A 144,179-nucleotide genomic window follows, 5' to 3' on the forward strand; every position below is an offset into this window, starting at 1 on the left:
CCTGCATGCCATGTCACTGGCAATTCTGACGAGTCCTCTCCTGCCTGGGATTCCTCCGATGCAACCTTGCGTGTAACGCCTACTGCTGCTGGCGCTGCTGTTGTTGCTGCTGGGAGTCGATGGTCATCCCAGAGGGGAAGTCGTAAGCCCACTTTTACTACTTCCACCAAGCAATTGACTGTCCAACAGTCCTTTGCGAGGAAGATGAAATATCACAGCAGTCATCCTGTTGCAAAGCGGATAACTGAGGCCTTGACAACTATGTTGGTGTTAGACGTGCGTCCGGTATCCGCCGTTAGTTCACAGGGAACTAGACAATTTATTGAGGCAGTGTGCCCCCGTTACCAAATACCATCTAGGTTCCACTTCTCTAGGCAGGCGATACCGAGAATGTACACGGACGTCAGAAAAAGACTCACCAGTGTCCTAAAAAATGCAGTTGTACCCAATGTCCACTTAACCACGGACATGTGGACAAGTGGAGCAGGGCAGGGTCAGGACTATATGACTGTGACAGCCCACTGGGTAGATGTATGGACTCCCGCCGCAAGAACAGCAGCGGCGGCACCAGTAGCAGCATCTCGCAAACGCCAACTCTTTCCTAGGCAGGCTACGCTTTGTATCACCGGTTTCCAGAATACGCACACAGCTGAAAACCTCTTACGGCAACTGAGGAAGATCATCGCGGAATGGCTTACCCCAATTGGACTCTCCTGTGGATTTGTGGCATCGGACAACGCCAGCAATATTGTGTGTGCATTAAATATGGGCAAATTCCAGCACGTCCCATGTTTTGCACATACCTTGAATTTGGTGGTGCAGAATTATTTAAAAAACGACAGGGGCGTGCAAGAGATGCTGTCGGTGGCCAGAAGAATTGCGGGACACTTTCGGCGTACAGGCACCACGTACAGAAGACTGGAGCACCACCAAAAACTACTGAACCTGCCCTGCCATCATCTGAAGCAAGAAGTGGTAACGAGGTGGAATTCAACCCTCTATATGCTTCAGAGGTTGGAGGAGCAGCAAAAGGCCATTCAAGCCTATACAATTGAGCACGATATAGGAGGTGGAATGCACCTGTCTCAAGCGCAGTGGAGAATGATTTCAACGTTGTGCAAGGTTCTGATGCCCTTTGAACTTGCCACACGTGAAGTCAGTTCAGACACTGCCAGCCTGAGTCAGGTCATTCCCCTCATCAGGCTTTTGCAGAAGAAGCTGGAGACATTGAAGGAGGAGCTAACACGGAGCGATTCCGCTAGGCATGTGGGACTTGTGGATGGAGCCCTTAATTCGCTTAACAAGGATTCACGGGTGGTCAATCTGTTGAAATCAGAGCACTACATTTTGGCCACCGTGCTCGATCCTAGATTTAAAGCCTACCTTGGATCTCTCTTTCCGGCAGACACAAGTCTGCTGGGGTTGAAAGACCTGCTGGTGAGAAAATTGTCAAGTCAAGCGGAACGCGACCTGTCAACATCTCCTCCTTCACATTCTCCCGCAACTGGGGGTGCGAGGAAAAGGCTCAGAATTCCGAGCCCACCCGCTGGCGGTGATGCAGGGCAGTCTGGAGCGACTGCTGATGCTGACATCTGGTCCGGACTGAAGGACCTGACAACGATTACGGATACGGACATGTCGTCTACTGGCACTGCATATGATTCTCTCCCCATTGAAAGAATGGTGGAGGATTATATGAGTGACCGCATCCAAGTAGGCACGTCACACAGTCCGTACTTATACTGGCAGGAAAAAGAGGCAATTTGGAGGCCCTTGCACAAACTGGCTTTATTCTACCTAAGTTGCCCTCCCACAAGTGTGTACTCCGAAAGAGTGTTTAGTGCCGCCGCTCACCTTGTCAGCAATCGGCGTACGAGGTTACATCCAGAAAATGTGGAGAAGATGATGTTCATTAAAATGAATTATAATCAATTCCTCCGCGGAGACATTGACCAGCAGCAATTGCCTCCACAAAGTACACAGGGAGCTGAGATGGTGGATTCCAGTGGGGACGAATTGATAATCTGTGAGGAGGGGGATGTACACGGTGATATATCGGAGGATGATGATGAGGTGGACATCTTGCCTCTGTAGAGCCAGTTTGTGCAAGGAGAGATTAATTGCTTCTTTTTTGGTGGGGGTCCAAACCATCCCGTCATTTCAGTCACAGTCGTGTGGCAGACCCTGTCACTGAAATGATGGGTTGGTTAAAGTGTGCATGTCCTGTTTATACAACATAAGGGTGGGTGGGAGGGCCCAAGGACAATTCCATCTTGCACCTCTTTTTTCTTTTCTTTTTCTTTGCGTCATGTGCTGTTTGGGGAGGGTTTTTTGGAAGGGACATCCTGCGTGACACTGCAGTGCCACTCCTAAATGGGCCCGGTGTTTGTGTCGGCCACTAGGGTCGCTAATCTTACTCACACAGCTACCTCATTGCGCCTCTTTTTTTCTTTGCGTCATGTGCTGATTGGGGAGGGTTTTTTGGAAGGGACATCCTGCGTGACACTGCAGTGCCACTCCTAAATGGGCCCGGTGTTTGTGTCGGCCACTAGGGTCGCTAATCTTACTCACACAGCTACCTCATTGCGCCTCTTTTTTTCTTTGCGTCATGTGCTGATTGGGGAGGGTTTTTTGGAAGGGACATCCTGCGTGACACTGCAGTGCCACTCCTAAATGGGCCCGGTGTTTGTGTCGGCCACTAGGGTCGCTAATCTTACTCACACAGCTACCTCATTGCGCCTCTTTTTTTCTTTGCGTCATGTGCTGATTGGGGAGGGTTTTTTGGAAGGGACATCCTGCGTGACACTGCAGTGCCACTCCTAAATGGGCCCGGTGTTTGTGTCGGCCACTAGGGTCGCTAATCTTACTCACACAGCTACCTCATTGCGCCTCTTTTTTTCTTTGCGTCATGTGCAGATTGGGGAGGGTTTTTTGGAAGGGACATCCTGCGTGACACTGCAGTGCCACTCCTAAATGGGCCCGGTGTTTGTGTCGGCCACTAGGGTCGCTTATCTTACTCACACAGTCAGCTACCTCATTGCGCCTCTTTTTTTCTTTGCGTCATGTGCTGTTTGGGGAGGGTTTTTTGGAAGGGACATCCTGCGTGACACTGCAGTGCCACTCCTAGATGGGCCCGGTGTTTGTGTCGGCCACTAGGGTCGCTTATCTTACTCACACAGTCAGCTACCTCATTGCGCCTCTTTTTTTCTTTGCGTCATGTGCTGTTTGGGGAGGGTTTTTTGGAAGGGACATCCTGCGTGACACTGCAGTGCCACTCCTAAATGGGCCCGGTGTTTGTGTCGGCCACTAGGGTCGCTTATCTTACTCACACAGTCAGCTACCTCATTGCGCCTCTTTTTTTCTTTGCGTCATGTGCTGTTTGGGGAGGGTTTTTTGGAAGGGACATCCTGCGTGACACTGCAGTGCCACTCCTAAATGGGCCCGGTGTTTGTGTCGGCCACTAGGGTCGCTTATCTTACTCACACAGTCAGCTACCTCATTGCGCCTCTTTTTTTCTTTGCGTCATGTGCTGTTTGGGGAGGGTTTTTTGGAAGGGACATCCTGCGTGACACTGCAGTGCCACTCCTAGATGGGCCAGGTGTTTGTGTCGGCCACTAGGGTCGCTTAGCTTAGTCATCCAGCGACCTCGGTGCAAATTTTAGGACTAAAAATAATATTGTGAGGTGTGAGGTATTCAGAATAGACTGAAAATGAGTGGAAATTATGGTTTTTGAGGTTAATAATAATATGGGATCAAAATGACCCCCAAATTCTATGATTTAAGCTGTTTTTTAGGGTTTTTTGAAAAAAACACCCGAATCCAAAACACACCCGAATCCGACAAAAAAAATTCGGTGAGGTTTTGCCAAAACGCGGTTGAACCCAAAACACGGCCGCGGAACCGAACCAAAAACCAAAACACAAAACCCGAAAAATTTCAGGCGCTCATCTCTACTCGCTATGTCTGAGGTAGGGACTGCTTCATAGCCACTTTAGCACAGGCACATCACCGAACCATCTGTGGGTTTCAGGTTCACCTCAAAACCAATTAGGAAGTGTACCTTTCTAAGTTGTGACATCAACCTAATGCTGGGTACACACTGAACAATATATATATATCGTTTGATGTTCGCCTGGTGTGTACAAATAACGTGAACGATGTTGTTCACAGACATATTGCTGCTGCATCGGCTCTGTAGCACAGCTGATGGCCGATATATCTGCAGATATATCGGCTCATTGTGCTGTGTGTATAGCTGACCTGCCGATCACAGGAGTTTCATTGCAGATTCTGGGAGGCCCAGGGGTAGATTCACTGCTTCATGAATCTACCCCTCAGTTATAGGATGCCATTATAGGCGAGTTTCTGATGCGGCTGCAGGCGGGATGGGGTGTGGGTGGGTGCCGGAGCTGTGAATTGTGGGGTAGGCAGGCGGGTGCCGGAGTTGTGACCTGTAGAGGTGGGAGGGCGGGTGCCGGAGCTGTGACCTGTGGAGAGTGGCGGGCAGGTGCCGAAACTGTGACCTGTGGGATAGGCAGGTGGCTGGCAGAGCTTTGACCTCTGGAGGGGGCTGGCAAGTGCTAGAGCTGTGACCTGTAGGGGGGGGATGGCGGGTGCCGGAACTGTGACCTGTGGAGAGTGGCGGGCAGGTGCCGAAACTGTGACCTGTGGGATAGGCAGGTGGCTGGCAGAGCTTTGACCTCTGGAGGGGGCTGGCAAGTGCTAGAGCTGTGACCTGTAGGGGGGGGAGCGCGGGTGCCCAAGCAGTGACCCGTGGAGGGGTGCGGGGGGATGGGGGTGTCAGAGCTGTCACCTGTGGAGTGGGGCTGGCATGTGCCGGGGCTGGGAGCTGTGGTGGGGAATGATGTGACCAGGAGCAGGACCAGTGATGGCAGTGGTGGTTGTTCAGTGTGTATGAACAGCTACCATCTGCAGATATATCTTACAGGTGGTGTACCAAGCATTAGTGTACATGTGTGTGTGAATAATAATAATAATAACAACAACAACAACAACAACAACAACAACAATAATAATAATAATAATAATAATAATAATAATATATCTCAGTTCTGAACCCTATAGATTGTTGGATTAGCCAAGATGGGAAAAAGAGGGGTGTTTTAGATAAGTTAAAAAAAGGAAAAAAGAAAAAAGAAAACATGCAGTAGAGTATAATGCCTTTAAATTCAAAGGTTGTGATCTAGTCTAGTCTGTAAATTACAAGGCAACTATTCCTTTTTGGTTCAAAAGGTGTTATTTGTATTTACTGATGTTACTTTAAGGATTGTCTTTCAATAGAAAAACAAGCTTGGCATGAAGCCACTCTGTAATGTTTATCTATAAAAGTGTGAGGATGGGGTTTACATCACCCGCAAAATCCCAATTCCATGGATATTATCTCCAAACACTCCAACACAGAGAGCTAAGCCATGTCATCAGGAAAGGTTAAAGGATTACATAGCTATCTAACATCACTATTTTTCATTAGTAAATAAGAAACCAAAAGAAAATAAAGTCAGACTGTGCAACAAAGATAGTATTACATCTGTGACATTGATGCATACTGTACTTGCCTACTTTTGAAAAAGCATTTCAGGGAGATTGTGAAAGTAACACCTATAAGCGCGGGCGTGTACTGCTACATCTAAGAGGCGTGTTATAAAAATTACTTACATCCAAGTGTAAATGAGCCCCAAAGTTAATAAGATCTACTTGTTGAAGAAAAGACACTGATATTTTTCAGGATTTGTTTGTGTATTATGTTGTACAAGAGGTTCCATATACTGTGGCCACGAGAAACCTTATTTAAAATGCATGTAGCCATAGGGCTCATTGTGCCTTATAACCAATGCAGGGAAATGGCACTGATGAGCTCATTTAAATGTATATATCTCTGATTTCTTTTGTTTCTCCAAGAATGTAACAGCTGCATAATGGGTATAAGGTGAAATCAGGGAGATTGCAGGTCTATTCAGGGAGTCAGGGAGATTGCTACTATTTCAGGGAGTCTCCTGCAGAATGAGGGAGGGTAGGCAACTATGCATTGATGCCTGCACAGGAGAGGTAAATGTAAACTAGGGTTCACAGAAATAAATTTATTTTATACATTATATAATAAATATACCAGCAGTGTTGGATTGGGCCACAGGGGTACAGGGGAAACCCCCAGTGGGCCCCACTGCCTGGAGTCCCACCTCCTCTAGGGATCAGGTTCCAGACTGTGCACTTGAATTATACATTGTACATAATATGTTATCTTATACAGCACAGGACTATGGTGTATTCTCTACAGTGCATTGCTGTTATTAAACTGGTACATTGTCATGCATGCAATAGCAGTATTTACTATATATACTACAGTATATATTTTTCAAGGTTCCTAGACCATGCACTCTCTAATGGTTAGTCAAACCTCTGTGGCAACTGGCCACACCCCTAAGCAAGGGCCCCTATCACTGCATTCCCCGGTGGGCCCTTCATGCCCCAGTCCGACACTGTATACCAGTAGTTCCCAATATCGGTCCTCAAGGCATCCTAACAGTCAAGGTTTTAAGGAATATATACGGTATACTGTGTATATGTCTCAGGGTTGCTGAAAAGATAAGAAAAGAGGAAGAAAGTGTTATATGAAGGGATAAGCAAAGCGATAGTTCCTTTTGCTGAAGCACCAGTAAAGAGTGTTATCAACTACTTGGTATAAACATAGTATTAACATTTACTGGAGAAATATATTAAGGTCTACAACAAACTGAAGTCACTGTCTTGCTAATGCACACAATTGTGATAAGTAAGTGAATTATCCCCAAAATTGTTCTTATAAAACAGCTTTGACACATGTAAAATAACTCCATATCTATATCAGCAATAAATATATGGATATAGGCGTGGAACGAAAATATACACTGCAAATTGCAATGAATAACATTAAATGAATACTTTTTTTAATTGGTGCTTTATGTAAAAAAGGACATGGACATGTCTATGGTGGTGCACTTGTGGTTGTGGCAAATCATGCTTCTCAAGTGGTGCTCAGAGCTTTAATCAAGGGTGTAATTCAGAGTTGATTGCAGCAACAAATTTGTTAGCAGTTGGGCAAAACCATGGCCCTCATTCCGAGTTGTTCGCTCGTTCTTTTTCATCGCATCGCAGTGAAAATCCGCTTAGTACGCATGCGCAAAGTTCGCACTGCGACTGCGCCAAGTAACTTTACTATGAAGAAAGTATTTTTACTCACGGCTTTTTCTTCGCTCCGGCGATCGTAATGTGATTGACAGGAAATGGGTGTTACTGGGCGGAAACACGGCGTTTCAGGGGCGTGTGGCTGAAAACGCTACCGTTTCCGGAAAAAACGCAGGAGTGGCCGGAGAAACGGTGGGAGTGCCTGGGCGAACGCTGGGTGTGTTTGTGACGTCAACCAGGAACGACAAGCACTGAACTGATCGCACAGGCAGAGTAAGTCTGGAGCTACTCTGAAACTGCTAAGTAGTTAGTAATCGCAATATTGCGAATACATCGGTCGCAATTTTAAGAAGCTAAGATTCACTCCCAGTAGGCGGCGGCTTAGCGTGTGTAACTCTGCTAAATTCGCCTTGCGACCGATCAACTCGGAATGAGGGCCCATGTGCACTGCAGGGGGGGGGGGCAGATTTAACTTGTACAGAAAGAGTTAAATTTGGGTGTGGTGTGTTCAAACTGAAATCTAAATTACAGTGTAAAAATAAAGCAGCCAGTATTTACCCTGCACATAAACAAAATAACCCACCCAAATCTAACTCTCTGCACACCTGCAGTGCACACAGGTGGTCATTCCGAGTTGATCGTAGCTGTGCTAATTTTAGCACAGCTACGATCATCCATACTGACATGCGGGGAACGCCCAGCACAGGGCTAGCCCGCCCCGCATGTCAGTCCCTGCCCCATCGCTGAAGTACAAAAGCATCGCTTTTGTACTTCAGGAGTAGCTCCCGGCCAACCGCAGCTTTTGCATGCTGGCCGGGAGCTACTCGTCACTGCCCGGCTTGCAGCGGCTGCGTGTGACGTCACGCAGCCGCTGCGGCCGCCCCCCCGCATGGTCTGGCCACACTTGCGTTGGCCGGACCGCACCCACAAAATGGTGGACAAACACCGTCCCCTCCCGCCCAGCGACCGCCTCTGCCTGTCAATCAGGCAGAGGCGATCGCTGTCAGCCATGCGCCGACGCACTGCGGAGCCGGCTCATGCGCAGTTCTGACCTGATCGCTGCACTGCAATAAACTTCAGCGAGCGATCAGGTTAGAATGACCCCCATGGTTTTGCCCAACTGCAAACAAATTTGCTGCTGCAATCAACTCTGAATTACCCCACATGTGCACTGCAGGGGGACAGACAGGGCCGGATTAACAATGGGGTGGATGGAGCTGCAGCTCCAGGCCCCCCATTGAAAATAGGCCCACGGGAGACTCACTGACAGCGTTGACAGGAAAACTTTTTCCTGTCACATGCTGCCAGCGGAAGCGACTGCCCTCTCTCCCCTACCTCGCCTCCTCCAGCTCCGGCACTCTCTGACTGAGATGAATCACAGAGAGCCGTGCAGGCAGTGTGGTGGCCGCCCCTCCCCTCCAGTCGCTCCTTCTCCGGGGTCCTGACTGAGCCTTTCACAAGCTCCGCCCCCAGACTACACGAGGACTGGAGCTGTAGCTGCTGCAGGAAGCCTGGTACTGAAGTGTATGCAGCAGTGGTGTGTGTGTGTAGTGTGTACTGTTTGTGTGTGTGTATGTGGTGTGTGTATGTGTGTGTGTGTGTGTGTGTGTTGTACTGAGTGTATATTCTGCAGTGGTATGTGTGTAGTGTGTACTGTGTGTATATATGTGGTGGTGTGTGTGTGTATATAAGCAGCAGTAGTGTATGTGTGTACTGTATCTATGTGTGTGTATATGTGGTGGTGGTGTGTGTGTGTGTGTGTGTGTGTGTGTGTACTGTATGTGTGTGTATATGTGGTGGTGTGTGTTGGTGTACTGTGTGTGTATATGCAGCAGTAGTGTGTGTGTCTGTGTACTGTATGTGTGTAGTGTGTACTATGTGTGTGTGTGTGTGTGTGTATTGTATGTGCATGTGGTGTGTACTATGTGTGTTTGTGTATATGTGGTGTGTGTGTACTGTATGTGCATGTGGTGTGTACGTACAGTATGTGTGTGTAGAGTGTAATGTGTGTGTGTGTGTGTGTGTGTGTGTGTGTGTGTGTTGAGGTGGTGTACGTGTGTGTGTATATATTTTACATGCTATAGGCAGTGAGGGACTCAATTTTGAAATATGAGCGGGTCCTGCAGGATGCGCTCTGACTCCCCAACCAATCAGCAGTATTCCCTGTCTCAGCTAATCACCGTCGGCAGCGTCCCCCGTCTTCACATCCAATCACTGCCAGCAGCGCCTCCCATCTCCACATTTAATCGCCGCCTGAGACCCGGTCGAGAGGGGGGCGGGATCTAAGTGAGGGTGGTGCGCTGTTTGAGGGGTGCTGAGTAAGGGGGGGTTGGGTCTGTGTGAGGACAGGAAAGCTTTCTTATGGGGTATTGTGTGAGGGTGGTACACTGTATGTGTGTTTCAGGGGAGCTGACTGTAAAGGGTGAGAGCACTGTGTGTGTGTGTGTGTGTGTGTGTGTGTGTGTTTTGGGGCGGGGTGGGGTGAGGATGGGATAGCTATAATAGGGTAGATAGCTGTGTGTGTGGTGGGGAGGGTCTGTGTGTCTGTATTAGGGGCAAAGGATGCCAGGATGGTGCTGGAGCCATCTAAGAGGGAGCGGAGCTAGGTGTCACGAAAATTAGGGGGATCGGTGAGTGAGCCCCATCCCATTTTGTCACCTAAGAAGGTCCACTGGCCAGTCAGGAGGGCGCGGGCAGAGGGTAGATAAGGAGCAGCAGGAAGGGGGAGAAGCTTTGTGATGGGGGATTGTGTGAGGGTGGTGCGCTATGTGTGTGTTTCTGGGGAGCTAAGGGGGGGAGTGTGTGTGTGAGGAAGGGATAGCTATAATAGGGTAGATAGCTGTGTGGGAGGGGGGGTCGTGGTGGGTACCAAACTCTAACTTGCCTCCGGGCAATGGGAATAAATTTACGACACTGAAGCCGGGGCTTTGCCCCCTTCTGGCTGTGGCTGAGGAGCTGTGTGCACTGTGCAGTAGCGTGCTCTGGATCACTGTTTGTGTGGATGGGAGTGCTGCTGCTCTATCTGATTCTGCAGGACACAGAGTGAGAGGACTCGGGGCAGGCAGCATGAATGCCAGGCTCAGGGAGAATTGGAGGAAGCCTCTACTGCTGCATTCGCACCATCTGGTGTTAGTGGAATAGCTGAGGGTGCTAGGGCCCTGGGGGTGCATTCACCAGGTGAGACATTGTAGCAGGCAGTGGTTCAATAATTATCCTGACAGTGTTCTAATTATTATTTAGAAACATTTTGCATATTAGCATATTGGGCCCATCACCCAGCGTCTGCCCCAACTCGCTCTGTCCTGCCTTCCCCCCTACCCCTGCTCTATCATGGCTCCATCCCCACCGCTCTGTCTCGTCCCCCTATCTCTGGTCCCTTACCCCATTCCCTCCCCTTTTAGGTCTGTTTCATATCCATCGCAATTGGAGCAGCTTGAGCGTACGCCCAAGCTTCATCTGTGCACGCATAGAGGAGACGTAACACTGTCACCCACTGCCTCTCTGTCTCCCACTATCTCTCCCCGTCACCCTCTCTATCCCCAACACCCTTTCCTGTCACCCACTGCCTCTCCGTCTCCTCCTATATCTACTTGTCACCTCACTCTCATCACCAACGGCCTCTCCCCATTATCCTCTATATCACCCAGACCCTGGCGTCACCCAATGCCACTCACTATCTCCTGTCACTCTCTGCCTCTCCCTGTCACCCTCTGCATCTCCCCTGCATCACTATCTCCCCATCACCCTCTCTCCTGGCACTCTCTGCCTCTCCCTGTCACCCTCTGCATCTCCCCTGCATCACTATCTCCCCATCACCCTCTCTCCTGGCACTCTCTGCCTCTCCCTGTCACCCTCTGCATCTCCCCTGCATCACTGTCTCCCCATCACCCTCTCTCCTGGCACTCTCTGTCTCCACAAGGCATCACCCTCTACAGTACCTCTAGTTTTCTATTGCCAGTTACTGCTGCAATAAAAAACTACCTTTCACCGTGATTTACTGGTATAATTACAAAGCAGTGTACTTTCAACCCCCCAAATTTACCCCCTCGCTACCCCCAGCATTACCTCTGTACTGTCAGCCCCTAATCCACTCCTTGCCCCCAATACTGCCCCAGCTGCAATCTACCACTATCCCCAGTACCTACCTACACTTACACCCTTCCTATCACCAGCATTGCGCTAGTACTGCCCCAGCTGCTGTCTTTCCTTACCCTCTCCTGCATGCCCTTATCTCCCTCTACCCCAACTGCTACCCACTCACAGCACTTCTCAAACTGTTGCCTGCTCTTACCTCCTCACTACCCCCAGCACTGCCTGCCCTTAATCCCCTCCCTGCCTCAAGTGTTCCCTGCCTCAACCCCCAGCTCTACCCCAACTGCTGCCTTCCCCCAGCACTGCCTATAATGCATAAATTGTGATGGGACCCAGAAACCGTGGAGTAGGACCCCAATTTCTTAAAGTGAGGAGTCCCTGAGACCCACAACTTTTTTCGCTCAGCGCGATCACTGCACCCCATGCCCCCATATCACTAGCAATATCCCTTGTTGCCGCACACAATTAGGCCCTTTGTAATTTTCAGCTCCAGGCCCATGTGGACCTTAATCTGGCACTGGGGACAGATATAACATGCACAGAGAGAGATAGATTTGGGTGGGGTGTGTTCAAGCTGAAATCTAAATTGCAGTGTAAAAATAAAGCAGCCAGTATTTTACCCTGCACAGAAACCATATAACCCACCCAAATCTAACTCTCTCTGCAAATGTTATATCTGCACCCCCCCCCCCCCCCTGCAGTGCACATGGGTGGTCATTCTGAGTTGTTCGCTAGCTGCATTCGTTCGCGGTGCGGCGATGAGGCAAAAAAAACAGCACTTCTGCGCATGCGTATGCAGCGCAATGCGCAGGCGCGGTGTACTATTACAACGAACAATGTAGTTTTACACAGGGTCTAGTGATGGTTTTCAGTCGCACAGGCAGCTGCAGAGTGATTGACAGGAAGAGGGCGTTTCTGGGTGTCAACTGACCGTTTTCAGGGAGTGTTCAGAAAAACGCAGGCGTGCCAGAAAAAACGCAGGCGTGGCTGGGCGAACGCAGGGCGTGTTTGTGACGTCAAAACAGGAACTGAATGGTCTGAAGTGATCGCAAGCGCTGAGTAGGTCTGAAGCTACTCTGAAACGGCACAATTTTTTTTTGTAGCCGCTCTGCGATCCCTTCGTTCGCACTTGTGCTAAGCTAAAACACACTCCCAGTGGGCGGCGGCATAGCGTTTGCACGGCTGCTAAAAACTGCTAGCGAGCGATAAACTTGGAATGACCCCCCATGGTTTTGCCAACTGCTAACAAATTTGCTGCTACGATCAGGTCTGAATTCCTCCCCAAGTCAGGCTAGACATCACTCACGCCGCACTATAATTTTAGTATTAGTATTGCTGGTTTTGATTTTACTGCTGACCTTTACCTTCTTTTGTCTATTGCCCTTTTTTCTATTAGTGAACCTTTGTCCTCTTCTTGTTTCTGATCCTTGCTTCCTACTACTTTGACCGATTGGAGTGACCTTTCTTGTCGGTCTATGTTTACCAGTCTTGCCTGGTAGTTGCTCATATTAATCTGAGCTATAGGATCATACACTAGAGCTGGTGAAAGTACTGTAAATGAACACATTGGGATCAACTCAGTTAGAAGCGACTTTATCATGACCACCAGCAAGGGCAGATTGGGTCACCAGAAAAGCAGGTAAGTTCCAGTTGGACAGGTCCCTCTGTCGGGTCTGCCGACACTGCTAGTGCCGACTGCCATGCTTCCGGAATTTGCGTTCCACTGTGGAAGGCAAACTGGAAGCTCTCGGCTCTACATCAGCATCTCTGTCATCTGTGCCGTGCGATTTCCCCTTACTAAGCCTCCGCCACCTGTCCACCCCCCCTGTGTCTGTGGGATGAGTCGGGTCGTCCACTGGGGCTGCTGGAGAGGTGAACTGAACCACACAGAAAGCAGATGGGTCTGTGCTGCTGTCTAGGAGCTGGAGGAGTGAGACACAGGAGCTTTCCCATCTTACTCACTCAGGCTATCCTTCCTGAGTGAGGCTGCTGTCAGCGATATCCATGGAAGGAGCAACGGTGGTCGGAACCCGGGAGCTGTGGAGAGGAAGCAAAATTCTTGACATCTTACTGTTATTCCTGTTCCCTTTCCCTCCCATAATGCCCGCTTCTGCCAACCACTACTTCAATCCTGCCCCCCGCTTCTACTCCCATCCTGCCCCAGCTCACCACTACTACTCCCATCCTGCTCTCTTCTCCCCACCACTACTGCTCCCTTCCTACTCCCTGCCTCCCACCACTACTATTCCCATCCTGCCCCCTGCTCCCCAACACTTACGGGTGATCACGGGTGATCGCATGGAGATTGACAGGAAAAAGGCATTTGTGGGTGTCAACTGACCGTTTTCAGGGAGTGATGGGAAAAACGCAGGCGTGTCCATGCGTTTGCAGGGAGGGTTCCTGACATCAATTCCGGTCCCGGACAGGCTGATGTGATCGCTGCGGCTGAGTAAGTCCTGGGCTGCGCAGAGACTGCACAGAATCTGTTTGTACAGCTCTGCTACACGTGCGTTTGGACACTTGCACAGCTAAAATACCTTTCCCGTGTAGCTGGCGACTATCTGATCGCAGCAGTGCAAAAATTGCTTGCTAGCGATCAGGTCTGAATTAGGCCCTAAAATCGCAGACACAACTGCAGCAAAGAAGCAATGAAGTCCTCTGTTTGACTCAGAATCAATCTCTATGAGGAGGGATCCGAAGCTGGTTTTCCATCCCAATCCACACCAGGCTGCCTATTCAAGGTCGCATAATGGGGGTAATTCCAAGTTGATCGCAGCAGGAATTTTGTTAGCAGTTGGGCAAAACCATGTGCACTGCAGGGGAGACAGATATAACATGTGCAGAGAGAGTTAGATTTGGGTGTGGTGTGTTCAATCTGCAATCTAATTTGCAGTGTAAAAATAAAGCAGCCAGTATTTACCCTGCACAGAAATAAAATAACCCACCCAAATCTAACTCTTTCTGCACATGTTATATCTGCCTCCCCTGCAGTGCACATGGGCCCTCATTCCGAGTTGTTCGCTCGCAAGGCGATTTTAGCAGTATTGCACACGCTAAGCCGCCGCCTACTGGGAGTGAATCTTAGCTTCTTAAAATTGCGAACGATGTATTCGCAATATTGCGATTACACACCTCGTAGCAGTTTCAGAGTAGCTTCAGACTTACTCGGCATCTGCGATCAGTTCAGTGCTTGTCGTTCCTGGTTTGACGTCACAAACACACCCAGCGTTCGCCCAGACACTCCTCCGTTTCTACAGCCACTCCCGCGTTTTTTCCGGAAACTGTAGCGTTTTTATCCACACGCCCATAAAACGCCGTGTTTCCGCCCAGTAACACCCATTTCCTGTCAATCACACTACGATCGCCGGAGCGAAGAAAAAGCCGTGAGTAAAAATCCTATCTTCATAGCAAATTTACTTGGCGCAGTCGCAGTGCGGACATTGCGCATGCGCACTAAGCGGAAAATCGCTGCGATGCGATGAAATTTACCGAGCGAACAACTCGGAATGAGGGCCATGGTTTTGCCCAACTGCTAACCAAATTCTTGCTGCGATCAACTTGAAATTACCCCCATTAATCAAGGTTACATAATATCACACTTTTACACACTGTAGGTTCTATATAGCAAACAAAGATATCACTTTTTTCCAGCATTTTACCTGGAGAAAGTCATACTTTTGTTTTCTCTCTAATTACATGAAAAATGCGGAAAAGCCTTTTCATTTCTCCTTATACAGGATGCACATGGGCCCCTGGGTACAGGGGGACCCATACCCCGCACACCCATATAATTATATTTACTGCTCTGTTGGCCTGGCGCTGGCTGCAGAGCTGTAGAATTTCAGTTAAAATGGCCACCGTGGCCATTTCCCTGTTGATTCACACAAGTACGGTAAAGATGTCCCTGGAACAAGGTGCAGTTGCCATTTTCCCGGAGACCTACACATGCACAGTAGACTCTGGCACTATTTTGTCAACACAATAGTATCCCAATTCAAATTACACTGCACAGTATTGTCCCTTTCCTACATTATGCCACACAGTAGAACCCCTTGTCCACATTATGTGATACATCCTTACCCCTTATACATGCATTTATACAGTAGAGACCCACACAGTAGAGACCCGACTAGGAAGAAGGGGGGGTGCATTACAATTCAACTATTTAATTAAATAATTATTACGGAGAAATGCAGAATATGTTTAGGGGCTTATATAGGGACTTATGCATATAGTTGTTTGTTAATTGGACTCTCTGTAATGGGGAGTGCAGCATTATCAGCAGTACCTCTGTGGAACTTCCAGCAGCATCCCTCAAGCTGTCTACATGGCTCCCCTGATTGTGAGCCCTAACAGCGTACAGTGCTGCATTTGAGGGGTGTGGATATCTCCTCATTCAGCCCTTTCCTTACAGGTACCAAAACAGGATCTGCCACCATAACCAGATGCTGCTGCCTGCTGCTCCATGCCCCCGGAATCGGACTTCATCACCTGGAACCAGCCCATTCACTGACAGAGGACACTGCCCAGCCAGGATGGCGCAGAGGAGATGGACACCCACCGCTGAGATGTATATTAGTAATGTACATTGCAGCGGACCCTTGGCAAAAGAGATTGCGGCAGTGGGCGGCTGGTTTTCGACCACAGGGTCTCCGTGCTCTGTGCTGCGGCATCGGCTGCACCACCCTAATTATCCTCTTTTGATTTTACTTTTGATGATGGAAATATTTACTTAGTGTAATAGCAATCTACTTTATCCAGTCTCTTTTGGTAATTGATCTCTTCTGAACAGCTTTGTATTAGAGATGAGCGGGTTCGGTTTCTCTGAATCCGAACCCGCCCGAACTTCATGTTTTTTTACACGGGTCCGAGCGACTTGGATCTTCCCGCCTTGCTCGGTTAACCCGAGCGCGCCCGAACGTCATCATCACGCTGTTGGATTCTCGCGAGGCTCGGATTCTATCGCGAGACTCGGATTCTATATAAGGAGCCGCGCGTCGCGGCCATTTTCACACGTGCATTGAGATTGATAGGGAGAGGACGTGGCTGGCGTCCTCTCCGTTTAGAAATTAAAATAGATAGGAGAGTGAGAGTGAGACACTTCATTTACTTACTGGAGCTTAGGAGGAGTTATACTAGTGACTGATGACCAGTGACCTGACCACCAGTGCAGTTTTATAATTTATTATTATTTAATAATCCGTTCTGTTCTTGTTCTCTGCCTGAAAAAAACGATACACAGTGACTCAGTCACACTCACATACCATATCTGTGCTCAGCCCAGTGTGCTGCATCATCTATGTATAATATCTGACTGTGCTCACACAGCTTAATTGTGGGGGAGACTGGGGAGCAGTTATAGGTTATAGCAGGAGCCAGGAGTACATATTAAACAGTGCACACTTTTGCTGCCAGAGTGCCACTGCCAGTGTGACTGACCACTGACCACTGTGACCAGTGACCTGACCACACTGACCACCAGTATAGTATATTGTGATTGAATGTCTGCCTGAAAAAGTACACTCGTCGTGTGACTTGTGTGGTGTTTTTTTATTCTATAAAAATTAAAAAACTCATTCTGCTGACAGTGTCCAGCAGGTCCGTCATTATATAATATATACCTGTCCGGCTGCAGTAGTGATATATATATATTTTTTATATCATTATTTATCATCCAGTCTATACTAGCAGCAGACACAGTACGGTAGTTCACGGCTGTAGCTACCTCTGTGTCGGCACTCGGCAGTCCATCCATAATTGTATACCACCTACCCGTGGTTTTTTTTTCTTTCTTCTTTATACATACTACATCTCATTATCATCCAGTCTATATTAGCAGCAGACACAGTACAGTACGGTAGTCCACGGCTGTAGCTACCTCTGTGTCGGCACTCGGCAGTCCATCCATAATTGTATACCACCTACCCGTGGTTTTTCTTTTCTTTCTTCTTTATACATACTACATCTCATTATCATCCAGTCTATATTAGCAGCAGACACAGTACAGTACGGTAGTCCACGGCTGTAGCTACCTCTGTGTCGGCACTCGGCAGTCCATCCATAATTGTATACCACCTACCCGTGGTTTTTTTTCTTTCTTCTTTATACATACTACATCTCATTATCATCCAGTCTATATTAGCAGCAGACACAGTACAGTACGGTAGTCCACGGCTGTAGCTATCTCTGTGTCGGCACTCGGCAGTCCATCCATAATTGTATACCACCTACCCGTGGTTTTTTTTTTCTTTCTTCTTTATACATACTACATCTCATTATCAACCAGTCTATATTAGCAGCAGACACAGTACAGTACGGTAGTCCACGGCTGTAGCTACCTCTGTGTCGGCACTCGGCAGTCCATCCATAAGTGTATACCACCTACCCGTGTTTTTCTTTTTCTTTCTTCTTTATACATACTACATCTCATTATCAACCAGTCTATATTAGCAGCAGACACAGTACGGTAGTTCACGGCTGTAGCTACCTCTGTGTCGGCACTCGGCAGTCCATCCATAATTGTATACCACCTACCCGTGGTTTTTTTTTTCTTTCTTCTTTATACATACTACATCTCATTATCATCCAGTCTATATTAGCAGCAGACACAGTACAGTACGGTAGTCCACGGCTGTAGCTACCTCTGTGTCGGCACTCGGCAGTCCATCCATAATTGTATACCACCTAACCGTGGTTTTTTTTTTCTTTCTTCTTTATACATACTACATCTCATTATCATCCAGTCTATATTAGCAGCAGACACAGTACAGTACGGTAGTCCACGGCTGTAGCTACCTCTGTGTCGGCACTTGGCAGTCCATCCATAATTGTATACCACCTACCCGTGTTTTTTTTTTTCTTTCTTCTTTATACATACTACATCTCATTATCAACCAGTCTATATTAGCAGCAGACACAGTACAGTACGGTAGTCCACGGCTGTAGCTACCTCTGTGTCGGCACTCGGCAGTCCATCCATAATTGTATACCACCTACCCGTGTTTTTTTTTCTTTCTTCTTTATACATACTACATCTCATTATCATCCAGTCTATATTAGCAGCAGACACAGTACAGTACGGTAGTCCACGGCTGTAGCTACCTCTGTGTCGGCACTCGGCAGTCCATCCATAATTGTATACCACCTACCCGTGGTTTTTTTTTCTTTCTTCTTTATACATACTACATCTCATTATCATCCAGTCTATATTAGCAGCAGACACAGTACAGTACGGTAGTCCACGGCTGTAGCTACCTCTGTGTCGGCACTCGGCAGTCCATCCATAATTGTATACCACCTACCCGTGGTTTTTTTTTTCTTTCTTCTTTATACATACTACATCTCATTATCAACCAGTCTATATTAGCAGCAGACACAGTACAGTACGGTAGTCCACGGCTGTAGCTACCTCTGTGTCGGCACTCGGCAGTCCATCCATAATTGTATACCACCTAGTCCTACCCGTGGTTTTTTTTTTTCTTTCTTCTTTATACATACTACATCTCATTATCATCCAGTCTATATTAGCAGCAGACACAGTACAGTACGGTAGTCCACGGCTGTAGCTACCTCTGTGTCGGCACTCGGCAGTCCATCCATAATTGTATACCACCTACCCGTGGTTTTTTTTTTCTTTCTTCTTTATACATACTACATCTCATTATCAACCAGTCTATATTAGCAGCAGACACAGTACAGTACGGTAGTCCACGGCTGTAGCTACCTCTGTGTCGGCACTCGGCAGTCCATCCATAATTGTATACTAGTATCCATCCATCTCCATTGTTTACCTGAGGTGCCTTTTAGTTGTGCCTATTAAAATATGGAGAACAAAAATGTTGAGGTTCCAAAATTAGGGAAAGATCAAGATCCACTTCCACCTCGTGCTGAAGCTGCTGCCACTAGTCATGGCCGAGACGATGAAATGCCAGCAACGTCGTCTGCCAAGGCCGATGCCCAATGTCATAGTACAGAGCATGTCAAATCCAAAACACCAAATATCAGTAAAAAAAGGACTCCAAAACCTAAAATAAAATTGTCGGAGGAGAAGCGTAAACTTGCCAATATGCCATTTACCACACGGAGTGGCAAGGAACGGCTGAGGCCCTGGCCTATGTTCATGGCTAGTGGTTCAGCTTCACATGAGGATGGAAGCACTCAGCCTCTCGCTAGAAAACTGAAAAGACTCAAGCTGGCAAAAGCACCGCAAAGAACTGTGCGTTCTTCGAAATCCCAAATCCACAAGGAGAGTCCAATTGTGTCGGTTGCGATGCCTGACCTTCCCAACACTGGACGTGAAGAGCATGCGGCTTCCACCATTTGCACGCCCCCTGCAAGTGCTGGAAGGAGCACCCGCAGTCAAGTTCCTGATAGTCAGATTGAAGATGTCAGTGTTGAAGTACACCAGGATGAGGAGGATATGGGTGTTGCTGGCGCTGGGGAGGAAATTGACCAGGAGGATTCTGATGGTGAGGTGGTTTGTTTAAGTCAGGCACCCAGGGAGACACCTGTTGTCCGTGGGAGGAATATGGCCACTGACATGCCTGGTGAAAATACCAAAAAAATCAGCTCTTCGGTGTGGAAGTATTTCAACAGAAATGCGGACAACAGGTGTCAAGCCGTGTGTTGCCTTTGTCAAGCTGTAATAAGTAGGGGTAAGGACGTTAACCACCTCGGAACATCCTCCCTTATACGTCACCTGCAGCGCATTCATAATAAGTCAGTGACAAGTTCAAAAACTTTGGGCGACAGCGGAAGCAGTCCACTGACCAGTAAATCCCTTCCTCTTGTAACCAAGCTCACGCAAACCACCCCACCAACTCCCTCAGTGTCAATTTCCTCCTTCCCCAGGAATGCCAATAGTCCTGCAGGCCATGTCACTGGCAATTCTGACGAGTCCTCTCCTGCCTGGGATTCCTCCGATGCATCCTTGCGTGTAACGCCTACTGCTGCTGGCGCTGCTGTTGTTGCTGCTGGGAGTCGATGGTCATCCCAGAGGGGAAGTCGTAAGCCCACTTGTACTACTTCCAGTAAGCAATTGACTGTTCAACAGTCCTTTGCGAGGAAGATGAAATATCACAGCAGTCATCCTGCTGCAAAGCGGATAACTGAGGCCTTGACAACTATGTTGGTGTTAGACGTGCGTCCGGTATCCGCCGTTAGTTCACAGGGAACTAGACAATTTATTGAGGCACTGTGCCCCCGTTACCAAATACCATCTAGGTTCCACTTCTCTAGGCAGGCGATACCGAGAATGTACACGGACGTCAGAAAAAGACTCACCAGTGTCCTAAAAAATGCAGTTGTACCCAATGTCCACTTAACCACGGACATGTGGACAAGTGGAGCAGGGCAGGGTCAGGACTATATGACTGTGACAGCCCACTGGGTAGATGTATGGACTCCCGCCGCAAGAACAGCAGCGGCGGCACCAGTAGCAGCATCTCGCAAACGCCAACTCTTTCCTAGGCAGGCTACGCTTTGTATCACCGGTTTCCAGAATACGCACACAGCTGAAAACCTCTTACGGCAACTGAGGAAGATCATCGCGGAATGGCTTACCCCAATTGGACTCTCCTGTGGATTTGTGGCATCGGACAACGCCAGCAATATTGTGTGTGCATTAAATATGGGCAAATTCCAGCACGTCCCATGTTTTGCACATACCTTGAATTTGGTGGTGCAGAATTTTTTTAAAAACGACAGGGGCGTGCAAGAGATGCTGTCGGTGGCCAGAAGAATTGCGGGACACTTTCGGCGTACAGGCACCACGTACAGAAGACTGGAGCACCACCAAAAACTACTGAACCTGCCCTGCCATCATCTGAAGCAAGAAGTGGTAACGAGGTGGAATTCAACCCTCTATATGCTTCAGAGGTTGGAGGAGCAGCAAAAGGCCATTCAAGCCTATACAATTGAGCACGATATAGGAGGTGGAATGCACCTGTCTCAAGCGCAGTGGAGAATGATTTCAACGTTGTGCAAGGTTCTGATGCCCTTTGAACTTGCCATACGTGAAGTCAGTTCAGACACTGCCAGCCTGAGTCAGGTCATTCCCCTCATCAGGCTTTTGCAGAAGAAGCTGGAGACATTGAAGGAGGAGCTAACACGGAGCGATTCCGCTAGGCATGTGGGACTTGTGGATGGAGCCCTTAATTCGCTTAACAAGGATTCACGGGTGGTCAATCTGTTGAAATCAGAGCACTACATTTTGGCCACCGTGCTCGATCCTAGATTTAAAGCCTGCCTTGGATCTCTCTTTCCGGCAGACACAAGTCTGCTGGGGTTGAAAGACCTGCTGGTGAGAAAATTGTCAAGTCAAGCGGAACGCGACCTGTCAACATCTCCTCCTTCACATTCTCCCGCAACTGGGGGTGCGAGGAAAAGGCTCAGAATTCCGAGCCCACCCGCTGGCGGTGATGCAGGGCAGTCTGGAGCGACTGCTGATGCTGATATCTGGTCCGGACTGAAGGACCTGACAACGATTACGGACATGTCGTCTACTGTCACTGCATATGATTCTCTCAACATTGAAAGAATGGTGGAGGATTATATGAGTGACCGCATCCAAGTAGGCACGTCACACAGTCCGTACTTATACTGGCAGGAAAAAGAGGCAATTTGGAGGCCCTTGCACAAACTGGCTTTATTCTACCTAAGTTGCCCTCCCACAAGTGTGTACTCCGAAAGAGTGTTTAGTGCCGCCGCTCACCTTGTCAGCAATCGGCGTACGAGGTTACATCCAGAAAATGTGGAGAAGATGATGTTCATTAAAATGAATTATAATCAATTCCTCCGCGGAGACATTGACCAGCAGCAATTGCCTCCACAAAGTACACAGGGAGTTGAGATGGTGGATTCCAGTGGGGACGAATTGATAATCTGTGAGGAGGGGGATGTACACGGTGATATATCGGAGGATGATGATGAGGTGGACATCTTGCCTCTGTAGAGCCAGTCTGTGCAAGGAGAGATTAATTGCTTCTTTTTTGGTGGGGGTCCAAACCAACCCGTCATATCAGTCACAGTCGTGTGGCAGACCCTGTCACTGAAATGATGGGTTGGTTAAAGTGTGCATGTCCTGTTTATACAACATAAGGGTGGGTGGGAGGGCCCAAGGACAATTCCATCTTGCACCTCTTTTTTCTTTAATTTTTCTTTGCGTCATGTGCTGTTTGGGGAGGGTTTTTTGGAAGGGACATCCTGCGTGACACTGCAGTGACACTCCTAGATGGGCCCGGTGTTTGTGTCGGCCACTAGGGTCGCTTATCTTACTCACACAGCTACCTCATTGCGCCTCTTTTTTTCTTTGCGTCATGTGCTGTTTGGGGAGGGTTTTTTGGAAGGGACATCCTGCGTGACACTGCAGTGCCACTCCTAGATGGGCCCGGTGTTTGTGTCGGCCACTAGGGTCGCTTATCTTACTCACACAGCTACCTCATTGCGCCTCTTTTTTTCTTTGCGTCATGTGCTGTTTGGGGAGGGTTTTTTGGAAGGGACATCCTGCGTGACACTGCAGTGACACTCCTAGATGGGCCCGGTGTTTGTGTCGGCCACTAGGGTCGCTTATCTTACTCACACAGCTACCTCATTGCGCCTCTTTTTTTCTTTGCGTCATGTGCTGTTTGGGGAGGGTTTTTTGGAAGGGACATCCTGCGTGACACTGCAGTGACACTCCTAGATGGGCCCGGTGTTTGTGTCGGCCACTAGGGTCGCTTATCTTACTCACACAGCTACCTCATTGCGCCTCTTTTTTTCTTTGCGTCATGTGCTGTTTGGGGAGGGTTTTTTGGAAGGGACATCCTGCGTGACACTGCAGTGCCACTCCTAGATGGGCCAGGTGTTTGTGTCGGCCACTAGGGTCGTTTAGCTTAGTCATCCAGCGACCTCGGTGCAAATTTTAGGACTAAAAATAATATTGTGAGGTGTGAGGTATTCAGAATAGACTAAAAATGAGTGGAAATGATGGTTTTTGAGGTTAATAATACTTTGGGATCAAAATGACCCCCAAATTCTATGATTTAAGCTGTTTTTTAGGTTTTTTGGAAAAAAACACCCGAATCCAAAACACACTCGAATCCGACAAAAAAAATTCGGTTAGGTTTTGCCAAAACGCGGTCGAACCCAAAACACGGCCGCGGAACCGAACCCAAAACCAAAACACAAAACCCGAAAAATTTCCGGCGCTCATCTCTACTTTGTATATCCAATGTTGCTGTGGGGAGAGTTACAGTAATGAAGACTCTACGGTTCATGGCTGTGTATGTTATGTGGCTCAGACTGATCATACAGTCCATACATAGAGATGTGAAGTATAGAGGGTGCAAGAACTATACTCTGACATGTTGCTTAGTCTTCTGAGTTGCGTAGTTGTCAAGTGTTCTAATTCTATGTTTTAAAGTCCATGGAATTACCTTTTAACAATGGTCACCAATGCTTAGGACCATACTGAGGGCAGTGTAAGTGGTGCTGCCGCCAGGTACAACGCTACGGGCGGCCAGTACAGTTACTGCTCCAGTGGCTCCTGTCTGCAGCTTGTGGGGTGCCTAAAAAGATCATATACGTGGGGGATTGCCATGACATATGAGTACAGAGCCGGCCCTTACCAAAATGATGCCCTAGGCAAGATCTTGCCTGGTGACCCCTAGCACCACCGGTTGTTCCACCTCTGACCCTGCACCCCTTTCCCAGCACCATCACCCCTCACCCATAGCAGTCCTTATTTTGGTGTTCCCACCCCCTATATTTTAAACAGGAACAGTGCGCACATTTGGCGCACAGACCAAAAAGGTGTGTGTTTTTGCTGGCAAGGGGCATGGCCACACAATAGTACCCCCAATTCAAATTATGCCACAGAGTAGTGCAACTTTATTCACAATTTATCATGTGATAGTGTCCCAAATTCATGTTACATTACACAGTAGTACCACTTTACCTTATAAACGGTACCCCTCACAGTAGTGTCCCTTATTCACATAACATCACAGTGAATTGCTCCTTATACACATTACACCACACCATTTTGCTCTTTATTCACACTAGACCACACAGTAGTGCCATTTTTTATGAAAATGCATCTTATTTGCATTGCTATGTGGCTAGGATGCACAAGCAGCTTCTGCTGATTAAAATTATATGCTGCATGCCTATATACTGTGTGCGACTGTGGCTGTATCTGCATATGAAATGCTACACACAAAATATAGGCATGCCGCATATCATTTTAACCAGCAGAAGCTGCTTGTGCCCCTAGGTATGCCAAATCATTATGCCATAGGCAGTTGCCTAGTTTGCCTATGCCTAGGGCCGGCTCTGCATGAGTACCTTGGTATAGCACTGGCAATACTATTACTTTTCATGTATTTTTATGCTCTTGGCTTTAAAATTTTTAATACATGTTATAGCATTTAACATACAGAAAAAAATACCTTAAAATTAATGCAGTTTGGTACACCTGACATGATAAAGATGATATTGCACATGTACTTACACCGACTCAGCAGGAAGTTCCTGAAAACTAAATTAAAATGTTGGCATCTATAGCGGTAGCCAGAGCCGGTCATAGGCATAGGCAAACTAGGCAATTGCCTAGGGCATTTGATATGCCTAGGGGCATCAGCAGCTTCTGCTGATTAACATGATATGCGGCATGCCTATATTCTGTGTGTAGCATTTTATATGCAGATACAGCCACAGTCTCACACAGTATATAGGCATGCTGCATATAATTTTAATCACCAGAAGCTGTTTCTGCATCCTAGCCAATAGCAATGCAAATAAAATGCATTTTCATTAAAAAAAAGGTACCCGACGTTAGCATTGAGGCAAGATTTATGAGGACACATCTGTATCCAAGCACAGTGTTAGTAGCAGTGTGACTGCTGTGTGCATGTGAGTGGGTTGGTTGTGCAGTAGTGTTAAGAATATGTGTAAGGAGCATTGTGTGTGTCATGTAAAAATGCATTAATAATGTGCAACATATGTGTAAGGGGCACTGTGTGTGTCATTATGTGTATAAGGGCATTAATAATGTGCGGCATATGTGTAAGGGACATTATGTGTAAAAGGGCATTAATAAAGGTTGTCATAATGTGTAAGGCGCATTATGTTTATAAGGACATTAATGAGGTGTCTCATATGTGTAAGGGGCATTACTGTGTGGAATTATGTGTATAAATGCATTACTAATGTGTGGCATTATGTGTATAAGATGCTCTACTATGTGGCGTTGCATATAGAAAGGGCACTACTGTGTCGTCTAATGTGAATAAAGAGCAATAGGGTGTGGTGTAATGTGAATAATGAGCAATTCAGTGTGATGCAATGTGAATAAGGGGCTCTACTCTGAGGAGTAACGTTTATAAGGTAAAGTGGTACTACTGTGGGATGTAATATGAATTATGGACACTATTGCATGATCAAATGTGAATAAAGTTGCAGTACTGTGTGACGTAATTGGAATTGGGGTTACTATTATGTGGCCATGCCCCTTGCCAGCAAAAACACACCCCTTTTTGGGCTGTGCGCCAAATGTGCAAACTGTTCCTATTTAAAATACATGGGGTACAAACACCAAAATAAGGACTGCTATGGGTGAGGGGTGATGGTGCTGTGAAAGAGGTGCAAGGCCAGAGGCGGAACCAGCGGTGGTGCTAGGGGGCACCAGCCAAAATCTTGCCTAGGGCATCATATTGGTTAGGACCGGCTCTGGCGTTAGCTTTCAGTAATTGGAACTCATACAGTAATTTGTACCTGTTTGACTAATTACAGTACATAATAGTGAAAAGTGCTCATACAAACTGAAAAGGATGCTGAATTAATAAATAGAAATAATTACTCCTGTCACTATTTTAGATAGATGGAGGAAACACTTCAAAATACTATTTAACATTTCCTGTTTTTACGAGTTTCGGAGCAACACAAAAGAAAAGGAAATACTTTGTCTGACAACACTGAGTATTTCTCTGTCAGTGTGTGTTGTTACGTAACAGGAAGCTAGATGGCACTCGCCTTTCTCGTGTGGTACTCAGCCTAAACACACAACTGTCCATTACACAGATATCTGAATAAACAACATATAGGGGGTAATTCCAAGTTGATGGCAGCAGGAAATTTTTTAGCAGTTGGGCAAAACCATGTGCACTGCAGGGGAGGCAGATATAACATGTGCAGAGAGAGTTAGATTTGGGTGGGGTGTGTTCAATCTGCAATCTAATTTGCAGTGTGAAAATAAAGCAGCCAGTATTTACCCTGCACAGAAATAAAATAACCCTCCCAAATCTAACTCTTTCTGCACGTTATAGCTGCCTCCCTGCAGTGCACATGGTTTTGCCCAACTGCTAAAAATTTTCCTGCTGCGATCAAATTACCCCCATAGTTATAGTTAACATATAGGTTCTGGACAAGAACCTTTCTCTGACGTCCTAGTGGATGCTGGGAACTCCGTAAGGACCATGGGGAATAGCGGCTCCGCAGGAGACTGGGCACAAAAGTAAAGCTTTAGGACTACCTGGTGTGCACTGGCACCTCCCCCTATGACCCTCCTCCAAGCCTCAGTTAGATTTTTGTGCCCGGCCGAGAAGGGTGCACACTAGGGGCTCTCCTGAGCTTCTTAGTGAAAGTTTAGTTTTTTTATTTTCAGTGAGACCTGCTGGCAACAGGCTCACTGCATCGAGGGACTAAGGGGAGAAGAAGCGAACCTGCCTGCTTGCAGCCAGCTTGGGCTTCTTAGGCTACTGGACACCATTAGCTCCAGAGGGACCGAACACAGGCCCAGCCTCGGAGTCCGGTCCCAGAGCCGCGCCGCCGGCCCCCTTACAGAGCCAGAAGCAAGAAGAGGTCCGGAAAAATCGGCGGCAGAAGACATCAGTCTTCAACAAGGTAGCGCACACAGCACTGCAGCTGTGCGCCATTGCTCCTCAGGCACACTTCACACTCCGGTCACTGAGGGTGCAGGGCGTTAGGGGGGGGCGCCCTGAGCAGCAATGTAAAACACCTTGGCTGGCGAAAATACACCACATATAACCCCCAGGGCTATATGGATGTATTTTAACCCCTGCCAGAATTCACCAAAAAGCGGGAGAAAAGGACGCCGAGAAGGGGGCGGAGCCTATCTCCTCAGCACACGGGCGCCATTTTCCATCACAGCTCCGCTGAAAGGACGTCTCCCTGACTCTCCCCTGCAGTCCTGCACTACAGAAAAGGGTAAAAAAGAGAGGGGGGGCACTAATTTGGCGCAGTTTTGATAATGACAGCAGCTATAAAGGGAAAAGCACATTATATAGTGGTATTCCTGTCTATATATAGCGCTCTGGTGTGTGCTGGCATACTCTCCCTCTGTCTCCCCAAAGGGCTAGTGGGGTCCTGTCCTCTATCAGAGCATTCCCTGTGTGTGTGCGGTGTGTCGGTACGATTGTGTCGACATGTTTGAGGAGGAAAATGAGATGGAGGCGGAGCAATTGCCTATAATAGAGTTGTCACCCCCTAGGGAGTCGACACCTGAGTGGATGAGCTTATGGAAGGAATTGCGTGACAATGTCAGCTCTTTACGAAAGACAGTTGACGATATGAGACAGCCGGCTACTCAGCTTGTGCCTGTCCAGGGGTCTCAAACGCCATCAGGGGCTCTAAAACGCCCGTTACCTCAGATGGCGGACACAGACACGGATACTGACTCCAGTGTCGACGATGATGAGACAAATGTGACTTCCAGTAGGGCCACACGTTACATGCTTGAGGCAATGAAAAATGTTTTGCATATTTCTGATAATACAAGTACCACTAAAAAGGGTATTATGTTTGGTGAGAAAAAACTGCCTGTAGTTTTTCCTGTATCCGAGGAATTGAATGAAGTGTGTGATGAGGCGTGGGTTTCCCCCGATAAAAAAACTGATAATTCCTAAAAGGTTATTGGCATCATACCCTTTCCCGCCAGAGGATAGGGCACGTTGGGAAACACCCTCTAGGGTGGATAAAGCGCTCACACGCTTGTCTAAACAGGTGGCACTACCCTCTCCTGATACGGCCGCCCTAAAGGAACCTGCCGACAGAAAGCAGGAGAATATCCTAAAATGTATATACACTCACACGGGTGTTATACTGCGACCGGCCATCGCCTCAGCCTGGATGTGCAGTGCTGGGGTGGCGTGGTCGGATTCCCTGACTGAAAATATTGATACCCTAGATAGGGACAGTATATTACTGACTATAGAGCATTTAAAAGATGCATTTTTATATATGCGTGATGCGCAGAGGGATATTTGCCGACTGGCATCAAGAGTTAGCGCGCTGTCCATTTCTGCAAGAAGAGGGTTATGGACGCAGCAGTGGTCAGGTGATGCGGATTCCAAAAGGCACATGGAAGTATTGCCTTATAAGGGAGAGGAGTTATTTGGGGTAGGTCTATCAGACCTGGTAGCCACGGCAACTGCTGGAAAATCCACATTTTTACCCCAGGTAGCCTCTCAACATAAGAAGACGCCGTATTATCAGGCGCAGTCCTTTCGGCCCCATAAGGGCAAGCGGGCAAAAGGCTCCTCATTTCTGCCCCGTGGCAGAGGGAGAGGAAAAAGGCTGCAGCAGTATTGCAAGCCATTCACAAGCTGTATTCCCAGCAGGTGATAATCAAGGTACCCCTCCTGCAACAGGGAAAGGGGTATTATTCCACACTGTTTGTGGTACCGAAGCCGGACGGCTCGGTGTGACCAATTTTAAATCTAAAATCCTTGAACACTTACATACAGAGGTTCAAATTCAAGATGGAGTCACTCAGAGCAGTGATTGCAAACCTGGAAGAAGGGGATTATATGGTGTCTCTGGACATCAAAGATGCTTACCTACATGTCCCAATTTACCCTTCTCACCAAGGGTACCTCAGGTTTGTGGTACAGAATTGTCACTATCAGTTTCAGACGCTGCCGTTTGGCTTGTCCACGGCACCCCGGGTCTTAACCAAGGTAATGGCCGAAATGATGATACTCCTTCGAAGGAAGGGAGTTTTAGTTATCCCTTACTTGGACGATCTCCTGATAAGGGCAAGATCCAGGGAACAGTTGGAAGTCGGGGTAGCACTATCTCAGATAGTGTTGCGGCAGCACGGTTGGATTCTCAATATTCCAAAATCGCAGCTGATCCCGACGACACGCCTTCTATTCCTAGGGATGATCCTGGACACAGTCCAGAAAAAGGTTTTTCTCCCTGAGGAGAAAGCCAGGGAGTTATCCGAGCTAGTCAGAAATCTCCTAAAACCAGGCCAAGTCTCAGTGCATCAATGCACAAGGGTCCTGGGAAAAATGGTGGCTTCCTACGAAGCAATCCCATTCGGCAGATTCCACGCAAGAACCTTCCAGTGGGATCTGCTAGACAAATGGTCCGGGTCGCATCTTCAGATGCATCAGCGGATAATCTTGTCACCAAAGACAAGGGTGTCTCTCCTGTGGTGGTTGCAGAGTGCTCATCTTCTAGAGGGCCGCAGATTCGGCATTCAGGACTGGGTCCTGGTGACCACGGATGCCAGCCTGAGAGGCTGGGGAGCAGTCACACAGGGAAGAAATTTCCAGGGCTTGTGGTCAAGCCTGGAGACATCACTTCACATAAATATCCTGGAGCTAAGGGCCATCTACAATGCTCTAAGCCTAGCAAGACCTCTGCTTCAAGGTCAGCCGGTGCTGATCCAGTCAGACAACATCACGGCAGTCGCCCACGTAAACAGACAGGGCGGCACAAGAAGCAGGAGGGCAATAGCAGAAGCTGCAAGGATTCTTCGCTGGGCGGAAAATCATGTGATAGCACTGTCAGCAGTGTTCATTCCGGGAGTGGACAACTGGGAAGCAGACTTCCTCAGCAGGCACGACCTCCACCCGGGAGAGTGGGGACTTCATCCAGAAGTCTTCCACATGATTGTGAACCGTTGGGAAAAACCAAAGGTGGACATGATGGCGTCCCGCCTCAACAAAAAACTAGACAGGTATTGCGCCAGGTCAAGGGACCCTCTGGCAATAGCTGTGGACGCTCTGGTAACACCATGGGTGTACCAGTCAGTGTATGTGTTCCCTCCTCTGCCTCTCATACCCAAGGTACTGAGAATTATAAGACGGAGAGGAGTAAGAACTATACTCGTGGCTCCGGATTGGCCAAGAAGGATTTGGTACCCGGAACTTCAAGAGATGCTCACAGAGGACCCGTGGCCTCTACCTCTAAGAAGGGACCTGCTCCAGCAGGGACCCTGTCTGTTCCAAGACTTACCGCGGCTGCGTTTGACGGCATGGCGGTTGAACGCCGGATCCTGAAGGAAAAATGGCATTCCGGATGAAGTCATCCCTACCCTGATCAAAGCCAGGAAGGATGTAACCGCACAACATTATCACCGTATTTGGCGTAAATATGTTGCGTGGTGCGAGGCCAGGAAGGCTCCTACAGAGGAATTTCAACTGGGTCGTTTCCTGCATTTCCTGCAAACAGGACTGTCTATGGGCCTAAAATTAGGGTCCATTAAGGTTCAAATTTCGGCCCTGTCGATTTTCTTCCAGAAAGAACTGACTTCAGTTCCTGAAGTTCAGACGTTTGTCAAGGGGGTACTGCATATACAGCCTCCTTTTGTGCCTCCAGTGGCACCTTGGGATCTCAATGTAGTTTTGGGGTTCCTAAAATCACATTGTTTTGAACCACTCACCACTGTGGACTTAAAATATCTCACATGGAAAGTGGTAATGCTGTTGGCCCTGGCTTCGGCCAGGCGTGTGTCAGAATTGGCGGCTTTATCCTATAAAAGCCCTTACCTAATTTTTCATACGGACAGGGCAAAATTGAGGACTCGTCCTCAATTTCTCCCTAAGGTTGTTTCAGCGTTTCACCTGAACCAGCCTATTGTGGTACCTGCGGCTACTAGGGACTTGGAGGACTCCAAGTTGCTGGATGTAGTCAGGGCCCTGAAAATATATGTTTCCAGGACGGCTGGAGTCAGAAAATCTGACTCGCTGTTTATCCTGTATGCACCCAACAAGCTGGGTGCTCCTGCTTCTAAGCAGACTATTGCTCGTTGGATTTGTAGTACAATTCAGCTTGCACATTCTGTGGCAGGCCTGCCACAGCCTAAATCTGTAAAAGCCCATTCCACAAGGAAGGTGGGCTCATCTTGGGCGGCTGCCCGAGGGGTCTCGGCTTTACAACTTTGCCGAGCAGCTACTTGGTCAGGGGCAAACACGTTTGCTAAATTCTACAAATTTGATACCCTGGCTGAGGAGGACCTGGAGTTCTCTCATTCGGTGCTGCAGAGTCATCCGCACTCTCCCGCCCGTTTGGGAGCTTTGGTATAATCCCCATGGTCCTTACGGAGTTCCCAGCATCCACTAGGACGTCAGAGAAAATAAGAATTTACTTACCGATAATTCTATTTCTCGTAGTCCGTAGTGGATGCTGGGCGCCCATCCCAAGTGCGGATTGTCTGCAATACTTGTACATAGTTGCTGTTACAAAAATCGGATTTTTGTTGTTGTGAGCCATCTTTTCAGAGGCTCCGCTGTTATCATGCTGTTAACTGGGTTCAGATCACAGGTTGTACGGTGTGATTGGTGTGGCTGGTATGAGTCTTACCCGGGATTCAAAATCCTTCCTTATTGTGTACGCTCGTCCGGGCACAGTATCCTAACTGAGGCTTGGTGGAGGGTCATAGGGGGAGGAGCCAGTGCACACCAGGTAGTCCTAAAGCTTTACTTTTGTGCCCAGTCTCCTGCGGAGCCGCTATTCCCCATGGTCCTTACGGAGTTCCCAGCATCCACTACGGACTACGAGAAATAGAATTATCGGTAAGTAAATTCTTATTATTGCAAGACATAACTAAAATGGCATTAAAAGGAGAGGTAATCATGGGAGACTTTAATCTTCCTAATGTAAACTGGGAGGTGTCTGTTGCTAGTTCCAATAGAAGTAGGGACATTTTAAATTCCCTTCAGAGAGCATCCCTCCATCAATTGATGAGTGAGCCCACCCGGAAAGATGAAATAGTAGGCTTAATACTTACAAATGGAGACAGAATATTGGACGCAAAACTGGGTGAAAAGCTGGGATCCAGTAATCAATCAACATGCTTCAGAATAAAGACAGAGGGGTATATTTACTAAGGTCCCGATTTTGACCGAGATGCCGTTTTTTCTTCAAAGTGTCATTTCGGTAATTTACTAAGCAAAAATCTCGGCAGTGATGAGGGCATTCGTAATATTTTGGAAGTCCTAGGAAAAAATCACGAATCAATACACCATCGGTCAAATACGCCTGCAATTTGGTAGAAATCGGTAATTTACTAAAAAGTGCAAATCACAAACACTGCCGACAATAGCCAAACACTGCCGTGCAGAAATACAATTCGTGAAAAAGTGCTAAAAAAAAACAGACCTGCTTTTTTATCCCGTGTTTGGATAGGCATGCACGGATCCATGAGATCTGTGCATGTTTATCTGTGGGAAGGGGATGGGAAAGTGTTTATTTTTTGAAAAAAAATTGCGTGGGGTCCCCCCTCCTAAGCAAAACCAGCCTCGGGCTCTTTGAGCCGGTCCTGGTTGCAAAAATATGGGATAAAAAATGATAGAGGTTCCCCCATATTTAAACAACCAGCACCGGGCTCTGCGCCTGGTCCTGGTTCCAAAAATACGGGGGACAAAAAGCGTAGGGGTCCCCGTATTTCTGAAACCAGCACCGGGCTCCACTAGCCAGATACATAATGCCACAGCCGGGGGACACTTTTATATAGCTCCCGGCGGCCCTGGCATTACATAACCAACTAGTCACCCCTGGCCGGGGTACCCTGGAGGAGTGGGGACCCCTTCAATCAAGGGGTCCCCCCCTCCAGCCACCCAAGGACCAGGGGTGAAGCCCGAGGCTGTCCCCCCCATCCAAGGGCTGCGGATGGGAGGCTGATAGCCGTTGTGTAAAAAAATGAATATTGTTTTTAGTAGCAGTACTACAAGTCCCAGCAAGCCTCCCCCACAAGCTGGTACTTGGAGAACCACAAGTACCAGCATGCGGAGGAAAACCGGGCCCGCTGGTACCTGTAGTACTACTACTAAAAAAATACCCCAATAAAAACATAAGACACACACCTTGAAAGTATAACTTTAATGCATACATACACACCTCCATATACACATACTTACCTTATGTTCACACGAGAGTCGGTCCTCTTCTCCATGTAGAATCCATGGGGTACCTGTGGAAAAAATTATACTCACAAAATCCAGGGTAGAAGGCTCTTCTTCTTGTAATCCATTTGTAATCCAGGTACTTGTCAAAATAAAAAAACGGACACCCGACCTCGCACTGAAAGGGGACCCATGTTTTCACATGGGACCCCTTCCCCGAATGCCAGAAACCCCCTCTGACTTAAGTCTAAGAGGGTTCCATCAGCCAATCAGGGAGCGCCACATTGTGGCACCCTCCTGATTGGCTGTGTGCTCCTGTACTGTATGACAGGCAGCACACGGCAGTGTTACAATGTAGCGCCTATGCGCTCCATTGTAACCAATGGTGGGAACTTTGTGGTCAGCGGTGAGGTTACTTTCGGTCAACCGCTGACCACAAAGTTCCCACCATTGGTTACAATGGAGCGCATAGGCGCTACATTGTAACACTGCCGTGTGCTGCCTGTCATACAGTACAGGAGCACACAGCCAATCAGGAGGGTGCCACAATGTGGCGCTCCCTGATTGGCTGATGGAACCCTCTTAGACTTAAGTCAGAGGGGGTTTCTAGCATTCGGGGAAAGGGGTCCCATGTGAAAACATGGGTCCCCTTTCAGTGCGAGGTCGGGTGTCCGTTTTTTTATTTTGACAAGTACCTGGATTACAAATGGATTACAAGAAGAAGAGCCTTCTACCCTGGATTTTGTGAGTATAATTTTTTCCACAGGTACCCCATGGATTCTACATGGAGAAGAGGACCGACCCTCGTGTGAACATAAGGTAAGTATGTGTATATGGAGGTGTGTATGTATGCATTAAAGTTATACTTTCAAGGTGTGTGTCTTATGTTTTTATTGGGGTATTTTTTTAGTAGTAGTACTACAGGTACCAGCGGGCCCGGTTTTCCTCCGCATGCTGGTACTTGTGGTTCTCCAAGTACCAGCTTGTGGGGGAGGCTTGCTGGGACTTGTAGTACTGCTACTAAAAACAATATTCATTTTTTTACACAACGGCTATCAGCCTCCCATCCGCAGCCCTTGGATGGGGGGGACAGCCTCGGGCTTCACCCCTGGTCCTTGGGTGGCTGGAGGGGGGGACCCCTTGATTGAAGGGATCCCCACTCCTCCAGGGTACCCCGGCCAGGGGTGACTAGTTGGTTATGTAATGCCAGGGCCGCCGGGAGCTATGTAAAAGTGTCCCCCGGCTGTGGCATTATGTATCTGGCTAGTGGAGCCCGGTGCTGGTTTCAGAAATACGGGGGACCCCTACGCTTTTTGTCCCCCGTATTTTTGGAACCAGGACCAGGCGCAGAGCCCGGTGCTGGTTGTTTAAATATGGGGGAACCTCTATCATTTTCCCCCCCATATTTTGCAACCAGGATCGTCTCAAAGAGCCCGAGGCTGGTTTGGCTTAGGAGGGGGGACCCCACGCAATTTTTTTTTACATTTTAACACTGTTTTTTTTTTTTAACAAGGTGCACAATGAAGCCCAGCACGGATCTCTCAGATCCGGCCGAGATTCATTGTATTAAAGTCGGCAGTGTTTTACAAGTCACTCACGTAAAACACTGCCTAAAAAAACGAATGACATCGACATCGGTAAAACCGAAAATGCAGAATACGGCAGCTTAGTAAATTAGTCATACTAAATTCAAAAAGTTGCATATTTACACTTTCGATGTCATTCGTGATTGAACTTTGACCTCAAACGGGAAAATACGATTTTTAGTAAATATACCCCAGAGACTGACTTATTCCATACAAATACAAAGGTGTTGGATTTTAGGAAAGCTGATTTGTAGGGATGGGAAAATGTGTAAGCAATTCTTTGGTAGAGTGGGGGAACTTGGAAGCAGTGCAGGAGAGGTGGGAAACATTAAAAAGTGCAATATTAAAGGCAACAGACCTTTGTATCAAAAGTGTTAGGAAAAACACAAGGAAAAGGAAGCCAGTGTGGTTTACGAAAGAAGTAGCAAATATTGTGAAAGCAAAAAAGATGGCTTTTAGGAATATAAGCAGACAAAATAATGAAGACAAAGATATATATCTTGTTAGACAGAAGGAGACTATGAGCCATATTCAATTGAAGTCGAAAGCTGCCGTCTGTAGAAAAGACATCAGTTTTCGACTTTTTTAGGACTTGTCGAAAAGCACGTGGATTTGCGGAATAGCTGCCGATCCACGTGCATGTGTTGAAAACGGGTCCAATACCGACCTTTTCGACCATCTCAATTGACTTTAAAAAAAGTCGAACTGAGATGGGGAGAGCAGCACCGGAGACTGGAGAGCAGAGGCGGGGACGAAGAGAGTCGAGGCAGGGACGGGGTGAGCAGCGCTGGTGGTCATCCGCCGATCACAGCAGCGTCCACCAGGCTCCAAGTCGAATAGAGATTGAATAGCCCAGGTCGGATCCTTTCCGACAAATGAATGTCGGAATGGATCCGACTTCAATTGAATATACCATTAAGAAGGTAATCAGATGTGCAAAGGCACAAGCTGAGGAGAAAATGGCCCAGTCAGTGGGTAAAGGAGGCAAAACTTTTTTTAGGTATATAAGCGAAAGGAGAAAAACAAAAGGCAGAATAATAAAACTAAGGACAGAGACTGGGAGTCTTGTTGAGGGAGATCATCTTAATAATTATTTTTGCTCAGTATTCACTACTGAGAGGGGAAGGGGCCACAGTTAAGTTGCAGGGATATTCAGGAAAATGAAACAAGTACATTTACAGAGGAGAAGGTCCTAACAGAACTCTCAAAGCTGAAAGTGGACAAATCTATGGGGACAGATGGGATACATCCAAGGATACTAAAAGAACTTAAAGAAGTGCTGGTAGCACCATTGACAGAATTACTCAACCAGTCATTAGCTACAGGAGTAATTCCAGACGACTGGAAATGAGGGAACGTAGTCCCACTGCACAAAAGTGGAAGCAAGGAAGAGGTAAACAACTACAGACCAGTGAGTCTTACTTCAGTAGTAGGGACATTGATGGAAACACTCTTAAAAGAAAGAGTTGTAGATTTTCTCAATTCCAGCAATTTACAGGATCCCAAACAGCATAGATTCACTGAGGGGAGATCATGTCAAACAAATCTTATTGACTTTTTTGACTGTATGACTAAAGTGATGGATAAAGTTGGAGCCGTGGATATAGCTTATTTAGACTTTAGAAATACTTTTGACACTGTTCCACATCGCAGACTGCTAAATAAACGTGGAAGTTTGGGATTGGATACTAGGATTATTGAATGGATAAGATCTTGGTTGCAGGATAGAAAACAGAGAGTTGTGGTAAATGGAATGTATTCATATATGGGAAATGTTACCAGTGGAGTACCCCAGGGATCTGTACTTGGACCAGTGCTTTTTAATATCTTTATTGGTGACTTTGCAAATGGCATTAAAGGGAAAGTATGCCTTTTTGCAGATGACACAAAAGTATGCAACAGGGTAGACACACCAGGTGGGGTAAAACAGATGGTTGAGGATCTAGGTAGACTAGAGGAATGGTCAATTACAGTTTAATGCCAAAAAATGCAAAATCATGCACTTGGGTCTCAAAAATCCAAAGGCTAAAAATAGTATTAATGGCACAATACTGGAAACTACTGAGGAGGAAAGGGATCTAGGAATCACTATTTCAGGTGACTTAAAATAAGAATTTACTTACCGATAATTCTATTTCTCGGAGTCCGTAGTGGATGCTGGGGTTCCTGAAAGGACCATGGGGAATAGCGGCTCCGCAGGAGACAGGGCACAAAAAGTAAAGCTTTAGGATCAGGTGGTGTGCACTGGCTCCTCCCCCTATGACCCTCCTCCAAGCCAGTTAGGTACTGTGCCCGGACGAGCGTACACAATAAGGGAGGAATTTTGAATCCCGGGTAAGACTCATACCAGCCACACCAATCACACCGTACAACTTGTGATCTAAACCCAGTTAACAGTATGATAACAGCGGAGCCTCTGAAAAGATGGCTCACAACAATAATAACCCGATTTTTGTAACTATGTACAAGTATTGCAGATAATCCGCACTTGGGATGGGCGCCCAGCATCCACTACGGACTCCGAGAAATAGAATTATCGGTAAGTAAATTCTTATTTTCTCTATCGTCCTAGTGGATGCTGGGGTTCCTGAAAGGACCATGGGGATTATACCAAAGCTCCCAAACGGGCGGGAGAGTGCGGATGACTCTGCAGCACCGAATGAGAGAACTCCAGGTCCTCTTTTGCCAGGATATCAAATTTGTAGAATTTTACAAACGTGTTCTCCCCTGACCACGTAGCTGCTCGGCAGAGTTGTAATGCCGAGACCTCTCGGGCAGCCGCCCAAGATGAGCCCACCTTCCTTGTGGAATGGGCCTTAACCGATTTAGACTGTGGCAGGCCTGCCTCAGAATGTGCAAGTTGAATTGTGTTACAAATCCAACGAGCAATCGACTGCTTAGAAGCAGGCGCACCCAACTTGTTGGGTGCATACAGTATAAACAGCGAGTCAGATTTTCTGACTCCAGCTGTCCTGGAATATATTTTCAGGGCCCTGACAACTTCTAGCAACTTGGAGTCCTCCAAGTCCCTAGTAGGTGCAAGGCACCACAATAAGCTGGTTCAGGTGAAACACTGACACCACCTTAGGGAGAGAACTGGGGACGAGTCCGCAGCTCTGCCCTGTCCGAATGGACAAACAGATATGGGCTTTTTTGAGAAAAAACCACCAATTTGACACTCGCCTGGTCCAGGCCAGGGCCAAGAGCATGGTCACTTTTTATGTGAGATGCTGCAAATCCACATATTTGACTGGTTTTAAACCAATGTGATTTGAGAAATCCCAGAACTACGTTGAGATCCCACAGTGCCACTGGAGGCACAAAAAAGGGGTTTGTATATGCAATACTCCCTTGACAAACTTCTGGACTTCAGGAACTGAAGCCAATTCTTTCTGGAAGAAAATTTACAGGGCCGAATTTGAACCTTAATGGACCCCAATTTGAGGCCCATAGACACTCCTGTTTGCAGGAAATGCAGGAAACGACCGAGTTGAAATTTCTTTGTGGGGCCTTCCTGGCCTCACACCACGCAACAAATTTTCGCCACACGTGGTGATAATGTTGTGCGGTCACCTCCTTTCTGGCTTTGACCAGGGTAGGAATGACCTCTTCCGGAATGCCTTTTTTCCCTTAGGATCCGGCTTTCCATCGCCATGCCGACAAACGCAGCTGCGGTAAGTCTTGGAACAGACATGGTACTTGCTGAAGCAAGTCCCTTCTTAGCGGCAGAGGCCATAAGACCTCTGTAAGCATCTCTTGAAGTTCCGGGTACCAAGTCCTTCTTGGCCAATCCGGAGCCATGAGTATAGTTCTTACTCCTCTACGTCTTATAATTCTCAGCACCTTAGGTATGAGAAGCAGAGGAGGGAACACATACACCGACTGGTACACCCACGGTGTTACCAGAACGTCCACATCTATTGCCTGAGGGTCCCTTGACCTGGCGCAATACCTGTCCCGTTTTTTGTTCAGACGGGACGCCATCATGTCCACCTTTGGTATTTCCCAACGGTTTACAATCATGTGGAAAAAACTTCTCAATGAAGTTTCCACTCTCCCGGGTGGAGGTCGTGCTGAGGAAGTCTGCTTCCCAGTTTCCATTCCCGGGATGAAAAACTGCTGACAGTGTTATCACATGATTTTCCGCCCAGCGAAAAGTCCTTGCAGTTTCTGCCATTGCCCTCCTGCTTCTTGTGTCGCCCTGTCTGTTTACGTGGGCGACTGCCGTGATGTTTTTCCCACTGGATCAATACCGGCTGACCTTGAAGCAGAGGTCTTGCTAAGCTTAGAGCATTATAAATTTACCCTTAGCTCCAGTATATTTATGTGGAGAAAAGTCTCCATACTTGATCACACTCCCTGGAAATTTTTCCCTTGTGTGACTGCTCCCCAGCCTCTCAGGCTGGGCTCCGTGGTTACCAGCATCCAATCCTGAATGCCGAATCTGCGGCCCTCTAGAAGATGAGCACTCTATAACCACCACAGGAGAGACACCCTTGTCCTTGGATATTGGGTTATCCGCTGATGCATCTGAAGATGCGATCCGGACCATTTGTCCAGCAGATCCCACTGAAAAGTTCTTACGTGAAATCTGCCGAATGGAATTGCTTCGTAGGAAGCCACCATTTTTACCAGGACCCTTGTGCAATGATGCACTGTTTTTAGGAGGTTCCTGACTTGCTCGGATAACTCCCTGGCTTTCTCTTCCGGGAGAAACACCTTTTTCTGGACTGTGTCCAGAATCATCCCTAGGCACAGCAGACGTGTCGTCGGGATCAGCTGCGATTTTGGAATATTTAGAATCCACCCGTGCTGATTGTAGCAGTATCCGAGATAGTGCTACTCCGACCTCCAACTGTTCCCTGGACTATGCCCCTATCAGGAGATCGTCCAAGTAAGGGATAATTAAGACGCCTTTTCTTCGAAGAAGAATCATCAATTCGGCCATTACCTTGGTAAAGACCCCGGGGTGCCGTGGACAATCCAAACGGCAGCGTCTGAAACTGATAGTGACAGTTCTGCACCACGAACCTGAGGTACCCTTAGTGAGAAGGGCAAATTTGGGACATAGAGGTAAGCATCCCTGATGTCCCGGGACACTATATAGTCCCCTTCTTCCTGGTTCGTTATCACTGCTCTGAGTGACTTCATCTTAATTTGAACCTTTGTAAGTGTTCAAAAAAATTTTTTTAGAATAAGTCTCACCTAGCCTTCTGGCTTCAGTACCACAATATAGTGTGGAATAATACCCCTTTTCTGTAGTAGGAGGGGTAATGTAATTGTCACCTGCTGGGAACACAGCTTGTGAATTTTTTCCCATACTACCTCCTTGTCGGAGGGAGACTTGGTAAAGCAGACTTCAGGAGCCTGCGAAGGGGAAACGTCTCGACATTCCCATCTGTACCCCCGGGATACTACTTGTAGGATCCAGGGGTCCTGTACGGTCTCAGCGCCATGCTGAGAACTTGTCAGACGCGGTGGAACGCTTCTGTTCCTGGGAATAGGCTGCCTGTCGCAGTCTTCTTCCCTTTCCTCTATCCCTGGGCAGATATGATCTTATAGGGACGAGAGGACTGAGGCTGAAAAGACGGTGTCTTTTTCTGCAGAGATGTGACTTAGGGTAAAAAACGGTGGATTTTCCAGCAGTTGCCGTGACCACCAGGTCCGATGGACCGACCCCAAACAAGTCCTCTTCCTTTATACGGCCATACTGTGCCGTTTGGAATCTGCATCACCTGACCACTGTCGTGTCCATAACATCTTCTGGCAGTTATGGACATCGCGTTTATTCATGATGCCAGAGTGCAAATATCCCTCTGTGCATCTCGCATATATAGAAATGCTCTATAGTCAATAAAATACTGTCCCTGTCAAGGGTATCAATATTTTTAGTCAGGGAATCCGACCAAGCCACCCTAGCTCTGCACATCCAGGCTGAGGCGATCGCTGGCCGCAGTATAACACCAGTATGTGTGTATATACTTTTTATTATATTTTCCAGCCTTGTCAGCTGGTCCTTGAGGACGGCCCTATCTATAGACGGTACCGCCACTTGTTTTGATAAGCGTGTGAGCGCCTTATCCACCTTAAGGGGTGTTTCCCAACGCGCCCTAACTTCTGGCGGGAAAGGGTATACCGCCCATAATTTTCTATCGGGGGGAACCCACGCATCATCACACACTTTATTTAATTTATCTGATTCAGGAAAAACTATGGTAGTTTTTTCACATCCCACATAATACCCTCTTTTGTGGTACTTGTAGTATCAGAAATACGTAACACCTCCTTCATTGCCTTTAACGTGTGGCCCTAATAAGGAATACGTTTGTTTATTCACCGTCGACACTGGATTCAGTGTCCCTGTCTGTGTCTGTGTCGACCGACTAAAGTAAACGGGCGTTTTAAAACCCTTGACGGTGTTTTTGAGACGTCTGGACCGTACTAATTGTTTGTCGGCCGTCTCATGTCGTCAACCGACCTTGCAGCGTGTTGACATTATCACGTAATTTCCTAAATAAGCCATCCATTCCGGTGTCGACTCCCTAGAGAGTGACATCACCATTACAGGCAATTGCTCCGCCTCCTCACCAACATCGTCCTCCTACCTGTCGACACACACGTACCGACACACAGCACACACACAGGGAATGCTCTGATAGAGGACAGGACCCACTAGCCCTTTGGAGAGACAGAGGGAGAGTTTGCCAGCACACACCAAAAACGCTATAATTATATAGGGACAACCTTATATAAGTGTTTTCCCTTATAGCATCTTAATATATATATAAGCATATCGCCAAATTAGTGCCCCCCCTCTCTGTTTTAACCCTGTTTCTGTAGTGCAGTGCAGGGGAGAGCCTGGGAGCCTTCCCTCCAGCCTTTCTGTGAGGGAAAATGGCGCTGTGTGCTGAGGAGATAGGCCCCGCCCCTTTTTCGGCGGCCTCGTCTCCCGCTCTTAACGGATTCTGGCAGGGGTTAAATATCTCCATATAGCCTCCGGAGGCTATATGTGAGGTATTTTTAGCCAAAATAGGTATTCATTTGCCTCCCAGGGCGCCCCCCTCCCAGCGCCCTGCACCCTCAGTGACTGCCGTGTGAAGTGTGCTGAGAGGAAAATGGCGCACAGCTGCAGTGCTGTGCACTACCTTTAGAAGACTGAGGAGTCTTCTGCCGCCGATTCTGGACCTCTTCTTACTTCAGCATCTGCAAGGGGGCCGGCGGCAAGGCTCCGGTGACCATCCAGGCTGTACCTGTGATCGTCCCTCTGGAGCTGATGTCCAGTAGCCAAGAAGCCAATCCATCCTGCACGCAGGTGAGTTCACTTCTTCTCCCCTAAGTCCCTCGTTGCAGTGATCCTGTTGCCAGCAGGACTCACTGTAAAATAAAAAACCTAAGCTAAACTTTCCTAAGCAGCTCTTTAGGAGAGCCACCTAGATTGCACCCTTCTCGGCCGGGCACAAAATCTAACTGGCTTGGAGGAGGGTCATAGGGGGAGGAGCCAGTGCACACCACCTGATCCTAAAGCTTTACTTTTTGTGCCCTGTCTCCTGCGGAGCCGCTATTCCCCATGGTCCTTTCAGGAACCCCAGCATCCACTAGGACGATAGAGAAAGGCAGCTAAGCAATGTAACAAAGCAATGAGGAAGGCTAGTCAGATGCTTGGCTGCATTGGGAGAGGAATCAGCAGCAGAAAGAAAGAAGTAATAATGCCACTGTATAGCAGGAACGTGCAGTCAGGGGAGGCAGTGCCTGTCATTAATGATAATATAAAGAAGATACTTATGACACATGTTCTGTGTCATAAGTATCTCCTTGATATTTATTTAATCATTTGTACTATTTAGATGTGTTTGGGAGGCACCGATCGTGGTGCCTCCCGTTGTGAATGGGATAGGGGCAGGATACCCCCAGATAGACATTGGCCCACAGTGCCAGATACACAAATGCCCCCACAGTGCCAGATACACAAATGCCCCACAGTGCCAGATACACAAATGCCCCCCCAGTACCAGATATACATTGCCCCAGTGTCAGATACACAAATGCCCCCACAGTGCCAGATACACAAATGCCCCACAGTGCCAGATACACAAATGTCCCCACAGTGCCAGATACACAAATGCCCCACAGTGCCAGATACACAAATGCCCCCACAGTGCCAGATATACAATGCCCCACAGTGTCAGATACACATTGCCCCACAGTGCCAGAAACACAATTGCCCCCACAGTGTCAGATACACAATTGCCCCCACAGTGCCAGATACACATTGCCCCAGAGTGCCAGATATACAAATGCCCCCACAGTGCCAGATATACAAATGCCCCCCACAGTGCCAGATATACAGTGCCCCCCGCCCTGCTCACCGCTGCCTCTTGTTTCTGCTGTGTAAGGGGAGGAGAGCGCAGCGCCTCTCCTGCCCCTCAATGCTCGTGAAGTCCGGTCGGTCTCTGCAGCTCCGGCGGCAGGTATCTCAAATGAGGCGCCGGTTCGTTAGCCAACCAGAGCTCGCGGACTGGCAGCCAATCAGGAGCTGCGGCTGCCGGTTCACGAGCTCTGATTGGCTAGCAAACCGGTGCCTTATGAGATTCACCCCGTCGCCGCCCCAGCCGCCGGGGACCGGACAATCAATCCCAGAGAATTGAGGGGCAGGAGAGGCACTGCGTTGCGCTCTCCTCCCCTCACATAGCAGCCAGTGGGAGGCAGGTATGGTGAATGGCCCGGTGGTACGGCATACCGGCTGGGAATTTCTTACCAGTACGCCGTACCACCGTACATGCAGCACTGATTATATTGTGTATAAAATTATCTTTCCAGTGATATACTGTATACCTTCATAGGCTTTTTTCTTTTTTTCTGTTTTTTTTTTAAATATTGCAGTTATACGCAATTAAACCCTAAAAACACACATTTTACAAAAGGTTTCCACAATTTTAGCCACTACTGTATATATACTCCACAAGGGCAAATAGTTGGTAGCTGCTGCAAAGCTTCTTATGGAGGGAATAGCTAGACATTGATACACACTGTACATAAAATCACACATCTATATACATACATACTGTCACACACCTAAACATATACACACACACATACATTCACTCACTCACTCACTCACTCACTCACTCACTCACTCACTCACTCACATATAATAATAATAATAATAATAATAATAATTTTATTTATATAGCGCTCTTTCTCCAACAGGACTCAAGGCGCTTTACAGACATCAAAAACAATGAACATAATACAGCGGATCTAAGTAATACAGCAATAGATAAGCAACACAGACATAAAAGAAAACCTTAAGCACACAGAAAGCATAATGCATGATTTGTGTAGGCATTTTGGGTAATGACTTCCAATGGTTGTGTATTCCACCCTCACAAGGTACCAAGTGCAGCAGCCATCTTGGGCGTACAGCGTAGGATTACCCAGAGTGGAATAGTCCACCCCTAGAAGAGACAACACAAAATGGAGGTGATTTCAGAGTCCTAAAGTTCAGAGTAGGGTTCCAACAAAACCACCAGGTCCATGTATTTTTCATCTCATCCACAAGTGTACCATATGGGGCAACCATGTTGGGCACACTTCGAAGGTTACGCTGTGGGAGGGGAGCCATACAAGGGCCCAGTGCATATATGGGAAAACTGACACTTGTGTAGTAGTATGAGGTACCCTGTATGTAGGGCGCAATGGCAGGGTGTGCAATCAGTGGAGGTAAACATTACAGAAAAGCACTCGGTGGGGTGGAAGAGAGAGAGAGAGAAAAAAAAAACGGGGGAAAAAACAATTGGAGGTAACCAGTGGCAGAAGGAAAATTGGGTTAACATTATTTTGATGAGATCATAGTACGGGTGGGTATGAGAATGTTGGGGGCACACTCAGGAGCAATGGGGATGTCCCTGCTGAGCCTGGTCCTGGTGCTGTGCCCCAACAGTTCCCTGCTCATCTTGAGGGTTAGGCCCAGGGGCAGACTTGATGTTCTCAGCCGGATAGGTGGTAAGCCTGGTCCTGGAGTTCTCATGACAGAGGTGAGGAGAGGCCACATAATGATCCTGAGTTTTGTGGTTGTACTTCTGTTATCTTGTTAGTTTGTTTGCCTTCTGTATGCATATAGCCACACACCTATATACTGTACAGTACTTACATACATATATAGAAGAGATTTTCAACCTTTTACAACTCGCTGCACACTGAACAAGATTTAAGTATTGCGATGGCACATTCAAATATAATGGTGATGCATGGTGCAGTTGCGTGTTCTAGGATGTCATGTCACAGCTTCTCCATAGGTAACGCCTGAGCCACATCTGAGAAAGCCAGAATAGCCCAAAACTGGCCAGGCCCAAAATTAGAACTGGCTCTGCAACCACTAAACCCACCAGTATTGATCGTTTCAGGGCCTCAGTAGCGGCAAAACACTGACAGGTCTGGCCCTGCTTCTATGGCGGCACACCTGGAGACTGCTCAGGACACACTAGTGTGCCACGGCACAGTGGTTGAAAAACACTGATATATAGAGTCACATATATATACATCCAGTGACACACAAGCACACATACAGATATGTCCATGAGTGGATTGGAATGGAAAACCAGCCTGGGAAATTAATGGAAGCAGCCCTAATGGGGGGTGAGGTCTGTTGAGGGGGTGGGATCTGTTGAGGAGAGTGGGATCCCTCCTCATAGGGCCTGATTGTATGCAATTGCGGCCATCCTTGCATCTTTTGCTGCAGCTGAGTCTGAGACCAGGAGCAGATTGGGAACTAAAAGTGTCCCTGTAAAATTTTGCAGAAGTGGTCCGACATGGGCAGCACGAGAGGTAAAACATACCATGTAGCTATGGCAGCATCACTGGATGGCAGAGTTTCTGTACTGCAGAGATGGTATAACAGAATGAATGGGGACAATGCAGTGTACGGAGCAGGGACGTGCAGTCAGGGGAGGCAGGGGAGGCAGTGCCTCCCCTGTCATAAATGATTAAAATAATAGAAAGAATATACTTATGACACATATGATGTGTCATAAGTATGTGCTTAGACTTTATATTATTTTAATCATCTTTTTATATAAAAAAAAACGGTTTTACTTATGAATCGGAGGCACCGCTTTCGGTGCCTCCCGCTAGCTATATGAGAGGGCCGGAAGCGGGGGGCGGGGCCAGGCATTGGGCAGTAAAAGCCCATTACAAAAAGCCCTGCAAGCGGCACCTCTAGGAGTGCCGCTTTGACAAGGGGCGTGCTTTCAGATATGAGAGCACTCCCCTGTCACTAAATGATTGGGCAGTGGCAGCAGGGGTGCATTGTACTGTCAGAATAACAATCCACCCCCCTTCCCGGGCTGACTGCCGCAAACAATGTCAACCCCTCTCCCGAGCTTACACCAAGGGATGCCGATTGTGACCCCCCCCCCCCCGAAGTTTACCGGAGACGGAGGACTTCAAGGCAGCAGAGCAGGCTCCGTCTGTAATGTGCAGCTGCAGCACAGCATCATTATACGTATGTGGAGGCTGGGCTGACTGAACTGTAGGGGGAGCTGCAGAGTCACTTCACCCGGCCAGCTCCTCTCAGGCAGTTCCCATGGGCCTTTGAGAGTTCAGAGGTCGGGTGAGGAAGTGTTTCTGCAGCAGGTCCGTGTCTGGCATGCTGGAGGGGGGATGGCTGATCGGGTAAGTAGTCCCTGTCTTTTCTCCTCATGCCTGTTTCTCTCTCCATGTGTCTAGCTGTTTCTCTCCCTCTCTCTGTGTCCCTCTCTCTGAGTCCCTTCCCAAACCAGTCTCCCTCCCCATATCACTCTCCTCATGTCTGTGTGTCTCTCTCTCTCTGCATGTCTGTCTCTCCCTGTCTCTCCTGGTGTCTGTCTCTCCATGCCTCTCTCCCTCCATATGTCAGTCTCTATCTCTCTCCCCTACCAAAAATGATGAAAGAGCACACAATAGAATAACTGGATTAAGCCTTCAGGGGTCCTGGGGCACTGAAAACAGGGGGGCCCCCTTCCCTGATGTCAGGATTTAATAACCTTCTCTCACCCCCACCTCATAAAACATGTTTAATGATTCCCCTTCAGAGTCCCGCTCCTCAGTGCCTTCTTGGAGGATGTCTCCACCCCCAGTTGTCTTTTGTGCAGCGCGTCTACTCGACACTAACGCTGCAGACGGAGGGGAGACGATCAAGCCTGTGGGCACAGACTCAGGGGCAGGGCAGTTACAAGACATACCCAGTGCGAACAGTAACCCCCCCTTAAATAACTGAAAAATGTAGTACACCAACAATGAGGTGTGGTCCAACTGCAAAGAACGTAGCCACACACATCCACATTCACATATGCACACACACGCAAATGCACACAGCTACATTCACATATGCACACACACGCAAATGCACACAGCCACTTTCACATATGCACACACGCAAATGCACACAGCCACTTTCACAAATGCACACAGCTACATTCACATATGCACACACGCAAATGCACACAGCCACTTTCACATATGCACATACACGCAAATGCACACAGCCACTTTCACATATGCACACACACGCAAATGCACACAGCCACATTCACATATGCACACAGCCACATTGGCACATTGCAGCTAGTGTCCCAAACACTAAACGAAGCACTTGTTAGTGTCTGAGCTGGGTGTGTGCAGTACAGCCTGTGCCCAGCACTCTCCCCCATCAGTCCACTCTAATCTAACCTGCTGTTGCTCCTCAGAGTCCCTCACCTAACACCACGAGCTGGAGCTGATGCTGCGATGGGAGTTTGGGACAGAGACAGATCGCAGGGCAGTGAGGAGGCGGGCACACTTCTGTCAATCCTCGCCTCCTCCTCCACTCTAATGAATCCTGTGTACTGGGACAGGGGCTTAGACACCGGCCACGGCACGCAGCCTTGTAAGGGACTGTATTGCTGGCAGCGGGCATCCCGGGCGTTTCCACGTGTCACCCGCCCTCCAGTAGAAACATCAAGGGTGTAGCCGTAGGGGATTATTCTATTTCTCTCCAGGCTCCGACACGGGCACAGCTCTCCCAGCAGCTGCCGCTGCTGCTGGGAGTGCTGTTGCTGGCGGTGGAACCTGTAGACAGTAGAACTGTCAGTGGACAGCAGCTTAGACCTGGAGGGCCCGGGGTACTTACCCCCTGGGTCCCCTCTTAATCCGGCACTGGAATAACCTATAATAATATAAAAGTTGGCATGGTTAATATATTAAAACACTTGCATTTGGCAAATATCTCATGTATATCACAGAAATAGTAAAGTGACAATCAGCTTGCAATCTGAGCTAAAATCACATATGTTTAAAAAGTACATGAAGTAATATGTTACAGTTTATGCCCCTGTTCCAATAATACAGAATACATTTCAGTATATCTGTTACTAGTATAGTCCCTGGGGGGGTGATAGGCAGTCTATTGATGAGCACAAAATCAGCAGCATTGAATAGTTACCGCAGCTGATGGTAGGGTCACAATCCTACACCAGGCACAAGTAGTCATTCAAATGCATTGGGTATGGTTGACTGGCGGCCGGGATCCTTGCAGTCAGCATACCGACGTCGGGATCCCGGCCGCCAGAATGCGACCTTGTCCATTGTGACCCTACCATCAGCTGCGGTAACTATTCACTGCTGTTGATTTTGTGCTCATCAATAGACTGCCTATCACCCCCCAGGGACTATACTAGGAACAGGTATACTGACATGTATTCTGTATTATTGGAACAGGGGCATAAATTGTTACATATTACTTCATTTACTTTTTAAACATATCTGATTTTAATGCTAATTGCAAGCTGATTGTCACTTTACTATTTCTGTGATATACATGGGATATTTGCCATATGAAAGTGTTTTAATATATTAACCATGCCATCTCTTTTATATTATTATATTATTCTGTTGAGCGCTGTTTCATCATGTATTTTGTTTCAGGGCGTAACTAACCTCTACGTATTAACAGCTGCTGTGGAAATGCTGCCCTTGTAGCACCTGGAATAGGGGCACAGGTTCTCATACTCTACTCAGGACCCCACACGGTTCATGTTTTGCAGGTCACCTGTAGATTTTTAAAATGGTGACAGTTGGTGATACACAGTGCAGCTGCTGGGTGACATGGAAAACGTGAACCGTGTGGGGTCCTGATGACAGTTTGAGAACCACTGGGTTAACATACCATTTTCCTCAGTCTCTCTCTCCCTCCCTGTGTCTGTCTCTCCCTGTCTCGGTCTCTTTCTCCACATGTCTGTCTGTCTCTCTCTCCTTGTGTCTGTATCTCTCTCCATGTCTCCTCCTACCTCCCAATGTGTGTGTGTGCGTGTCTCTCTCTCTCTTCCTGTATCTCTACCTCCCCATGTCTGTCTCTCTTGGTCACTGTGTCTGTCTCTCCATATCTCCTCCCTCCCCATGTCACTCCTCTTTCTTCCTCTCTCTGTTCGTCTCTCTCTCTCTCTCTCTCTCCGTATGTCTGTCTGTCTCTCTCCCTGTGTCTGTCTCCACGTCTCTGTATATCTCTCCCTGTGTGTCTCTTTCTCCATGTCTGCTCCCTCCCCATGTGTGTGTGTTTCACTCTCTCTCCCTCCCCATGTCTGTCTCTTTCTCCATGTCTTATCCCTCCTTCTATTCGGCAACTAATGAATAGCGTCGGGAATTAGCTCCCGACGCTATTCAATTCAGTAACTAATTACCTGCAATTGTCGGGAATTCTTCTCTCATCCCCGGGGGATGAGAAGAGAAACCCGACAAAAGTGCTGCCTCGCGGCCGGCGCGAGGCTGATTCTGTCGGGAATCAGCCTCGCGCCGGGGAGTTAAGTCGGAGAATGCCCGTTCTCACGACAATTCAACCTGTTTTGTCGGCGAGAACGGGCCATCGCCGACGTAACTAGTTGCTGAATTGAATAGCGTCGGGAGCTAATTCCCGGCGCTATTCATTAGTTGCCGAATAGAATCGACCCCCTTGTGTCTGTCTCTCTTTCCCTGTGTCTGTGTCTCTCCATGTGTGTCTCTATCCCACCTCATGTCTGCCTCTCTCTCCCCATGTCCGTTTCTCTTTCCATGTTTGTGTCTGTTTGTCCCTGTCTCTTTCTCCCACCCAAGTTACTCTCTTTCCAGAACTGTCTCTCAGCATGTAAGTCTCTCTTTCAACATGTCTGTGTCTCACTCCCTCTTTCTTCCCCCCCCCCCCCCCATGTCCCCCTCACTCCCAATGTCTCCTTGGTTCTGTGTTTATATATCACACACACACGGGTTGGAGGTTTCTATATATGTGCACTCTCTTCTATTTCTATCTCTCCCTCTCTCTCATATCTGGAACCCCCCCTCCCCCCTAAAAATCCTGCATTTGCCCCTGGACTGTCACAAAGAGAACTGGGACAGACAGTTTCAGTGATGAGGAGGGCACAGCTGCGGGCAGCCAGAAAACAAAGAGCCTTATGTACACCTGGTGCGGAGGTGCAGCCCTGCCCCACCCCCAACCCGATCGCAGGCCACGCCCATGTTCCCCTGGACTACGCGGAGAACACCAGAGGAGCGGAACCCATAACTTCTACTGAGGCCGTCCTGTGTGAGCTTGCATGGAAGGAGCAACGGTGGCTGGGACCCGGGAGCTGCATTAGAGGAGGTGAGATCCCATACTGCCCACTTTTTCCCACCACTACTCCCATCCTGCCCCCCCCTTCTATTACTCCCTGCCTGTCCCCCTATTCTGCACTACTGTTACTCCAATCCTGCCCCCTGCTCTCCACCACTATTACTCCCAGTCTGCCAGCCTGCTCCTCCTCTCTCTCTCTCTCTCTCTCTGTCATCTCCCTCTATTCCTCTCACTCTCCTCTTTCCCATATACCCCTATTTCTCCTCTCTCTTTGCCATCTCCTCTATTCCTCCTCTCCCATCTCCCTCTATTCCTTCTCTATCTTCCTTCTGCCCCCTATTCCGTCTCTCTTCCTTCTCACCCTATTCCTCTCTCTCTGCCATCTTCCCCTGTGCCTACTCCCTTGTCTATCCCTCCTGTCTTCATATTTCTCTTCTCTCTCCCATCTCCCCATATTCCACCTCTCTGTCTCTCATAAATTTATAAAAATTGACAATGTATTAGCCACCTGCTCATCACAAGTTTGATGAGCAGGAAGGCTGCAGGCACTGGCGGCATCAGACTGAGATGCAGATTAGCGGCTGGGGGTCAGGCAGTTGATGGCGGCGATTTTGTAGGCAATTGGCAGGGTCGGCAACCATTAGTGGCGGCAGTAGTGGGCATTGGCACGGCGGCAGATGATGACCTCGTCGGGACTCCACAGAGATTATGGCTGCAGTGCCTCACCAGCCACTGACCTCACCGCACGCCACTGGTACGGAGTGTGGTAGGCTGCCTGTCATGTGGGGGTGGGGCCACATGAAAACACACAAAACAGGCCCCACAGACACGTCGGCCTACCAGGAATCTTTCTGGTGAGCCCTATGGCCAATCCGCTCTTGGTGTAGGCACACAACTATTCACATACAGTCACAGACATACACACATTCATACAAACACACATATATAGTAGTAACACACACATACAGTACCCCTTCCCTGAGTCATACTCACTATTTAGGCTGTGCTGCTGCTGTATAGTGAGCTCTTCTCTCTCCCATGCTGCTGGCTGGCCTGGCACTGACTGTACAGTACGTGTAGCCCCGCCCCCTTTTCTGACCTCCGGCTGCCTATCCTTTTCCAGCTCAGCAGTTGTGATGATTAAAGGCAGCTCCTTGTTAAGCGGCAGCTAATAGAGTCTGGAGCTTGAGCTCTGCTTGGCTCTAAGCTACCGCTGCCGCATAGGGAGGGGGTGTTAGGGGGTCTCGACTCCCCCCTCTAATCTGGCGCCCAGGTCAACTGCCAGGTGGTGGGATAATGACTTTGCATACCTCCCAACATGATCCTTTCTAGGAGAGACAAAGTGCTCTGTTCCTGGACTTCCCTCTTAATTTATGATTGCCATCACCTGTGTAGAACTAGTTAATTCATGAGAAAGGTGTTTCACCACAGGTGATGGCAATCTTAAATTAAGAGGGAAGTCCAGGAGCAGAGCATTCTGTCCCTCCTGGAGAGGGTCATGTTGGGAGGTATGACATTGGCTAATACGGGAGGAATAGGGTGGAGTGATGAAGTGGCATGACCAGGAGATGGGATGGGCTGACGAAATGGTTATCAATGCATTAAATAAGATAATCACATTTGTGAAGAGTGGCCAATAAATGCTTTGGTGTTGGTTCTATTTATGCATCTCATTTATTTCAAAGACATATTTTTACTGTAACTGTTTTCTGTGACTACGCCCATGGACATTTTATCATATCTGAAGCCATGAAATCAGTACAAGCCGTGTGATGTTTGGGCACAATTAGGTTTCCAGAATTAGCACATCAAGAAAACTATCAAACTTCCTAAATCACCACTTGACAAATAAGAGCAGGACACGGAGTGGGTTTTGCAGAGAGCAGCAGACACTCTGTAATTTACTTGCAAATGATGAATTGCTCTAAAATACCCCAAAAATGTGTTTTTCTAATAGCACTTAACTATCTTGCAACACTTTCATGGCCTTGCATAAAGAGACAGAGAGCAATGAATCGCACTTCATCTAGGTCCCCATACCTATCTTCTACATGATATAGACATCATTAATGCAGCATTGAGCCTCAGTCATGTGTCTCACGCTGAGCATAGATGCTAGAAAAGAGGTTATCAGACTGATGCAGAGTTGCTCGTAACTGGGCCGTTATCGCTCCAGCTTTGCCTATACAGAAATGAATGTATATATCATGTTTGCCCACATCCTGAGCTGTACACATCTTTATGGATGGATGGCCATTATATATTGAATTAGTTTGATAGCCATCTTCATTATAAGGATTTACTTGTTATTACCAGCAGCGGCTGCTGCACCGACCATATAGTGCAGAGGGAAACCGCTTATCACATTTATTACATACATGATGACATGTATGTATGGTGGCCAATCCCGGGATCGGAATCGCCGGGATCCCGGGATTTAGGCCCAAAAATGGCCGGGATTCAATCCCGGGATTGGAAGCTCCAATCCCGGGGATTGAGGGATCAGCGTTGAGCGTCCACAGGATGCTCAGACACTGCCCAGCTTCCTCTTTCCGGGTCCCCAGTGCAGCGTGAGAGGTCACGCTGCGCTGTCAGCGGCTCCCAGCAGCGATGAATGGATGTTTCCCTCCCTCCCGCCCTCGGTATATGGTAAATTATATATGCGGGGCGGGCGGGGCGGGGTGGGGCGAGGGAGCGGCCATCTAGATAAAAGCCAATCCCGGGTATCCCGAGAATCCCGGGATTGGCTATTTTTCAATCCCAATACCCGGGATTGAAAAAATGGCCCGGGCTTGACTTCCCTACATGTATGTTTATACGTGCTAAGCAGTCCCCCCTGCACTATATGGTCAGCGTGCAGCACAGGGGTTCCAGCCACCGCTGATTATTACGTCATTTTCTGGCATGTGCATTCCCATCTGCAGATACAGTCCGCAAATGCTTATTCCCCAGAAGTGGGTATAAATATTCCTATCAGCCATTTGAACATAAAATATGCAAGTTTGGTCAGAGGCAGGGTTGGCGCAGTTTATCGTGCATGATTATGCACTGCACATACATATGTGGTCATGTGGATTCACGTGATTCTGCCCCTTTCACAGGGGTGTAACTAGAAGTTTGTGGGCCTCATAGCAAAGTTTTGGAAGGGTCCCCCTGCCGTTGTCACTGTTGAAATATGGACAACAGACTATGGGTTTGTTTATATGCATGTAGTTACCGTACAGGGGCAGCAGATGGCGCTGTATACTTACAGAGGTGTAGTGTTTGTCTGTTGCATATGTTTGTACTTGTTTGTTTTATCTCCTCACATGTGTGTTCTAGAAAAGTCTCTGAGGAAAGGAGATGAGCTGATGTTACTGACATGTTTAAGTTGAGAAGCTGATACTGAAACCTGTTGTTATATTGATCCTGCTATTCAGTACTATATAAAGAAGATATACATCTCAAGTCTCGTTCTGTCTGAATACAAGGTAACTCCTGAGGTGATACTTTATCTATAAGACTTCCCGCTGCACACCTATGGTATCGATCCATCGCACTATGCCAACAGGTTATGGGCCCAGACTGGAGTCTATACAAGATAAAGTTTTCAGGAGTGCATCCTAAGCAGCATCCAGGTCACGAGTCGCACTGCAAGTCCCAGCAGGCGCAGACAGCAGACTGTGTTACGCACACAAGAAACAACCCAGGAGAACCTTGGAAAGAAAACTGTGAGTAAAACAAGTTTAATACCACAGAAGAATAGAGAGATCTATACAAGGAAGGGTTATGGCAAATTACACAGATCTCAGACTAGCTGCTAGCAAGCTTTCTAATGAGAACTATCAAACATGGAAGTTTAAAGTAGAAATGCTATTAACCAGAGATGATTTATGGGATGTTATAAATGCAGACAGACCTGAAGGAGAGGATCAGCAGTGGATTAAGAAGGACAGACAGGCAAGAGCCACTATAAGTTTACTAGTGGAAGATGAACAGCTTATACACATAAGACAAGAGAGTACAGCTAAAGGCATGTGGACTGCATTACAGAGAGTGCATGAAGGATCAAGTTTGAACAGCAAACTATTCCTATTAAGAAAATTATATCAAATGAGATTTAATAAAGGCAAGACAATGCAAGAACACATCAGTGCACTACTAGAGATAACCATACAGCTCAGGTCAATGGGAGAAGAAATCAAAAGCAACCACATAGTAGCCATCCTCCTTTGCAGTTTACCAGATACATACAGTGCACTAATAAATGCACTAGAAATGAGACCTGAAGCAGAAATCACACCAGACTTTGTGAAGAACAGGCTCATAGAGGAGTATCAACGCAGAAAGGAGCTTACAGAGTGCAATACTGAAAGTGACACAGAGAAAGCACTTAAAATGGCGGACACTAAGCCACACACCAGGGAAACAAGAGCTTGTTTCAGATGCAAGAAAGTGGGTCACCTGAAAAAAGATTGCACCATATGGAAGACAGAGCAGCACAAACCACCAGAAAGATTACACAAAGAGCCAAAGCCACACTTACAGATACAGGAGCACACACTTGGAATGGAACATTTAAAGCGACAGTAACCCAATTGTCAGAAAAGTGGTATGTAGACTCAGGAGCGACTAGTCATATGACAAATAACAAGGACTTCTTTACTGAACTTGATTTGAACCATAAAGAAACAATCTACCTAGCAGATGGAACAAATATCATTGCAGAAGGGAAAGGGAATGGTCAATTCCTATGCTCCAAGGGTAATGGCAGCTATGCAGAAATACCCGTAACAGATGTGCTATATGTTCCCAAGCTTGAGGGAGCACTGCTATCAGTAAAGAATCTAGTAGAAAAAGGACTTACTGTAAAGTTTCAGAATAATAAGTGTTTTATCCAAAATGGAAGAGAAACACTAGCTACAGCCAGAATAAAAGAACATTTATACTGTCTGGATATCGCAGCACAGCAGGCAAAGCTGAGTACACAGAAACACGCTGACTGTATTCACAAGTGGCATAGAAGATTAGGACACAGACACCCAGATTGCATAAAGGAAATGCAGAGGAGAGACCTAGCCAGGGATCTCAAAGTGTCAGACTGTTCAGAAATGATGAAGTGCCAATGCTGCATAAAAGCAAAAGCAACAAGGACGACAATTCCTAAGAAAAGTGAAAACAGAGCTTCCAGACCACTAGACCTGGTACATAGTGATGTATGCGGACCTATGAAAACGCGAACCGTAGGAGACAAAAGGTATATGCTGACATTCATTGACGACTACTCCAGGTTCACAGTCACTTATTTAATAAAAAGTAAAGATGAAGTCTTAGAAAAGCTGCAAGACTACGTGACCATGACCAGAAACAGGTTCAAGAGGAATATGCTAACTCTTCGCAGCGACAATGGAGGCGAGTTCACAGGACAGAAAATAGAACGGTACTTAAGAGGACTCGGTATTGAGCATCAGAAGACAGTACCATATACACCAGAGCAAAACGGTGTATCTGAGAGGAAAAACAGATCACTAACAGAAATGATAAGGTGCATGCTTACAGATTCAGGACTACCTGATAAATATTGGGGTGAAGCAGCAGCAACAGCCACCTATCTTCAAAACAGACTACTTTCCAAAGCAGTAAGGAAGACACCATATGAGCTGTGGCACGGTAAGAAACCCAGCTTAAAGCACATTAGAGTTTTTGGATGCAGAGCCTTCGTCTACATTCCTGCTGAAAAACGAAGCAAGTTGCAGAACCGAGCAGAAGAGGGAGTTCTAGTCGGCTATAGTGAACATTCAAAAGGCTACAGAATCTTAAATCCAAGAACTGGAAAAGTAGTTATAAGCAACAGTGTGACATTCATAGAAGAAACACGAGATAATGTCATAACTCCAGTAGACTCTACTGAAGAAGAAAGCACTGAATCCAAAGAAACAGATGAAGTAGAGATCACTCAAGAAGTTGAAGTACAACACAAGACAAATACCAGCGACACTCATGAGAGTGCATCCGAGGGGGTGAGACGCTCTTCTAGAGAAAATAAGGGAAAAGCACCTACACGTTTATCTTACAAAGCAAAAGCTATTAACATACAAGAACCTGCATCATGGGAAGAAATTGCTAATTTTTCTGAAAGAGAAGCACAGAAATGGCTAGGAGCCGCAAAAGAAGAAATGGAATCAATGGAAGACAATCAGACATGGACATTGACCAGACTACCAATAGACAAAAAGCCATAGGATGTAAATGGACTTTTAAGGTCAAGTATGATTCTGAAGGAAAAATAGAAAGATACAAGGCAAGACTGGTTGCTAAAGGATATTCACAGAAATTTGGAGAAGATTATGATGAAACGTTTGCTCCAGTTGTGAAGCACACTACCATTAGAACCTTACTCCTAACAGCAGCCATAAAGGGTATGCAAGTGAAACATTTCGATGTAAAGACGGCTTTCCTACATGGTGAACTAAAGGAAGATATATACATGGAACAACCACCAGGCTTCGTGAATTCTCAGAACCCAGATCATGTATGTAAACTTAACAAGAGTATATATGGTCTTAAACAAGCAGCAAGAGCATGGAATACAAAGATAAATGGAGTTCTGACAGAAAAGGGATTCATCAGAAGCAAAGCAGACCCATGTCTCTATACAAAGTTGATAGAGGAAAGATGGTTCTATGTATTGATTTACGTGGACGATTTGCTAGTTTGTTTTGAAGAAGGGGACGAAATTGAATTGTTACAAGAACTAAACCGTCAGTTTGAAACAAAAGACCTCGGTCACATAACGCATTACTTGGGAATGCAAATCTCAAGAGAAGATGATGGAACATTCACACTAAGTCAGAAATACAAAATTCAGGAAACCATTGAGGAATTTGGTATACAAGATGCAAAGACAGCAAGCACTCCTATGGAGACAAGTTATGAAAAGGAACCAAATGATCAGAGCAACCTGTTACAGGATAACCATCTATACAGAAAAGCCATAGGAAAATTGCTATACATTGCAACCGTCACCAGACCAAATATCTCCACAGCAGTCGGGATTTTAAGCAGAAAAGTCTCTAAACCAACAAAGATGGATTGGAATGCAGTTAAGAGGGTAATTCGTTACTTAAAGGGAACGATTAACAAGAAGCTTAAGCTCTCAGCAAACACAAGTCACAAGTTAACAGGATATGTTGACGCAGATTGGGCTGGAGACACAAGTGACAGAAAATCCACAAGTGGATATCTATTCTCTATTGGAGAAGGATTAATCAGCTGGACAAGCAAGAAGCAGTCTACCGTAGCACTATCTTCTACAGAAGCTGAATATATCGCAGCAGCTCACGCCAGTCAAGAAGTGGTATGGTTAATGCAACTACTATCAGACCAAGGAATGCCTCAAGAAGAACCTATCAAGATATATGAGGATAATCAAGGATGCCTTGCATTAGCGCAAACAGAAAGAGTGAACCCAAGAACCAAGCACATTGATGTCAAGCATCACTTCCTGAGGGATCTACAGGAATAAGGTCTTATAGAGTTGAACTATTGCCCAACAGAAGATATGACAGCTGATATCATGACTAAGCCTCTTACCAGAGAGAGACATTGGAGACTTACGTCAAAGATGGGTCTAACTGAAGAAACCCAGTCTGTTGAGAAGGGGTGTTGAAATATGGACAACAGACTATGGGTTTGTTTATATGCATGTAGTTACCGTACAGGGGCAGCAGATGGCGCTGTATACTTACAGAGGTGTAGTGTTTGTCTGTTGCATATGTTTGTACTTGTTTGTTTTATCTCCTCACATGTGTGTTCTAGAAAAGTCTCTGAGGAAAGGAGATGAGCTGATGTTACTGACATGTTTAAGTTGAGAAGCTGATACTGAAACCTGTTGTTATATTGATCCTGCTATTCAGTACTATATAAAGAAGATATACATCTCAAGTCTCGTTCTGTCTGAATACAAGGTAACTCCTGAGGTGATACTTTATCTATAAGACTTCCCGCTGCACACCTATGGTATCGATCCATCGCACTATGCCAACAGTCACTGCAATGTACCTTAAAGAAGCAGAAGAGTCAGACAAAAGGGTGTAAGGGGGAAAGAGAGAAAGAGAGGAGCAAGAAGAGAGAGAGAGAGGTGGGGGGGGGGGGGGCGGTCAGGGAAAGGGAAGTCAGAAATAGAGAAAGGGTTGAGAGGGGAGTCAGAGAGAGGGCATCAATGAGAGAGAGGGTGTCGGAGAGAGAAAAAAGTGTCAGAGAGAGAGAGGGAGAAGAGAGAGATGCAAGAAAGGGAGGGGAGCGATAGATAGAGAGTCTCAGGGAGGCAGGGAGAAAGAGAGGGAAGGGGAGCGAGAGACAGTAAGAGAGTTTCAGGGAGAGACAGAGAGGGAGAAAGAGAACAAGAGAGTGGGTGTCAGGGAGAGAGAGGGAGAGAGAGATAGCCAGAGAGAGCGCCAGGGAGAATGAGTCAGGAAGAGAGAGTGTGTCAGGGAGAGAGAATGTCAGGGAGAGAGGAAGAGAAACAATGTCAGATAGGGAGAGAGAGAAGGTGTTGAGAGAGACACAGTGTCAGGGAGAGAGAGAGATGGAGAGAGACAGTGTCAGGGATATACAGTTTCTAGGAGAGAGAGATAGCTAGTGTTAGAGAGAGAGAGTGTGCCAGGGAGAGAGAGTCAGTGTTGGAGAGTGAGTGAGGGAGAGAGAGAGAGAGAGAGAGAGCACTACCTGACTCCAGCAGAGGTATCTGATGGGGGTGAGGCACATCCAGGCATTAGGCCACGCCCCCTAAATACCCACGAATCGTGGGACTCAGAGCCAGCTGGGTAGCCCCCCCTTGTTGCCTCCTCCATGTGGCTGCACTGCCTAGGGAAAACGGGAGCTACAGACCCTGGGTGCAGCGGGCCCTCAAAGCAGCTCAGGCCCCATAACAGCTGCACCCTCGGTAGTTACGCCACTGTCCTTTCACCTGCCTGCACATGGAGGGATGGAAAGGGGTATTTTAATGTAGGCCAAATCCAGTAAGGGCTTATTTGTATAGTAATGAACCATGCAGATCAGACCAGGAAAAGCACACACACTTGCTTACAAATACCTCCACATCTCGGATCTCTAAACCTCTCGCCTTCTTATAACTTATGTACCTATCTTGCAACTGTCCTTTTCTCTGTTAACCACTTCTTAGTCTCTCCTGCATTCATTTCTTCCGTAACACTATCCACTTATGGAATCCCCTACCACATGTGATCTCTCCTACAGTTTTTAAATGGTCTTTGAAAATGTCTCACTTTATTAGTGATTATTGTACTCCCACTAATGCTGCCCACGCTAATACACCCTCAGATCTGTTCCAATCCCTAAAGCTGGGTACACACTTGTACGATCACTGCTGATAAGATTAACACCACCGATCAGCTGAGCAGTGTCTCCCCAGATTGACCTCTTGTCAGCCTCCTCGCACCCCGGTACACACTGTGCTAAACTAGCCCAGTGTGTACTGGTTTCTCTATCGTCCTAAGTGGATGCTGGGGTTCCTGAAAGGACCATGGGGAATAGCGGCTCCGCAGGAGACAGGGCACAAAAGTAAAGCTTTTACAGGTCAGGTGGTGTGTACTGGCTCCTCCCCCTATGACCCTCCTCCAGACTCCAGTTAGATTTTTGTGCCCGGCCGAGAAGGGTGCAATTCTAGGTGGCTCTCAAAGAGCTGCTTAGAGAGTTTAGCTTAGGTTTTTTATTTTACAGTGATTCCTGCTGGCAACAGGATCACTGCAACGAGGGACAGAGGGGAGAAGAAGTGAACTCACCTGCGTGCAGGATGGATTGGCTTCTTGGCTACTGGACATGAAGCTCCAGAGGGACGATCACAGGTACAGCCTGGATGGTCACCGGAGCCACGCCGCCGGCCCCCTCACAGATGCTGAAGCAAGAAGAGGTCCAGAATCGGCGGCTGAAGACTCCTGCAGTCTTCTTAAGGTAGCGCACAGCACTGCAGCTGTGCGCCATTTTCCTCTCAGCACACTTCACACGGCAGTCACTGAGGGTGCAGGGCGCTGGGGGGGGGGCGCCCTGGGAGGCAAATGAAAACCTTTAAAAAGGCTAAAAATACCTCACATATAGCCCCAGAGGCTATATGGAGATATTTACCCCTGCCTAAATGTACTAAATAGCGGGAGACGAGCCCGCCGAAAAAGGGGCGGGGCCTATCTCCTCAGCACACGGCGCCATTTTCTGTCACAGCTCCGCTGGTCAGGAAGGCTCCCAGGTCTCTCCCCTGCACTGCACTACAGAAACAGGGTATAACAGAGAGGGGGGGCAAAATAAATGGCAATATATTAATATAAAAGCAGCTATAAGGGAGCACTTAATCATAAGGCTATCCCTGTCATATATAGCGCTTTTTGGTGTGTGCTGGCAGACTCTCCCTCTGTCTCCCCAAAGGGCTAGTGGGTCCTGTCTTCGTATAGAGCATTCCCTGTGTGTCTGCTGTGTGTCGGTACGTGTGTGTCGACATGTATGAGGACGTTATTGGTGTGGAGGCGGAGCAATTGCCAAATATGAGGATGTCACCTCCTAGGGGGTCGACACCAGAATGGATGCCTTTATTTGTGGAATTACGGGATAGCGTCAACTCGCTTAAGCAGTCGTTTGCCGACATGAGGCGGCCGGACACTCAATTAGTGCCTGTCCAGGCGCCTCAAACACCGTCAGGGGCTGTAAAACGCCCCTTGCCTCAGTCGGTCGACACAGACCCAGACACAGGCACTGATTCCGGTGGTGAAGGTGACGAATCAACCGTATTTTCCAGTAGGGCCACACGTTATATGATTTTGGCAATAAAGGAGATGTTACATTTAGCTGATACTACAGGTACCACTAAACAGGGTATTATGTGGGGTGTGAAAAAACTACCAGTAGTTTTTACCGAATCAGAAGAATTAAATGACGTGTGTGATGAAGCGTGGGGTGCCCTGATAAAAAACTGCTAATTTCAAAGAAGTTATTGGCTTTATACCCTTTCCCGCCAGAGGTTAGGGAGCGCTGGGAAACACCTCCTAGGGTGGACAAAGCGCTAACACGCTTATCAAAACAAGTGGCGTTACCCTCTCCTGAGACGGCCGCACTTAAAGATCCATCAGATAGGAGGATGGAAAATATCCAAAAAGGTATATACACACATGCAGGTGTTATACTACGACCAGCTATTGCGACTGCCTGGATGTGCAGTGCTGGGGTAGTTTGGTCAGAGTCCCTGATCGAAAATATTGATACCCTGGACAGGGACAATATTTTACTGTCGTTAGAACAAATAAAGGATGCATTTCTTTATATGCGTGATGCACAGAGAGATATCTGCACACTGGCATCACGGGTAAGTGCTATGTCCATTTCGGCCAGAAGAGCTTTATGGACACGACAGTGGACAGGCGATGCGTAGAGGAGTTATTTGGGGTCGGTCTATCGGATTTGGTGGCCACGGCTACGGCCGGGAAATCCACCTTTCTACCTCAAGTCACTCCCCAACAGAAAAAGGCACCGACCTTTCAACCGCAGCCCTTTCGTTCCTTTAAAAATAAGAGAGCAAAGGGCTATTCATATCTGCCACGAGGCAGAGGACGAGGGAAGAGACAGCAACAGGCAGCTCCTTCCCAGGAACAGAAGCCCTCCCCGGCTTCTACAAAAGCCTCAGCATGACGCTGGGGCTTCGCAAGCGGACTCGGGGGCGGTAGGCGGTCGTCTCAAGAATTACAGCGCGCAGTGGGCTCACTCGCAGGTAAATCCCTGGATCCTGCGGATAATATCTCAGGGGTACAGGTTGAAATTAGAGACAGAGCCACCTCGCCGTTTCCTGAAGTCTGCTTTACCAACGTCCCCCTCAGAAAGGGAGACGGTTTTGGAAGCCATTCACAAGCTGTATTCTCAGCAGGTGATAGTCAAGGTACCTCTTCTACAACAAGGGAAGGGGTATTATTCCACTCTTTTTGTGGTACCGAAGCCGGATGGCTCGGTAAGGCCTATTCTAAATCTGAAGTCCTTGAACCTGTACATAAAGAAGTTCAAGTTCAAGATGGAGTCACTCAGAGCAGTGATAGCGAACCTGGAAGAAGGGGACTTTATGGTATCCTTGGACATCAAGGATGCGTATCTCCACGTTCCAATTACCCCTCACACCAGGGGTACCTCAGGTTCGTTGTACAAAACTGTCACTATCAGTTTCAGACGCTGCCGTTTGGTTTGTCCACGGCACCTCGGGTCTTTACAAAGGTAATGGCCGAGATAATATTTCTTCTTCGAAGAAAAGGCGTATTAATTATCCCATACTTGGACGATCTCCTAATAAGGGCAAGGTCCAGAGAACAGCTAGAGATGGGTTTAGCACTATCTCAAGAGGTGCTAAAGCAGCACGGATGGATTCTGAATATTCCAAAATCCCAATTAATGCCGACAACTCGTCTGCTGTTCCTGGGGATGATTCTGGACACAGTTCAGAAAAAGGTTTTTCTTCCCGAAGAAAAAGCCAAGGAGTTATCTGACCTGGTCAGGAACCTCCTAAAACCAGGAAAGGTGTCTGTACATCAATGCACAAGAGTCCTGGGAAAAAATGGTAGCTTCTTACGAAGCAATCCCTTTCGGCAGATTCCATGCAAAGGGATCTGTTGGACAAATGGTCAGGGTCGCATCTTCAGATGCACCTGCGGATAACCCTGTCGCCGAGGACAAGGGTATCCCTTCTGTGGTGGTTGCAGGAGGCTCATCTATTGGAGGGCCGCAGATTCGGCATGCAGGATTGGATCCTGGTGACCACGGATGCCAGCCTGAGAGGCTGGGGAGCAGTCACACAGGGAAGAAATTTCCAGGGAGTGTGGTCGAGCCTGAAAAAGTCTCTTCACATAAGCATTCTGGAACTAAGAGCAATCTACAATGCTCTAAGCCAGGCGAAACCTCTGCTTCAAGGAAGACCGGTGTTGATCCAGTCGGACAACATCACGGCAGTCGCCCATGTAAACAGACAGGGCGGCACAAGAAGCAGGAGGGCAATGGCAGAAGCTGCCAGGATCCTTCGCTGGGCGGAGAATCACGTGATAGCACTGTCAGCAGTATTCATCCCGGGCGTGGACAACTGGGAAGCAGACTTCCTCAGCAGACACGACCTTCACCCGGGAGAGTGGGGACTTCATCCAGAAGTTTTCCACATGCTATTAAACCGTTGGGTAAAACCAATGGTGGACATGATGGCGTCTCGCCTCAACAAAACACTGGACAGGTATTGCGCCAGGTCAAGAGATCCGCAGGCAATAGCTGTGGACGCGCTGGTAACACCTTGGGTGTACCAGTCGGTATATGTGTTTCCTCCTCTGCCTCTCATACCAAAGGTATTGAGGATTATACGGCAAAGAGGAGTAAGACTAGTGGCTCCGGATTGGCCAAGAAGGACTTGGTACCCGGAACTTCAAGAGATGGTCACGGACGATCCGTGGCCTCTACTTCTGAGAAGGGACCTGCTTCAGCAGGGTCCTTGTCTTTGTCAAGACTTACCGCGGCTGCGTTTGACGGCATGGCGTTTGAATGCCAGATCCTAAAAGGAAAAGGCATTCCAGAAGAAGTCATTCCTACCTTGATAAAGGCAAGGAAGGAAGTCACCGCGAAGCATTATCGCCGTATTTGGCGAAAATATGTTGCGTGGTGCGAGCAGCGGAGTGCTCCGATGGAGGAATTTCAACTGGGTCGTTTTCCTACATTTCCTGCAATCAGGATTGTCTATGGGTCTCAAATTGGGATCTATTAAGGTTCAAATTTCGGCCCTATCAATATTCTTCCAAAAAGAATTGGCCTCAGTCCCTGAGGTCCAGATTTTTATCAAAGGAGTACTGCATATACAGCCTCCTGTGGTGCCTAAGGTGGCACCGTGGGATCTAAATGTAGTTTTAGATTTCCTCAAATCCAATTGGTTTGAACCACTAAAGAATGTGGATTTGAAATATCTCACATGGAAAGTGACTATGTTACTGGCCCTGGCTTCGGCCGGGAGAGTATCTGAACTGGCGGCTTTGTTTTATAAAAGCCCTTATTTAATTTTCCATTCGACATAGGGCAGAGCTGCGGACGCGTCCGCATTTTCTCCCTAAGGTGGTATCAGCGTTTCTCCTGAACCAGCCTATTGTAGTGCCTGCGGCTACAGACGACTTGAAGGACTCCAAGTTGTTGGACGTTGTCAGAGCCTTAAAAATATACATTTAAAGGACGGCTGGAGTCAGAAAATCTGACTCGCTGTTTATACTGTATGCACCCAACAAGTTGGGTGCACCTGCTTCTAAGCAGTCGATTGCTCGTTGGATTTGTAACAAAATTCAACTTGTACATTCTGTGGCAGGCCTGCCACAGCCTAAATCTGTTAAGGCCCATTCCGCAAGGAAGGTGGGCTCATCTTGGGCGGCTGCCCGAGGGGTCTCGGCATTACAACTCTGCCGAGCAGCTACGTGGTCAGGGGAGAACACGTTTGTAAATTTTTACAAATTTGATACCCTGGCAAAGGAGGACCTGGAGTTCTCTCATTCGGTGCTGCAGAGTCATCCGCACTCTCCCGCCCGTTTGGTAGCTTTGGTATAATCCCCATGGTCCTTTCAGGAACCCCAGCATCCACTTAGGACGATAGAGAAAATAAGAATTTACTTACCGATAATTCTATTTCTCGGAGTCCGTAGTGGATGCTGGGCGCCCATCCCAAGTGCGGATTATCTGCAATACTTGTACATAGTTATTGTTAACTAATTCGGGTTATTGTTTAGGAAGCCATCTTTCAGAGGCTCCTCTGTTATCATACTGTTAACTGGGTTTAGATCACAAGTTGTACGGTGTGATTGGTGTGGCTGGTATGAGTCTTACCCGGGATTCAAAATCCTCCCTTATTGTGTACGCTCGTCCGGGCACAGTACCTAACTGGAGTCTGGAGGAGGGTCATAGGGGGAGGAGCCAGTACACACCACCTGACCTGTAAAAGCTTTACTTTTGTGCCCTGTCTCCTGCGGAGCCGCTATTCCCCATGGTCCTTTCAGGAACCCCAGCATCCACTACGGACTCCGAGAAATAGAATTATCGGTAAGTAAATTCTTATTTTCTATGGGATCGGGAGATCGACCCGACAAATATATATATTTATTTTTTGTGTAATCCATTTTTGTTGAAATAATTGCATACATGAGGTAATATGGAATACAAGCATAATAGCACAAAAGAAAGTACAGACATGCGACCCTGCAAGAGAAAATACTGCCATAAAATAATGAGTAAATCAGAACAGAGACTGTATAGCCAGGCTAAAGTACAAAAGTCACGGTGTCACAGAAAATAGAAAATATTCCAATCAAGTTGAATATTCATTTTATAAACAGAGGAGGGGGAAAGGAAGGGGAAGGGGAGGGGTAGTGTAGGTGGGTCAGTAAGAGTAGGGAGAAAGAGTAAAGAAGAAAAGTAAGAAGAAGAAAAGAGAAAGAATGATATAGTAGAGTACGTAGTGAGTTATATTCCAGGTGAATCTCATAAACTTGCTAGTGAGAGAATGAAGTTAAGACTCAGCCATTTGGCTTAGCAATATGATCTTTATATGCTTCTGAAGCTTTATATTCTATCCAGGGGAACCAGACCGCGAGGAATTCAGACAATTTGTCCACAGAGGTCAGGAAAATTTCTTCCATCGTCTGGAAGTGGTTAAACCTGATAAACCAGGTGTTACGAGTGGGCGGGATGGGGGATCTCTATAGAACAGGTATGGATTCACGGGCAGCGTTGCTCAAATTGCGGAGTAGTGAGTGTTTGTAGTCAGTGGAGGTAAACATTACAGAAAAGCACTCGGTGGGGTGGAAGAGAGAGAGAGAGAGAGAGAGAGAGAAAAAAAACGGGGGAAAAACAATTGGAGGTAACCAGTGGCAGAAGGAAAATTGGGTTAACATTATTTTGATAAGATCATAGTACGGGTGGGTATGAGAATGTTAGGGGCACACTCAGGAGCCCCTAGAAGAGACAACACAAAATGGAGGTGATTTCAGAGTCCTAAAGTTCAGAGTAGGGTTCCAACAAAACCACCAGGTCCATGTATTTTTCATCTCATCCACAAGTGTACCATATGGGGCAACCATGTTGGGCACACTTCGAAGGTTACGCTGTGGGAGGGGAGCCATACAAGGGCCCAGAGCATATATGGGAAAACTGACACTTGTGTAGTAGTATGAGGTACCCTGTATGTAGGGCGCAATGGCAGGGTGTGCAATCAGTGGAGGTAAACATTACAGAAAAGCACTCTGTGGGGTGGAAGAGAGAGAGAGAGAAAAAAAAACGGGGGAAAAACAATTGGAGGTAACCAGTGGCAGAAGGAAAATTGGGTTAACATTATTTTGATGAGATCATAGTACGGGTGGGTATGAGAATGTTGGGGGCACACTCAGGAGCAATGGGGATGTCCCTGCTGAGCCTGGTCCTGGTGCTGTGCCCCAACAGTTCCCTGCTCATCTTGAGGGTTAGGCCCAGGGGCAGACTTGATGTTCTCAGCCGGATAGGTGGTAAGCCTGGTCCGGAAGTTCTCATGGCAGAGGTGAGGAGAGGCCACATAATGATCCTGAGTTTTGTGGTTGTAACGCAGTACTTCTGTTATCTTGTTAGTTTGTTTGCCTTCTGTATGCATATAGCCACACACCTATATACTGTACAGTACTTACATACATATATAGAAGAGATTTTCAACCTTTTACAACTCGCTGCACACTGAACAAGATTTAAATATTGCGATGGCACACTCAAATAATAAGATTTTACTCACCGGTAAATCTATTTCTTGTAGTCCGTAGTGGATGCTGGGGACTCCGTAAGGACCATGGGGATTAGCGGCTCCGCAGGAGACTGGGCACAACTAAAGAAAGCTTTAGGACTACCTGGTGTGCACTGGCTCCTCCCACTAAGACCCTCCTCCAGACCTCAGTTAGGATACTGTGCCCGGAAGAGCTGACACAATAAGGAAGGATTTTGAATCCCGGGTAAGACTCATACCAGCCACACCAATCACACCGTATAACTCGTGATACTATACCCAGTTAACAGTATGATAACAACTGAGCCTCTCAACAGATGGCTCAACAATAACCCTTTAGTTAGGCAATAACTATATACAAGTATTGCAGACAATCCGCACTTGGGATGGGCGCCCAGCATCCACTACGGACTACGAGAAATAGATTTACCGGTGAGTAAAATCTTATTTTCTCTAACGTCCTAAGTGGATGCTGGGGACTCCGTAAGGACCATGGGGATTATACCAAAGGTCCCAAACGGGCGGGAGAGTGCGGATGACTCTGCAGCACCGAATGAGCAAACTCTAGGTCCTCCTCAGCCAGGGTATCAAACTTGTAGACTCTTGCAAGAGTGTTTGAACCCGACCAAGTAACAGCTCTGCAAATTTGTAAAGCCGAGACCCCTCGGGCAGCCGCCCAAGAAGAGCCCACTTTCCTCGTGGAATGGGCTTTCACAGATTTAGGGTGCGGCAGTCCAGCCGCAGAATGTGCAAGTTGAATCGTGCTACAGATCCAGCGAGCAATAGTCTGCTTAGAAGCAGGAGCACCCAGCTTGTTGGGTGCATACAGGATAAATAGCGAGTCAGTTTTCCTGACTCCAGCCGTCCTGGAAACATATACTTTTCAGGGCCCTGACTACGTCCAGAAACTTGGAATCCTCCAAGTCCCAAGTAGCCGCAGGCACCACAATAGGTTGGTTCACATGAAAAACTGCTACCACCTTAGGAAGGAATTGGGAACGAGTCCTCAATTCCACCTTATCCATATAAAATACAGATAAGGGCTTTTGACAAAGCCACCAATTCTGATACACGCCTGGCCGACGCCAAGGCCCACAGCATGACCACTTTCCACGTGAGGTATTGTAGCTCCACGGATTTAAGTGGCTCAACTCAATGCGACTTCAGGAAATCCAACACTACGTTGAGATCCCACGGTGTCACTGGAGGCACAAACGGAGGCTGACTATGCAGCACTCCCTTAACAATAGTCTGAACTTCAGGCAGTGAAGCCAGTTCTATTTTGGAAGAAAATCGATAGAGCCGAAATCTGGACCTTAATGGAACCCAACTTTAGGCCCATAGTCACCTCTGACTTGTAGGAAGTGCAGAAATCGACCTAGCTGAAATTCCTCCTTTGGGGCCTTACTGGCCTCACAGCACGCAACATATTTCCGCCATATGCGGTGATAATGGTTTGCGTTCACTTCTTTCATCGCTTTAAATAGCGTAGGGATAACTTCCTCCGGAATGCCCTTTTCCTTCAGGATCCGGCGTTCAACCGCCATGCCGTCAAACGTAGCCGCGGTACGTCTTGGAACAGACAGGCCCCCTGCTGCAGCAGGTCCTGTCTGAGCGGCAGAGGCCATGGGTCCTCTGAGATCATTTCTTGGAGTTCTGGGTACCAAGCTCTTCTTGGCCACCCGGAACAATGAGTATAGTTCTTACTCCTCTCCTTCTTATTATTCTCATTACCCTGGGTATGAGAGGCAGAGAAGGGAACACATACACCGACTGGTACACCCACGGTGTTACCAGAGCGTCCACAGCTATCGCCTGAGGGTCCCTTGACCTGGCGCAATATCTTTGTAGCTTTTTGTTGAGGCGGGACGCCATCCTGTCCACCTGTGGCCTTTCCCCACGGTGTACAATCATTTGGAAGACTTCTGGATGAAGTCCCCACTCTCCCGGGTGGAGGTCGTGTCTGCTGAGAAAGTCTGCTTCTCAGTTGTCCAGTCCGGGAATGAACACTGCTGACAGTGCTAACACATTTTCCGCCCATCTGAGAATCCTTGTGGCTTCTGCCATCGCCATCCTGCTTCTTGTGCCGCCCTGTCGGTTTACATGAGCGACCGCCGTGATGTTGTCTGACTGGATCAGCACCGGCCGGTGTTGAAGCAGGGGTCTAGCCTGACTTAGGGCATTGTAAATGGCCCAAGTTCCAGAACATTTATGTGTAGGGAAGTCTCCTGACTTTTCCATAGGCCTTGGAAGTTTCTTCCCTATGTGACTGCCCCCCAGCCTTGAAGGCTGGCATCCGTGGTCACCAGGACCCAGTCCTGTATGCCGAATCTGCGGCCCCCTAGAAGATGAGCACTCTGCAGTCACCACCACAGCGACACCCTGGCCCTCGGAGACAGGGTTATCCGCCGATGCATCTGAGGATGCGACCCGGACCACTTGTCAAACAGATCTCACTGGAAGATCCTTGCATGGGACTTGGCGAATGGAAATTCTTCGTAAGAAGCTACCATCTTTCCCAAGGCTCGCGTGCATAGATGCACCGATACCTGTATTTGTATTAGGAGGTCTCCGTCTAGAGACGCCAACTCCTTGGACTTCTCCTCCGGGAGAAACCCTTTTTATCCTGTTCTGTGTCCAGAACCATACCCAGGAACAGTAGACGCGTCGTAGGAACCAGCTGCGAATTTGGAATATTCAGAATCCAGCCGTGCTGTTGTAGCACTTCCCGAGATAGTGCTACTCCGACGAACAACTGCTCCCTGGACCTCGCCTTTATAAGGAGATCGTCCAAGTACGGGATAAGTACTTCGGCCATTACCTTGGTAAATACCCTCGGTGCCGGGGACAGACCAACGGCAACGTCTGGAATTGGTAATGACAATCCTGTACCACAATTTTGAGGTACACCTGGTGAAGAGGGTAAATAGGGACATGCAGGTAAGTATCCTTGATGTCCAGTGATACCCTGAAATTTTCCAGGCTTGCAATAATCGCCCTGAGCGATTCCATTTTGAACTTGAACCTTCGTATATAAGTGTTCAAGGATTTCAATTTTAGAATGGGTCTCACCGAACCGTCTGGTTTCGGTACCACAACATTTTGGAATAGTAACCCCGGCCTTGTTGAAGGAGGGGTACCTTGATTTCACCTGCTGGAAGTACAGCTTGTGAATTGCCGCCAGTACTACCTTTCTCCGAGGGCAGCAGGCAAGGCTGATGTGAGGCAACGGCGAGGGGGAGTCGTCTCGAACTCCAGCCTATATCCCTATGATACTACTTGCAGAACCTAGGGATCCACCTGTGGGCAAGCCCACTGGTCCCTGCAGTTCCCGAGACGCGCCCCCACCGCACCTGTCTCCACCTGTGGAGCCCCAGCGTCATGCGGTGGACTCAGAGGAAGCGAGGGAAGATATTTGATCCTGGGAACTGGCTGACTGGTGCAGCTTTTTCCTTCTTCCCTTGTCTCTGTGCAGAAAGGAAGCGCCTTTGACCCGCTTGCTTTTCTGAAGCCGAAAGGACTGTACCTGAAAATACGGTGCTTTCTTAGGCTTTTGTGAGGAAACCTGAGGTACATTTTTTTCTTCCCAGCTGTTGCTGTGGATACGAGGTCCCAGAGACCATCCCCGAACAATTCCTCACCCTTATAAGGCAGAATCTCCATGTGCCTTTTAAATGCAGCATCACCTGTCCACTGCCGGGTTTCTAATACCCTCCTGGCAGAATGGACATTGCATTAATTCTGGATGCCAGCCGGCAAATATCCCTCTGTGCATCCTTTATATATAAGACAACGTCTTAAATATGCTCAATGTTAGCAAAATATTATCCCTGTCTTAGCGTATTAATATTATCTGATAGGGTATCAGACCACGCTGCAGCAGCACTATTTATGCTGAGGCAATTGCAGGTTTCAGTATATAACCTGAGTGTGTAAATACAGACTTCAGGATCGCCTCCTGCTTTTTATCAGCAGGTTCCTTCAAGGTGGCCGTATCCTAAGACGGCAGTGCCACCTTTTGACAAACGTGTGAGCGCCTTATCCACCCTAAGGGATATCTCCCAACGTGACCTATCCTCTGGCGGGAAAGGGTACGCCATCAGTAACTTTTTAGAAATTACCAGTTTCTTATCGGGGGAAACCACGCTTCTTTACACACTTCATTCATTCATCTGATGGGGGAACAAAACACTGTCTGCTTTTTCTCCCCAAAAATAAAACCCCTTTTATGTGGTACTTGGGTTCATGTCAGAAAATGCGTAACACATTTTTCATTGCCGAGATCATGTAACGGATGTTCCTAGTGGATTGTGTATATGTCTCAACCTCGTCGACACTGGAGTCAGACTCCGTGTCGACATCTGTGTCTGCCATCTGAGGTAACGGGCGTTGTTTGAGCCCCTGATGGCCTTTGAGACGCCTGGGCAGGCGCGGGCTGAGAAGCCGGCTGTCCCACAGCTGTTACGTCATCCAGCCTTTTATGTAAGGAGTTGATACTGTCGGTTAATACCTTCCACCTATCCATCCACTCTGGTGTCGGCCCCACAGGGGGCGACATCCCATTTATCGGCCTCTGTTCCGCCTCCACGTAACCTTCCTCATTTAACATGTCGACACAGCCGTACCGACACACCGCACACACACAGGGAATGCTCTGACTGAGGACAGGACCCCACAAAGTCCTTTGGGGAGACCGAGAGAGAGTATGCCAGCACACACCAGAGCGCTATATAATGCAGGGATTAACACTATAACTGAGTGATTTTTCCCCAAATAGCTGCTTGTATACATATATTGCGCCTAAATTTAGTGCCCCCCCTCTCTTTTTAACCCTTTGAGCCTGAAAACTACAGGGGAGAGCCTGGGGAGCTGTCTTCCAGCTGCACTGTGAAGAGAAAATGGCGCCAGTGTGCTGAGGGAGAAGCCCCGCCCCTTTTTCGGCTGACTTTCTCCCGCTTTTTCTGGAATACTGGCAGGGGTAATTTTACATCTATATAGCCTCTAGGACTATATATGATGTAGATTTGCCAGCCAAGGTGTCATATATTGCCCTCAGGGCGCCCCCCCCAGCGCCCTGCACCCATCAGTGACCGGAGTGTGAGGTGTACATGAGGAGCAATGGCGCACAGCTGCAGTGCTGTGCGCTACCTTGGTGAAGACCGAAGTCTTCTGCCGCCGATTTTCCGGACTCTTCATGCTTCTGGCTCTGTAAGGGGGACGGCGGCGCGGCTCCGGGAACGAACACCAAGGTCGGGTCCTGCGGTCAATCCCTCTTGAGCTAATGGTGTCCAGTAGCCTAAGAAGCCCAAACTACCACCTGTTAGGTAGGTTCGCTTCTTCTCCCCTTAGTCCCTCGCTGCAGTGAGTCTGTTGCCAGCAGATCTCACTGTAAAATAAAAAACCTAAATATACTTTCTTTCTAGGAGCTCAGGAGAGCCCCTAGTGTGCATCCAGCTCAGCCGGGCACAAGAATCTAACTAACTGAGGTTTGGAGGAGGGTCTTAGTGGGAGGAGCCAGTGCACACCAGGTAGTCCTAAAGCTTTCTTTAGTTGTGCCCAGTCTCCTGCGGAGCCGCTAATCCCCATGGTCCTTAAGGAGTCCCCAGCATCCACTTAGGACGTTAGAGAAATAATGGTGATGCATGGTGCAGTTGCGTGTTCTAGGATGTCATGTCACAGCTTCTCCATAGGTAACGCCTGAGCCACATCTGAGAAAGCCAGAATAGCCCAAAACTGGCAGGGCCCAAAATTAGAACTGGCTCTGCAACCACTAAACCCACCAGTATTGATCGTTTCAGGGCCTCAGTAGCGGCAAAACACTGACAGGTCTGGCCCTGCTTCTATGGCGGCACACCTGGAGACTGCTCAGGGCACACTAGTGTGCCACGGCACAGTGGTTGAAAAACACTGATATATAGAGTCACATATATATACATCCAGTGACACACAAGCACACATACAGATATGTCCATGAGTGGATTGGAATGAAAAAACCAGCCTGGGAAATTAATGGAAGCAGCCCTAATGGGGTGAGGTCTGTTGAGGGGGTGGGATCTGTTGAGGAGAGTGGGATCCCTCCTCATAGGGCCTGATTGTATGCAATTGCGGCCATCCTTGCATCTTTTGCTGCAGCTGAGTCTGAGACTAGGAGCAGATTGGGAACTAAAAGTGTCCCTGTAAAATTTTGTAGAAGTGGTCCGACATGGGCAGCACGAGAGGTAAAACATACCATGTAGCTATGGCAGCATCACTGGATGGCAGAGTTGCTGTACTGTAGAGATGGTATAACAGAATGAATAGGGACAATGCAGTGTACGGAGTGTGGTAGGCTCAGCTGCCTGTCATGTGGGGGTGGGGCCACATGAAAACACACAAAACAGGCCCAACAGACACGTTGGCCTACCAGGAATCTTTCTGGTGAGCCCTATGGCCAATCCGCTCTTGGTGTAGGAACACAACTATTCACATACAGGGCCAGATGTACTAAGCCTGAAAAGTGATAAATATCACAGTGATAAAGTACCAGCCAATCAGCTCCTAACTGTCATTTTTCAAACACAGCCTGTGACATGGCAGTTAGGAGCCGATTGACTGGGGCTTTATCACAGTGATATTTATCACTTTTCAGGCTTAGTACATCTCCCCCACAGTCACAGACAATACACACATTCATACAAACACACATATATATAGTAGTAACACACACATACAGTACCCCTTCCCTGAGTCATACTCACTATTTAGGCTGTGCTGCTGCTGTATAGTGAGCTGTTCTCTCTCCCATGCTGCTGGCTGGCCTGGCACTGACTGTACAGTACGTGTAGCCCCGCCCCCTTTTCAGACCTCCGGCTGCCTATCCTTTTCCAGCTCAGCAGTTGTGATGATTAAAGGCAGCTCCTTGTTAAGCGGCAGCTAATAGAGTCTGGAGCTTGAGCTCTGCTGGCTCTAAGCTACCGCTGCCGCATAGGGAGGGGGTGTTAGGGGGTCTCGACTCCCCCCTCTAATCTGGCGCCCAGGTCAACTGCCAGGTGGTGGGATAATGACATTGCATACCTCCCAACATGATCCTTTCTAGGAGAGACAAAGTGCTCTGTTCCTGGACTTCCCTCTTAATTTATGATTGCCATCACCTGTGTAGAACTAGTTAATTCATGAGAATGGTGTTTCACCACAGGTGGTGGCAATCTTAAATTAAGAGGGAAGTCCAGGAGCAGAGCATTCTGTCCCTCCTGGAGAGGGTCATGTTGGGAGGTATGACATTGGCTAATACGGGAGGAATAGGGTGGAGTGATGAAGTGGCATGACCAGGAGATGGGATGGGCTGACGAAATGGTTATCAATGCATTAAATAAGATAATCACATTTGTGAAGAGTGGCCAATAAATGCTTTGGTGTTGGTTCTATTTATACATCTCATTTATTTCAAAGACATATTTCTACTGTAACTGTTTTCTGTGACTACGCCCATGGACATTTTATCATATCTGAAGCCATGAAATCAGTACAAGCCGTGTGATGTTTGGGCACAATTAGGTTTCCAGAATTAGCACATCAAGAAAACTATCAAACTTCCTAAATCACCACTTGACAAATAAGAGCAGGACACGGAGTGGGTTTTGCAGAGAGCAGCAGACACTCTGTAATTTACTTGCAAATGATGAATTGCTCTAAAATACCCCAAAAATGTGTTTTTCTAATAGCACTTAACTATCTTGCAACACTTTCATGGCCTTGCATAAAGAGACAGAGAGCAATGAATCGCACTTCATCTAGGTCCCCATACCTATCTTCTACATGATATAGACATCATTAATGCAGCATTGAGCCTCAGTCATGTGTCTCACGCTGAGCATAGATGCTAGAAAAGAGGTTATCAGACTGATGCAGAGTTGCTCGTAACTGGGCCGTTATCGCTCCAGCTTTGCCTATACAGAAATGAATGTATATATCATGTTTGCCCACATCCTGAGCTGTACACATCTTAATGGATGGATGGCCATTATATATTGAATTAGTTTGATAGCCATCTTCATTATAAGGATTTACTTGTTATTACCAGCAGCGGCTGCTGCACCGACCATATAGTGCAGAGGGAAACCGCTTATCACATTTATTACATACATGATGACATGTATGTATGGTGGCCAATCCCGGGATCGGCGGGATCCCAGGATTTAGGCCCAAAAATGGCCGGGATTCAATCCCGGGATTGGAAGCTCCAATCCCGGGGATTGAGGGTTCAGCGTTGAGCGTCCACAGGATGCTCAGACACTGCCCGGCTTCCTCTTTCCGGGTCCCCAGTGCAGCGTGAGAGGTCACGCTGCGCTGTCAGCGGCTCCCAGCAGCGATGAATGGATGTTTCCCTCCCTCCCGCGGTATATGGTAAGTTATATGTGCGGGGCGGGCGGGGTGGGGTGGGGTGGGGTGGGGTGAGGGAGCGGCCATCTAGATAAAAGCCAATCCCGGGTATCCCGGGAATCCCGGGATTGGCCATTTTTCAATCCCGATACCCGGGATTGAAAAAATGGCCCGGGATTGGCTTCCCTACATGTATGTTTATACGTGCTAAGCAGTCCCCCCTGCACTATATGGTCAGCGTGCAGCACAGGGGTTCCAGCCACCGCTGATTATTACGTCATTTTCTGGCATGTGCATTCCCATCTGCAGATACAGTCCTCAAATGCTTATTCCCCAGAAGTTTGTATAAATATTCCTATCAGCCATTTGAACATAAAATATGCAAGTTTGGTCAGAGGCAGGGTTGGCGCAGTTTATCGTGCATGAATATGCACTGCACATACATATGTGGTCATGTGGATTCACGTGATTCTGTCCCTTTCACAGGGGTGTAACTAGAAGTTTGTGGGCCTCATAGCAAAGTTTTGGAAGGGTCCCCCTGCCGTTGTCACTGCAATGTACCTTAAAGAAGCAGAAGAGTCAGACAAAAGGGTGTAAGGGGGAAAGAGAGAAAGAGAGGAGCAAGAAGAGAGAGAGAGAGAGGTGGGGGGGAGGGGGGCGGTCAGGGAAAGGGAAGTCAGAAATAGAGAAAGGGTTGAGAGGGGAGTCAGAGAGAGGGCATCAATGAGAGCGAGGGTGTCGGAGAGAGAAAAAAGAGCGTCAGAGAGAGAGAGGGAGAAGAAAGAGGTGCAAGAAAGGGAGGGGAGCGATAGATAGAGAGTCTCAGGGAGGCAGGGAGAAATAGAGGGAAGGGGAGCGAGAGAGAGTAAAAGAGTTTCAGGGAGAGACAGAGAGGGAGAAAGAGAACAAGAGAGTGGGTGTCAGGGAGAGAGAGGGAGAGAGAGTCAGGGAGAGAGAGATAGCCCGAGAGAGCGCCAGGGAGAATGAGTCAGGAAGAGAGAGTGTGTCAGGGAGAGAGAATGTCAGGGAGAGAGGAAGAGAAACAATGTCAGATAGGGAGAGAGAGAAGGTGTTGAAGAGAGAGACACAGTGTCAGGGAGAGAGAGAGGTGGAGAGAGACAGTGTCAGGGATATACAGTTTCTAGGAGAGAGAGAGAGATAGCTAGTGTTAGAGAGAGTGTGCCAGGGAGAGAGAGAGTCAGTGTTGGAGAGTGAGGGAGAGAGAGAAAGAGAGAGAAAGAGAGAGAGCACTACCTGACTCCAGCAGAGGTATCTGATGGGGGTGAGGCACATCCAGGCATTAGGCCACGCCTCCTAAATACCCACGAATCGTGGGACTCAGAGCCAGCTGGGTAGCCCCCCCATGTTGCCTCCTCCATGTGGCTGCTTTGCCTAGGGAAAACGGGATCTACAGACCCTGGGTGCAGCGGGCCCTCAAAGCAGCTCAGGCCCCATAACAGCTGCACCCTCGGTAGTTGCGCCACTGTCCTTTCACCTGCCTGCGCATGGAGGGATGGAAAGGGGTATTTTAATGTAGGCCAAATCCCGTAAGGGCTTATTTGTATAGTAATGAACCATGCAGATCAGACCAGGAAAAGCACACACACTTGCTTACAAATACCTCCACATCTCGGATCTCTAAACCTCTCGCCTTCTTATAACTTATGTACCTATCTTGCAACTGTCCTTTTCTCTGTTAACCACTTCTTAGTCTCTCCTGTATTCATTTCTTCCATAACACTATCCACTTATGGAATCCCCTACCACATGTGATCTCTCCTACAGTTTTTAAATGGTCTTTGAAAATGTCTCACTTTATTAGTGATTATTGTACTCCCACTAATGCTGCCTACGCTAATACACCCTCAGATCTGTTCCAATCCCTAAAGCTGGGTACACACTTGTACGATCACTGCTAAGATTAACACCCCCGATCAGCTGAGCAATGTCTCCCCAGATTGACCTCTTGTCAGCCTCCTGGCACCCCTGTACATACTGTGCTAAACTAGCCCAGTGTGTACTGGTTTCTATGGGATCGGGAGATCGACCCGACAAATATATATATTTATTTCTCTATCGTCCTAGTGGATGCTGGGGTTCCTGAAAGGACCATGGGGAATAGCGGCTCCGCAGGAGACAGGGCACAAAAAGTAAAGCTTTTCCAGATCAGGTGGTGTGCACTGGCTCCTCCCCCTATGACCCTCCTCCAGACTCCAGTTAGATTTTTGTGCCCGGCCGAGAAGGGTGCAATCTAGGTGGCTCTCCTAAAGAGCTGCTTAGAAAAAGTTTAGCTTAGGTTTTTTATTTTACAGTGAGTCCTGCTGGCAACAGGATCACTGCAACGAGGGACTGAGAGGAGAAGAAGTGAACTCACCTGCGTGCAGGATGGATTGGCTTCTTGGCTACTGGACATCAGCTCCAGAGGGACGATCACAGGTACAGCCTGGATGGTCACCGGAGCCGCGCCGCCGGCCCCCTTGCAGATGCTGAAGTCAGAAGAGGTCCAGAATCGGCGGCTGAAGACTCCTGCAGTCTTCTAAAGGTAGCGCACAGCACTGCAGCTGTGCGCCATTTTCCTCTCAGCACACTTCACACGCAGTCACTGAGGGTGCAGGGCGCTGGGGGGGGGGGGCGCCCTGGGAGGCAAATGTAACCTATATAAAGGCTAAAAATACCTCACATATAGCCCCCAGAGGCTATATGGAGATATTTAACCCCTGCCTGGATTCACTAAATAGCGGGAGACGAGCCCGCCGGAAAAGGGGCGGGGCCTATCTCCTCAGCACACGGCGCCATTTCCTCTCACAGCTCCGCTGGTCAGGACGGCTCCCAGGTCTCTCCCCTGCACTGCACTACAGAAACAGGGTAAAACAGAGAGGGGGGGCAAATTTATGGCGATATTTTGATATATATAAAGCAGCTATAAGGGAGCACTTATTATAAGGCTATCCCTGTTATATATAGCGCTTTTGGTGTGTGCTGGCAAACTCTCCCTCTGTCTCCCCAAAGGGCTAGTGGGTCCTGTCTTCGTTAGGAGCATTCCCTGTGTGTCTGCTGTGTGTCGGTACGTGTGTGTCGACATGTATGAGGACGATATGGTGTGGAGGCGGAGCAATTGCCAAATATGAGGATGTCACCCCCTAGGGAGTCGACACCAGAATGGATGCCTTTATTTATGGAACTACGGGATAGTGTCAACACGCTAAAGCAGTCGTTTGACGACATGAGACGGCCGGACAATCAATTAGTGCCTGTCCAGGCGACTCAAACACCGTCAGGGGCTGTGAAACGCCCTTTGCCTCAGTCGGTCGACACAGACCCAGACACAGGCACTGACTCCAGTGGTGACGGTGACGAATCAACCGTATTTTCCAGTAGGGCCACACGTTATATGATTTTGGCAATGAAGGAGGCGTTACATTTAGCTGATACTACAGGTACCACTAAACAGGGTATTATGTGGGGTGTGAAAAAACTACCTATAGTTTTTCCTGAATCAGAAGAATTAAATGACGTGTGTAATGAAGCGTGGGTTGCCCCTGATAAAAAGCTGATAATTTCAAAGAAATTATTGGCATTATACCCTTTCCCGCCAGAGGTTAGGGAGCGCTGGGAAACACCTCCTAGGGTGGACAAGGCGCTAACACGCTTATCTAAACAAGTGGCGTTACCCTCTCCTGAGACGGCCGCACTTAAAGATCCATCAGATAGGAGGATGGAAAATATCCAAAAAAGTATATACACACATGCAGGTGTTATACTACGACCAGCTATAGCGACTGCCTGGATGTGCAGTGCTGGGGTAGTTTGGTCAGAGTCCCTGATTGAAAATATTGATACCCTGGACAGGGACAATATTTTACTGTCGTTAGAACAAATAAAGGATGCATTTCTTTATATGCGTGATGCACAGAGGGATATCTGCACACTGGCATCACGGGTAAGTGCTATGTCCATTTCGGCCAGAAGAGCTTTATGGACGCGACAGTGGACAGGCGATGCGGATTCAAAACGACATATGGAAGTTTTGCCGTATAAAGGGGAGGAGTTATTTGGAGTCGGTCTATCAGATTTGGTGGCCACGGCTACAGCCGGGAAATCCACCTTTCTACCTCAAGTCACTCCCCAACAGAAAAAGGCACCGACTTTTCAACCGCAGCCCTTTCGTTCCTTTAAAAATAAGAGAGCAAAGGGCTATTCATATCTGCCACGAGGCAGAGGTCGAGGGAAGAGACAGCAACAGGCAGCTCCTTCCCAGGAACAGAAGCCTTCCCCGGCTTCTACAAAAGCCTCAGCATGACGCTGGGGCTTCTCAAGCGGACTCGGGGACGGTGGGTGGTCGTCTCAAAAATTACAGCGCGCAGTGGGCTCACTCGCAGGTAGATCCCTGGATCCTGCAGATAATATCTCAGGGGTACAGGTTGGAATTAGAGACAGATCCACCTCGCCGTTTCCTGAAGTCTGCTTTACCAACGTCCCCCTCCGAAAGGGAGACGGTTTTGGAAGCCATTCACAAGCTGTACTCTCAGCAGGTGATAGTCAAGGTACCTCTTCTACAACAAGGGAAGGGGTATTATTCCACTCTTTTTGTGGTACCGAAGCCGGATGGCTCGGTAAGGCCTATTCTAAATCTGAAGTCCTTGAACCTGTACATAAAGAAGTTCAAGTTCAAGATGGAGTCACTCAGAGCAGTGATAGCGAACCTGGAAGAGGGGGACTTTATGGTATCCTTGGACATCAAGGATGCGTATCTCCACGTTCCAATTTACCCCTCACACCAGGGGTACCTCAGGTTCGTTGTACAAAACTGTCACTATCAGTTTCAGACGCTGCCGTTCGGATTGTCCACGGCACCTCGGGTCTTTACAAAGGTAATGGCAGAGATGATGATTCTTCTTCGAAGAAAAGGCATATTAATTATCCCATACTTGGACGATCTCCTAATAAGGGCAAGGTCCAGAGAACAGCTAGAGATGGGATTAGCACTGTCGCAAGAAGTGCTAAAACAGCACGGGTGGATTCTGAATATTCCAAAATCCCAGTTAATGCCGACAACTCGTCTGCTGTTCCTAGGGATGATTCTGGACACGGTTCAGAAAAAGGTTTTTCTCCCGGAGGAAAAAGCCAAGGAGTTATCCGAGCTTGTCAGGAACCTCCTAAAACCAGGAAAGGTGTCTGTACATCAATGCACAAGAGTCCTGGGAAAAATGGTGGCTTCTTACGAAGCAATTCCATTCGGCAGATTCCACGCAAGAATTTTCCAAAGGGATCTGTTGGACAAATGGTCAGGGTCGCATCTTCAGATGCACCTGCGGATAACCCTGTCTCCAAGGACAAGGGTGTCTCTTCTGTGGTGGTTGCAGAGTGCTCATCTATTGGAGGGCCGCAGATTCGGCATACAGGATTGGATCCTGGTGACCACGGACGCCAGCCTGAGAGGCTGGGGAGCAGTCACACAAGGAAGAAACTTCCAGGGAGTATGGACGAGCCTGGAAACGTCTCTTCACATAAACATTCTGGAACTAAGAGCAATATACAATGCTCTAAGCCAGGCAGAACCTCTGCTTCAGGGAAAACCGGTGTTGATCCAGTCGGACAACATCACGGCAGTCGCCCATGTGAACAGACAGGGCGGCACAAGAAGCAGGAGTGCAATGGCAGAAGCTGCAAGGATTCTTCGCTGGGCAGAGAATCATGTGATAGCACTGTCAGCAGTGTTCATCCCGGGAGTGGACAACTGGGAAGCAGACTTCCTCAGCAGACACGATCTTCACCCGGGAGAGTGGGGACTTCATCCAGAAGTCTTCCACTTGCTGGTAACCCGTTGGGAAAGACCAATGGTGGACATGATGGCGTCTCGCCTCAACAAAAAACTGGACAGGTATTGCGCCAGGTCAAGAGATCCGCAGGCAATAGCTGTGGACGCGCTGGTAACGCCTTGGGTGTACCAGTCGGTGTATGTGTTTCCTCCTCTGCCTCTCATACCAAAAGTATTGAGAATTATACGGCAAAGAGGCGTAAGGACGATACTAGTGGTTCCGGATTGGCCAAGAAGGACTTGGTACCCGGAACTTCAAGAGATGATCACGGAAGATCCGTGGCCTCTACCTCTAAGGAGGGACTTGCTTCAGCAGGGTCCCTGTCTGTTTCAAGACTTACCGCGGCTGCGTTTGACGGCATGGCGGTTGAACGCCGGATCCTAAAGGAAAAAGGCATGCCGGAAGAAGTCATTCCTACTTTGATTAAAGCAAGGAAGGAAGTAACCGTGCAACATTATCACCGAATTTGGCGAAAATATGTTGCGTGGTGCGAAGATCGGAGTGCTCCGACGGAGGAATTTCAACTGGGTCGATTCCTACATTTCCTGCAATCAGGATTGTCTATGGGTCTCAAATTGGGATCTATTAAGGTTCAAATTTCGGCCCTGTCGATTTTCTTTCAAAAAGAATTGGCTTCAGTCCCTGAAGTCCAGACCTTTGTTAAGGGAGTGCTACATATACAGCCTCCTGTGGTGCCTCCAGTGGCACCGTGGGATCTCAATGTGGTTTTGGACTTTCTAAAATCTCATTGGTTTGAACCACTAAAGAAGGTGGATTTGAAATATCTCACATGGAAAGTGACCATGCTTCTAGCCCTGGCTTCGGCCAGGAGAGTGTCAGAACTGGCAGCTTTATCTTACAAAAGCCCATATCTGATTTTCCATTCGGACAGGGCAGAACTGCGGACTCGTCCGCATTTTCTCCCTAAGGTGGTGTCAGCATTTCATCTGAACCAGCCTATTGTAGTGCCTGCGGCTACAAGTGACTTGGAGGACTCCAAGTTACTGGACGTTGTCAGAGCATTAAAAATATATATTGCAAGGACAGCTGGAGTCAGAAAATCTGACTCGTTGTTTATATTGTATGCACCCAACAAGATGGGTGCTCCTGCGTCTAAGCAGACGATTGCTCGTTGGATCTGTAGCACAATCCAACTTGCACATTCTGTGGCAGGCCTGCCACAGCCTAAATCTGTAAAGGCCCACTCCACAAGGAAGGTGGGCTCATCTTGGGCGGCTGCCCGAGGGGTCTCGGCATTACAACTTTGCCGAGCAGCTACGTGGTCAGGGGAGAACACGTTTGTAAAATTTTACAAATTTGATACTCTGGCTAAGGAGGACCTGGAGTTCTCTCATTCGGTGCTGCAGAGTCATCCGCACTCTCCCGCCCGTTTGGGAGCTTTGGTATAATCCCCATGGTCCTTTCAGGAACCCCAGCATCCACTAGGACGATAGAGAAAATAAGATTTTACTTACCGATAAATCTATTTCTCGGAGTCCGTAGTGGATGCTGGGCGCCCATCCCAAGTGCGGATTATCTGCAATAATTGTACATAGTTATTGTTAACTAATTCGGGTTATTGTTGAAGGAAGCCATCTTTCAGAGGCTCCGCTGTTATCATACTGTTAACTGGGTTTAGATCACAAGTTGTACGGTGTGATTGGTGTGGCTGGTATGAGTCTTACCCGGGATTCAAAATCCTCCCTTATTGTGTACGCTCGTCCGGGCACAGTACCTAACTGGAGTCTGGAGGAGGGTCATAGGGGGAGGAGCCAGTGCACACCACCTGATCTGGAAAAGCTTTACTTTTTGTGCCCTGTCTCCTGCGGAGCCGCTATTCCCCATGGTCCTTTCAGGAACCCCAGCATCCACTACGGACTCCGAGAAATAGATTTATCGGTAAGTAAAATCTTATTTTTTTGTGTAATCCATTTTTGTTGAAATAATTGCATACATGAGGTAAATATGGAATACAAGCATAATAGCACAAAAGAAAGTACAGACATGCGACCCTGCAAGAGAAAATACTGCCATAAAATAATGAGTAAATCAGAACAGAGACTGTATAGCCAGGCTAAAGTACAAAAGTCACGGTGTCACAGAAAATAGAAAATATTCCAATCAAGTTGAATATTAATTTTATAAACAGAGGAGGGGGAAAGGAAGGGGAAGGGGAGGGGTAGTGTAGGTGGGTCAGTAAAGAGTAGGGAGAAAGAGTAAAGAAGAAAAGTAAGAAGAAGAAAAGAGAAAGAATGATATAGTAGAGTACGTAGGGAGTTATATTCCAGGTGAATCTCATTGCTAGTGAGAGAATGAAGTTAAGACTCAGCCATTTGGCTTAGCAATATGATCTTTATATGTTTCTGAAGCTTTATATTCTATCCAGGGGAACCAGACCGCGAGGAATTCAGACAATTTGTCCACAGAGGTCAGGAAAATTTCTTCCATCATCTGGAAGTGGTTAAACCTGATAAACCAGGTGTTACGAGTGGGCGGGATGGGGGATCTCTATAGAACAGGTATGGATTCACGGGCAGCGTTGCTCAAATTGCGGAGTAGTGACAGTAACAGCAGACACTTTACTGATGGAGCTATTTGCTCCTGCACAGGAAGCATGAGAATTCTAACTATATGAAGTTACGTGTAATTGTCAGAGAAGTATCTTCATATAGTTAAAATTCTCATTTTTCCTATACAGGAGCAAACAGCTTCATCAGTAAGGTGTCTGCTTCCAGTGTAATAGGTTGTGGTTTCTAATCCTGGGTGTGACACTTGTAAAATGTGTATAATAAAGAGGGTGTGATTTGTAAGGTGCTGGGACCAGTGAGGAAGTCGGCCACTGAAAAGATAGCGGCAGCTATCAATTAACTTAATTCACTGGTGTCACAGAATGGGAGGAGGGGTGCCCCCCTTCAGAGCAGGAGCCCGGCGGCAGATGACTCTGTTGCCTCCCAGAGTTCTGCCTCTGGTGGGAATCGCTCTATCAAGTATTTCAGAGGAGAGTGCTATAACATCCTCCCAAAAAGTGCGAATGAGCAGGCAATCCCACCATATATGTAGTAGGGTCCCTGTCGCATTTAGCAGACACAGAAGGATACAGATGGATACATAGCGTGCAAGAGGGAGAGGTGTCTATACCTTCGCATCAAGACTTTATACTGGGTCTCTCTTAAGTAAAATAAGATTCCACTCATTATTGGATAGCGACAACCCCAGATCTCTTTCCCAGGCAAAGGTTGAGGGAGGGAAAGATAGGGAATCAGTGTTTAGTAAAAGCTTATATCAGGTAGACAGGGCATGTCTGGGGTCACAAGAACCAACACACAGTCTTTCAAATGCTGACAGTTCTCGGGACGCCAGGGGAATTCTGCCCCTTGATATTAAATAATGCCCAACTTGTAAGTATTTCCAAAAGTCATTTTGAGGTATACCCCATTTTGCCTTAAACTCAGTGAATGGTTTGACCCTCCAGTGCCCACCCTGAGAAATGTGATAATATAAGACCTGGTTGAAATTCTTCATTTGCCATAAGGGATGTTAGGGGACCAAAGTCGGAGGATATATGAGGTTGATGACGCAAGACCCTCTAAGTGGAAAGAATGGTCAGATGGGGAAAGGGTGGTTTAGGCAAAGCAGGGAACCAGGGGAAAATTTTGGGGTATTGCCAAATATATATATATATATATATATATATATATATATATATATATATATATATATACCTTCCACAGCCACCCACTGCTTTGTCTCCCAATATCTGGTCCAGTTCAAGACCCTATTCAGCAATATTGCATGATAGTAGAGTTTTATATCAGGTAGCTGGAGACCTCCACATCGTGCAGGCCTCATCAGTATGGATTGTTTTGCAAGACCACACAAATTGCTGAGTCAGGAGTTGTATGGACCGGAACCAGGAGTCTAGAACAAAAATTGGTAGAGTCTGAAGAGTGTATAGAAGTCTAGGTAAGGTATTCATTTTAATTCAATTTACCCTCCCAAACCAGGAAATTTGTTTCAGGTGCCAGCTATCAAGGTCAGTCCTCAGGGTTTTAAAAAGGGGTTGGAAGTTCAAGGAAAATAGTTGGGATAAGTCACAAGGCAGTTGAACCCCCAGGTAAGTTAAACGTGAGGTCTTCCACGTAAAGGGGAAAGCTTTTATCAAGGTGGCCACCGTGTTGGGAGAGGCTGAAATATTCTGGGCACACGACTTGGACATATTTACTTTAAAGTTGGAGAGGCAACCAAAAACATCTAACTCATGCATTAAATGGGGTAGAGAGGATACAGGCTGGGAGAGTATAGCTAAAAGGTCGTCAGCAAACATAGATAATTTCTATTCCACGTCGCCCACCTTTAAACAAAGAATTTGATTGTTTGCCCTAATAGCCCTAGCCAGAGCTTCGATACAGAGGACAAAAAACAAAAGGGACATTGGGCACCCCTGTCTGGTCCCATTATGTATAAGGAAAGGGTCAGAGAGTGGACCATTGACACGAACCCTCGCAGTGGGCCTGTTATAAAGTGTTAAGATCCTATGAAGTGTTTGCGGACCCAGTCCGATGTGTTCCAACACAGATCTCATAAAACTCCAGCTGACCCTATCGAAAACCTTTTCGGCATCTGTGGAAAGTAATATAGTTGGCGTTTGGCCCTGGGAGGCCAAATTAATCAAATTCAGTACCTTTGTCGTATTGTCTTTAGCTTCTCGCCCAGGGACAAAACCCACTTGGTCATTATAAATAAAAGAAGGGAGAAACAATTTCAATCTGTTGGCCATTAGTTTTGCAAATACTTTGACATCAATATTCAGCAAGGAAATGGGTCTGTAACACACCGAGGGGTCTTTCCCATGTTTGGGAGTCACCATTATATGGGCCTCTAGGGATTGTCTGGAGAAGTGGGTGTCTGCGGAGACTGCGTTGAAAGCTTGAAGAAGCCTAGGGATCAGTATAGATTTAAAAGTCTTATAATATACAGCTGTAAAGCCGTCGGGTCCCGGACTTTTCCCTAAAGGAGTAGATGCTAAGGCCTGTTCTACTTCCATGAAGGAAAAATGTTTTTCCAAAACTTCTCTATCAACAAGTGGGAGGGTGGGAAAGTCAATATTTCTCGGAAAGGTTTTGGTTGGGGAGTTATCAGATAATGGAGAAATATCAGAAAAACAACTAGGAATATTATACAAAGTAGAGTAGTAGTTTCTGAAACAGGATGCAATATCAGGTGTTTTGTGGCACAAGGAGCCCTTGTCATCTTTTATACTACTAATAAATGAAAACGTCCGCTGGGTGCGCAATGCCTGGGCTAGTAGATGACCAGGCTTATTACCTCACTGATAATATTTGGTATTAAACTTTCTGATGAAAAGCTGAACACTGTCACTTAGGTTTTTCCGTAAAATTGTGCCCTTGCTTCGACCAATTCCACATAGACCGCCCCCGACAGTGTACTTTTGTGTGATACTTCCAGGGAGTTCATTTTTTGTAGCAAGTTATGGATGTGAGCTGATCTCTGCTTCTTCACATAGGAGCCCAACTGGATAAGCTTACCTCTCAAGGAGCATTTATGAGCTTTCCAAACAGTAATTTTGGAAACATCTTCAGTATCATTAAAATTAAAATAGTCAGATAAGGCTTAATCAATTTCCCCCCCTTTAGTAGTCATCCTGTAGTAAAAATTAATTTAAGCGCCAGGTCCACTGGACTGCTATGCGGAACCGACGGAGTCAAAAATATCGGGGTGTGATCAGACCACGTGATAGAGCCAATTGAAGCATCTAATAGTAGGGGTAGGTGTCTATGGCTTAAAAACAAATAATCAAGGCGTGAATACCTCGGGTGAGGGGCAGAGTAAAACGGGTAGTCATGACCAGTGGGGTTAAGAATCCTCCATGAATCCGCCAGTTGGAATTCATGAAAAAGTCGTTTAACCCGGCGGTGCTGAGGTTTAGATAATCTGGGGGCCTGGGAGGAGAAGTCTGAACAAGGGTCAATGACCCAATTCAGATCACCTCCCAAAACCACCGTGCCCATAAGAAGCGAGTCCATTCGTGTGAGGTGAGACTGGAAAAACGAGGGTTGTTTACAATTAGGTGCATAAATCACAACAATAGTAAAGGGCTGTTGTAGATATTACAATTCATCAGGAGTATCCTACCCGGGGCCAATTTATGTACAACAACATCAGAGACTGGCAGGTTTCTAAAGAACAAAATTGCTACTCATTTAGATTTATTGTCTGGGTTGTTGCAGTAGTAAGCCAAAGGGAATCTGCGGTTGGTAAGTGAAGGAGTGCATGCAGATATTTTAAAGTGTGTCTCCTAAATGAGGGCTATATCAACCCTATCTGCCCAAAGAGACTGAAGCAAGATAGATCTCTTTATAGGCACATTGAGACCCCTAGAAGTAATTGAGGAGATTTTAAGTGTATCATGTACTGTCATGGAGGCAATAAAAGAAGAACATTCACCATAGCACCCAAATAATCAATGACAAGAAGAAATAGAGCAACAGATAGAAATGGAAAAAGAAAAAGGAGGAGGTTGAAGAATAGGAGAACAAACAATAACATTAATACAAAACCCGCTGTGGGGGAACTGGTCAAATTGTGGACCTGGGCCCCAAAGGGCATAACTGCCAAAGACCAGTATGGGGCATGGGAGTCAATACTGAGGGCATAAGAAATATCAAATAAACAGCACACAAAGTAAACAAGCATATAAACATTTACAACACATTAGGTACATATCGAGCGCAACGGCACTCGTCTATAAACTATGATCAAAAATAGTAAAGGATAATCCAACCATCTATAGCAAAAAAGTTCAAGTGGGAGGGGAGAACAGCAAACAATATGGGAGCAATATAGTCAAAGTATGTCATTGATCTCACCAACCACCGAAATCCTTGGAAGTGAAAAATGTCCAGGGCTAGAAAAGTAGGAGAAAGCTACCCAGGAACAATAAGTCATTCAGGTGGTGTCAGCATTCTGGTGAACTAGGGACGTACCCGTAGTATTCCTTGAATTGCAAACTACTTGCCAGGAGTGGGACCTTTGAGGGGGCCTCTGAAGCCGAAATTCGGGCATACTGTATTCCCAGTTAGGTGCTTCAATCATCGGGAGACTAAGCCCAGAACTGAACGAGGCTATCTCAGATGGAGAAGTCAAAGTGTGCATCTTCCCAGATAGGAGAACTTGGAGACTGAGGGGGAACCCCCACCTATATTTCAATTGGCATTTAAGAGCCTTCCGTTGCTGGAGAGTATGCCACGATAAATCTTGGTAGATGTGAATCAATGTGCCATTAAAATCCATGCTGTCCAGTTATCTCACTTTGCGCATAATGTCATCTTTTTGGGTGAAATAATGTAAGCAGCATATGACATCACGTGGGCGAACAGCGGAAAGTCCTCTTGGCTGGACTGCTTGATGGGCCCTGTCGAATGTGATGATGGAGCTGGGATCATTGCCTAGGATTTCATTGAAAATCTTTGTAAGGGCATCCACCAATCCCGAGGATGGGACCACCTCAGGAAGACCCCTGATACGGATGTTATTCCGCCTCCCTCTGTTATCAAGGTCCAACAAACGCAGGTGTAATGAGAGAATCTCCGCTGACTGAGTCAAGACAACATCCTTTATCGATCTCATGAATGCATCAGAGGAGTCCTGATATTCCTCCAGCGTGCAGGCACGATCATTGATTTGAGTTATTTCATGTCATATAATAGCGAGTTCCCTACGGATAGTATCCTGAAGATCTTGTTTAGTGGGGAGAGTCATCATGAACAACAGGATATCTTGTAGATCCTTGTCACCCCTAGAGGAAACTCGGGGTGTGTCTGCAACCAGAGATGGTGTCAGCGTGTCAGGGGAAGAGGGGGAGCTCAAAGTAGAGATACTGTATCATCTAGAGATCTAGACGGGGTGGGCTGTGGAAAGGGTCGTAAATCCATCTGGGACATCATATTATTTTTCTGACGGGACTTCTTGTTCCTGGGTATAGTGAAGTAAAAAAAGAATCAGCGAAAAGTCATGTAGGTCGGGTTGTACAATAACAAGGCGTGTGTTATTTATAGCACTGAAAGCCCTCAGACATTGACTCCCGGTGCATTGGCCTCAACAGGCCATCATGCGACTATGAGTAGCATAAGTAAAAGTTGTCACGATGTCTCTCCAAGCGGCTGTGAACACGGTGACGGGTACATAGAAAGTAGCAGGGAGAGGGCGGCGTGGCTAGTGTCCTGACTGGAAAGACGTGTCCCAGGGGAGCTCCTGCCAGATTAAACCCTTTTACCCCCTTTTGGCTGTCCTGCCCTTGTTTGTCCCCCTCCTGCAGCTTCCTATTGCAGCCCTTGCTGCTTTGTGTACATTGGGGGTGAGCTGCGGAGCCGGAGCACAGGCTTGTCCTGTGCTTGCAGGTTGCGGCCTTCCCCTCGTGCTGCAGCCGGGGCCTCGGTTTGGAACCCTCCCCCCGCCTGAGATCGGACGAAAACCGGCCGTCACGAGCCGCTGCACGGCTTGCCCCACTGCACCTCTCCTACCTGGGGGTCCCCGCCGAGCAGTGGAAGCGGCGAGAAGAGCCCCTGGAGCTGCGGGTCCGGCGCTGAACCGAGCGGCGGAGGTCCGGTGGCGGCGGCCATCTTGGGTGAGGCAATGAGTGCAGCGCGAGCGCTGCGCTTATACGAGCGGCCCGCCCGATGCACACACACACCAGGGGGGTCTTACTAAAGACAGTGGGGGTGACGGCTGGTCCCTACCCCTGCCAACGATTATTATAAAATAATCCACTGAAGGGACATACTAAATCTTACTGACGGCGGCCATCTTGTGCTGTCCCTTTTGTGCTTATAAAGGAAACAGCTCTCTATTTCAGCAGGGAATAATTCTAGCACATCTGCTCTGCGCAATTAACTACCTGCATTCACTCCTCTTTTTACTGTATATACAGAGCACCCTGCAGAACCTGTCTCTCAGAGCCCCCTGCTGGTGTTTGTTATACTACATTTCATCTACTCCAGGACGCTCTCCTGTGGATCCCTGTCACTGTTTTAACAGATTATTGGGGCCCTGACCCCTTGAATGATGTAAACACACAAGTGCCTGACTTCCCCCCCACCCAAATCACCTGATGAGCCCGCAACATTTTGGTGGATCTTTCTTGTAATCACTTCCTAAACGGGCACTTCTATCTCATCAGATACTATGAGCAGAGCGAACACCCGAGCAAAAAAAACGGGAACTTCACAAGATATTGCACAACACTTCTCACGCCGGGAAAAGCCAGCTGAAATTCCATCCCCGTCCTCTCGGCTGTCCACCCCTACCATGGATCCGACGGAGTCACCCTCAACCAAAGCGGATATTCAATCCCTCCAGAATATGATTTTGGACCTTAAGAGTTCTTTTACCTCCGCTCTCCAGTCAGCGATTGGTGAATTGAAATCCGACCTGGCGGCTCTGGATTCCCGCACCAGCTCACTGGAATCACAAATGGAAAAACAACAGGATTTCCGCAAACAAGCGGGTGAAGACATGAGCTACCTATCCAGCGAATTGGAATTCCTTAAGGATAAGGTTGAGGATAGCGAAAATCGCGAGAGGCGGAATAATTTACGCATTCGCAATATACCTGAATCTGTGTCGGCCTCCGAATTGGAACCTTACCTCAAACGTCTGTTTCTTTACTTGGTCCCGTCGCTCTCGGAATCTGCTATCTTGATAGAGAGAGCTCATCGTGCCCTGAGGCCTAAACCAAAGGACTCTGATCCTCCCCGCGATGTTATCCTCCGGTTTTTGTCTTTCAAGATTAAGAACAGTATTACAATTGCATGCAGAAATTCGACTTCCATTCTGTTCGAAGATTCCCGGATTCAGATCTACCAAGACTTGTCGCCAGTGACCATTGCTAAACGGCGTGACCTGCGCTCTGTTACCTCTACACTGCGCAATAATGGTTACAAATACCGCTGGGGTTTTCCTTTTCGCCTCATTGTGGAAATTAATGGCAAAGTTCATATCATTCGCTCTCCTGAGGACGGGGACAAGCTGCTTCGAAAACTTCACCTGTCCCCCGATGCTACATCTCAGATGTGAAGCTCCCCATGTTTAAAATGTAACTTTTACCAACGTTTAGTTTAAATAATTTTGTTCTCACTCTTGCTCAGATGTTCTGTTGACTTTATAATAGATACTGTTTCATATACGAAAGCCCATTTACCTTATCTTCGATCCGTTTTTTAATTTACTTTTATTTTAATTATTTTTTTTCCTCAGATATATGTACTCTTTGTATCGCTATGTTTTTATCTCGCTGTTCTGGTCGGTGGCTCGGAGGCACTGCCCTATGGATAAGACATGGGAATAGATCCCTACTCCGAGACACCGTGGGGCCTGCCTCTGGCTATCGATCTGCTCTGCGACTTTGCCATTTGATCTATTAATGTTACTTTTTTGATACTGTTTGCTATCTGATCGAAGGTCCGCCCTCTTTATTACAGATTAGTTTTGGGTGGGGGGTGTCAGCGCCTTGGCTTGACACTTCCTCCCCCAGTATCTAGGGATTAGAGATATTACCAATAATATTGGGTCCACACCCTCATCTGTTCCATTGTATTTGTGTCCCACCAGTGAGCTCTTCCCTTTTCTTTTTTTTAGAGCTCTATTTTAGCAGTCCGGTATCCTGCCTTTTGGATACTACGTCTGCTTTTCTCATTTTGTTTATTATCACTCTCCTCCCTTTCTAGATTCTTGCTACAGTTTGAGTGCAAGTTGACGCATCTGCATTCACAGTTTGATATATCCATTTATTTTATACAGTTGTTTGTGTGTTGAATTGTAAATTATTATTTTTTCTCTTCTCTCTCTCTCCCTCCCCTCACTCTCATTCACTTTAGCAGAGTCCGGGGCCCTATCGGTTTCCAGTAGCTTCTTCGTTCTTCAATTATGCCGCTAACGTGCCTGTCCATCAATGTTAAGGGGCTGAACACCCCCCAGAAACGCTCTCATCTCCACAGGTCTCTTAAAACTTTAAAAGGCGACGTGATTTTTTTACAGGAGACACACTTAAAATCGGCCTCCCATCCCTCCCTGACATCTAAACAATTTCCCATGGCATGGTACTCCAATAATGCTGCAAAAAGAAATGGGGTAGCGATCTTAGTTAGAGGATCCGTTCCTTTCCAGTTCCTAGACTGTAAATGCGACACTGAAGGTCGTTATGTAATGGTGAGAGGAAAAATTGGACACGAGGAGGTTACTTTGGCTAATCTGTACTCTCCAAACACGGCCCAATCTAAATTCTTCCGCAAGTTTTTCCACGACCTTTATTCATATAGACGAGGTAAGACACTTGTCGGTGGAGACTTCAATATGGCTCTCACGTACATGGATAGATCCGGTCCCTTACGTAGTGGCCGAACCCCAAACTCTTCAGTACTACACAGGGGTATGGCCGAGGCTGGTTTGTTCGATGTATGGCGTTTTCTTAATCCGACCACCAGGGACTACACTTTTTATTCCAATCCGCATGATGTGTACTCCCGCATTGATATGTTCTTGAGCTGTGCACCTCTCTCCCGGACGGCACGCGCTTCCTCGATAGTCCCACTTACTTGGACTGACCACGCGGCTTTAGCTGCGACATTTGACATATTTGATAACCCTGACGGTAGACCGACATGGAGACTTAACGAAACCCTATTGAAGATCCCTAAGTTTCAGGACTTAATTAAAACTAAGTTTCAGGAATATTTTGACATTAATGTAGAAGACGACTGCAGTATAGCTACGATATGGGAAGCCCATAAGGCGGTGGTTCGAGGATCCATTATTCAATTTGCGTCCCGCCGTAAGAGAAGCCAGGAAACTCAAATTGCTCTGTTAACAGACACCATTGCAACGCTAGATCGGGAACACAAACGCACACACTCTAAGAAAACACTAGCCGAACTTTCTAAGGCTCGTGATGATCTACAATCTCTTTTGGCGGAAAATATTGAGCGCTCACTTCGATGGGCTAATCAATCGTTTTACGACAAAAGCAACAAGGCTCATACTTTGTTGGCTAATCGCTTACGTGCCAAGAAGGCTAACCAATGCATCCATATTATTAAAGAACCCTCAGGCAACGTTACCTATGACCCCAAGAAAATTAATGGTATCTTTTCTGACTATTATAGAGCACTCTATAACCTTGACCCCCCGTCCGACCCCTTGACACATGCCGACCAGGCTCAACACTATCTAGATTCGTGCGCTCTTCCTCGTTTAGACGAGGCAACTAACTCTGCTCTCAATGCTAATATTTCTGCTGAAGAAATTGAAGCTGCACTAAAAACCCAGAAACCTTCTAAGGCCCCAGGCCCGGATGGCTACCCGATGATATACTACAAAACTTTCGCCCCTCAGCTCATTCCTCATATGGTCATCTTGTTTAACAAAATAATGCAGGGCACTCCTTTTCACACTGACTCCACGTACTCCCGCATTATAGTAATCCCGAAACCCGGAAAGGATCCCTCGTATTGCTCAAATTATAGACCCATCTCTTTGATAAATACTGATCTCAAGCTTTTTGCCAAAGTACTGGCGACTCGCCTAAATGCTGTGTTGCCGTCATTAATTGACCCTGATCAAGTGGGATTTATTCCCGGCCGCCAGGCCTCGGACAACACCAGACGTATTGTTAACTTAATTCATCATATAAACTCGACGAAAACACCAGCGATTGCCTTGGCGCTTGATGCCGAAAAGGCGTTTGATCGCATCTCTTGGCCTTTTATGTTTTCTACATTATCTACGTTTGGCCTCCATGGTCATTTCATCACTGCAATAACGGCCCTCTATTCTAACCCCTCATCTACGGTCCTGACTAATGGATTAAGCTCACCTCGGTTTAGTTTAAAGAATGGCACTCGACAGGGCTGCCCTCTCTCACCCCTACTTTTTGCTTTATGTATTGAACCTCTCGCAGCCCGTATTAGGCTCAACGCTGATATTAGGGGTGTTACTGTGGGACAGAGCTCGTATAAAATATCTCTGTTTGCGGATGACGTCCTCTTGACTCTTTCTAACCCTCTGATCTCTCTTCCTAATTTACAGAAAGAACTACTTTTGTATGGTTCCCTCTCTGGTTATAAAATAAATCATACCAAATCTGAGGCCCTCGCGTTTAATGTTTCATCCCATACTAAATTGATTTTAACCTCCTCTTTCCCCTTTCTCTGGAGACCCTCTGCTATCAAATACCTTGGCATATTTATCACTAAATCCTACTCTAGCCTCTATCAGGCTAATTATGTTCCTATAATTAAAACTCTCACTCAAGACCTAGATAAATGGGATCGGTTATACATTTCATGGATTGGGCGGATTAACGCCCTAAAAATGAATTTCCTTCCCCGTATTCTTTATCTGTTCCAGACCATTCCGATAATGGTGCCCCGAAAGACTTTGGCTTCCCTGCAGACCCTGTGCAACAAATTTATTTGGGCTCATCGTAAATCTCGATTAAGACGAACCTTGTTGACCAAGAGTACAACTTCTGGCGGCTTGGGATATCCTAATCTTCAGGCTTATTTTAACGCCTGTCACCTTAACCACGTAGTGTCCTGGCATTCCCCCCGAGGGATTAGAAAATGGGTCGATATTGAGAACTCAATATATCAGGGTATTCCCCTCGACTCTCTTCTGTGGCTCCCCAGGTCCTGCAGACCAGCCTCGGCCTATTCAGTCCCCACAATTAAATTCACCCTTGGATTGTGGGACAAACTCCGCACCACTTATAATCTTTCTTCATACTCCTCACCTCTGTCACCTATCTGGGGTCACCCTGCCTTCCCCCCAGGCAGCGAACGAAATATAGCAGCCCCATGGCAATCTCAGGGGGTCACGAGATTTATCCATGTTAAAGGCCACGCAGCACCGACCTCTTTTGAAGATTTTCAAGAGCGCCTCGGTATTCCATCCTCGTGTCATTACCATTACATTCAAATTATTAGCTTTCTTAAATCTCAGCTTAAAACTGCCCCTTTGAGATCACCCACCTCCTTTGAACATATGTGTATACTTTCGATTGGCAGAAAGGGGAATATCTCAACAATATACAACTCTATTTTGACTCCAGATCCTCCTGCCCGTGAACCCCATGAACTAGCCTGGGAATCAGATCTCTCCCATCCGTTGGAAGATGATCAATGGGAAGAAATTAGATTGCGCACTGCTAAAGCTTCTATTAGTGTGGCAATTAGGGAGACATGTTACAAAGTTTATACCAGATGGTATTTAGTCCCCTCCAGACTTCATTCCATTTTCCCCGCAACCTCGAATTTATGCTGGAGACTTTGTGGAGAGGAGGGCACCTTTTTCCATGTATGGTGGACCTGCCCCTCTATTCGCCCCCTCTGGAACACAGTTGGAGCGCTCATCGCCCAAACTTGCGGACATAACGTGGATCTCTCTCCTGAAATCGCTTTACTTCATGCCCCCATATCGTCACTACCCAAAATCCAAGATAAGCTTGCTATGCAAATCTGCATGGCGGCTAAATCTCTGATTGCTAAATGTTGGAAGGACCATAAACCGCCCTCCAAGGCATTACTGATGGCTAGGATTAATTATATAGCCAATATGGAATATATTACCAGTCTGAGGAATAACACAGTGGCCCAATTCCACAACATTTGGTCCCCATGGTACCTCGCGCGTTCTTTATTAATACCCGGACTCTGCTAATACCTCTAACACCTCTGCTATTTCCTCTTCTATTATCTTTGCATTTACTCTTGTACTTTTTCTTACTCTTTCCTGTTTTTTATTTCTTCTTCTTTCTCTTTTTTGTTTTTTACTTTTAATAAGTTTTTTCTCTGTTTTGGTATAGGTCCTATACTACAAATGAAAAATAAAATGAGACTGATCATGTACATGCTTGAATTTACACAGGGTACATACTGCTATTACTTGATAGCCTGTATTGTCATGGAACTGTATATTCCACTCTAATGCAGCCTGTAAAATCTTTTATATGCATGTTCAATATCTTGACCTGTACAACTTCGATATTGTTTTGGTTATTGATCAATCTCAATAAAAACCCTAACTTTAAAAAAAAAGAAAGTAGCAGGGAGAACTACATAGTGAGGCTCTTGGTAAATATATAGAAAAAACACATAGGGTGCATCTAGGCAAACACAAGGAGGAGCTCCGGTGATGGAATAGGTAATGTAATGGTTGCACTGTGGAGCTTCACTTAAATAGTGCCTCCCAGCAAAAGTAGCAGAAGAGTACAGCAGGAGCTCTCACTCTCTTCCTCCAGTGAACACCTAGTGTTTCTGCAAAGTAGTAGTGTAGGAGTTTGTATATAGTAGTCCCAGGTGTACAGTGGGAGATGATGATCACTGGTGTCAGTAGTCTAATATCTACTATGAGCCTCCAGCCTGCTGAAGTTGCGACTGGCAGTGTGAGAGGGAGGAAGGAGGCGTCCAAGATGACCGCCGGGCATCCTGGAGCCAGGCCAGACAGCTCGATCAATGACTCCTGGGCCGGCACAGCAAGGCTCTTGTGAATACAGCAGAGCAGGGGGGCCAGTGGAGGACGGCAGGGCTTAGTGTAGCGGCTTGCAGAGCTCTAGAAGGCGCCAGTGGAAGGCACCTACCCGCTTCCGCATCTCCGGAGAACCACGGCGGCCACTGGGGGAAATCGAGGCCCCGGCTTGGGAGACACAGGTAGGCTGCAATCCGCAGGAGCTACAGGAAATGCTTCCCGATTCCACAGCGCTCACCTGGTCACACTGGGGGGCTCTGTATATGTAAAGTCACGCTGCAGGAGCATTAAAGGCAGCCAGGGACAGGCAATTTGGGCTCTAAAGGGTGGTGAAGGTGAGAGCTCTCCCAAAACATGGCTGTAAGGAGAGGCACAGAGGTGGGCGGAGCTGTGGATAGATGGTGACGGAGAGGATGATGGGGCGAGGGTGACAGGGGGAGTTAGAGGATGACAGGGAAAGTTAGACGGGGACTGGGAGTGGGTGATAGGGAAAAATAGAGAGGGAGAGTCTGAGGTTGATATAGTATATTACAATTTAATTACCTGGGCACGGCAGAGCTCCAGCATGACCTCAGAACCCTATCAATGGTCCCAAGGGTAGCTGCAGAACTTCCTTAGAGAAGCACAGCACCAGTCACACAGGGAAAAGGGGAGGACCCTCCCCCTCTGGGCTTCATAGCAGTAGCGGTTTTAGGGCCCTGGTGGCAGTGGTGTCGATAGCGCAAGGTCGCCAGTGTTGCAGCTATTGCATCGGTGGCAGCAGGCAAACAGCGGGCTCGGGACTGAAGTACCCGCAGTACCCCCTTGAAGGCGGGCCGGTGTATAGGTGTGTACCCAGCTTTACACTCGCTCCTCATATTTCAACCCCATGCCCTCTTCCTATTCACATGTAAGCTAGCTATTGTTTTCATGTTTTAAGTAGGCCCATTTTTCCCCACTGTGATGCGCTGTGGAGTAATATGGTGCATTGTAAATCAACAATAATAATACATAAAAATTTTCATTGATCACAATGTTTTCTGCTATCATTCCCTCCAAAAACTAAACAATACATTCATTGATATAACTAATAGTATTATTATTTTCAGAAATAACATTAAACATAATTTTCATGCTGTTATTTCCCTTGAAACTATAATTAACATCCTTACCAAAAAGCAAAACAAAGATCAATGAGAGAGTAAGAAGCTTCCGGCGCGCTGTGCTGATGCGTGTATAATAGTTTGGAGACAGTATTTGTTTGAAGTAAAATGTTCCTGCTGGGAGTTCCAGAGCTGTGACTTCCACAATGTGAAAGTAGGGTGTGTCTTACGTACTTCAGTTTGTTTTCAGCATATTGACATTAAGCATATTACATTTGTTAGTCCAGACCAGGATTTAAGTTGCTTGTTTACAGTTATATAACTTCCTTCCTTTAATATGATTGGCCGGATTTACAAGCTGCAGGAGGTTGAAATTACTGACGTGCAACTAGAAGTGCAAAACTAATAACGCATGTAAAGATTTGCAAGTATGTGCTCCGGTGTGTATTTTCAGCTCAGTTGTGTCAGAAATAAGGGGGTAATTCCAAGTTGATCACAGCAGGAATTCTGTTAGCAGTTGGGCAAAACCAAGTGCACTGCAGGGGAGGCAGATTTAACATGTGCAGAGAGAGATAGATTTGGGTGTGGTGTGTTCAATCTGCAATCTAAATTGCAGTGTAAAAATAAAGCAGCCAGTATTTACCCTGCACAGAAATAAAATAACCCACCCAAATCTAACTCTACCTGCAAATGTTATATCTGCCCCCCCTGCAGTGCACATGGTTTTGCCCAACTGCTAAAAAATGTCCAGCTGCGATCAACTTGGAATTACCCCCTAAGCAGGGGTGTATCTAAGGGTCTGAGCTCCCCTGGCAAAGTAAGGGACTGGCGCCCCCCCCCCCCCCCATCCACGCCATATTTTTTTAATAATATACTCTCACTAACCCCACGACACCTTCTTCACCATTAACCCTACCCTAGTCTAGCCACACATTAGGGGGGGATGTATGATACTGCCCGGGATTGTGTCGGTATAAGTCTTTCCGCTTCGCCTCTTTACCAAGGCGAAGGAGGCAATAGCGTCAAGATGTAAGAACATCTTTTATGCCAGAGTGTGGGAGTGAAAACTCCCCCCTCCGGCTATCCCTGTCAGGCTCCAGAATGCATCAGTCTCAGTGCCCACCATGGTATTTATTCCCCCAGTACACACAGCGGGATGCAGTTAATATCCCGACGGTCGGGATCCCGGTGCACAACATAACGGAGCCGGAATCCCTACACACAATGGAAGGCCGACGCTGGAATCCCAAAAGGGGACAGGACACGGATGCCGGAACCCCAACCGCCGGGATCCTGAATGTACAGTCACAGACAGCGGACCACGTAAGTACTACACCTGGGATGGGGGGGGTGTAGGTTTAGGCACCACCAGGGGAGTTAGGCTTAGGCTGCGGAGGGGAGATTGTAGAGATGTGCCCTGGGGACAGCGCTGGGACAGCTTGTCTGTCCCCAGCGCTGGGTGCGTGGCGGCGGCGGCGGCGGGTGTCCGGTGCAGGGATTACCCTTTTCCCTGCACCGGACCGGAGGCTGCGGAGGGCTTTGAATGTTGGCGCCCTCCGGGAGCCAATCGCGGCTCCCGAAGCGGCAGCCAATCAGAGAGGGACGCGGCGAGCCAATCGGCACTCGCCGCGTCATAGGCCCCACCCCCGGCGTCTGACGTCAGACGCCGGGCGGGAGCCGAGGAGACCGGCGCGGAGGAGCGCGAAGAAGCAGGACGCCGGGAGAAGACGCCGGGCCGCGCCGAAGAGCGGTGAAGAGGTCCTGAGGCCGTGGAAGAGGCCAGAAGACGCCAGGCCCCTTGAAGAAGATGTCCAGCGGCGGCTGGACGCGGAGAAGAGGCGGAGGCGCCGCTGGCCAGGACGGGTCAGCGGCAGAAGAGGGTGCCGGAGACCCCCGTATTAGGTGAGGCCTCAGTGAGGCTATCCTTCCCCCTCCCCTTTTCCTCCCTCGACCACCAGGGACGGGCATTAGGCCCGAGGGCACAATTCGGGCACTAGGCCTGGGCGCAGATAGGAGATTGGGGGCCATTATTTGATTAGGTGGTTTGGGCATTAGGCCCAAGCCACCCTCTCCCTGTGGCACCAGTTAGGCGGGCACTAGGCCCGGGGGCATATCAGGCAATAGGCCTGTGGGGCATTAGGCCCTAGGGTATTTTGGCCAGCTAGGGATATCTAAAGGTGACGCTGGGTACTAGGCCCAGGTCACCCCGCGTGTGACAGGTTAGGCGGGCGCTAGGCCCGTGGGTGAAATCAGGCCTCCGGCCTGTGTGCAGCTAGGGGGCGCTAGGCCCAGTGAATAAGACCCCCGAGGTGAGTACAGGTGGCACTGGGCGCTAGGCCCAGGCCACCCTGAGGTATTTAGGTAGGCAGGCCTGGGGCCCACATAAGGGAAGGTACAGGAGGTGGGTAGGCCGTGCGGCGCCCACCCCCTTTCCAGCGGGAGGGATTTAAAGGGACAGCACTGTGTGATCTTGTATTCCGATATTGTGATGTATGTTGTTACCGTGCAGGGCAAAGTGTCTGTTTGTTTAAGTTGTGCATAGTTGTGTTGCACCACTCACACGAGCTAGTTTGAGGGCTCTGTTTATGTAGCTAGTGTAGCGGACGCACACTAGGGTAGTTCTTGGCCCTGCACGGCTGTTTCTCTTTGCCTCCTTACAGGGACCTGTTAGTGGAGAAGATCAGAGTGCAAGACTTGTGACGGTGAGTAGCATCCGTGTACGTTTGTCCCTTGTCTGTCCCCGAGCGCCGGAGTCGGGATTGCTCACGGACGTGAGAATCCTTTTCATCAAACTACGTGCGAGAGCGCGAGTGTGTGAAAGCTGGGTGGCTGAGGCTTTGTGCCAGTGATGACCTTTCACCCAACCGGTGAAGGTCGCGGTCACCCCTGGGGTATCCCCTGTTCCAGTGGAAGAAGGGTCGATACCCCCTTTAAGGTAAACTATTCTCTCCTCAGCTCGGTCGTCGGTCAGCTCCGAGAGGAAATCGCCGTGTCCGGATCCGACTGAAGATTTCCTGGTCCGTTGAAGGTTCCGGTACCTGAAGGTGAGAGAGAGCGGCGCCTGGTGAGTACCGAATCTACACCTGCACGGCAGCAGGCACCACCACACGCAGCCGAACCTCTCACACTTGGCGTAGTCGGCAGGATCAGAGAGACCGGATCACGGACATGATGTGGAACGCCACCAAGAAGACCTCCCTGCGGATGGCTCCGGAACAGACTCACCCACGGACGCGTGCGGACCAGAGCGACTGGGTGACGGTGTCCGGGACAGACCTCCTGAAGATGGTGCAGCGGTCGGTCCAGCGTGGAAAGGAAGAGCGCCGGGAGAAGGGGCGCAAGAAGGCCGCGGTGACGCCCTGCAAGAAATGTCGGCAAACGGGGCACTTTGCTGACAAGTGTACGTGGCGAGAGACGTCCCCAAAGAAGGTGGTCCAGGAAGCGGACCGAAGACGTCAGCAGGGCCAAGTGAAGAAGGAGTCCTGGTGTTTGCTCTGCGGAAACTACGGGCATGAGCATAACAGTTGTCCCTGGGACGAAGAGTTGAGCGAAGACGAGGTTGATTCCTGGTGTGAAAGCTGTGGAGATCCCCGACATCGGCTCCTGGAATGTCCATGGACTGAAGACAGGACGGACTACGAGGCCACGGTGAAGCAGCTGACAGAATCTCGTCAGCAGCTTTGGGACCGGGTGGCTGCAGAGCCTGTGTGTGCGCTCTGCGAGGCGAGACGACATGCGCTTCCCGATTGTCCGTGGAATGAAAACCGGATGATTGCGGATGGTCGCGCCCAGAGATGGGAGGAGGAAACCAGGGAAATGGAGCGGAAGGCCTTGCTTGAAGTTAGCTCGCAGGTGCCCATTTCCTCTGAGCCGGAACAAACGGGTGAGGATTCCCCAGTGAAGGAGGTGGACCAGGAACCCGTCTTGGAGAAGGTGACAGTGGCCCTCCCTTGTTGGAAGTGTCGGCGACCAGGACATGCGGCCAGTGAGTGCCCCTGGGAAGATGCCGCGGACCTACTCTGTCCCAAGAAAGTGACCCCAGTAAGGCAGGATCCTTTCCCGCATAAGGCGGAGGTGGACGACTGGGAGGTGAAGAGACCACGCTGCGAAGAAAAGCGTGAAGACCCAGTGACTGAGACGTCCGGAATCTCCCCGCGATGGAACCGTCCACGACCAGGACGTGCGGAACAGGAGTGTCCTGGGTACCAAGAGATGCCAGCGGAAACGAAGGAGTACGCTGAGGAAGTAAAGAATCCAGCGGAAGCGAAGAAGTACGCTGAGGAGGAAAATAGTCCCCTAGTCCAGGTATCGGTGGAGGAGGACTCGGACTACGGTGAGCTGTCCACCGACGAATCCCTCCAAGAACAGATGGAGGACGACTCTGGCATCGGAAGCGCCGATGAGAGTGACTGGCAGGATCGGGTGGAGTCATGCTCCCAGTTGAATGCCCTCCGTGAAGAGGAGGAGATAGTCCTGGAGCAAGAATACCTGCCGGGAGTGCCGAAATGGTCGGACGTACGGGGACAGGATCGTGATGCCGTGGGAGGACCCGTTCCAGAGGAAGACACAGGACCTTTGGAGATGCCCCACGAGGAAATGCGACATATGGTGGCTGTTGCCCGGGGGGAAACGGATGCCCCGGAGGATTCCGCTGTTGGGTGGTGGTCGATACCACACCCGGAAGACAGGGACGAAGCCGCAGACGATATCGGAGGTCAAGAGTGGGTGACTGTTGTCCCCGTGGAGGAAGATTCCCCTTGGTGGCCAACGTCTAGCGACCGTGAGGAGATGCCACTCCCCCAGAGGATCCGCCGATGGAGGTCAGGACGTAAGAGGAACCCGGAGCTGGAGGAGGAAGGGTGTGGGGTCACGGCCGGTCCAGGCTGGGCCCTCGAACACAACCTCGTCGGAGGGACCTCGGAATTCCCTGACCCGCGGACAATGGACGTCGTGAGGAACTCTGTAGGGACTACAAAGGAAAAAGGGGGGGGGGAATGTAGAGATGTGCCCTGGGGACAGCGCTGGGGCAGCTTGTCTGTCCCCAGCGCTGGGTGCGTGGCGGCGGCGGCGGGTGTCCGGTGCAGGGATTACCCTTTTCCTGCACCGGACCGGAGGCTGCGGAGGGCTTTGAATGTTGGCGCCCTCCGGGAGCCAATCGCGGCTCCCGGAGCGGCAGCCAATCAGAGAGGGACGCGGCGAGCCAATCGGCACTCGCCGCGTCATAGGCCCTGCCCCCGGCGTTTGACGTCAGACGCCGGGCGGGAGCCGAGGAGACCGGCGCGGAGGAGCGCGAAGAAGCAGGACGCCGCGCCGTGCCGAAGAGCGGTGAAGCGGTCCTGAGGCCGCGGAAGAGGCCAGAAGACGCCAGGCCCCTTGAAGAAGATGTCCAGCGGCGGCTGGACGCGGAGAAGAGGCGGAGGCGCCGCTGGCCAGGACGGGTCAGCGGCAGAAGAGGGTGCCGGAGACCCCCGTATTAGGTGAGGCCTCAGTGAGGCTATCCTTCCCCCTCCCCTTTTCCTCCCTCGACCACCAGGGACGGGCATTAGGCCCGAGGGCACAATTCGGGCACTAGGCCTGGGCGCAGATAGGAGATTGGGGGCCATTATTTGATTAGGTGGTTTGGGCATTAGGCCCAAGCCACCCTCTCCCTGTGGCACCAGTTAGGCGGGCACTAGGCCCGGGGGCATATCAGGCAATAGGCCTGTGAGGCATTAGAGGGCATTAGGCCCTAGGGTATTTTGGCCAGCTAGGGATATCTAAAGGTGACGCTGGGTACTAGGCCCAGGTCACCCCGCGTGTGACAGGTTAGGCAGGCGCTAGGCCCGTGGGTGAAATCAGGCCTCCGGCCTGTGTGCAGCTAGGGGGCGCTAGGCCCAGTGAATAAGACCCCCGAGGTGAGTACAGGTGGCACTGGGCGCTAGGCCCAGGCCACCCTGAGGTATTTAGGTAGGCAGGCCTGGGGCCCACATAAGGGAAGGTACAGGAGGTGGGTAGGCCGTGCGGCGCCCACCCCCTTTCCAGCGGGAGGGATTTAAAGGGACAGCACCGTGTGATCTTGTATTCCGATATTGTGATGTATGTTGTTACTGTGCAGGGCAAAGTGTCTGTTTGTTTAAGTTGTGCATAGTTGTGTTGCACCACTCACACAAGCTAGTTTGAGGGCTCTGTTTATGTAGCTAGTGTAGCGGACGCACACTAGGGTAGTTCTTGGCCCTGCATGGCTGTTTCTCTTTGCCTCCTTACAGGGACCTGTTAGTGGAGAAGATCAGAGTGCAAGACTTGTGACGGTGAGTAGCATCCGTGTACGTTTGTCCCTTGTCTGTCCCCGAGCGCCGGAGTCGGGATTGCTCACGGACGTGAGAATCCTTTTCATCACACTACGTGCGAGAGCGCGAGTGTGTGAAAGCTGGGTGGCTGAGGCTTTGTGCCAGTGATGACCTTTCACCCAACCGGTGAAGGTCGCGGTCACCCCTGGGGTATCCCCTGTTCCAGTGGAAGAAGGGTCGATACCCCCTTTAAGGTAAACTATTCTCTCCTCAGCTCGGTCGTCGGTCAGCTCCGAGAGGGAATCGCCGTGTCCGGATCCGACTGAAGATTTCCAGGTCCGTTGAAGGTTCCGGTACCTGAAGGTGAGAGAGAGCGGCGCCTGGTGAGTACCGAATCTACACCTGCACGGCAGCAGGCCCCACCACACGCAGCCGAACCTCTCACAAGATGGTTAGGTTTAGGGTGCTGGCAAGGGCAGTAGGGTGCTGGCAAAGGCGCTCCCCTCCTGTGGGGGTTCAGTGTAGGCTGCAAGGAGGGGTTGGGGTTAGGCACCTAAAAGGTAGGGTTAGAGATAGGGTAAGAGGAGGGTTAGAGTTAGGGTAGAGGTTAGACCACTTACCAACCCACATCAGGATTTCGACAATTGGGATGCTGCTGCTGGCCTCCTGACCACTGGCATCCCGACAGCCGGCATTTCAGTCCCAACCCCACACAGTACCCCTATATAAAACCCTAGTATATACAGCACCCCCCCATATTACCCCCAGTACACACAGTACCCCATATTAAGCTCAGTACACAGTATCTCCATTTTACCCTTGCCCGAGTGCACATAGCACTCCCATATTATCTGCAATACATTCAGCATCTCCATATTGCCCCTCCACATACCCTCCAACTGTACCTTTTTAATAGGTACAGTACCTTTTTTTTATGGTCTGTACCTATTTTTGGCTCGCCAAACTTCCATTGAAAGTATAGGAAAAGAGGCGGGGCCACGCCCCCCTTTACCCGTGGACACGCCCCTTTTTCTAATTTGTACCGATTTTTGTATGTAAAATGTTGGAGGGTATGCCTCCATACACACTGCACCACTATATCACCCCAGTACATTAAGCTCCCCCATACTGCCCCCCAAAACACAGTGCCCCCCATGGTACCTGTTATTTTCTTTCCTCCTGTAAATAAATGCAGGCAGCCAGGAGAGTGATGAAGGAAAGCTGTCCCTTGAGGGTGGCACAGGCTCACAGCCGCATGGCCACCGTGAGAGAACAGCAGCGGGACAGTGCGCTCAGCCACATCCCGCCCTGTGAGAAGCCGCCAGTGAGGGATAGTAGGGGGCGGGTCCGGGTGCTGTGGCCATAGAGGCTATGCTACTGCACGCCCACACGCCCCCCCCCCCTCCCCGAGGCAGGCCAGGCGTCTCCAGCCCCTGCCTCCGCTGCCGTCCTCACAGCAACAACAGGCACAGCTCAGAGAGCAGTGCCCTGTGTACGGCAGCGGCGCTGTCATTGTGTGACAGCGGCTGCTGATGACAGAGGGTGTCAGGCCAGCATGGCACCGCTGGGCGGCGCCCTCTCCTTGGCAGGCGCCCCTGGCGAGTGCCATCCTGGCCAATGCGTAGATACGCCCCTGCCCCTAAGTAAGTTGCTGTGTTTGGATAGGCCAGCCACGGCTTATCCTGCCTTTTACTGTGTGAAAGTACTAGGAAGGCAATCCAAAGGGAATTTGGAGGAGTTCTGGAGTACTGGCTGAGCAGCCCACCCTCCTAAGCGCTCCCCTATGGAAGTGGGTGAGGATAGGGCTTGATTATACAATTAGGGAGGGCAATTACGTTTTACCGCAGGCCCACATCAAATCAGGAGGATCTAATTTTCTTTTACATCTTGGCAAACCACATGGCAAACTGCTGCTTTTTAGTAAAAACTAATAGGCACAGTTCATATATGGGCACAGGGCCGTAACTATGTGGGTGCCAGGTGTGCCTTGCACACAATGCAGTTGCCATGAGGGCGCAACTGGCCGCATCCCCGTTCCAAGGGGACTTTAGTCAGCGGCATTGTAATGAGTCAAACTGACTCATTACAAGCCGCCTGTGTGTGCGAGGAGAGGAGCAGCAGTTTCGGGGGCAGGGGAGAAGGAGGAGGAGGGAGGGGGACTTGGGAGCCGCAGCAGCGCACTGTAATTGGTGGCGGCGCCGCTGCAGCTGTACCTCTCCTTTCACATAGGCTGGCCGCCGCTGCTGTGAATGCTGGGATGCGCTTCCCTCACGCTATCTGATGTAATGTGTAAAAATTGGACGCTGTCTGCCGTAATGTGTAAAAGGTGGACGCTGTCTGCCATACTGTGTAAAAAGGGGGACGCTGTCTGCCGTAATGTGTAAAAAGGGTGACGCTGTCTGTCGTAATGTGTAAAAAGGGGGACGCTGTCTGCCATAATGTGTAAAAAGTGGAATCTGTCTGCCGTAATGTGTCAAAAGGAGACTCTGTCTGCCGTAATGTGTAAAAAAGGGGACGCTGTCTGCTGCAATGTGTAAAAAGGGGACGCTGTCTGCCGTAATGTGTAAAAAGGGGAATCTGTCCGCCGTTATGTGTAAAAGGGGACTCTGTCTGCCGTAATGTGTAAAAGGGGACTCTGTCTGCCGTAATGTGTAAAAAAGGAGCTTTACCTGGTGTAGTGGAGCTGCTGTGCGGCGTAATTTGAATAATGGAGACTACTGTGCCCCGCTATGTGAATTGGTAATATTTTGTGGCAACACCCCTTCCCCATGAACCCACGCCCCTATTTTACATAAGGGGGGGCGCCAATGTCAATTCTTGCACACAGCGCTAAAATGTCTAGTTACGGCATTGTATGGGCAAGATACTTCAAAATGCATGTGATTAATGCTTACTGCCTGTCTGAACTAGCAAAAATAAAAAGTGAGGACAAAAAGAAAAACCCTTCAACTAACAAATGGTAGAACATAATACCGTCACACTACAGATGCTGTCTGAGCTTTCCGAATCAACTCTGCATATTGATAAATTTTGTCCAATGTGTTTAAAACATGCATGGAAACTCCTAATATTTAATACTCCTAGATACAACTAAAAATTAATTTCTCTATCGTCCTAAGTGGATGCTGGGGTTCCTGAAAGGACCATGGGGGGAATAGCGGCTCCGCAGGAGACAGGGCACAAAAAAGTAAAGCTTTTACCAGATCAGGTGGTGTGCACTGGCTCCTCCCCCTATGACCCTCCTCCAGACTCCAGTTAGATTTTGTGCCCGAACGAGAAGGGTGCAATCTAGGTGGCTCTCCTAAAGAGCTGCTTAGAGAAAGTTTAGCTTAGGTTTTTTACTTTACAGTGAGTCCTGCTGGCAACAGGATCACTGCAACGAGGGACTTAGGGGAGAAGTAGTGAACTCACCTGCGTGCAGAGTGGATTTGCTGCTTGGCTACTGGACACTAGCTCCAGAGGGACGATCACAGGTACAGCCTGGATGGTCACCGGAGCCGCGCCGCCGGCCCCCTTGCAGACGCTGAAGAGAGAAGAGGTCCAAAATCGGCGGCTGAAGACTCCTGAGTCTTCATAAAGGTAGCGCACAGCACTGCAGCTGTGCGCCATTTTCCTCTCAGCACACTTCACACAACAGTCACTGAGGGTGCAGAGCGCTGGGGGGGGCGCTCTGAGAGGCAAATAAAAACCTTATTAGAGGCAAAAAATACCTCACATATAGCCCACAGAGGCTATATGGAGATATTTAACCCCTGCCTAACTTCAAAAATAGCGGGAGACGAGCCCGCCGAAAAAGGGGCGGGGCCTATCTCCTCAGCACACAGCGCCATTTTCTCTCACAGAAAAGCTGGAGAGAAGGCTCCCAGGCTCTCCCCTGCACTGCACTACAGAAACAGGGTTAAAACAGAGAGGGGGGGCACTGATTTTGGCGATATTGTATATATATAAAAGATGCTATAAGGGAGAAACACTTATATAAGGTTGTCCCTATATAATTATAGCGTTTTTGGTGTGTGCTGGCAGACTCTCCCTCTGTCTCCCCAAAGGGCTAGTGGGTCCTGTCCTCTGTCAGAGCATTCCCGGTGTGTGTGCTGTGTGTCGGTACGTGTGTGTCGACATGTATGAGGACGATGTTGGTGAGGAGGCGGAGAAATTGCCTGTAATGGTGATGTCACTCTCTAGGGAGTCGACACCGGAATGGATGGCTTATTTAGAGAATTACGTGAGAATGTCAACACGCTGCAAGGTCGGTTGACGACATGAGACGGCCGACAATCTATTAGGACCGGTCCAGGCGTCTCAGAAACACCGTCAGGGGTTTTAAAAACGCCCATTTACCTCAGTCGGTCGACACAGACACAGACACGGACACTGAATACAGTGTCGACGGTGAATAAACAAACGTATTTCTCATTAGGGCCACACGTTAAGGGCAATGAAGGAGGTGTTACGTGTTTCTGATACTACAAGTACCACAAGAAAGGGTATTATGTGGGAGTGAAAAAACTACCTGTAGTTTTTCCTGAATCAGATAAAATAAAATGAAGTGTGTGATGATGCGTAGGGTTACCCCGATAGCAAATATTGGCGTTATACCCTTTCCCGCCAGAAATTAGGGTACGTTGGGAAACACCCCTTAGGGTGATAAGGCGCTCACACGCTTATCAAGTGGCGTTACCGTCTCCAGATACGGCCGCCCTCAAGGAGCCAGCTGATAGGAAGCTGGAAAAATATCCTAAAAAGTATATACACACATACGGTGGTTATACTGCGACCAGCGATCGCCATCAGCCTGGAGATGCAGTGCTGGGTTGGCTTGGTCGGATTCCCTGACTGAAAATATTTTATTCATGTAGAGCATTTAATAGGATGCATTCTATATATATGTATGTGAGATGCACAGAGGGATATTTGCTCTCTGGCATCAAGATAAGTGCGTTGTCCATATCTCCCAGAAGATGTCAGGGACACGACAGTGGTCAGGTGATACAGATCCCATACGGCAGATGGAAGTATTGCTGTATAAAGGGAAGGAGTTATTTGGGGGTCGGTCCATCGGACCTGGGGACCACAGCAACAGCTGGGAAATCCAACCTTTTTTACCCCAAGTTACATCTCAGCTAAAAAAGACACCGTCTTTTCAGCCTCAATCTTTCCTTTCCCATGAGGGCATGCAGGCAAAAGGCCAGTCATATCTGCCCAGACATAGAGGTAAGGGAAGTAGACTGCAGCAGGCAGCCCTTTCCCAGGAAAAGAAGCCCTCCACCGCGTCTGCCAAGTCCTCAGCATGACGCTGGGGCCGTGCAAGCGGACTCAAGGTGGGGGGGTAGTCTCAAGAGTCTCAGGGCGCAGTGGGATCACTCGCAAGTTGACCCCTAGATCGTACGAGTATTATCCCAGGGGTAAAGATTGGAGAGTCGAGACATCTTCTCCTCGCAGGTTCCTGAAGTCTGCTTTACCAACGGCTCCCTCCGACAGGGAGGCAGCATTGGAAACAATTCACAAGCTGTATATCCAGCAGGTGATAATCAAAGTACCCCTCCTACGACAAGGAAAAGGGTATTATTTTTCCACACTATATTGTGGTACTGAAGCCAGACGGCTTGGTGACACATAGTCTAAATCTAAAATGTTTTGAACACTTACATAAAAGGTTCAAATCGAGATAAAGTCACTCAGAGCAGTGATAGCGAACCGGAAAAAAGGGGACTATATGGTGTCCCTGGACATCAAGGATTACCTCCATGTCCAAATTTTGTCCTTCTCATCAAGGGTACCTCTGGTTCGTGGTACAGAACTGTCAATATCAGTTTCAGACGATGCCGTTTGAATTATCCACGGCACCCCGGGCCTTTTTACCAAGGTAATGGCCGAAAAGATGTTTCTTCAAAGAAAAAAGGCATCTAAATTATCCCTTACTTGCACGACCTAAAAAGGGCAAGTTCCAGAAAACAGTTGGAGGTCGGAAGAGCACTATCTAAAGTAGTTCTTCGACGGCACGACTGGATTCTAAATATTCCAAGAATCGCAGCTGTTTTCCGACGATACGTCTGCTGTTCCTAGGGATGATTCTGGACACGGTTCAGAAAAAGGTTTTTCTTCCCGAGGAAAAAGCCAAGGAGTTATCCGACCTGTCAGGAACCTCCTAAAACCAGGAAAGGTGTCTGTACATCAATGCACAAGAGTCCTGGGAAAAATGGTGGCTTTTTACGAAGCAATTCCATTCGGCAGATTCCATGCAAGAATTTTCCAAAGGGATCTGTTGGACAAATGGTCAGGGTCGCATCCTCAGATGCACCTGCGAATAACCCTGTCGCCAAGGACAAGGGTATATCTTCTGTGGTGGTTGCAAAAGGCTCATCTATTGGAGGGCCGCAGATTCGGCATACAGGATTTGATCCTGGTGACCACGGACGCCAGCCTGAGAGGTTGGGGAGCAGTCACACAAGGAAGAAACTTCCAGGGGGTATGGACGAACCTGGAAAAGTCTCTTCACATAAACATTCTGGTACTAAGAGCAATCTAAAATGCTCTAAGCCAGGCGGAACCACTCCTGCAAGGAAAACCGGTGTTGATTCAGTCGGACAACATCACGGCGGTCGCCCATGTAAACAGACAGGGCGGCACAAGAAGCAGGAGTGCAATGGCAGAAGCTGCCAAGATTCTTCGCTGGGCGGAGAATCACGTAATAGCACTGTCAGCAGTGTTCTTCCCGGGCGTGGACAACTGGGAAGCAGACTTCCTCAGCAGACACGATATTCACCCGGGAGAGGGGGGTCTTCATCCAGAAGTCTTCCACATGCTAATAAACTGTTGGGAAAGACCAATGGTAGACATGATGGCGTCTCGCCTCAACAAGAAACTGGACAAGTATTGCGCCAGGTCAAGAGATCCACAGGCAATAGCTGTGGACGCACTGGTAACACCTTGGGTGTACAAATCAGTATATGTGTTTCCTCCTCTGCCTCTCATACCAAAGGTATTGAAGATTATACGGTGAGGAGGAGTAAGAACAATACTAGTGGCTCCGGATTGGCCAAGAAGGACTTGGTACCCGGAACTTCAAGAGTTGATCACGGACGACCCGTGCCCTCTACTTCTGAGAAGGGACCTGCTACAACAGGGTCCCTGTCTCTTTCAAGACTTACCGCGGCTGCGTTTGACGGCATGGCGGTTGAACGCCAGATCCTAAAAGGGAAAGGCATTCCAGAAGAAGTCATTCCTACCTTGATTAAGGCAAGGAAGGAAGTCACCGCGAAACATTATCACCGCATTTGGCGAAAATATGTCGCGTGGTGCGAGGATCGGAGTGTTCCGACGGAGGAATTTCAACTGGGTCGTTTCCTACATTTCCTACAATCAGGATTGTCTATGGGTCTCAAATTGAGATCTATTAAGGTTCAAATTTCGGCCCTGTCAATATTCTTCCAAAAAGAATTGGCCTCAGTTCCTGAGGTACAGACTTTTGTTAAAGGAGTACTGCATATACAGCCTCCTGTGGTGCCTCCGGTGGCACCGTGGGATCTAAATGTAGTTTTAGATTTCCTCAAATCCCATTGGTTTGAACCATTGAAAAAGGTGGATTTTAAATATCTCACATGGAAAGTGACTATGTTACTGGCCCTGGCTTCCGCCAGGAGAGTATCTGAATTGGCGGCTTTATCTTATAAAAGCCCTTATCTAATCTTCCATTCGGATAGGGCAGAACTGAGGACTCGTCCGCATTTTCTCCCTAAGGTGGTATCAGCGTTTCACCTGAACCAACCTATTGTGGTGCCTGCGGCCACTGGCGACTTGGAGGACTCCAAGTTGTTGGACGTTGTCAGAGCCTTAAAAATATACATTTCAAGGACGGCTGAAGTCAGAAAATCTGACTCGCTGTTGATACTATATGCACCCAACAAGTTGGGTGCCCCTGCTTCTAAGCAGACGATTGCTCGTTGGATTTGTAACACAATTCAACTTGCTCATTCTGTGGCAGGCCTGCCACAGCCTAAATCTGTTAAGGCCCATTCCACAAGGAAGGTGGGCTCATCTTGGGCGGCTGCCCGAGGGGTCTCGGCATTACAATTCTGCCGAGCAGCTACGTGGTCGGGGGAAAACACGTTTGTAAAATTCTACAAATTTGATACCCTGGCAAAAGAGGACTTGGAATTCTCTCATTCGGTGCTGCAGAGTCATCCGCACTCTCCCGCCCGTTTGGGAGCTTTGGTATAATCCCCATGGTCCTTTCAGGAACCCCAGCATCCACTTAGGACGATAGAGAAAATAAGAATTTACTTACCGATAATTCTATTTCTCGGAGTCCGTAGTGGATGCTGGGCGCCCATCCCAAGTGCGGATTATCTGCAATACTGTACATAGTTATTGTTAACAAATTCGGGTTATATTGTTAAGGAGCCATCTTTAAGAGGCTCTTTCTGTTATCATACTGTTAACTGGGTTTAGATCACAAGTTGTACGGTGTGATTGGTGTGGCTGGTATGAGTCTTACCCGGGATTCAAATTGCCTCCCTTATTGTGTACGCTCGTCCGGGCACAGTACCTAACTGGAGTCTGGAGGAGGGTCATAGGGGGAGGAGCCAGTGCACACCACCTGATCTGGTAAAAGCTTTACTTTTTTGTGCCCTGTCTCCTGCGGAGCCGCTATTCCCCCCATGGTCCTTTCAGGAACCCCAGCATCCACTACGGACTCCGAGAAATAGAATTATCGGTAAGTAAATTCTTATTATTACTAAAAGTCGGTTTATTGTGCATTGTACAGGTGTCACCAGAATGTCCTTTGTATTGTATCAGTCAGAACAATGCTCTTTGTATTGAATAGAGATTATTAGAATGATCTCTGTATTGTGTATGTCACTAACATTATCTTTGGGGGGGAGTGGCGTTTTTTGGTGGGTAGCATCTAGTTTCCCTTTGTGGAGAGGACCTTTCCCATAAACCCCTGGGTCCGTGTCACAAACTATTTGTAATACTAACCAGTGGCGAGCGAAGCAAGACACCGTGCCCGAAGCATGGCGAGCGAAGCGAGCCTGCGAGGGTCCAACGGTGCATAGAAAAAAAAATAACGTCAAACGAACGGAGAAAACATTTAGGTGCTGTAAGGTCGGAAGTTCTCTCCTGCCCTCGCGTTATGTCACTTCCAGGTCCTCATCATGAAGGTAACATAGACACAACCTTTTTAGGTGGGTGCTAGCAGTGCCGGCGCCTGGGGTGCTGCGACCTGAGGGTGTGGCCGCAGTAACCCCGTCAGCGGCATCTGATTTGCATGCACCCGCCCGCTGCCTGCCTCCCGCTACTCACAGGTGGAAGAAGGCCGTTTCCAAGGGCGACAATTGCATGGGGTGCCCATTCCCCAACCCCTGCTAGCACCTGGCAGTGTCTCTGATACAAGTGATCACTGTCCACCTATTGCTTCCCGGCTCTACTTGCAATGATTGACATCTTCTTGAGACCAGTGAGATCACGCCTCCAGCTGCCCAATCAGAAGTCAAAGAAGGCAATACAACTACAGTAGTATTGAACCTCCTCTGATTACCTCCTTCAGCATAACAGGAAGTGTATTTGCAAGAGGGGATCTCTGTACACTGCTCAGGAGCGGTTCTTGGTGCGGCCAAGCAGTGCCTGCGACCGGGGCGCTGCGGCCTGGGGGCGTGGTCGTAGTCACCCCGCAGGCACCGCCGCCTACCCGCACCCCGCTCCCCGGCTGCAGCGGACACTGTGGGCTGTGCGGGCGTCCGCTGCAGCCGGCTCCAGGGACAGACACTAGAGGTCATTATAGACCTCTAGTGTCTGTGTGGCGATGCTATGGGAGAGACGTCATGACGTCTCTCCCATAGAGAGGAGCCGCGGGAGGCCAGGGATGGAGCATCAGCAGCAGCGGCGGTCGGGATGCAGGAGCGGGGCAGTGGTAAGTATTTTGTTTTTGTGTGTGTTTGACAGCGACAGGGGGCACAGCAGCAGAGGGCACAACTACAGGGGGCACAGCAGCAGAGGGCACAACTACAGGGGGCACAGCAGCAGATGGCACAACTACAGGGGGCACAGCAACAGAGAGCACAGCTACAGGGGACACAACTACTGGGGGCAAAGCAACAGGGGGCACAACTACTGGGGCAAATCTAGAGGGGGCAAAGCAACAGGGGTCACAGCAACAGAGGGCACAACTACTGGGGGCACAACTACTGGGGCAAATCTACTGGGGGAAAAGCAACAGGGGACACAGCAACAGAGGGCACAATTACTGGGGGCAAAGCAATGAGCGAAGGGGCACAACTAATGGGGTCACAGCTACTGGGGCACAGCTACAGGGGGCAAATGTACTGGGGGAAAATCAACTGGGGGGCACAACTACTTGGGGCAAATCTGGGGGCATAACTGTGGCCACGCCCCTCCCCTATGAAGCCACGCCCCTATTTTTGCTGCGCGCCTCTGGCGCACACAAACTGTTTTGCAGCGGGGAGTGGAAAGTTTTGCACTGGGCGCCACAAGGTGTAGAACCGGCCCTGACGCTGCTGCACTGATCTCCTGGTTACTGAGTGCAGTGCAGCGGGGGAAAGGACAGGTAATAATTGGGGAGTCCTAGATGCAGTGAGTGTTCCTTATGACCCCCCATACCCAGTACCGGACTGCTCCCCATGTGGGTAGGGATGCTCCTTGTTTACATTCAGCCCATTGCTGTTCTCTGTCCCTCCCAGTAACTTGTATGCAGTTATTCATAATATGACTTATAAAAAATTTAACCTTTTGTAATGTTTATTTGGCTTTTTGAATGTTTTTGCTTTTTATGTGGATCTGAATTATTATTATTTTTTTTTTATGTGGATGCTAGGGGTGAAGAGTGCAAAACCGGGTAGTGTTTTCCGGCAAGGCCACACCCCTTGCAACAAGGCAATGCCCATTGTAGCGAGACCATGTAGCACGCATGTACTACATTTTTTAACAGAGGGTGTGTGCATTTTAATCTGCACTGAGACCCAAATTTTCTAGAAATGGCCCTGAGGTATGGGCTGCCTGCAGCTGGAAAGACAGTCGGGAGCTGGGGAACCTACTGCCGTGGCCGAACCCAGAGAGCTAGTGAATGACACAGGCAGTGTAGTTGATCGCACACACACACACAGACTTTCTTTCTCTAGAGAGGCTCTACCTGACGTAATGTATGTAAGGGGCACTGCCTGGTGCAATGTGTACAAGGGGCTCTACCTTGCGCAACATGTATAAGGGGCTCTACCTGGCATAATGTGTATAAAAGGCTCTACCTGGCATAAAATGCTTAAGGGACTCTACCTGTAATATGTGTAAGTGGATCTACTTGGCATAATGTGTGTAAAAGGGGCTGTACCTGGTGTTACGTGCATAAAAGGGCTCTGCACTATTGTGGTGCAAGGCGTGTAAGGAGCCCTAACATGGCACAATCTGTATAAGAGGTACTATGTTGTGGTGTATTGTGACTGACGTACACTACTGTGTGGTGTAATGTGAATTTATACTATTCTTTGGCCACGCCCCCCCAAAGGAGCCAGTGCACTTTAAATTTTCTTCACTGGGTGTTCTGGCTCCTCCGCTCTATGCCCCCTCCCACAGGCAGTTTAGAAAAAAGTGCCCTCACGAGAGGATGCACATCTCTGCAGCTCCAGAGAGATTTCTTCAATTTCATTTCAATCTTTTATTTTTTCCGGTATGCTGTCTGGGCAACTGCATACCTGCGCCGTGGGAGTTAGGGGGGGGGGGACGGTCACCGGCCTTGCCAGGTGCAGAGCCGCTTCCCCGCTGCAGGACCACCGTCCTGAGAAGCTGTTTGTTAAGCGGGGCACTGCGCCTTGGCTGTCGCAGCCGCAGCACGCCGCACACCCCTAACACTGCCTGAAGGTGACATCGGTGGTGAGTACACACCGGGAGCCCCGCTAGGGAGGTCCCCAGTTCAAAGTGTAGCTGATCATGGGCGCGATGTGCAGGACCCTCCCGGGGGAGGAGTCCCGCTAGGATCCCCCGTGACTACACTGGCACAAACATGCTTAACCAAGCACTTGTGTGAGGTTTTAAGCTTAGGGAAGACTTTGCCAGTATAAATAACAAGATTTATGGTAAGAACTTACCTTTGTTAAATCTCTTTCTGCAGGGTACACTGGGCTCCACAAGGATAGACATTGAGGTGTAGAGAAGGATCTTGATCCGAGGCACCAACAGGCTCAAAATCTTTGACTGTTCCCAAGATGCATAGCGCCGCCTCCTCTATAACCCCGCCTCCCTGCACAGGAGCTCAGTTTTTAGTTAACCAGCCCAATGCAGTAGCAGGAAAAGAGACGACAACAGTTAGTAGACACATACACCACACCCTCACGACAGGAGAAGTGTCAGCGGCTAATGCCATACCAACCCAAAGAAGCTAAGTGCGTCAGGGTGGGCGCCTTGTGGAGCCCAGTGTACCTCTCAGAAAGAGATTTAACAAAGGTAAGTTCTTACCATAAACCTAGTTTTCTGCTGCGGGGTACACTGGGCTCCACAAGGATAGACATTGGGGATGTCCTAAAGCAGTTCCTTATGGGAGGGGACGCACTGTAGCGGGCACAAGAACCTGGCGTCCAAAGGAAGCATCCTGAGAAGCGGCAGTATCGAAGGCATAGAACCCAATGAACGTGTTCACCGAGGACCACGTAGCCGCCTTGCACAATTGTTCAAGGGTCGCACAACGGCGGGCCGCCCAAGAAGGTCCTACCGACCGAGTAGAATGGGCCGTAATGTGAGCAGGAGCTGACAGACCAGCCTTCACATAAGCATGTGCAATCACCATTCTAATCCATCTGGCCAAAGTTTGCTTGTGAGCAGGCAAGCCACGTTTGTGAAAACCAAACAGAACAAAGAGAGAATCAGTTTCCTAATAGAAGCAGTTCTCTTCACATAGATACGGAGAGCCCGTACCACATCCAAAGACCGCTCTTTGGGAGACAAGTCAGGAGAGACAAGGGCCGGAACCACAATCTCCTGATTAAGGTGGAACGAAGAAACCACCTTAGGTAAATATCCGGGACGAGTCCTAAGAACCGCCCGGTCACGGTGAAATATCAGATATGGAGAATTACAAGACTTAAGATCAGCTGAACCTAGAGGTTCAAATGGAGACTCTTGTAACGCCTCCAAAACCACCGACAAGTCCCAAGGCGCCACAGGCGTGACATAGGGAGGTTGGATACGCAACACACCTTGAGTAAAGGTATGAACATCAGGTAAGGTCGCAATTTTTCTCTGAAACCACACCGACAAGCCAGAAATATGAACCTTGAGGGAGGCCAGACGCAGGCCTAAGTTTAGGCCCTGCTGAAGAAAAGCCAAAAGCTTGGCTGTACTAAACTTGGAAGCATCATAATTGTTAGATGCGCACCAAACAAAGTAAGAATGCCAGACCCTGTGGTAAATCCGAGCAGAAGCCGGTTTCCGGGCCCGCAACATAGTTTGAATGATCGCCTCAGAAAACCCTTTAGCCCTCAAAACGGAAGCTTCAAGAGCCACGCTGTCAAAGACAGCCAGGCCAGGTCCTGGTAGACACAGGGGCCCTGAACGAGGAGGTCTGGGCGTTGTGGAAGTAGAATTGGACGCTCTGACGATAGCCCTTGCAGGTCTGAGAACCAGTGCCGTCTGGGCCACGCTGGAGCTATGAAAAGCAGGATTCCTCCTTCCTGCTTGAACTTCCGAATTACCCTGGGCAGGAGTGATACCGGAGGGAACACGTACGGCAGCCGAAACTTCCATGGCACCGCCAGCGCATCCACGAATGCTGCTTGAGGATCCCTTGTCCTTGCTCCGAAGACCGGAACCTTGTGATTGTGTCGAGACGCCATCAGATCCACGTCTGGAAGGCCCCACCTTTCCACTAGGAGTTGAAACACTTCTGGATGGAGACCTCACTCTCTGGCATGTATGTCCTGACGACTGAGAAAGGCTGCTTCCCAATTCAGGACTCCCGGAATGAATATTTCCGATATGGCCGGTAGATGGCGTTCTGCCCATTGAAGAATCCGTGAGACTTCCTTCATTGCCAAGCAGCTTCGAGTGCCGCCTTGATGATTTATGTAAGCCACTATGGTTGCGTTGTCCGACTGGACGGTTCTGTATTAAATGCTGGGCTAGGATCAATGAGTTGAAGACCGCCCGCAATTCCAGAATGTTGATCGGGAGGAGAAACTCCTCCTTGGTCCACCAACCCTGAAGGAAGTGTTGCTCCAACACCGCGCCCCAACCCCTTAGACTGGAATCCATCGTCAACAGGACCCAGTCGGGAATCTAGAAGGGACGACCCCTGCACAATCGTTGGTCCTGGAGCCACCAGTACAGCGACAGATGGACCTCCGGAGTCAATGAGATCATGTGAGACCTGATCCAGTGAGGCAGGCCGTCCCACTTGGCCAGAATCAGCCTCTGGAGAGGGTGATAATGAAATTGAGCATACTCCACCATGTCGAATGCTGACACCATGAGGCCCAGCACCTGCATCGCCGAATGTATCGACACTTGCGGAAGAGAGAGGAAGCAACGAATCTTGTCCTGAAGCTTCAGGACTTTCTCCTGAGACAAGAACAACCGCTGGTTGTGAGTGTCCAATAGCGCTCCCAGGTGCACCATGCTCTGAGCAGGGACCAGGGAGGATTTCTTCCAGTTGATGAGCCACCCGTGGGCTTGCAGAAACCAGACAGTCAGATCTAGGTGATTTTGATTTTGATCTAGGGGATTTTGCCAGGATCAACAAGTCGTCCAGATACGGTAGGATCCTGACCACTTGACGATGGAGTACCACCGTCATCACCGCCATAACTTTGGTGAAGACTCGCGGAGCCATGGTTAAACCAAAAGGTAACGCCCGAAACTGGTAATGGAGGTTGCCAACCGCAAACCTCAAGTATTGCTGATGCGACACTGCTATAGGAATATGTAGGTAAGCATCCTGTATATCCAGAGAGACCATATAATCCCCAGGTTCCAAGGCCTGAACAATAGAGCATAGGGTTTCCATACGGAACTTGGAGATTCTCACAAACATGTTCAATGCCTTGAGGTTGAGAATGGGCCGGTAGGACCCATTCGGTTTCGGGACTAGAAACTGGCCTCTCTGAGCAAGAGGCACCTGTACTACCACTCCTGTGTCCAGGAGGGTCTGTACCACCGAATGAAGAGTCTTCGCCTCTGTCTGGTCCGAAGGGACTTCTGTCAGGCAAAATCGATGAGGGGGACGGTTTTTGAAGGCTATGGCGTAACCTCGAGTGACTACTTCCCGTACCCAGGCATCTGAAGTGGTCTTCAACCATTCCTGGGTGCACCCTAGAAGCCGGCCCCCCACCCTGGGGTCGGCAAGGGGGAGGCCCGCCCGTCATGCGGCAGGCTTATCGGCCTTGGAAGCTGGCTGACGGGCAGCCCAGGCTCTTTTGGGCTTTGGCTTACCAGGTTTGGAAGTGCGGGCCTGTTTGTGGTACGCCTGACCTTTTGCTTTACCTGAAGGACGAAAGGGATGAAAGGAAGTACTTTTAGCCTTCGGCACAGAAGGAGCAGTACTTGGCAGACAGGCTGTTTTGGCAGTAGCCAAATCAGCTACTATCTTATTTAAGTCCTCCCCGAACAGGATATCTCCCTTGAAAGGGAGTACCTCCAGGGTTTTTCTATAATCCAGATCCACAGACCAAGATCTCAGCCACAATATCCGGTGAGCCAGGACTGATGTAGTAGAAGCCTTGGCTGCCAGAACACCGGCATCAGAAGCCGCCTCTTTAATATAGTGAGAAGCTGTGACAATATATGACAAGTATTGTCTAGCATGGTCAGAAGAGATTTCAGCTTCCAACTCTTAGGCCCACGCTTCAATAGCTTCTGCAGCCCATGTCGCTGCAATAGTGGGCCTCTGCGCAGTGCCCATGAGGGTGTAAATCGCTTTCAGACAACCCTCCACACGTTTAACCACCATCCTTGCCACATGCGAGTCCACTGGAGGAGGTGTCTCCCAATTTTTAGACAGCTCTGGCGCGAGGGGATAGCGATCAAGCAGCTTCTTGTGAGGCACGAACTTCTTACCTGGATTTTCCCAGGATTCCTGACGTATATCAGCCAGGTGATCAGAATGAGGTAAAACTTGTTTAACCACCTTCTGACGCTTGAATCTATCTGGTTTCTTAGGAGGAACGGATGGCTCGGGATCATCCGTAATCTGTAGAATCAACTTTATAGCCTCCAATAGATCAGGAACTTCCACTTGTGAACTACTATCCCCATCAGTATTATCAGTGTCAGAATCTGTGGGGTCAGTGTAAACGCCATCTTCATCAGACGAGGTGTCAGTGACAGCAGTGGATTGTGAGGAAGTAATGGCCCGCTTAGAGGACCCCTTGATCTTAGGTGAGCGAGGGTCAGACTTTTTAGTAGTCAGTGACTGGTTCAATTTCTTTAACTGAGCGGACAAGTTATCTGCCCACGGCGGATTAACCGCGGGGACCATATACGGTTGGACCGGCATAGGAGGTCCCATAGGGGGGCGTTAGTTTAGTAACTAGCGTATTCAGTAGTGTGGAGAAGGTAGCCCACGGCGGGTCATTCTGGACCCCCGTTCCCACAGTCCCACTGGGGGGCAAGGAACCCCCAGAACCAGAGCCCTCAGCTGCTATATTTTCCTCAAAAGTAACTGCGGCTTCAGCACCACTCCCAGTGTGTTCAGCCCCAGAAACGTTACCCTCATAAGCAGACATGTTATAACTTGCAGTATAAGGTAACACAGTACAATTTGTCAGCAGCAAAATACCTCTAGCCCAAATCTCTGCGCAGTGTAGTCAGCACAAACAGGGATTCGGGAGAGATACGGTGACTAATATCACAGAGAAAAATACAATTAAAGTATATCTTGTGAATATCCTATATTATTATAATAAACCTGACGCACCAAGCCCCCACAGGTTATAGAATATAGGGATAGCAAGCTGAGTGAGAGACACGAAATGAAAGTCACCCAGCAGGTAAATGCACACACATATAGTCACAGTTTGTTGTACAATGCAGACGTTATGACAAGCAATAATACTGCACGGGACTAGCTTATATATATAGCTATGTAATCAATAGATATAACACTGCACAGTAAAGACTGGACGTATATCACAGGGTAATTGTACCAAATAACCCTGACCAATTACACTTTTTCTTAACTATCACTGTCTAAACGACATGTAGAATACTTAAGTGTCTTGTAAAGTCACAGCGCTGACTTTCAGGCGGCTTTACAAAGGAGGATTTGCCCAAGCAGTCCCAGGAATAGTGTAGCTGAGAGAAATGGCGCCCAGACACTGACAGGGAGTGAGGGAAAGAGAGATATGCAGCTCCAGGGCGGGAACATTTACTGTAAATGGCGCCCTGGGGCTGGGGGAGGGGCTACAGGTCTAAGCCCTATCCCCCTGTTGGACATAACCACCGGTACTATGGGCTTAACATAAAACGATTTATAAGAGAAACCGACCTGTGCCCACGCCCTGGTGGCCTAGTGGGGTCGCCTGTACTGTCACAGTGTCCATGCCAGTGCGCGCGGCCCCGCCTCCCACCGGCCGCGCCGGAACGCGATAAAGAGCGGGTCCCGCGAACGGGACCCACTTACCACCTCCCGAAGCGTGGCCACGTGATCCTGGAGACCCCCAGCCGTGTGTGTCTAACGTGAAGAAAACTGAAGCCTCCTGCTGTAGGTACCCGGCAACCAGGACACTGGAGTGTACAGCGCCACTGGGGAGTGATGGAGCTGCAGCAGGGAATATCTCCTGACATCTAAACTCTGATGCAGCCCTTGTAGTCTTCACTTTTCTTCACAAAAAGGCTCTACTTAGGGCTGCCAGGAGCAGCCCCTCTATTACGTGCCTGCTATCTGCAGCACCAACTACAAAACTGAGCTCCTGGGCAGGGAGGCGGGGTTATAGAGGAGGCGGCGCTATGCATCTTGGGAACAGTCAAAGCTTTTGAGCCTGTTGGTGCCTCGGCTCAAGATCCTACTCTACACCTCAATGTCTATCCTTGTGGAGCCCAGTGTACCCCGCAGCAAAAATTGTGTATAGCTCCGGCGCCATTGGAGGGGGCTTCCTCAGAGCGGGACCAGCGGCGTTTGGCGCCTTCCTCTGCTTACAGAAGCCATCAGCAGCACACACTCAGCTCTTCCTGCCTCACAGACATACTTGAAAATGGTACAGGGTGTAGCTAAAGGGGGAGAGCCGCTGTTGTACACTATTCTCAGCCTATTCAGGAGTGCATTTATTAGTGTTATTGTGATACAGAGCTGACAGTCTCACTGGAGCTGTGCAGCTCCGGGTGTGCTGGTATTTCTCCCTCTCTGTGTCTCCCCTCACATACAGTAGGAAAAGCAGGCTAGCATTATAACTGTCTGTGTGTAAGTGTATGTGTTTGTTCTTACTATGGCTATGGGTAAACACAAGCCGTGCAGTATCTGTCACACCAGATTCTCTCCATTATATAATGACTCTGTTTCCTGTGAGCAATGTAGTCAATCATCACAAATTAGTGAAGAGGTTGGGGGAGAGGGTACAGAGCCCCAGGGCCGTAACTAGGTGTGTGCTTATTGTGCCTGGCACACAGCGCACTTGCAGTGGAAATGCATTTGTGCTGTGCGCTCCCGATTGGCCGTCCTAGCAGATTGTTGTTCGGCACTGCGGTGAGTACCTGCTGCAGGCACCTGGCTTCTGCCGCTGGTGCTGGGCAGCAGATCCCGACTCCAGTGCCTCCTCCTCCTCTCCCGGAACAGCTCCGCCTCCAGCCTAGGTGCCCCTGCTGCATGCGATTGGTTTTTTTATAAAAGGGGCGTGGTCACGGAGGTCCGTGATTAGGTCACGCCCCCAACTTTTGTCTGGTCCTCGGTGGTGATGTGTGTGCGGCCCAGCCCTGCCTGCTACCTTTGCAGGTAACGTGTGTGTGTGTGTCAACGGGGGAGGGGCGAGAGACTGTGTGGCCCAGCCCTGCCTGCTACATCTGTGGGGACAATGTAGGCAACATGTATTAATGTATGTAATACAGTATATATATACATGCATGTATGTGGGGGAGGTGGGGTGACTGGAGGGGACAGGGTGTGTGTGTGTGTGTGTGTGTGTGTGTGTGGCAACTGGGGGATAACAGGCTGTGTGTGTGTGGGTTGGGTATGTGTGACTGGCGGACAGGAGACAGCCGGTCACAATACTGACATCGGGATCCCGGCTTTTACATGGCCGGCGTGGAACGAGCGCAACACAGCCTCTAGCAGGCTTGCTGCGTAGTGGGCTCGGTGGCTCGCTGTGCTCGCTACAGTTTTTATTCCCACTCTATGGGTGTCGTGGACACCCACGAGTGAGAATAGTCCCTGTTGGTCGGCATACCGACCAGCGGGATATTGAGGTTTCGGGATCCCGGTGTCGGTATCGTGACCGGCTGTCTCCTGACCGCCGGTCACATAACTGCATCCCCTGTGTGTATAATGATTGGAGACGCCAGGCTGTGTGTGTATGTTTTGAATGGGGGGAATAGGCTGTGTATGTGGTGACTGGAGGCACTGTCGGATCAGGTAGAGGGGGGGCACAAGGGCACGTTCCCACCCCATATTGTTTCTGCCACTTTTTTAAAATCTTTTAAACGGACCTAAGGCGGTGTGGTGCAATAAAGGGGTATGCAGCAGCATTGTCAGCGCAGTACTCAGAGGCGGAGGCGGTACAGCCAATCCAGACCCTTCTCTCACCTTTTCTTTCTCTATCGTCCTAAGTGGATGCTGGGGTTCCTGAAAGGACCATGGGGAATAGCGGCTCCGCAGGAGACAGGGCACAAAAAAGTAAAGCTTTACTAGGTCAGGTGGTGTGCACTGGCTCCTCCCCCTATGACCCTCCTCCAGACTCCAGTTAGATTTTGTGCCCGAACGAGAAGGGTGCAATCTAGGTGGCTCTCCTAAAGAGCTGCTTAGAGAAAGTTTAGTTTAGGTTTTTTTCTTTACAGTGAGTCCTGCTGGCAACAGGATCACTGCAACGTGGGACTTAGGGGGAAAGTAGTAAACTCACCTGCATGCAGAGTGGATTTGCTGCTTGGCTACTGGACACCATTAGCTCCAGAGGGATCGAACACAGGCCCAGCCGTGGAGTCCGGTCCCGGAGCCGCGCCGCCGACCCCCTTGCAGATGCTGAAGCGTGAAGAGGTCCGGAAACCGGCGGCTGAAGACTCCTCAGTCTTCATAAGGTAGCGCACAGCACTGCAGCTGTGCGCCATTTTCCTCTCAGCACACTTCACTGGGCAGTCACTGAGGGTGCAGAGCGCTGGGGGGGGGCGCTCTGAGAGGCAAATATAAACCTTATACAAGGCTAAAAATACCTCACATATAGCCCATAGGGGCTATATGGAGATATTTAACCCCTGCCTGACTGGAAAAATAGCGGGAGAAGAACCCGCCGAAAAAGGGGCGGGGCCTATCTCCTCAGCACACGGCGCCATTTTCTGTCACAGCTCCGCTGGCCAGAACGGCTCCCAGGTCTCTCCCCTGCACTGCACTACAGAAACAGGGTAAAACAGAGAGGGGGGGCACATTAATGGCTATATATATATATATATATTAAAGCAGCTATAAGGGAGCACTTAATATAAGGATATCCCTTGTATATATAGCGCTTTGTGGTGTGTGCTGGCAGACTCTCCCTCTGTCTCCCCAAAAGGGCTAGTGGGTCCTGTCTTCATTAGAGCATTCCCTGTGAGTTTGCGGTGTGTGTCGGTACGTGGTGTCGACATGTATGAGGACGATATTGGTGTGGAGGCGGAGCAATTGCCAAATATGCAGATGTCACCCCCCAGGGGGTCGACACCAGAATGGATGCCTTTATTTGTGGAATTACGTGATGGTTTATCTTCCCTTAAACAGTCAGTTGAGGACATGAGGCGGCCGGACAATCAATTAATGCCTGTACAGGCGCCTCAAACACCGTCAGGGGCTGTAAAACGCCCTTTGCCTCAGTCGGTCGACACAGACCCAGACACGGGCACTGATTCCAGTGACGACGGTAGAAATTCAAACGTATTTTCCAGTAGGGCCACACGTTATATGATTTTGGCAATGAAGGAGACGTTACATTTAGCTGATACTACAGATACCGTAAAACAGGGTATTATGTATGGTGTGAAAAAACTACAAACAGTTTTTCCTGAATCAGAAGAATTAAATGACGTGTGTGATGAAGCGTGGGTTGCTCCTGATAAAAAGTTGATAATTTCAAAAAAGTTATTGGCATTATACCCTTTCCCGCCAGAGGTTAGGGCGCGCTGGGAAACACCCCCTAAGGTGGACAAGGCGCTCACACGCTTATCCAAACAAGTGGCGTTACCCTCTCCTGAGACGGCCGCACTTAAGGATCCATCAGATAGAAAGATGGAAGTTATTCAAAAGAATATATACACACATGCAGGTGTTATACTACGACCAGCTATAGCAACTGCCTGGATGTGCAGTGCTGGAGTAGTTTGGTCAGAATCCCTGATTGAAAATATTGATACCCTAGATAGGGACAATGTTTTACTGTCGTTAGAACAAATAAAGGATGCATTTATCTATATGCGTGATGCACAGAGGGATATTTGCACACTGGCATCTCGGATGAGTGCTATGTCCATTTCAGCCAGAAGAGCCTTATGGACACGACAGTGGACAGGCGATGCGGATTCAAAACGTCACATGGAGGTTTTGCCGTATAAAGGGGAGGAGTTATTTGGAGTTGGTCTATCAGACTTGGTGGCCACGGCTACTGCCGGGAAATCCACTTTTTTACCTCAAGTCACTCCCCAACAGAGAAAGGCACCGACCTTTCAACCGCAGCCTTTTCGCTCCTACAAAAATAAGAGAGCAAAGGGCTTGTCGTACCTGCCACGAGGCAGAGGAAGAGGGAAGAGACACCAACAGGCAGCTCCTTCCCAGGAACAGAAGCCCTCCCCGGCTCCTGCAAAAACCTCAGCATGACGCTGGGGCCTCTCAAGCGGACTCGGGGACAGTGGGGGGCCGTCTCAAAAATTACAGCGCGCAGTGGGCTCACTCGCAGGTAGACCCCTGGATCCTGCAGATAATATCTCAGGGGTACAGGTTGGAATTAGAGACGGATCCTCCTCATCGTTTCCTGAAGTCTGCCTTACCAACCGTCTCTTCCGAAAGGGAGAGGGTGTTGGAAGCCATTCACAAGCTGTACGCTCAGCAGGTGATAGTCAAAGTACCCCTATTACAACAAGGAAAGGGGTATTATTCCACTCTATTTGTGGTACCGAAGCCGGATGGCTCGGTAAGGCCTATTCTAAATCTGAAGTCCTTGAACCTCTACATAAAAAAGTTCAAGTTCAAGATGGAGTCACTCAGAGCAGTGATAGCGAACCTGGAAGAAGGGGACTTTATGGTATCCTTGGACATCAAGGATGCGTATCTACAAGTTCCGATTTACCCCGCACACCAGGGGTACCTCAGGTTCATTGTTCAAAACTGTCACTATCAGTTTCAGACGCTGCCGTTCGGATTGTCCACGGCGCCTCGGGTCTTTACCAAGGTAATGGCCGAGATGATGATTCTTCTTCGAAGAAAAGGCGTATTAGTTATCCCATACTTGGACGATCTCCTAATAAGGGCAAGGTCCAGAGAACAGCTGGAGACAGCTTTAGCACTATCTCAAGAGGTGCTAAGACAACACGGGTGGATTCTGAATATTCCAAAATCCCATTTAATCCCGACAACTCGTCTGCTGTTCCTAGGAATGATTCTGGACACGGTTCAGAAAAAGGTTTTCCTTCCAGAGGAAAAAGCCAAGGAGTTATCCGATCTGGTCAGGAACCTCCTAAAACCAGGAAAAGTGTCAGTACATCAATGCACAAGAGTCCTGGGAAAAATGGTGGCTTCTTACGAAGCAATTCCATTCGGCAGATTCCATGCAAGAATATTCCAAAGGGATCTGTTGGACAAATGGTCAGGGTCGCATCTGCAGATGCACCTGCGAATAACCCTGTCACCAAAGACAAGGGTGTCACTTCTGTGGTGGTTGCAGAAGGCTCACCTATTAGAAGGCCGCAGATTCGGCATTCAGGATTGGATCCTGGTGACCACGGACGCCAGCCTGAGAGGCTGGGGAGCAGTCACACAAGGAAGAAACTTCCAGGGAGTATGGACGAGTCTGGAAAAGTCTCTTCACATAAACATTCTGGAACTAAGAGCAATCTACAATGCTCTAAGCCAGGCGGAACTTCTCCTGCAAGGAAAGCCGGTGTTGATTCAGTCGGACAACATCACGGCGGTCGCCCATGTAAACAGGCAGGGCGGCACAAGAAGCAGGAGTGAAATGGCAGAAGCTGCCAAGATTCTTCGCTGGGCGGAGAATCACGTGATAGCACTGTCAGCAGTGTTCATCCCGGGCGTGGACAACTGGGAAGCAGACTTCCTCAGCAGACACGATCTTCATCCGGGAGAGTGGGGTCTACATCCAGAAGTCTTCAACATGTTAATAGACCGTTGGGAAAGACCAATTGTAGACATGATGGCGTCTCGCCTCAACAAGAAACTGGACAAATATTGCGCCAGGTCAAGAGATCCACAGGCAATAGCTGTGGACGCACTGGTAACTCCTTGGGTGTACCAGTCAGTGTATGTGTTTCCTCCTCTGCCGCTCATACCAAAGGTATTGAAGATCATACGGCAAAGAAGAGTAAGAACAATACTAGTGGTTCCGGATTGGCCGAGAAGGACTTGGTATCCGGAACTTCAAGAGATGCTCACGGACGAACCGTGGCCTCTACCTCTGAGAAGGGACCTGCTACAGCAGGGTCCCTGTCTTTTTCAAGACTTACCGCGGCTGCGTTTGACGGCATGGCGGTTGAACGCCAGATCCTAAAAGGGAAAGGCATTCCAGAAGAAGTCATTCCTACCTTGATTAAGGCACGGAAGGAAGTCACCGTGAAACATTATCACCGCATTTGGCGAAAATATGTAGCGTGGTGCGAGGATCGGAGGGTTCCGACGGAGGAATTCCAACTGGGTCGTTTCCTACATTTCCTGCAATCAGGATTATCTATGGGTCTCAAATTGGGATCCATTAAGGTTCAAATTTCGGCCCTGTCAATATTCTTCCAAAAAGAATTGGCCTCTGTCCCTGAGGTCCAGACTTTTGTCAAGGGAGTACTGCATATACAGCCTCCTGTGGTGCCTCCGGTGGCACCGTGGGATCTAAATGTAGTTTTAGATTTCCTCAAATCCCATTGGTTTGAACCATTGAAAAAGGTGGATTTGAAATATCTCACATTGAAAGTGACTATGTTACTAGCCCTGGCCTCTGCCAGGAGAGTATCTGAATTGGCGGCTTTATCTTATAAAAGTCCTTATCTAATCTTCCATTCGGATAGGGCAGAACTGCGGACTCGTCCGCATTTTCTCCCTAAAGTGGTATCAGCATTTCATCTGAACCAACCTATTGTGGTGCCTGCGGCCACTAGCGACTTGGAGGACTCCAAGTTGTTGGACGTTGTCAGAGCCTTAAAAATATACATTGCAAGGACGGCTGGAGTCAGAAAATCTGACTCGCTGTTTATATTGTATGCACCCAACAAGTTGGGCGCACCTGCTTCTAAGCAGTCGATTGCTCGTTGGATTTGTAACACAATTCAACTTGCACATTCTGTGGCAGGCCTGCCACAGCCTAAAACTGTAAAAGCCCACTCCACAAGGAAGGTGGGCTCATCTTGGGCGGCTGCCCGAGGGGTCTCGGCATTACAACTCTGCCGAGCAGCTACGTGGTCGGGGGAGAACACGTTTGTAAAATTTTACAAATTTGATACCCTGGCAAAGGAGGACCTGGAGTTCTCTCATTCGGTGCTGCAGAGTCATCCGCACTCTCCCGCCCGTTTGGGAGCTTTGGTATAATCCCCATGGTCCTTTCAGGAACCCCAGCATCCACTTAGGACGATAGAGAAAATAAGAATTTACTTACCGATAATTCTATTTCTCGGAGTCCGTAGTGGATGCTGGGCGCCCATCCCAAGTGCGGATTATCTGCAATACTTGTACATAGTTATTGTTAACTAATTCGGGTTATTGTTAAGGAGCCATCTTTAAGAGGCCCTTTCTGTTGTCATACTGTTAACTGGGTTTAGATCACAAGTTGTACGGTGTGATTGGTGTGGCTGGTATGAGTCTTACCCGGGATTCAAAATGCCTCCCTTATTGTGTATGCTCGTCCGGGCACAGTACCTAACTGGAGTCTGGAGGAGGGTCATAGGGGGAGGAGCCAGTGCACACCACCTGACCTAGTAAAGCTTTACTTTTTTGTGCCCTGTCTCCTGCGGAGCCGCTATTCCCCATGGTCCTTTCAGGAACCCCAGCATCCACTACGGACTCCGAGAAATAGAATTATCGGTAAGTAAATTCTTATTTTCCCTCTCTGCAGCTGTTGCCCGACATCACTATTTCACAAAAACTAGAAGAGGGGACCTGCTGCTGCTGGTGCTGAAAGGAGGACCCGCTGCTACCAACACTGATGAGAAGGGGGACCCGCCGCCGTCTGAGGTACACAGTGCCGATTGTACTTAAGGGGACGACGACACACAGTGACACTTGTATCGGGGATAGGGGGACAGAGCGAGGTACACAGTGCCACATGTTCCCCTCCCCTCTCTCTCACCCCCCTCCTCTTTCACTTCTCACCCCCTTTCTCTCTCTCAGTTTCTCTCTTTCTTTCTCTCTCTCCCGCTCTCTCTCCTGCTTTCTATCCCCTCCGCCTCCCTCTCTCTCACCCCATCTCATCTTTCTAACTCTCTATCTCTTTCTTTTTTCTATTCTCTTTCTTTCACTTTTTCTTTCTCTGCCCCCCCCCCCCATCTCTGCCCTGTTCTCACTCCTCCACCCCCCTCTCCCTCTTTCAACCCTCTCTCTCAACCCCCGTCTCACTTAACTTTTTCTCTCATCCTCCATCTCTCTAGGTGTTAGGGGGGTGCCGATGCTGTTTCTTGCACACGGCGCTGAAATGTCTAGTTACGGCACGGCAGAGGTTCTCAAACTCGGTCCTCTGGGGCACACACAGTGCATGTTTTGCAGGTAACCCAGCAGGTGCACAGGTGTATTAATTACTCACTGACACATTTTAAAAGGTCCACAGGTGGAGCTAATTATTTCACTTGCGATTCTGTGAGGAGACCTGCAAAACATGCACTGTGTGTGCCCCCGAGGACCGAGTTTGAGAACCTCTGGGTTAGGGTCTCTTAAAACTATGATGTCTGATGTCATCCCAGCTCACTGCTAATGTGCAGAAAACTCAGCTACTGTCAAAAGCTGTTGCAGATTTAGCTGCTAGGGCTGATGTACAGCCTCCCCCCCCCCTCCTTCCCTCTCTCATGCAGGTCCCCAGAAGCGTGGTTTACCTGCTCTGCTTTCTGATACAGATGATGATGTACAGGATGATGGGGATGACCCGGATCCTGTTAGTGAGGATCCCGATTCTACTCAGGGTATTGAACCCCTCATTTTGGCTATAAGGGATGTGTTGCAGCTCCCTCTAGAGGACGCCTCTTCACAGCAGTCTTTTTTCTTTGTGCAAAACAAGCCCAATGTCAGTTTCCCTAAATCTCCAGAGTTAGAGGGCTTATTTAAACAGGCCTGGAAGAATCCAGACAAAAAATCCCAACTGTCCAAAAACTTTTTGCGCACTTTCCCATTTGCTCCTCAAGGTAGAACATTTTCGGAGGAACCTCCTGGGGTGGATGTCTCAGTCTCTCGCCTGCCCCGGGCTCCTTTACTATGAAGGATCCTGGAGATAGAAAGATAGAGACTACCTTAAAATCTAAATACACTGCAGCCAGCCTTTCACAAAGACCGGTTATTGCGGGTTGCTGGATGACCCATGCCATTCATTCTTGGGCCATGCAAATTCAGGGAGGCCTTTCGAGGGATATGCCCTTAGTTACCATGGTTACCCTCCTGAAACGCTCAGTGTCGTGTCCTCTGTGATTCCCTCAAGTAGATGGAAAACATCAATGCTCAGACGTCGGCCATGGTGGTGTCGGCACGCAGGGCCTTGTGGTTGCGTCAGTGGATTACGTACGCAGAATCCAAACGTAATGTGGAGACCCTCCCCTTTTCTGGGGAATGGCTTTTTGGGGTTGAGCCGGATGCCTGGATTTCCAAGGTTACTTCCGGGAAATTCACGTTTCTCCCCTCTGGGGCCCCGCCGGCTAGACGTTCCTATCCGGGACCGTCTGTCCAGTCCTTTCGGTCTTGCACATTTGAATCAAAGGCCAGAGGTGCCTCCAATGCGGCTATAGGTACCAGAGGTAAGTCCAGGAAACCTGCAAGTACCAGTGCAAACCTACCCTGAGGAGATCTCGAGGGGGGAGCTCGACTGCGTCACTTCAGCCACGTCTGGGAGTCCTCCTGCTGGGATGCCTGGGTCAGGGAGCTTGTTTCTCAGGGCTACAAGCTGGAGTTCGACAGTACTCCCCCCCCCCCCCAACAATTTTTCAAATCAAGCTTACCAGCTTTGGAGGATATGCAAGTTACGTAACAAAGGCTATCAGAAAATTGGTCCAGTCCCACATCATTGTTCCAGTACCTCTACCGCAACACGGAAAGGGGTTTTACGCAAACCTGTTTGTGGTGCCGAAGCCAGATGGTACGGTCAGACCCATTCTGAATCTGAAATCCTTATTTAAAGGTGTTCAAGTTCAAGATGGAATCCCTGCGTGCAGTAATTATGGGCCTGGAAAACCAGGAATTTATGGTCTCCTTGGATATCAAGGACACCTATCTCCATATTCCGATTTGGTCTCCTCATCAGGCGTACTTATGGTTTGCCCTGCTGGATGATCACTTCCAATTCCAGGCACTACCCTTCGGCCTGTCAACGGCACCGAGGGTATTCACGAAGGTGATGGCGGAGATGATGCTTCAACTCCGGATCCAAGGGATCAGTGTGGTGCCTTATCTAGATGATCTTCTGATAAAAGCAAGATCCAGGGAACTTTTGTTGCTCCATATCGACCGCACCATCCGTCTTCTGTCCGACTATGGGTGGATCCTCAACTTACAGAAGTCCCACCTGGAGCCAACTCAGAGGCTCCTGTTCCTGGGGATGTTGCTGGATACTGTGGCACAGAAGGTGTTTCTACCAGAGGACAAGGCGAGAACACTTCAGGAGATGGTCCGCATGGTGCTCTGAGCTGCTCGAGTATCCATCCATCTTTGCATCAGATTGTTGGGGAAGATGGTCGCCTCATACGAGGCGATCCAATATGGGAGGTTCCATGCCAGAACATTTCAATTGGATCTCCTGAGCAAGTGGTCCGGATCACACCTTCAGATGCACCGGATGATTAGGCTGTCACCTCAGGCCAGGATTTCCCTCCTGTGGTGGCTTCAGTCCTCCAATCTCCTGGAAGGCAGGATTTTCAGAATTCAGGATTGGACCCTCCTCACAATGGATGTGAGTCTACTAGGATGGGGAGCTGTCACCCAAGGGGCGCAGTTACAGGGCAGGTGGTCATCCCATGAAAGCCTCCTTCCAATCAACATCCTGGAACTTCGGGTGATCTACAATGCTCTGCTTCAAGCATCTCCTCTGCTCAGAGATCACGCGATCCAGGTACAGTTGGACAACGCCACGGTGGTGGCGTATATCAATCGACAAGGAGGGACAAAAAGCAGAGCCTGCATGCTAGAGATGTCAAAGATACTCTTCTGGGTGGAAAGAAACGCAAGAGCCATGTCCGCAATCTTCATTCCGGGTGTGGACAACTGGGAGGCGGACTTACTGAGTCGTCACCATCTCCACCCGATCATCGATCGGTGGGGTTGGCCACAAATAGATATGATGGCTTCTCTTCTCAACAAGAAGAAACTTCCCTGGTATTGCTCGCAGACCAGGGACCCTCAGGCGAGGGCAGTGGATGCACTGGCGTCACCTTGGCCGTACCGGCTGGTCTACCTGTTTTCCTCCGATCCCATTGCTCCCAAGAGCGCTAAAGCGGATCAGGAATCAAAGTGTCCAGGCAATTCTGATTGCCACGGATTGGCCTTGGAGGGCGTGGTACGCGGATCTTCTGGACATGTCCGTCGAAGACCCTTGGCCTCTACCACTAAGAGATCTTCTTCAACAAGGACCGTTTGTCTACCCGGACTTACGGCGACTTCATTTGACAGCATTGAGTTTGAGTGGAACATCCTAGCTCACAAGGGCCTTTCCAAAAAAGTAATTGCAACCATGGTCCAGGCCAGGAAACCTGTGACGTCAAAACACTACCATCATATCTGGAGTAGATATGTCTCTTGGTGCGAGGAACGCACGTTTCCGACTGCGGTGTTTCCCTTGGGACGTTTCCTATATTTCCTGCAGGCTGGTGTGGATAAGGGCTTATGTCTGGGTTCCATTAAGGTCCAGATTTCAGTTCTCTCCATTTTCTTTCAGAAGAAATTGGCAGTGTTGCCAGAAGTTCAGACCTTCTTGCAAGGGGTACTCCACATACAACCTCCCTTTTTGCCGCCTACGGCACCCTGGGATTTGGATGTAGTGTTGAAATTTCTACAGTCCTCCTGGTTTGAACCTCTGATGACGGTAGAAGACAAGTACCTCACGTGGAAGACAGTGATGTTACTGGCCCTGAATTCTGCTTGACGTGTTTCAGAATTGGGGGCCTTATCGTGTACAAGTCCCTACTTGGTCTTTTATGAGGACAGAGCGGAGCTCCGGACTAGAACAGCAGTTCCTGCCGAAAGTTGTCTCCGTGTTTCATCTGAATCAACCTATTATAGTTCCGTCCAGTTCTGATGCTTCTGCTCCTCCAGAGGCATTGGATGCTGTGCGGGCCTTGAAGATATATGTCAAGCGTACAGCTCAGGTCAGAAAGACGGATTCCTTGTTCGTGCTCTATGATGCGCAGAAGACGGGTTGCCCTGCTTCAAAGCAGTCCATTGCTCGTTGGATTAGGCTTACTATCCAACAGGCCTATGTGTCGGCGGCCTTACCTGTTTCTAAGTCTCTAAAGGCCTTCTCTACTAGATCAGTGGGCTCTTCCTAGGCGGCTGCCCGTGGAGTCTCGGCCTTGCAACTATGCCGAGCTGCTACCTGGTCAGGGAAGAACACTTTTGTGAAGTTCTACAAATTTGATACCCTGGCCAAAGAGGTTACCCAGTTTGGGCAGGCGGTGCTGCAGCAGTCTCCGCACGTTCCAGCCCATATGGAAGCTTTGGGGCATCCCCATCATACTAGTTTCACCCAATATCCCTTATGGATGCTAGAGAAAATAGGATTTTAATACCTACCGTAAATCCTTTTCTCATAGTCCATAAGGGATACTGGGCGCCCGCCTTAGTGCATGGACTTTTCTGCAGGTTCTTGTTCTCTAGTTCCTGTTCAGCTGTTGCTGTTATTATTACCAGCCGTTGCTGGTTGTTATATGGTTGTGGTGTGCTGGTGTATAAATCTCACCACCCTTTGTTCTCATATTCCTTCTCTCGTATATGTCCTTTCTCCTTCGGGCACGTTTTTTTTACCTACAACTGCCTGTGGGAGGGGGCATAGAGAGGAGGAGCCAGCACACCCAGTGAAGAAAATTTAAAGTGCACTGGCTCCTTTGGACCCCGTCTATACCCCATCGTACTAGTTTCCCCCAATATTCCTTATGGGCTACGAGAAAAGGTTTTACCGGTAGGTATTAAAATCCTATTTTTTTCTGCACCCTGGGTGGGGGGGGGGGGGGGAATATGTGTGTCTGTGGACTGTGGATCTGAGTGCTCAATTATGGCACCAAAGAGAGAATCTGGTATGTGGCTTACCATAATCATAGGGCCTGCATATACGTACTGTGGTCCTCATTCCGAGTTGTTCGCTCGGTAAAAATCTTCGCATCGCAGCGATTTTCCGCTTAATGCGCATGCGCAATGTCCGCACTGAGACTGCGCCAAGTAAATTTGCTATGCACTTAGGAATTTTACTCACGGCATTTTCATCGTTCTGGCGATCGTAATGTGATTGACAGGAAATGGGTGTTACTGGGCGGAAACAGGCCGTTTTATGGGCGTGTGTGAAAAAACGCTACCGTTTCCGGAAAAAACGCAGGAGTGGCCGGAGGAACGGAGGAGTGTCTGGGCGAACGCTGGGTGTGTTTGTGACGTCAAACCAGGAACGACAAGCACTGAACTGATCGCAGATGCCGAGTAAGTCTGGAGCTACTCAGAAACTGCTACGAGGTGTGTAATCGCAATATTGCGAATACATCGTTCGCAATTTTAAGATGCTAAGAATCCCTCCCAGTAGGCGGCGGCTTAGCATGAGCAAATCTGCTAAAATCCGCTTGCGAGCGAACAATTCGGAATGACCTCCTGTATTACAAAAACTGCCCTTGTTTGGGGCAAACTCTGACTTGTTACATGCTAATTATGCAGCCTTCATGGGCTGGTGACAAGCACTCTAAAATCAAACATTTGGAAACCCCCATCTAGAAATCCTGCGTTTGCCCTTGATTGTATACAGTATACGTATTGCATACAACTCACTGAAACACTACTGTATAATATAGATGTCACAAGAACTTGGGATATTGTTGTGACGATTAGAAATTCTTGCAATAGCAATTTTCTGCATATGTTTCTGGCTGTGTAAAACCACACCCACAGTAAACAAACCAATCCCACTTGGTTTTGGCAGCATTTATTTGTCCATTGAAGTGCACTGTTGGAAGGGCCTTGGCCACTTGTGCTAGCACCATGGCTTTAATTTGACAGCTCTACCATGGGAGAGATCATAACTTTACATTCTACCAAACGCTATCCAAGCTCCGTGGCGCCTCCTCCTGTCCTACTATATATGGCAAACTCTAATGGTATGATTCTGAGATGCACACAAAGGGGTATATTTACTAAGGTCCCGATTTTGACCGAGATGACGTTTTTTCTTCAAAGTGTCATCTCGGGAATTTACTAAGCAAAAATCTCGGCAGTGATGAGGGCATTCGTAATATTTTGGAAGTCCTAGGAAAAAATTACGAATCAATACACCATCTGTCAAATACGCCTGCAATTTGGTAGAAATCGGTAATTTACTAAAAAGTGCAAATCACAAACACTGCTGTGCTGAAATACAATTCGTAGAAAAGTGCTAAAAAAAACCAGACCTGCTTTTTTTTCCCGTGTTTGGATAGGCATGCACGGATCCATGAGATCCGTGCATGTTTTTCAGTAAGAAGGGGTGGGAAAGTGTTTTAAAAAAAAAAAAGAAAAAGCGTGGGGTCCCCCCTCCTAAGCCAAACCAGCCTCGGGCTCTTTGAGCCGGCCCTGGTTGAAAAAATATGGGGAAAAAAATGATAGGGGTTCCCCCATATTTAAACAACCAGCACCGGGCTCTGCGCCTGGTCCTGGTTCCAAAAATACGGGGGACAAAAAGCGTAGGGGTCCCCCGTATTTCTGAAACCAGCACCGGGCTCCACTAGCCAGATATGCCGACAATAGCCAAACACTGCCGTGCTGAAATACAATTCGTGGAAAAGTGCTAAAAAAAAAACAGACCTGCTTTTTTTCCCCGTGTTTGCATAGGCATGCACGGATCCATGAGATCCGTGCATGTTTTTCAGTAAGAAGGGGTGGGAAAGTGTTTAAAAAAAAAAAAAAAGCGTGGGGGTCCCCCCTCCTAAGCCAAACCAGCCTTGGGCTCTTTGAGCCGGCCCTGGTTGAAAAAATATGGGGAAAAAAATGATAGGGGTTCCCCCATATTTAAACAACCAGCACCAGGCTCTGCGCCTGGTCCTGGTTCCAAAAATACGGGGGGACAAAAAGCGTAGGGGTCCCCCGTATTTCTGAAACCAGCACCGGGCTCCACTAGCCAGATACATAATGCCACAGCCGGGGGACACTTTTATCTAGGTCCCTGCGGCCCTGGCATTACATAACCAACTAGTCACCCCTGGCCGGGGTACCCTGGAGGAGTGGGGACCCCTTCAATCAAGGGGTCCCCCCCTCCAGCCACCCAAGGGCCAGGGGTGAAGGCCGAGGCTGTCCCCCCCATCCAAGGGCTGCGGATGGGAGGCTGATAGCCTTTTTGTCAAAAAATTTATATTGTTTTTAGTAGCAGTACTACAAGTCCCAGCAAGCCTCCCCCGCAAGCTGGTACTTGGAGAACCACAAGTACCAGCATGCGGTGGAAAACCGGGCCCGCTGGTACCTGTAGTACTACTACTAAAATACCCCAATAAAAACATAAGACACACACCTTGAAAGTAAAACTTTAATGCATACAACCACACCTCCATATACACATACTTGCCTATGTTCACACGAGGGTCGGTCCTCTTCTCCATGTAGAATCCATGGTGTACCTGTTGATAAAATTATACTCACAAAATCCAGTGTAGATGGCTCCTCTTTTAATCCATTTGTAATCCAGGTACTTTGCAAAATAACAAAACGGACACCCGACCTCGCACTGAAAGGGGCCCCATGTTTTCACATGGGACCCCTTTCCCCGAATGCCAGAAACCCCCTCTGACTTATGTCTAAGAGGGTTCCATCAGCCAATCAGGGAGCGCCACATTGTGGCACCCTCCTGATTGGCTATGTGCTCCTATAGTGTATGACAGGCAACACACGGCAGTGTTACAATGTAGCGCCTATGCGCTCCATTGTAACCAATGGTGGGAACTTTGTGGTCAGCGGTTGACCGAAAGTAACCTCACCGCTGACCGCATAGTTCCCACCATTGGTTATAATGGAGCGCATAGGCGCTACATTGTAACACTGCCGTGTGCTGCCTGTCATACACTACAGGCGCACACAGCCAATCAGGAGGGTGCCACAACGTGGCGCTCCCTGATTGGCTGATGGAACCGTCTTAGACATAAGTCAGAGGGGGTTCCTGGCATTCGGGGAAAGGGGTCCCATGTGAAAACATGGGGTCCCTTTCAGTGCGAGGTCGGGTGTCCGTTTTGTTATTTTGCAAAGTACCTGGATTACAAATGGATTACAAGAGGAGCCTTCTACACTGGATTTTGTGAGTATAATTTTTTCAACAGGTACACCATGGATTCTACATGGAGAAGAGGACCGACCCTCGTGTGAACATAGGTAAGTATGTGTATATGGAGGTGTGGATGTATGCATTAAAGTTTTACTTTCAAGGTGTGTGTCTTATGTTTTTATTGGGGTATTTTTTTAGTAGTAGTACTACTACAGGTACCAGCGGGCCCGGTTTTCCACCGCATGCTGGTACTTGTGGTTCTCCAAGTACCAGCTTGCGGGGGAGGCTTGCTGGGACTTGTAGTACTGCTACTAAAAACAATATTCATTTTTTGACAAAAAGGCTATCAGCCTCCCATCCGCAGCCCTTGGATGGGGGGGGGGGGCAGCCTCGGGCTTCACCCCTGGCCCTTGGGTGGCTGGAGGGGGGGGACCCCTTGATTGAAGGGGTCCCCACTCCTCCAGGGTACCCCGGCCAGGGGTGACTAGTTGGTTATGTAATGCCAGGGCCGCAGGGACCTAGATAAAAGTGTCCCCCGGCTGTGGCATTATGTATCTGGCTAGTGGAGCCCGGTGCTGGTTTCAGAAATACGGGGGGACCCCTACGCTTTTTGTCCCCCGTATTTTTGGAACCAGGACCTGGCGCAGAGCCCGGTGCTGGTTGTTTAAATATGGGGGAACCCCTATAATTTTTCCCCCCATATTTTTTCAACCAGGACCGGCTCAAAGAGCCCGAGGCTGGTTTGGCTTAGGAGGGGGGACCCCACGCAATTTTTTATTTTATTTTAACACTGATTACAATTTTTTAAAAGGTGCACAATGAAGCCCAGCACGGATCTCTCAGATCCGGCCGAGATTCATTGTATTAAAGTCGGCAGTGTTTTACAAGTCACTCACGTAAAACACTGCCAAAAAAAACGAATGACATCGACATCGGTAAATCCGAAAATGCAGAATACGACAGCTTAGTAAATTAGTCGTAATAAATTCAAAAAGTTGCAACTTTACACTTTCGATGTCATTCGTGATTGAACTTTGACCTCAAGCGGGAAAATACGAATTTTAGTAAATATACCCCAAAGTTTCTTTTTTTTTTTAATTAAATTTCTATATTTGACACATCAATTCATATCATTAAACATTGAATGCATTTACAATCAATTTGTTTCATTGTATACTGGATTAATATTAAATATTATTTTTCTTACGTCCTAGAGGATACTGGGGTCCACATTAGTACCTTGGGTATAGAGGGGTCCACTAGGAGCCATTGGCACTTTAAGAGTTTGAGAGTGTGGGCTGGCTCCTCCCTCTATGCCCCTCCTACCAGACTCAGTTTAGAAAATGTGCCGGGAGGAGCCGGTCACAGCTAGGGGAGCTCTCCAGAGCTTCTTTAGTAAAAGTTTATTTTAGAGTTTATTATTTTACAGGGAGACTGCTGGCAACAGCCTCCCTGCTTCGAGGGACTTAGGGGGGAAGTAGTGTCCGCCCTGTGGGGTCTGAGCCACTATCTCCGCTGACAGGACACTGAGCTCCTGAGGGGATCGAAAGTTCCCCGCCACAGGGGATCGCTCACCCTGGCAGCATGCTGCCACCCCCTTACAGAGTCAGAAGATCAGAAGATGGCGAGATATGGCGGCACAAGGGTTGGAGTGCAGCTCTGAGAGGCTGCGCTCTGGGAAGGCTCAGCGGCACACAGTGTTGGTGCTATGAGGAGCGACCTGAGCCAGCGACTTAATACCCTACACTGGTCACAGACGCTAACCGGAGACTGAATCCCCAGGCTAGCGTCAGAATCCTCCGTACTCAGACGCTCACGGGGGACGGAATCCCCCGCCTTGCGACGGAATCCTCAGGCCAGTATAAAGAATTTGTGCTGGAAGACGTGCCATCTTCAAGGGGCGGAGCTTCTCCTCAGATTGGACCCAGCAGCGTTCAGCGCCATTTTCCTGTCTGCAGTTCCTGTACACAGACGCTACCAGAGCTGTCCTTCCAAGCAACTCCAGCTATCCTGTGCGGTACGAGGGGGTTGTAGAAGGAAGGGAGGCGGTGAATTAGTTCTGTGTAACTATTACAGTACACAGTGGGCGCTGGTAAGGGGTGTCCTTTATCTAAACAGCGCTGTGTGTGGGTTGGCTCCAATCTCTGTGTCTCTCCTGCCAATCTCAGGGGGAAAACTCTGTGTATCCTTGTGTGTGTGTGTGTGTGTGTGTGTGTGTGTGTGTGTGTGTGTGTGTGTGTGGAGTGTTTGGGGTCTCCAGTTAACTATGTCCGGGGACTCTGTGTCATATGCGGATGAGGATATGTCCTCCCAGGATGATCTCATCCCATGTAATTAGGATTGCACTGTTGTAGCGCAGATACCAAAAAGGGAGCCTGAGTGGTTATCCTCTATCAAAACTATGATTTCTCAGATTTCTACTAGGGTTGCTCAGAATTAATCTGTAACTCAGGTTTTCCAGAATTCTATGGCAGTTTGGTCCAGTTCTGTGACCTCAAGACGCCCCTTTGTAGGTTCCCATAAACGTGCTCTTGCCCAGATTATGCAAGACGTCACGGATACCAACTCTGACACGGCAGACGGTGATGGGGATGTACGCAGGGGGGCCGCATCTCTTGCTAAAGGAGTGCAGTTGATGATAGAGGGCATAGGCTATTAGAGAGTTGTTGAATATTGCTGACACAACACCTGAGCAGGTTGAGGAGGCTTACTTTGCTGATAATTCCCTGCGTCCAAAGAATGAAATGCTATTTTTGAAAAAGCATGGGAAAACCCAGACAAAAAAAATTCATATCCCTGGAAAGGTTCTGGTTGCTTTCCACTTCCCAGAGGAGGATAGAAAGAAATGGGAAAGCGCACTCATAGTGGATGCGTCCGTCTGTATCCAGACTCTCGAAAAAGGTGGTTTTAACGGTTCCAGGATCTACCGCCTTAAAGAAACCGGCTGATCGCAAAATTGATACTACGCTCAAATCCATATACACGGCTTCAGGGGCGATACTCCGTCCTACTATTGCCTGTGCATGGATTTCCAAAGCTATAGTAAAGTGGTCAGGCACATTACTTGAGGATTTGGATACAATGGATAAAAGTCATTTTGAATTGTTTTTACGTAACATTCAGGATTTTGCAGGTTTTATGGTGGAATCCATGAAAGACCTGGGTTCAATGGCTGCAGGAATATCTTCCATGTCTGTCTCAGCTCGTCGATTACTGTGGCTGCGCCAGTGGTCTGCCGACGCGGAATCCAGGAGAGGTGTGGAGACCCTACCCTACACAGGTAAGGCTCTCTTTGGGGAGGAGTTGGATGCGTGGATCTCCACGGCTAAAGCGGGTAAGTCCCATTTTCTTCCCTCAGCAGCTCCTGCTACGAAGAATCCTCTTTCTTCACCTGCATCACAGTCTTTTTGAGTTACTAAACCGAGAAAGGCCAAACCGTCCAACACCTTCTTTAGAGGTGGCTGACCAAAATCCAAGAAACCTGCAGTGGCGGGTTCCCAGGAACAGAAGCCTGCTTCAGGTACGTCAAAGTCCTCCGCATGGTGGTGGACAGAGCGGCCTGGAGGTAGGGCCGGTGGGGCCGAGACTCAGACATTTCAGTCACGTCTGGGTGTTGTCCGGCCGGGACCCCTGGGTTCTAGATATTGTGTCCCAGGGGTACCTGCTGGAATTTCAAGATCTCCCTCCTCATCGGTTCTTCAAATCGGGATTGCCAGCATTGCCGGCAGACAGGGCTACCGTACAGGGAGCCATCCAGAAGTTGGTGGAGGCACAGGTCATTGTACCAGTCCCTCCACAAATGCAAAACAAGGGTTACTATTCAAACCTTTTCGTGGTACCGAAACTGGATGGTTTGGTCAGGCCGATTCTGAACTTAAAATCAGTAAACCCCTTTCTGAGGGATTTCAAGTTCAAAATGGAGTCTCTAAGGGCAGTGATATCAGGTCTGGAGGAGGGGGAATTCCTGGTATCCCTGGATATCAAGGATGCGTACCTCCACATTCCGATTTGGCTGCCGCATCAAGCTTATCTACGATTCGCACTGTTGGACAGTCATTTTCAGTTCCAGGCCCTGCCATTCGGCCTTTCCACAGCACCGAGGGTTTTCACCAAGGTGATGGCGGAAATGATGGTTCTCCTCCGCAGACAGGGGGTGAACATAATTCCATATCTGGACGATCTGCTGATAAAAGCATCATCCAAGGAGAAGCTGTTACGGTACATAGCTCTCACGAACCAGCTTCTCAGGGAACATGGTTGGATCCTGAATCTTCCAAAATCACATTTGGAACCAACCAGGAGGTTGTCCTTTCTGGTAATGATCCTCGACACAGAGGTGCAGAGGGTGTTCCTTCCAGAGGACAACGCTTTGGTGATTCAAACAATGGTCTGGATGTCCTGAAGCCAGCCTGGGTGTCGATTCATCAGTGCATTCGCCTTCTAGGGAAGATGGTGGCCTCTTTCGAGGCGCTGCAGTATGGGAGGTTTAATGCTCAGTCCTTCCAACTGGATCTCCTGGACAAGTGGTCCGGATCCCATTCACATGCACCAGAGAATACATCTGTCACCAAAGGCCAGGATTTCGCTCCTCTGGTGGCTGCAATTACCTCACCTTCTGGAGGGCCGCAGGTTCGGGATTCAGAACTGGATCCTTCTAACCACGGATGCAAGTCTCTGGGGCTGGGGCGCGGTCGCTCAAGGGGAAACCTTCCAAGGAAGGTGGTCATGTCTGGAAGCTGGCCTGCCGATAAACATTCTGGAACTAAGAGCCGTCTACAACGGTCTTCTCCATCTTCTGAGAAATCGGGCCATTCAAGTGCAGTCGGACAATGTAACGACAGTGGCCTACATAAACCGACAGGGCGGAACGAAGAGCAGAGCTGCAATGTAAGAGGTAACTAAAATCATCATCTGGGCAGAAAAACATGCGTTGGCGCTGTCAGCAATCTTCATTCCGGGAGTAGCCAACTGGGAAGCGGACTTCCTCAGCAGACACGACCTCCACCCAGGGGAGTAGGGTCTCCATTCGGAGGTGTTCAAGGAGGTAACAGATCTTTGGAGCATACCCCAGATCGACATGATGGCCTCTCATCTCTACAAGAAGCTTCGGTGGTATTGTTCCAGGTCGAGGACCCGCAAGCAGTGGCGGTGGATGCACAAGTGACTCCGTGGATTTTCCAGTCGGTGTACGTGTTTCCTCCACTTCCACTCATTCCAAGATTTCTCAAACAGGAGTTCAGGCAATCCTCATTGCTGCAGACTGGCCAAGAAGGGCTTGGTTGGCGTATCTTCTGGATCTACTGCTGGAAGAACCGAGGACTCTTCCTCTTCGGGAGGACCTGCTGCAGCAGGGGCCGTTCACCTATCAAGACTTACCACGGCTACGTTTGACGGCATGGAGGTTGAACGCCAGATACTAGCTCGGAAGGACATTCCGAACAAGGTTATTCCTACCCTGATACAGGCTAGGAAAGGAGTAACGTCGAAACATTACCATCGTATTTGGAAAAAATATGTATCTTGGTGTGAGTCCAAGAAGTTTCCTGCAGTAGAGTTTCAACTGGGTCGTTTTCTCCTCTTCCTGCAAGCAGGTGTGGATATGGGCCTGAGGTTAGGATCCATAAAGGTCCAGATTTTGGCCCTATCCATTTTCTTCCAAAAACTGTTCGCTGCCCTCCCTGAGGTTCAGACTTTTTCTAATTGAGTTCTGCACATTGTATCTCCCTTTGTACTGCCTACGGCGCCCTGGGATCTCAACATGGTGTTGCAATTCCTCCAGTCGG

General features: G+C 48.6%; 1 long non-coding RNA gene across 2 annotated transcripts; it reads right to left on the reverse strand.

The window, feature by feature from the left end:
- Positions 1–12,852: 12,852 nt before the first annotated feature.
- LOC134988851 (uncharacterized) lies at positions 12,853–51,730 on the reverse strand. 2 transcript variants are annotated; one of them, XR_010194296.1, is made up of 2 exons: positions 51,577–51,730; positions 12,853–13,312 (listed from the first exon to the last, which is right to left on the reverse strand). It is a non-coding gene; the product is annotated as an uncharacterized LOC134988851 (long non-coding RNA). The 2 variants fall into 2 exon arrangements; XR_010194246.1 differs by lacking the exon at positions 51,577–51,730 and adding an exon at positions 46,418–46,567.
- Between the last annotated feature and the right edge of the window lie 92,449 nt (positions 51,731–144,179).

This window comes from Pseudophryne corroboree, chromosome 1 (genome assembly GCF_028390025.1).
Source record: "Pseudophryne corroboree isolate aPseCor3 chromosome 1, aPseCor3.hap2, whole genome shotgun sequence".
NCBI classification, from domain to species: domain Eukaryota; kingdom Metazoa; phylum Chordata; class Amphibia; order Anura; family Myobatrachidae; genus Pseudophryne; species Pseudophryne corroboree.